Genomic DNA, 124382 nt, shown 5'->3' on the forward strand with positions numbered 1-124382 from the left:
CCGTTGATTGTTCCTTCATTACTATCAGTGATCACCTCTGGTGTGCAGCAATTCCTTGGAGAGTTGTAGACGAAAAACACCAATGGCCACTTTCCTCCCACCGCAGTTTTAACATTTATGTACTATTTGAAAGTACCATCGATTCATATTTCCTGGAATTTAATCCCTTCCTAAGAGGACAGTCCCTCCTTTCTGTAAGCTGATAGAGAGAGAAAGGTCAGCAAAATCCTATTTGTTGTGTCGTGCGTCTACCGTAAGGGGACCAGATCTTAAAGTACAATGGCAGGAGGACTGTATATACTGACATTACCTTGGCCTTAGGTGTGGAGGAAAATTAAAGTACCAGGAAGGAAAGTTGATATAAAGATTTCATGTGCTTCAGGTTTAGGGGGAATTTAAATGTATAGACGGAGAGATTATGGCATTCATGGGCCGCTCGGCGTCGAGCGCAAAGGTTCGAAACCAGTGGTTGCGGCAGTCGATCTCTGGTTAATGCAACTGTTCATCCTCCTTATGGGGTTGGTCGATAAACTGGGTATCCGACCAACGCTGGTGCCTTCAGTCTAAGAGAAGGGATCAAAGACTTGCATTGGGGGAAATCGTTCTTCTGTGTTGTGTTGCTTGGGGGAGGACAGATTCCCCTGCAAACATACATATATACATACATACATACAAACATACATACGGGAACACATACGCACACTTCAACCAGGTACAGACAAACATGATTCAGTCGTCGCGTAATACTTGTACAGAGAAATGAAATCGTATGTTGATAAAAGTTACAATTAGATACTGGAGTTTTGTGTTGCATATTTACGGTTTACGTAACGTATCGTGTCATATAACATGAATGTTAACCGCTTCATCTTAGATAATATGTCGATTTTACGAAGTGGAAAAACCTATAGTTGCGTATTGAGACTGTTATTAGTATTATTACTGAGGGATTACATTGTTAAAGAATAACCATAGAGAGGGTAGTTGTCCCTTATCTGGGTGAGCGGTTATGGTACGGTGGCTTCCGTGCACCGATCTCCTCTATCACGGCCGCCGCCCATGGTCTCACACGTACTCTGAGACGTGGTTCACAGGCGCCAGCGTCCATAGGATGGTCAGGCGGTGGCGGGAGAATATACAAATGTCACTCTTTCTTCAGATCATTGTGGACCAGACTCTTTTTTAAAGAGAAACAGAGGAGGTTATTGCATTTATTCATAATTACGCTAAGAAAGAGTCCTGATTTTATCCAGGATATTTCTAAAGGCTCCTGCAGCCCAAGACTTAGTTCATTCTGTTACTGGGGAAATTTAGACTCCTTTGGAGTAAGATCTCTGACGAGAATGTAGTCCTAGTGATACAGCCTAGTCAGAGGTGACTTTTACAGTAACGTAGTGTAACCTCGAGCAGGGGGAGTTCGGTAACACCAGGTATATATATATATATATATATATATATATATATATATATATATATATATATATATATATATATATATATATATATATATATATATATGAGAAAAAAAGAAATATTTGAACCCTTCTCCCAGATGGCGTCCTACGCAAAGTCGGACATCAAGAAGTGGGGTCACAGGTGCAAGTACGGCACACAGCCCGTCTCTTAGGGGAGCGTTCTGTAGTAGAATAGGCTGAGTGCCTCGTGGAGACTCCATGACAAAAGCCCATTGAAGGGACCAGCCGTCAGACTACGTGACGCCCGCTAATGATAGCAACAGAATGGCGGGGATGACTCGGCCGCGAGTCGCTGTTTGACTAACACCCAAGTCACACGGCCTCGAAAACAATATGCCCGCGTGAGATTTGTGTACAACGATCGCTTGATTTTTAGGTTATAAACAACGTTCTTTTGTTAAGTACTGCTAATGTCTCAGTATGAATTGGTTCTGGCATTGCTGTGTAACATAGGAGTGTGAGGATATACATACGCTGCTAACTAGATAAGCTGAAGTGACACACTTGCCTAGTGAAGAACAGTGATGATAGATTCGTTGATAATTGTGTGTCGTATTTGTAATGACCGGTTTAGCCATAAACTTGTCACTGGACAAACAGTGCATACACTTGACATACATTCCGTTTATGATTTATTTCTTTCATTGGTATATATTAAATGTTTTTGGTTTTTTTTCACTTCTATCAATCTCCAAATTCTAAAGATTTCTCTAACGAGCCCACCCTGGTGTCTTCACCTCTCACAAACCCGTCCCTCCTGGCAACAGTCAGGGAAGATATCCATAACCTTAACTCGAGCCACCTGGCCCTGGGCTGCCATAGGGATCTCACATCTCTCGTCCAGCTAACATCCCCAAACAGCAGCAGCAGCAGCAGCAGCAGCAATAACAACAATAGCCAACTCTGCCACCTGTTGGTTCCACCTTCTACATACATTCCACATTTATGTGTTGAGTCTTTGTTGTGAAGCTTCGTACATTCCCTCATACATTCTCCACTTGTTTTTTCAGTCTTTGCAGTAAACTTGATGAGTATTTTTGTTGTTTTGATGATGTATCTGTCTGTATACTCTTATCCTGTCACCAAGGGATCTTTCCTATGATCTACATTCACTCTTAAAATGACCTTCATTCTTTATCCTCTAACTACATTCCCTCTTACGCTCACAGTTCTACTCTGCAATCTTCAGCCAGCTTTCCCTTCCCTCCTCACTTCGAAACTCGCCCTTTTTATTGTGCTGAACATATTTTCTCTTTTGATCTAGACCTGTGCACCATCTCCAGATAGAGAAGGTGTAAAGTGGTTAAAATCGGTAGATTCTGTCCATTTTTATTTCCGAATCTCAGTCGTTCACTTTTATCAAATTTCAAAATAACACAATTCAGTCCAATATCAAAAGCATGTTAGGTTAACCATATTCTCTTTTCCATCCTAGAACACCTCAGATAATGGCTAGAACACCCCAGAGAATGTTAGAACACCCTAGACAATGGCCAATGCAAAGTCCTCTTCACAAGAGCTGGGAGTTTGTTGTATGGGTGCAACATTTATTTGCCTCTGACCAGCCGTATCCAAAGGGGCCTCATCCGTTCCTGTATGAGGTACAGCTCACTTCTCCGAGGTAGATCTTTCACCTCTCTTGTAGTGAGGGCGAAATTAAAAGCTTTCATTCACACGAGGTCATCAGCTGTCACCTTTCTTCAGTCGTTCCTCTCTGTTCACGGATATGTCAGTTCTTTTCCTGTGTCCCACAGATATTATTTCGGCCGCTGTTCTTTTGTGCGCTGGCTGCCTAAGCTCCGGTTCCTAAGATATGGACCAGAGGCATGTTACTGGCTGCTTCCTTCCTAACATTTTGTGAGATCAGTCACACGAAGATTAACCGTTAGGATGATGCGTCTTTCTTTTCTCGCACGTAGAAGCTGTGTAATAATAATAATTCTGACATCCTTCTTCATGTGATCTTACTAGTTTCTACTTTCCAGAATCGGATCTACAGACACCTGATAAAGAAATTGGCCCGTCTTGATTGTATTCTTTAAACATTCAAGTGATTTTTCGTACGAAATCAGTGGCCATAACTTTGACTAGGGGTATACGCTTTTGTAATTTGTTTGTGCCATATTGGCTACGCTGCAGGAAATCCCTCCAGTCTAGCTTTAGAAGAGGTCTTTGGACTGCTTCAGATCTTCGGTTTTGTAAGATTTGACAGTCGAGACATTGTTCACATAACGGACTGATGATGCTTTATAGCCTGGCTGTAGCAGCGTCGTATGTGTTGTCTGGCCGAGTGACTGGGCAACCGGTCACATTAATTCAGTATACACTCCCCGTGTGAGGTAGAAGCCGGGCTGCAGTCCCGGGGGCTGCTTCGTCACCTCAGTGCCTGTCTGTTGTTGTGCCCTTCGTTCTCGTATAGCTATAGGAGACAGGTCCATACAGGTAGTTTATGCATCCCCTTAATTTCACCACATTCGCTCTTTCTGAAGCCTAGATTTTAGATATGGGTCATGTATCAACGGGTGGGGATGGCTTCCGTGAGGTTATCTCGGTTGACACTCTGGTCGAGTGAGTATAGGCCATAAATAAGGATCTGTCATCATAAGGACCTGTCATCATAAGGACCTGTCATCATAAACTGTACAGTCTGAATACTGACGGTAATAGTCAGTTATAGATTGAGAGCACTGAGTTATAAGTACAGAAAGTAATATGGATGCAGATGACATAAAGAACAGTGCATGTACGGTAGCGCTGAGTTGATATTTGTCCGACATCTTACCAGAACCATGACAGTCTCATCATTAACAATAGAAAACAGATACCTCTTACGAGGGATCGCTCCCAAAGTTTTTATGTACCAGTTCTTTATGACGGCTTCGTTCTCAGTCATCGAGTTACATATCTGTGAACGAGTGAAAAACATTTGTCTCCTGGAAATCACAGTGTGGACATCTTAGAACTGTTTGTATAATTCTGTCAGCAGTTTACAGTCGATGATGAGCCATATTACCTATTGTGACCGTTGATATGATAGTGGCTTCAGGCACATTCATAGATTGGGTTTTCATTCGTTGTAAATAATAATTTCTTTTTCATTCTGTCGTGCTTCTCTGATAGTCTGTATCCCGTCCTTCACGGAGATTTGATACTTAAGATTCTCGTACGCTGTTTTACAGACCATAGATTCAGTCGATCCCCTGCAGACGACGAGCAACCCAAACTGACAGTTACTCTCTGCCATCTGATGGGAATGTTTATGTTTATTTATCATTGTGTACCATGAGGTTTTACAGTTATGTTGAAATTAAGAAAGTCATTACCCAATGAATTACGGAAAACGGTGACTTGGTTCAAGACAACGAAGCCTTGACGAAAATTATAATTGATTTCTTTGCAACGGTGTTTACGATCGAAGACACAACCCATATCCTGACGTCATCTAGATTCATTTTACGTTCTGTAACGAAATTATATAAAAGATGAAGGTATATTTTCTGCAAGAAACAGAACGAAGATGAATGTAACGGCAGGTGGTCCTGATAAGTTTTATCCAAGGTCAATGAAAGAGGCGAAAAATGAGGTAGTTATGGCCTGGTCTGCCCTTTCAGTAAGTCGCTTGCTGCGGGTAAAAGTTCCAAATGAATGGAAGTCTGCCAAAGTAACATCGATATTCAAAAAAAAGGTAATAAGTCACTGGCCGGAAATTATCGTCTGATTAGCTTAACGTCCTGCAGTCGGAAAACTTATGAAAACCACCATTTAGGATAGAATTGTAAACCAGTTAGAGGACCACCACTTCAACGATTCCCAGCATGGTTTTTCGACGAAATCGCTCATATCTGACAAATCTGCTGGATCCTCTTTTTTGACTGAACATGTATGACGGAAGTAAAGCAGTTGATACCATCCATCCAGATTTACAAAAAGCATAAAGGTCCATATCAAAGGTTACTAGCAAAAATTAAGGCCCATGGTATTGATGGGATTGTTCTTCGCTGGATAGGAAATTGGTTGAGAGGCCGTAAGCGTTTCCCAAACCCAATTTCTGAACGGTGACATTGGTATAGTCCAACGGGTACTGCGATTTTCCTAATAGCCTCGCATCAACAAAGCAGCTATTTATGTGTGTCCACCTGGGTTGGTGAGTCATTCGCTACTTAGTTGTTGACGTGTTGTCTCCTCTAGTAATCCGGATTTAGTTTCTGTAGTCTTACCGACCTACTTTCACCGTATATCGTGTTAGTTCCTCGGTCAGGTGGTACCGGTACGCGAAATCCTTTTCCAGACGTCCCGAAGTGAAATTTAGACTATAATTTCCAGCGTAACCATATTCAGTACACTTCGACTCGATGATGTGGCGCTTCAGCGCTGTGATGTGACGTGCAACACGATGATGTGACGCTTCAGCGCTGTGATGTGACCTGCAATACGATGATGTGAACCTTCAACGCGATGATGTGACGCTTCAACACAGATATGTAACCCTTCAATACGATGAAGTGATGCTTCAAGACGATGATGTGACGCTTCAACACGATGATGTGACGCTTCAACACGGATATGTAACCCTTCAAGACGGTGGTGATGCTTCAACACGATGATGTGACGCTTCAACACGATGATGTGACGCTTCAACACGATGATGTGACGCTTCAACACGGATATGTAACCCTTCAAGACGGCGAAGTGATGCTTCAAGACGATGATGTGACGCTTCAACAAATTATGTGACTTGGCACGACGGTACGACCCTTGGGTATGACGTATGATCATTCTCAGTGATCGTACAGTCAGGCTCAAGAGGCTAAGATTAATTTCATTGTTTTGTTTTGCTTTAGTAAACAGTATGGAAGTATATGAGAGACGGCATATCCTGGTAATTTAATTCAGAGAACAATAGAAGACGTTAGATGTGAAACGGTGAAGCCTTCAACTTTTCTGTTCAATCATTCACTTGTAACAGAAATTTCTGCAGGATTTGAAATTGTCACCATCACGCCTTCTTAAGTCCTGGCTTGAAAATCATCGCCCAGTTGGCCTGATGTCAGTAACTAATACACTGGAAATTGATATTCGATTGAAGATTGTGAGTAATTCAAAAATTCGCCATCAAATTAAGGAATCGTAGTTGTTTGTCTGACAAATCTCGTTGATTGTGATAATATTAGCAGTCTTTTTTTTTTTTTTAAGAAATTGAAGTTAATGTTACTTTTCCAGATTTACAGAGAGCATTTGATTAAAGTTCCACATCAATCAAAATATTCTAGCAAGAGGTAAGTCAGATGAAATAGAAGAGGTTATGCTACAGTGATGAGAAAGTCGGTTAACTGACCATAAAGAAACACTAGCGATCAACAGTCAAGCCTCATAATGACGAGACGTAACAAGTGGGGTGCTGCAGGGATCAGTCTTGGGGAAACAATGCTTTCTCTGACGGTTGTTAATGACACTTTTAATGAGGTATATTGTTTGATATCAGAATTCGCAAATGACTGGGGAATTGAATTACGTTGAAATCTGATCGACATGGTTACAGATTGGGCTCACAGATAACAAACAGATTTCATCATTGACAATTTCACACTTTTACGCATCTACACTAAAGACGAAAAGACAAACTACGTTCTGAACTCTGACTTAAATAAGTGGAAAAACGTTAGGTGTAGTGATCTCTGACGTCCTGAATTCAAGCCATAGAATCACTATCAAACAGGCGAGAAGAGTAGACAACTTGAATTCAGTTCAAAGTCTTCTAATCCTCACTCTTTACCGTTCACTGGTGCGCCACGACCTTGAATGTTGTGTTCAGTTTTGGCCGTCATCTTGAACCAGAGAAAGAAAACGGATGAAACAGCGGTTAGCTAGTAGATTCCCAGTCTGAGACACTTATCCACTAAGAGCCGTCTAGACTACCTAAACTTGGCATAGGAAAAAGTGGAAGAGTGTTAAGAGGTGATTCACTACAGGTAATTGTGAGAGATTTTGACAGTTTTTGTCTTTGGAGCTTCCCAAGACTACATTAGTTTTGGTTTCATCCGCAGTAATGGATACAGACTCACAGGCAAGGGTTTTATTTCGAGTGAAGCAAATTAGAATTTCTTCAGCAGGATTCTATCGTATGGAGCGACTTATCAATAGTAGCTGAGAGCATCACCATAAATACTTTGGAAGATCGACGAGACGAATGCCTCGATTGAGGTCCACGACTGACGTTGGCCTTAACAAACGTCTCTTCTTAGTCAACAGTTTGTTTTTCTGCTTTATCCACACTTAGCTCTTATGTTTCTGGTCTCTCGTGCCGTCACAGGTCGTCTTGAAAGAACCCTATTTGCATTCCTCCGTATCATTGCACAGGACGGGAGAAGAATCTTCAAATTCACATCTTGTAGACTGGTGGTTAACCTTAACTCTCTCATGATTGAAAAAAAAAAAAGAAATGATATAAGCTTAAGAAAGCGTGTCACCTTCAAGACGTGCCAAGTGTACCTGCTAAACGCTCTGTATTGGATACATAAAACATAAAAGATTAATAATGTTGAGAAGCATCTCATTGACACCATTGCTCCTGCTAGTTCCTGGCTTATGCTAGGGTCAGACTGTGGCTTTGTGGGTCACTGATTAAGATCACTACCCTCATGAGGATGGAAGGAACCACTGCAGGAGCTGAACCCCCTTAACCACGACGGTACAGTTCCTCCCGTCGCTTTCAAGGTCTATACGGGTGTAATGAAGGTCTATACCGTCGTGCCCAAGGTTTATACCGTCGTGAACAAGGTCTATACCGTTCTGCTCAGGGTCTATACCGTCGTGCTCAAGGTCTATACCGTCATGCTTAGGGTTTATACCGTCGTGCTCAAGGTCTATACCGTCGTGCTCAGGGCCTATGCCATCGTGCTCAAGGTCTATAACGTCGTGCTCAGGGTCTATGCCATCGTGTTCACGGTCTATACCGTCGTACTCAAGGTCTATACCGTCGTGCTCAAGGTCTATACCGTCGTGCTCAAGGGACTTACCATATGTAATCTCTTCCTCTTCTTCGCGGTTGCAGGATATATCTCGTCCCTTCACTGACGTGCGATCTTTGTTGGTATTTATGCCCCTCATGACCCGCGTAGCTCTCCTGGTCATGTCTCCCTCATTCACTGGTCTGCGCGGCCTATCAGTTCGAAGCTCATTAATCCCTTTGACGTGTAGTACCTTCGGTGAACAACAGAACGGAACATCAGTATGTTCGACTGGACTCGGTGGTGAATGTGGTCACCTCGCACCATAAGTTAGTGTGTAGAGCATCTGTTTCAATGACGTGTGTTTTCTCCCAAGATCTACCATCACGTATGACCACTTTGGTAACAGAACAGTAGTCTCCACTGACCCCGTTTCCATCTCTCAAGCTAAAACATATACACGAGTATATACGGTAGATACAGCCAGTGCTCCTGTACACAAGGACGCTCTGCTGTGAAGATGATTTGCTCATTTCCTAACATCCTGTTGTTTAAAGCCTCCACAGCAGACTGTGAACATAAAAATACACGACTTTATAACGCATGAGCACGACTCTACGACCCCTGGGTATGAAGGCCTTATTTCTAACCTGACACATGAGATGTCAAGTCAAAGATCATGTCATCACAACCAAGGATCGTCCTACTGTACTCAAAATGATTTATAATACCATACGTCGTAGCTGCAGGTCATACGTGACTGATTCATGGTGAGATGCCAAAGACGTAGTAAAAATACAGATAGATGTTGATATGAAATGGCTAGAGATATAATGCACCTGGACTTAAGGGAGGCACCGGGTGTGGTTGCCATTAGAATACGAGTACTTTAAAAATCCAGCCCAACATATTTTCTCCAGTGTTCAGATCGTGGCATTTACGTCTTCGTTCACATTGTTGTCATCAGTAATCATCTGCTTACGAATGTCTCAGGAATCTTAGACGGTCAGTACAACATATGCCATTTTACAACCCAGTGCTGCAACTGGTTCAATAACCATGTGATGTGATTGTTATATAATACGACTTTTCCTGTAATCTTCTCCCTGGAACACGTGCAACATTTCTGGCAATAAATTCCCATTTGCACGTATAAATCATCATGTCTCTGGGTCGATATAGTACATACTGATTCTGATATCAAAAACTACTTGTAAGTTAAGAGAAAACAACTAATGGTGGACTCCAGATGCAATTGTATTTCCCTGACAAACGTTCCCTTCCCTTAAATAATTTACATAATTGTGGTTTTTCATCCTTGTTTCTGTCTACACATCTAATGCTTCTTGTAATTCTTTATTGTCTTTCTTAGATACTATAAAGTTCCCGTGTGTGATAACTAACCCATTTTTAGTTGTTCTCTCTACTTGTGATAGCAGTCACTTCAATACCCGATTAGAACAAATTCTGTTTTCATAACCTCGTATATAATGACTTCATCTGTGTACAGTAGCCTCTCACCTCACATAGCAACCCAATCAGTACCGCTTAAACTCACGTCCCTGAGCAGGCAGAGTCGTGAGGGGTGCCAGCAGATCTCTCTCTACCCTTCCGTTGGTAATGAAGTCCGTGAGAATCGGGAAGAGCTCGTTGTAAACACCTCACCAAGTCAGAATGTTCGGGTATTGAGGAACGTCTTCGAAAAAGCTGATACCGATGGCTGAAGCTGAGGGCCTGAGCGATGAGAGGTATGGTAGAATGAAGGTATGATTGGGAAGGGTCTTGTGGAAAGCGTCAAATCGGGGTTTTGTGTTGCATTGTATGGTCGTATGTCTAAAAAGCTTTGTCAAATAGATGTGCCGTAACAATGGCTGAAGAACGATTGTTTACGTTCATAAGGTAATTGGTTTATGTTTGAACCATGGCCAGAGACTGTTCCAACCTTGAATTATGTTGTTTCAAAGAAGACAAAAGAAAGAAAGGTAAAGAGAATTATGAAGAGGAATTTTTCAATATGTACAGTGTTGATTTGCTCTCTGAATACGTTCTTACTGCCGTGTTGACACTTGCTGCAGGGGTAAACCAAACACTCAGTGATAAAAGTTCTGTACTTGTTGCTGCTTTTCTCCCAATCTTGAATAAGATTCTGAGAACTTTGTCTAGTACTGTGCCTCTGGATGTGTGCTGACCGTTCCTACGTGGAACATGCCATTACCCATCGTATGACATCATCATCAAAGCCACTTTTATATCTGGACACAGTGCCACATCCTAGCTTATATTCCTTAGCTAGAGGTGGACAGTCCAAATGCTTCCTGTCTTTCCCTGTTGCACATCTCTTTGCATTCCCTATATTAGTATTTTTGTAACACCATTTCATATATATCATTTGCTTATGCACAAAATGATGTTTGGAAAGTCAGAAATAATATTGCACCCACTTTCCCGTCCCTATATAACGCTATTAATTATTTCCTGCAATTTAAAACGTCACACGTATGTGTCCTCTTCCCTTTTATGGAACCAAAGGTTTTCCAACAGTGACAAAACATGCAGACCGTCAATCGACCTCTCCTGTGAGACGTTACCCGTCATAAAAGTCCTCAAATTTAGCGAGAGAAAACCACAAATGTCGAAACCCATATTGGATTTGTATTTCCTAATGTGTGATATTGTTGAGTCCAATTTGTTTTTTCTTTTTTCAGGAGTTTATACCTGGTGCTGGCCGCTGACACTGGTCTACTGTTTAAGGTAAGATCTTTACCAGAACTGTTTTGTTAAGTAAATATTGTTACGATCTAAACGGCAGCTCCACAAGTAGATCCCGGTCTTTCGGTACACTCACTACAAACATTGAGTGAGTTTTCGTCTGTTTCGTGATAGGCTTTTTAATAAGGTTTGTCTGCTTGAGTTTACTGTTCAGCTAGCTCCCATTTCTTCCACTGGACCGAGCACTAGCCACTAGCTATGTTTGGGCCCATTTTGTATATCCCTTGACTGAATGACGATAGGGAAACAAAACAGTCGTGATGGGTCAGGTCGGTAGGCGACAAACACTGTCTCTTGAACTCTCGAAGCACTTTAACGTGAAGCTTCGAATCTCTGTGTTCTGCGAATCCTTAGAACACTAACCAGGGAAATCTGAAACCATTCTCTGGTGATGCCTTGGGAATCTAGAAACAGGAATTCACGCGCTTGTTACCCACGGTGGCTGGACATACGAATTCACGCCAGATGGACCTACCTCAAAAGTGGCTGGACACAAAGGCAGTGAGGACAGGAAGTTCCTTCTTAGAGAGTCCTACGTGGCTAAAAGATTTGAGGTTCAACACCGAGACATTTGATTTCGGTTCCAGCGTGTTGTGTAACTTTAGTCCTAATAGTATCAAACCATCTAGCATTCAGAGCGAGAACATAAGTCCCATGGTTATTGTGGTTCTAGAGGGATGTACTTGAGGAATCTCTCAACTAAAAAGCTGAGCGGAACACAAGGGCAATCGTTGAACACTGTCAGTGTACTGCGAACTTTTCGTATCCTTACGTCAAACCTTTTGGCGTCCACAATGAAAACAAGGCTTTACCGCCAAGAAAGATATAGTGGAGCGTTGCCAGCGACTGGACAATAAAACAAAAATGATTATGTAGATATAATACAAGCATAGGAAACTTGAAGACTTATTCGCTGAAGAAGAAAAGATGTATATTTTTTAGATAACTCGGTCAACAGAGGAAAAGTTAGTCATATCTTTTAGGTTCGTGCATAAAGTTCCTATACCTTGGATAGATAGAGAACACTACTGAAGGTGGCAAGCGTCGCGTCATCATTTTGAAGAACAGTAGAACCTGCAGCACGCAGGAACACAGTCGTGAGGAGAGCACGTCAGACAGTCATCGTATTTCTCAACTACCAACTGTGAACTGAACTGAATGTGGTTGTTATATTGTTTAAGAACCACCGCAAGACGTCCGATAGGTTTACAGACGAGGTGGTCCTTCAGATACGGACGAAGGGGTGCTATAGTTCACTACAGGCGAAGAAGTCCCTTGATTTACCTTTGCTATAATCGATAAGGTGCCTTACTTCCCACAGTCGAGAAGTCCCTTAGTTTCCCATAGTCGACAGGGTCCTCTAATTCACTGCAGGCGACGAAGGTCCCATAGTTTTCCTACACACACACACACACACACACACACACACACACACACACAAGACGTCAACCCAGGGAACTCTACAGGCAGACGGGTGCGTGTTTACCACCACCAGCGTTGGTGTTTTCTCCCTACTTAGCACCTCCACCTGCACCTGCCCCGTCCATGCATTCGTTAATGTCTTGACCCGTCTCCTACGGCAGTCCCCATTAGCTGTCATTAACCCATTTAACACCTGTGCCCAGACAAATAGCTCCCCAGCTACACCTCAATCAGAAGTGCGCTAACACGAGCATAAAACCACACAGTAATGAGGTATTCTTGGAGGTGGAGTCTTCTCTGACCGCTCATACTGGGTCTACCCACCTCACACACATGCATAAATACACATGACGCTTGCCTTACGAGGTTTGCATATTTTTATCATATATCACTAAGAATATTCAGCTGAATGAAGGTAAATGTATGATAACGTTAAAGGAAAATTACTTCGGCACGTTGAAGTGTTTTAAGTACCCTCATGTCTCTCTCGAGGCTCGACTGTCTGTCACTTCCTGAGATCATTTGTCATCTCGAGCGACGTTCTACCACCTCCCCACCCTCCACCGCCAAGCCCTGAGGCCACCTCCCCTCCCCCTTCCTCCTCCTCACGCCCTACATACAAGTGAAGGTATTCAGAGGGAATGTAACCACAGGAGTGAAGGCGCTGTGAATGAAAATCGTCAGAGAAAAAAGGTTAGTGGGGGGGTGTCTTCCGCGGATGTCTTCGTAACAGAACAACAAAAGGAAATGCCCCTAACACAAAGGCCAGAGACTACAGATACCAGAAGGCGGGGATCAGGAGCAAATTCTGGACCTGTTGAATAGTAACAGAGAAAAAAAAAATGACATTCGATGGAAAAGATTTGTTTGTGGATGGGGTGGTGAGGGAGGTAAATGCAAGGGTCTTGCAGAGAGGGGCGAGTGTGCAAGACTGTAGGGAAACAGGTGGGCTGAGAAGTGAGTCAGTTGATGTTTGCTGATGACACATCCCTGGTGGTAGACTCTAGTGAGAAACTGAGCAGTTGGTTCCATAAGCGGTAGAGGGTGAGTGTATCAGGTGTTTTCTTTAAAGAATGTGTGTGAGAAATAATCAGAGAAACAAATGGATTTGTATGTGGCATTTATGGATCTGGAGAAAGCATATGAGTCGATAGAGCTTTTGATAGATTTGATAGAGATGCCGTGTGAGGGACTTTAAGAATAACTAAATGGTGTGGGGGTAAAGTAGTTAGAAGCAGTGAGAATTTTTTCTTTCATCAAGGGTGTAAGGTATGTGTACTAGTAGGAAGAGAGGAGAGTGAATGGTTCCAAATGAAGGTTGGTCTGTGGCAGGGATGTGTGATGTCCCCATGGTTGTCCAATTTCTTTATGGATGGGGTGGTGAGGGAGGTAAATTCGAGAATTTTGGATAGAGGGGCGAGTATGCAGTCTGTGAACGCGTCAGCCACACCCACCATGAGTGGTAGAGAGTGTCGGCCACACCCACCATGAGTAGCAGAGTGTCGGCCACACCCACCATGAGTAGCAGAGTGTCGGCCACACCCACCATGAGTAGCAGAGTGTCGGCCACACCCACCATGAGTAGCAGAGTGTCGGCCACACCCACCATGAGTGGCAGGGAGTGTCGGCCACACCCACCATGAGTGGCAGGGAGTGTCGGCCACACCTACCATGAGTGGCAGAGAGTGTCAGCCACACCCACCATGAATGACACAAGCCGCATCCATTACCTAGACTGTTGACCAAGGTCGTAAACTCTTTAGAATTTAAAATCCATTGCGGTAAATGACTGTGATAATGAATACTAATTGATTACCTTATTTGCATGCGCTCAAGATCTCGCGGGACATCGCATCCGTCTGAGGCATGAGTGGCGTCTAGGAAATAAAGTGTTATGTTAGGCTTTTATTACCTCCGTGGCGTAGCGATTAGAGTTGATGGCCTTCATGCATTGTCGTGACTCCAGGGTCGAGCGCTAGGTACGAATTCTGGCTGCGACAGCCAGTCCACAGACTATCCAGCTGTTCATCCTCGCTAGTGGTTGATGAACTGGGTACCTGGCTTACGCTCACGTACATACATGTACGTATATACATATCGTTAATGAGATAGTCTTGATTAAGGGACTTAACTTACAGCTGATTAGTAAACACTGACTGTTGTCGAGGGTCAAATGGATATACTGGAAACAGCAGCTTAGACTATTTGGTGGGATTATTCCAGCGACGTCAAATTTCCAGGCCGCTGATACGCTCCCTTGGAAACTTGCATCAGCAGAAGGTACTGGCTGGCAGTCCACGAGTGATGGACGACTTTGACCCGCTTCTGTGTCGGTGAGTCTATTCCTCTGATTATCACCCGACTTCCTCCCTCCGCATATCACTAGGGGGTGTGTGCTACTCCCAACCCTTGTTCTCGAGCGTGGGTGAACTTACTCTCTCCTCCGTCCTCCCCAGACGCCCTCAAGGGAACAAACACCCGCCCCTCGCACCTCCAGAGCCACCTGCAAGAGGCGCCGCCTATCACCCACCGCAGCCCAGCGGCGGGGGCAGCCACAGTGTGTGCTTCACCGTCTGTCAACCAACACCTCCACTCGGTCTCCTCCCCTCCAGTCTGTTGTAACACGTCACGAAAGAGCCAGGTGAGTGCCACACTTCGTACATGATCCAACACCATTATGACTGGCTCTGACTGGCTGGCTGTAGGATTGTTGTCACGTCCATTGTTTTTCGTCCTGTCGACCAGTACTCAAAATGGTAGGTCCTGTTACACTGAAAGTCAAGGTAGAGTAAGTTTAGGCATCCTTGTCTTCGCCAGATATCGGGGTTTGGGGACTGCGACCCGGGTTATGTTCACGTATGTTCGCATGGCTGTATGTATTTGATCCACCGTAAATTCACGGTACGGAATTAGACACATGTATGGTTAATGCGTCAAAGAGACTCTTTTCCGACGAAGTTTAAACCACAGGTTTGGTATCGTTTTGACCCCTGAGGCTTTATGGTGATGGTCTATGTAGGTGGGAGGAATCATGAGGACGGTTCAGTCATCACGGTGATCGTTTCCCAAGTGGGTGTGAGGAGTTGTGAGGACAGGTTCATGTGTCGGCCAGGCTGAATCTTCAATGAATGTATGGACCATAGTGAGGTGCCAGAGGATCTGCAGAAGGTATGTATATAGTTCCATTGCATGAAGTCAAGGGGTACAAAGGTGAATGTTTAAACTACAGAGACATTGGCTTTGCTGAGGGTACCTGGTACGCTGTATGGTAGAGTGGTGATTGAAAAGGGTGAAGGTATGTATAGAGCAATAGACTGGGGAGGAACATTGTGGTTTCAGGAGTATCAGAGGATGCATGGATCAGGCGTCTGCCTTGAAAATGTATGTGAGAAATACCTAGAAGACAGAAGGATCTGTATGTGGCATTTATAGATCGGGAGGAAGCATATGATAGGGTTGATAGAGATGCCAATGTAGAAGATTTGACGAATATATGGTGTGGGAGGAAAGTTATTAGGAGTAGTAAGTTTTCATCAACAGTTTAAGGCATTTGTGCGAGTAGGTAGAGAGGAGAGTGAGTGGTTCCTGGTGAAGGTGGGTCTGCGGCGAGAGTGTGATATCACTATGGCTGATTCATTTATTTATGGACGGGGTCTTGAAGGAGGTAAATGCAAGAATCTTGATGAGAAGGTTGAGTACGCATTCTGTAGGGATGTGTTGGCACTGGGGGCAGATTTGAGTGAAAACTGCAGTTACTGGTGTCTGAGTTTGGGAGAGTGTTTGAGAGGTGGAAGTTAAGAGTAATTGTGAATAAAATCAGAGCAGAAAGACAGGTTAGTTGGGCCGTGAGTGTGAATGGAGAAAAGTGGAGGAAAGAGTTTTAGATATCCGGGAGGTGGACATGGTAGCGAATGGAACTATGGAAGCGGAAGTGAGTCACAGGGTGGGTGAGGGGGCGAAGACTCTAGGAGCGATGAGGAATATGTAGAGAGGTCGTTGTCTAGGAGGGCGAAAATTGGTATGTTTGAAGCTACAGTAGTTCCAACGATAATGTATGGAAGCGATGCATGGGCTATGGATGAGGAAGTGCAGAGGAGGGTGGATGTGTTGGACATGAAATGTTTAAGAGCAATATGTTGTGTGAGGTAGATTCATCAAGTAATCAAGAGATGAAGAGGGTGTGCTGAAATTATATGGACATATAGAGATATTGCACGAGGAGAGGTTGACGTAGAGGATATATGTGTTGGAGGTGGAAGGGAAAAGGAGCAGGGGGAGATCAAACTGGAGATGGAAGGATGGAGTGAAAAAAAGAATTGAATGATCAGGGCTTGAACATGCATCAGGTGAAAGGCGGGTTGGAAATTTGTATGATCTATGGAAGTGCGCGTTCATATGCACTATATTCGTGTGTATATATATATATATATATATATATATATATATATATATATATATATATATATATATATATATATATATATATATTCACTCGCGATGCAACCTGTTGCAGGCGAAGCCAGATAATACCAGACACACACACACACACACACACACACACACACACACACACACACACACACACACACACACACACACACATAATGTTAAAGTTTCAGGTGTTGACAGTGGTTGATGACAGGACACTTTTTGAACACGTACTCCCATAACAGGCGTACCTCTGCCAAGACCTTGTGGGGGGAGGGGCAGAGAGGTGGGCCCAGGACTGGTGATGGTGGGACTCAGGTCCTGTGATGAGGGGGAGGAACCCAGATTTTGGTGGTGGGTCATGCATTTGGTGATGGGGCCCATACATGATGGTATGAGCCGAAATCATTGCGAGCCTCACCGCCACAGAGGTTTGATCATCCCACAGTAGGCCACACCATCTGGTGCCCCAGTACACACACACACACACACACACACACACACACACACACACACACACACACACACACACCTCCTCCTCCTTCTCCTGTATGAGCGTGACGTAGCGAGGCTCCTCACATCAACCAGTGGTCCCGACGCTGTGTGTGACCTCAACCAGGAACTTACCTGTTAAACAAGCGGGAACAATGTTCCCGCCGACACTCGGGAAGATCAAGGCGAAGCTTCCTTAATTGGGTTCTTAAGTACCATCATTATGGTTGAAACAAAGACCCATACGGAGGAGCCTTGAGCTCGGGAGATGAGGAGAGAGAGAGAGAGAGAGAGAGAGAGAGAGAGAGAGAGAGAGAGAGAGAGAGAGAGAGAGAGAGAGTGTAGGCCTTGCAGCCTCCCGGCACTTGATGTCATACGCTGCGTGATACATGGGACGACGCAACAATACCCGGTGATGAGCATCTGCTGCAGCAGGCAATTACTTATTGTCATGCAAAGATAGTTGCATTTCTTTCGTTGATTACCATGATAGTTAAGTAGGTAAACCTACATGGGATGGTTTAGTGCAAGCTGCCGCGCACACGTTAACCTCAAACCACTCCCAAAGGGAGATATAGATAGCTGTCGATCCTTTAGTGAGATGTCTTCCATATTTAGGAAGAACAAGTCACTCTCGTATCGTAGTATCAGCAACAGACTGCCGACGAACCTGAGGGTGTTTCGATCCAGACCTGTAGCAGATTCCCAGGAGTCAATAACAAGATCCCACTAGCTTAAGGATCCTTCCCGCCTCTTCCCTGGTATCAATAAAGCTTATGGTACGGTAGGTAAAGGCAAGAAGCCCATAAGACTAGATCACAGGAGGACAACAGACAATATCTTGACCGCCTTAGTGGACTACAACACCAGCAGATGATGATTTCAGAAGGCCGGATCCACCTGAGTGGCTAAGTGGTATCGATTCTTGATGTTTTTTTTTTACTTACAGTCGTGAATATCTGTATTTCATGTACTCGTGTGTTAAACAACTTTGAGATATGGATGGAAGGATGTGGTTGATAATAACGACCCTCGAACACGACGGTACGACCCTTGGCTGTGATAGCCTTTGAACTGATCCTTCACAGTCGTTCTACCAAGCTTAAGGGGGTCACATTTTTGCAAATGTTCTCAGAGTTGCTAAGATTAAGTTTCGTCAGAAGTCTTCATTGATATTCACAGATGCAGGGTGACGACGTCCTGTTGGCTCAAAAACTAGACGGAGGTAAGGTAGGCATCACTTAAGGTAGGCCCACTTTATTCCCTTCATGTCGTAGAAGGCGACTGAAACGGATGGGAGCGAAGGGCTGGAAATCCTCCCCTCCTGTTTTTACTTTTCCAAAAGAAGGAACAGAGAAGAGGACCAAGTGAGGATTTTTTTTCCCTCAAAGGTTTAGTCATCTGTTCTTTACGCTACCTCGTTATCGCGGGAAATGGCAAATATGAGAAATAGATTACGAGCCGTTTTCGTTTGAGCTTTTTTCCCCCAGGAAGGACTGTATTAGAAATGTTGATATTGGTTACCGTGAGATGGTGATCACTCAACATGTCATGAACAATAATGGAAGAACGCGTAGTATGAGAGATGTTGAACCCTACACATAGATCAAGGGTCCTGCCATGGACATGAGTTAGCTCTAAGTCCCATACGAGCTGTACATTATCATGTGAATTCAGTAGTGTTGACAGCTGCTGCCCTCGTGGATTGGTATTATCGAGATTACCTATTAATTTGTGTTTAGCACCATTAGAATCCTTAACTTGTGCCAGCACCATTAGAATCCTTAACTTGTGCCTAGCACCATTAGAATCCCCTGGCTACGCTCTGACAGGTCCGCTGTTTAAAGCAAGCTTGCTGATGCATACAGAATTATATGATGTATTTTGTTGAGTTACGAACTTTAGACTCTCATACCTGGATACCTGCATTCCTCGGCCCTCGCACCTCTTAACACCAACAGGAACATGGGGACATGGTTTGTCTGACGTAAACTAGACATGAGATGATCTTAGTTTATAACAATATATATATATATATATATATATATATATATATATATATATATATATATATATATATATATATATATATAAAACAAAAGAAGGTAATTTTGTAGGTATTTTAGGCAACCAACATGAAAGCTATGGAAGAGCCACGAGTATACATAATGAGACTAGGTTTCAGGCAATACGTGAGGGATTAACGGTTTCGTTTCGGAAAGAATCATCTCGAGTCTAACAACTCCAGACATTTCTTGCCACATCGTTTGCATGACATCTGTGGAAGAGCCACAAGGCGAGGAAGACAGCTTTTACAATCAGTCAGATGTAGAACATCTCGCTACAGTAACTCATGTGCCCCAGACTTGGAGTCAAGACGCAGCGATCTGTCAGACAATTTTATAATTCTCTCGTTGTCTTTTTACGACGGCGTTTTATTTTGTGTTTTTGATCGTAGTAATATGTTTCCCATGTAAACCAAGACATAATTTTGTTCTGTGTTTAACTTTCTTGGTAAATGATAATAATAATGATAATGATAATAATAATGATAATAATAATAGTAATAATGATAATAATAATAATTATAATAATAATAATAATAATAATAATAATAATAATAATAATAATAATAATAATGATAATAATAATAATAATAATAATAATAATAATAATAATAATATTATTTTTATTATTATTATTATTATTATTATTATTATTATTATTATTATTATTATTATTATTATTATTATTGGTAGTAGTAGTAGAAGTAGTGGATAACTTGATGTTGTTCTTGTCCGAGTTAGGTTGAATTATAGATATCCCTGGGAGTTTGCGCTTCCTGTTGAGAGTGAACAAACCAAATGTTAACTTTGTCAACAAAGCAAGATGTTCCCTCACCGTGCAGCATTGTTATGTACCTGACTGTGAGCTCAGAGATGATTCTTACCAAACACAACAAGATAGTTGATACGTGCAAACATCTTTTTTTTTTTTTTTTTATACTTTGTTGCTGTCTCCCGCGTTTGCGAGGTAGCGCAAGGAAACAGACGAAAGAAATGGCCCAACCCCCCCCCCCCCCATACACATGTACATACACACGTCCACACACGCAAATATACATACCTACACAGCTTTCCATGGTTTACCCCAGACGCTTCACATGCCTTGATTCAATCCACTGACAGCACGTCAACCCCTGTATACCACATCGCTCCAATTCACTCTATTCCTTGCCCTCCTTTCACCCTCCTGCATGTTCAGGCCCCGATCACACAAAATCTTTTTCACTCCATCTTTCCACCTCCAATTTGGTCTCCCTCTTCTCCTCGTTCCCTCCACCTCCGACACATATATCCTCTTGGTCAATCTTTCCTCACTCATTCTCTCCATGTGCCCAAACCATTTCAAAACACCCTCTTCTGCTCTCTCAACCACGCTCTTTTTATTTCCACACATCTCTCTTACCCTTACGTTACTTACTCGATCAAACCACCTCACACCACACATTTTCCTCAAACATCTCATTTCCAGCACATCCATCCTCCTGCGCACATCTCTATCCATAGCCCACGCCTCGCAACCATACAACATTGTTGGAACCACTATTCCTTCAAACATACCCATTTTTGCTTTCCGAGATAATGTTCTCGACTTCCACACATTTTTCAAGGCTCCCAAAATTTTCGCCCCCTCCCCCACCCTATGATCCACTTCCGCTTCCATGGTTCCATCCGCTGACAGATCCACTCCCAGATATCTAAAACACTTCACTTCCTCCAGTTTTTCTCCATTCAAACTCACCTCCCAATTGACTTGACCCTCACCCCTACTGTACCTAATAACCTTGCTCTTATTCACATTTACTCTTAACTTTCTTCTTCCACACACTTTACCAAACTCAATGTTATTCCTCGGATATTTGAGGTGTCGTGAATTTGCTTTTCGTAGATAGTTCATTGGTTATATATATCTTTATACGTAATCCACTCAAAGCCGATCAGCTATTGTGAGCTTCACTTACCACGTAAATTGCCGAATAGTCTATTCGGTGGTGTCCAGGGTACGTTAACGTTCATCTCACTATGTAACCGAAGATTTATTTCAACCATTGAGGCCCACCAATCCCTGGACCATTTTGTGCACTCTGTATCCTCTTCTGGGCAGGAGCGCCCTGTATAAGGTCGCCGATCTTGATACAAAAATCAAATCCATGTAATTCCACCCCCCGCAGGATCCGGGCAACCATGACCACATCGCTACCCCAGCTCCTCACCTTCCCCTTCCTGTCCATCCAGAACATCCTGGGCGTCCCCATCAACACGGACAACGACAATGACGGCAACCCCTCCGCCCGGTTGCTACCCTACGCCTCCGTCACTTTCTTCATCATCCTCGACGCCTTGATTGATGAGTACCTGAAGGGGAGGTACGTAATCGGCGGGGTGGGTGTGTCTTGACAGTAGGGTAGATGCGCGCGCGCGTGTGTGTGTGTGTGTGTGTGTGTGGTCAGCAGGGCGTGTGTGTGGCTGATGAGCACGGCAGGTCTGTGTCTCGTGAACAGGGCAGGTGTGGGTCCAGTCAGAAGGGCAGGTGTGGCTTTCCTCAGCAGGGTAGTTGTGTGTGTGTCTCGTCAACAGGGCAGGTGTGTGTCTTATCAGTAAGTTAGGTATGTGTCTCGTCAACAGGGCAGGTATGTGTCTCGTCAACAGGGCAGGTGTGTGTCTTATTAGTAGGGCAGGTATGTGTCTCGTCAACAGGGCAGGTATGTGTCTTATCAGTAAGTCAGGTATGTGTCTCGTCAACAGGGCAGGTATGTGTCTTATCAGTAAGTTAGGTATGTGTCTCGTCAACAGGGCAGGTATGTGTCTTATCAGTAAGTTAGGTATGTGTCTCGTCAACAGGGCAGGTATGTGTCTTATCAGTAAGTTAGGTATGTGTCTCGTCAACAGGGCAGGTATGTGTCTTATCAGTAAGTTAGGTATGTGTCTCGTCAACAGGGCAGGTATGTGTCTCGTCAACAGGGCAGGTGTGTGTCTTATTAGTAGGGCAGGTATGTGTCTCGTCAACAGGGCAGGTATGTGTCTTATCAGTAAGTTAGGTATGTGTCTCGTCAACAGGGCAGGTATGTGTCTTATCAGTAAGTTAGGTATGTGTCTCGTCAACAGGGCAGGTATGTGTCTTATCAGTAAGTTAGGTATGTGTCTCGTCAACAGGGCAGGTATGTGTCTTATCAGTAAGTTAGGTATGTGTCTCGTCAACAGGGCAGGTATGTGTCTCGTCAACAGGGCAGGTGTGTGTCTTATTAGTAGGGCAGGTATGTGTCTCGTCAACAGGGCAGGTATGTGTCTTATCAGTAAGTTAGGTATGTGTCTCGTCAACAGGGCAGGTATGTGTCTTATCAGTAAGTTAGGTATGTGTCTCGTCAACAGGGCAGGTATGTGTCTCGTCAACAGGGCAGGTGTGTGTCTTATTAGTAGGGCAGGTATGTGTCTCGTCAACAGGGCAGGTATGTGTCTTATCAGTAAGTTAGGTATGTGTCCCGTCAACAGGGCAGGTATGTGTCTTATCAGTAAGTTAGGTATGTGTCTCGTCAACAGGGCAGGTATGTGTCTTATCAGTAAGTTAGGTATGTGTCTCGTCAACAGGGCAGGTATGTGTCTCGTCAACAGGGCAGGTGTGTGTCTTATTAGTAGGGCAGGTATGTGTCTCGTCAACAGGGCAGGTATGTGTCTTATCAGTAAGTTAGGTATGTGTCTCGTCAACAGGGCAGGTGTGTGTCTTATCAGTAAGTTAGGTATGTGTCTCGTCAACAGGGCAGGTGTGTGTCTTATCAGTAAAGTAGGTATGTGTCTTGTCAACAGGGCAGGTGTGTGTCTTATCAGTAGGGTAGGTGTGTGTCTGTCGTCAACAGGGCAGATGTGTGTCTTATCAGTAAAGTAGGTATGTGTCCCGTCAACAGGGCAGGTATGTGTCTTATCAGTAAGTTAGGTATGTGTCTCGTCAACAGGGCAGGTGTGTGTCTTATCAGTAAGTTAGGTATGTGTCTCGTCAACAGGGCAGGTATGTGTCTTATCAGTAAGTTAGGTATGTGTCTCGTCAACAGGGCAGGTGTGTGTCTTATCAGTAAAGTAGGTATGTGTCTTGTCAACAGGGCAGGTGTGTGTCTTATCAGTAGGGTAGGTGTGTGTCTGTCGTCAACAGGGCAGATGTGTGTCTTATCAGTAGGGTAGGTGTGTGTCTGTCGTCAACAGGGCAGATGTGTGTCTTATCAGTAGGGTAGGTGTGTGTCTGTCGTCAACAGGGCAGATGTGTGTCTTATCAGTAGGGTAGGTGTGTGTCTCGTCAACGGGGCAGGTGTGTGTCTTATCAGTAAGGCAGATGTCTGTTTCGTCAACAGGGCAGGTGTGTGTCTAGTCAGAAGGACAGGTGAGGTGGGTTTGGGACTGGGTCCGTAGGACAAATGTCTTTTCAGCAAAGCAGATGTGTGTGTGTGTGTGTCCTCCGTAACCACTTGCTGATTCACGGATCTCGGTGATGTGTCACGCATCTTTTACGAGATGGAGATACTGCCCCTCACGCTCCAGACAAGGACGGAGGGCTTTTGAATCTCCTTCCAAGGCACTAACGGAAATGTCCACGTATCTCATCCGCTTAATGTGCACACGATATCTGATGTGAACTGTTCACCACTGTACCTTTGCCCAGAGCGCGAGCGGCAGTATTTCCACCTCGTAAAAGGATTGCGTGACGCATCGCGAGGTCCATGAATCAGCGAGTGGTTACGGAGATGATGTGTTAAGCTCTTCGTGGCCTGGGGGTTAGTTAGGCTCCCTGGCTGGCTGCTACACTGATGGACCCGGGTTCGACTCTCGGGGTATAGTGGGTGAATAGCACCTATATATATAAATGATGATAATAATGATAATTTCCTCACTAAATAAGAGGACGTTCCTCTCACTTTAGAGGGATCAAGTCCCCCCGACCCCAACACTAAAGAAATATCTCGTACCATCTCACTAGGCAATGACCACGTGCGTCTATACCATACAAAGAACACGTAACCCCCCCCCCTCCATAGTAAACATGAAACCCACATGTCCTCATAGTAAACAAGACCATGTACCCTACATTAAACAAAGACCATGTGTTCCCACACCGTGAACTAAAACTACACATTCCCATAATTTACAAAGACCACGTGCCTCCACAGTAAATAAAAAAGCACCTTCCCCCTCAGTACGTACAGACCACGTGCCTCCACAGTAAACTTCGACCACGTGTCCCCCAGCAAAGCAAGGCCACAGTAAACAAAGATCACGTATCTTTACAGTAAACAATGACCATGTACACTTTCAGTAAACACAGATCGCATGTCACTACAGTAAACAATGACAACGTGCCCAAGAGCAAACATTGACAATATACACATAGACCACATGCATCTTCAGTACACACAGACCACATGCATCTTCAGTACACACAGACCACATGCATCTACAGTATACACAGACCACATATATCTACAGTACACACAGACCACATGCATCTACAGTATACGCAGACCACATATATCTGCAGTACACACACACACAGACCACATGTCTCTACAGTAAACGTAGCCTGCATGTCCCTGCAGTAAACAAAGACTACATACCCCTACAGTAAACAGACCACATGTCCCTACAGAAACCAAATACAACTTGTTCCCCTACAGTAAACAAGGACTTCGTGCTCCCATAAGGCAAACAAAAGCATTGTGTCCCTCCTTCAGCAAACAATGACTATGTACCTTATCAGTAACCACAAACCACATGTCTCTGCAGTAAACAAAGACCCCGTTTCCGTCTACAGTAACAAACACCACGTGTCCCTCTTGTAAACAGATACCCCGTGTTCCCCAACAGGAGCTACACGGACGATCAGGCGACCATCTACCGGTCGCTGGAGAGCAAGTTGAGCACGACCTATGGTCTGGAGGGTCGAGCTTGTCTCCAGCGGTTCATCTGTGAACTGCAGAAGTTCCCCATCCATGACTTGACCATTGTTGGGGAGCTTATCACTGCCGTCTTCACGTGAGTCCTACTCCCCAGTGGTGGGGAGCTTATTACTGCCATCTTCACGTGTCTTACTCCCCAGCTATGGGAAGCTTGTTATTGTCGTCTTCACGTGAGTCCTACTCCCCAGTAGTGGGGAGCTTATTTCTCCCGTCTTCACGTGAGTCATACTCCCCAGTGCTCGGAGCTTGATAATGGTATCTTTTCCTCGATAAGACTTCACTGTCTTTTGGGGAGCTCGCTATTTCTTTTGTATCACCCCGAGTCTTCAAGCCTTTGGGGGAGCTCATTACTGCTATCTCTACCTAAATCTTTTCATTTACTTATTTTCCCCCTGCACCTTATTACGTAATTATTAATACAGCCTTCAGCCGACTCCTGTGTTCCTGTGGCTTTTGTTCTGTAAAAAGCGATCAGGATTTCTTCCCGCAAACATTAAGTTTTGGTTAGGATGTCTTCCTAATATCTTTATGAATTCTGGGATTATTTTAGGATATCGTGGAAAGTTTTTTTTAGTACATTTTTTTTGTTTACATTTAGTAACGCTGCTCTGAAAACTTACATATCATGTCTTATGGAAATCTGGCTGGACTGTTGGGCCTTCGATGGACTGACTGTGTACTCAACGCAACGCAACCCTGAGTTAACACGCAGTTGCTTTTTGAGACCTGCTCCTGCATGATTCGAAAGTATTTACACCATTGTACTGTAAGGCGTATGTGAGTATCATCACATTCTGGATTAAGTACTTTAAGACTTGTGTGTCTAGTTCTTATCACTTTACCCAAGAAGATGGTAAGAAATCACTTACCCAAGAAGATTGGTAAGAAAATCAGAATGACACCCGCGGGAAGTGGATGGCTGGGTGAGATGGTTGAGTTCCCCCGCTATTTACAAAGCCGCTTCACATACTACAGTCGTCACCGTAACTAAAATTGTAAAAGGCATCGGAATCCAATGTATAGCAGTGCTTTTAGAAAGTTCTCGACTCTATGCTGTCTTATGATGAACCTAGACCTGATAAATACTTCACGTCTTTCAATATTTCCGCCTGTATAGTCAAAATGACAATATGCAGGTCACTGAATTTACCTTCTGACTTTCACTACAGTAATCTGTGAGTTTCTCGTATATTCAATTATCACAAAATGCCTGGAAAGGACCTAATGGTCTGTTGCTGTTTGATATTTTTTTTGTATTCCTTTGTACTCTTCTAACTGCTGGTTTGCCGATCACGGTCCGTCGCCATTACATAGCTTGGCGTATATGAATGGAACAAGGAAAGGCCAGGACGACCCTGGCAGAGGTACAACCGAGACACTATAAGATTATCCTGTTAGTTTCATACAATAGTTTTGTTTTTTGTTAGTATTTGTGGGGCGTAGACTATGAACATTCTCATGCGTATTTAAGTGTGGGTTTTTGAATCGTTTTCAAGCAGATGCGTATCCAGGATATTTATTTATTTATTTATTTATTTCATATTTATTGTACTTTGTCGCTGTCTCCCGCGTTAGCGAAGTAGCGCAAGGAAACAGGAAAGATTGGTCCAACCCACCCACACACATGTATATACATACACGTCCACACACGCACATATACATACCTATACATTTCAACATATACATACATACACGTACATATACACACATGTACATAATTCATACTTGCTGCCTTAATCATTCTCGTCGCCACCCCGCCACACATGAAATGACAACCCCTTCCCCCGCACGTGCGCGAGGTAGCGCTAGGAAAAGACAAAGGCCACATTCGTTCACACTCACTCTAGCTGTCTTGTACAATGCACCGAAACCACAGCTCCTTTTCCACATCCAGGCCCAACAAAACTTTCCATGGTTTACCCCAGACGCTTCACATGCCCTGGTTCAATCCATTGACAGCACGTCGACCCCGGTGTACCATGTCGTTCCAATTCACTCTATTCCTTGCACGCCTTTCACCCTCCTGCATGTTCAGGCCCCGATCGCTCAAAATCTTTTTTCACTCATCCTTCCACCTCCAATTTGGTGTGATATCTTGCACCGCTGTGTCGTTAAACAAGAGCTGTTCCCAAAATCGATCCCTCGCACCTCCTTTATGTTGCGCAGGACTGATATTCTGGAAAAATCTTAACCCTATTAGTATCTTGTAACGCTTTTGAGGTCAATTATATCAATGGCCGATGACTATCTATTTGTTTGATTTACATCATGCTGAGTGTTGAATAATCATTCCCTTTTTTTTCATCCTTGATAACCGTTTCCCGCGTTAGCAAGGTAGTGCCAGTAACAAAGAAAAGCCGCATTCGCTCACAACTATTCTCGAGCTGTCTTGGAGTGGTCTGTAAACACGTTAAAGCGTCACTCAGTATGCCAAAACTTCGCCTTCCTATTTATGTTATCATATTTTTTTGCCATTTTATCACTGCGTTTTTGGATTGCGTAACTTTGCATACAAATTGTTCTGTATCTTGTGCTAGTGAGCACAGTAAACGGTACGGATTAATTGATATTAGTCTAGCTGGTTACATGATTACCCCACTTGTTCTCTCTTTTTTTTTTTTTCTCTCTTTAAATCTATTCCTGTTGTCAGATCCACAGTAACCGTGTGTTGTAGTGACCAAGCGTTGATAACCATGATATCCCAAGCACGCCACATCAGTTGGATAGCTAATGTATTTTGACTATTTTGATAAGCTGCAGCATTTCATTTCATTTCACTTAAGACTACACACTCGTAACGCCATCAACTCTCACACTCACTGATAAACAGATGAATAAATAAAAGCCCTTAACAGCATTCAGTAGTCTTCCATGTACACCATATAGTCAAAACTTTCTAGAATGCTTTCTTGATCGTCATATGTCATTTCTAAATCCGTTAATTCTGATTAAAATTTTTTTTTCTCGGCAACTTCCCTAGCACCTTGTCAAAAAAAAGTAGATGGATAAAGAGAATGCATTTCATCTTGCATATAAGTAGCCAGGACAGGGACAGATGCAATTGTTTGATGAGGGTACTCATTTATAATATTTGTTCCATTAATGCCTGTGTTTGCGTACATTCAATCCTCCTCCTGTGTTGAGCTGTTGACGGCAGACACAAACCACTTCTGAATGAGCTAATTTCAGAGGATAAAAGTACTAGACTCTCGTGACAGAAAAGGATAGTCAGACATTCCTTGTGGTGCCCAGTATCATCCAAGAGTTTCACCGTATCATCCATTTGGTGCCCAGTACCATGTTAGTATTTCACAACATCATCAATATGGCGTATAATATCGCTATCACAGCCTGAGAGTGATGGACGTGTCGATTCATTTATCCTTACAAGAGTGTTCGTGGCGTCAGTTTGGATTCCTAATTTATATCAGGTGTCTAACATTAGCTTGCACGACTTGTAGGCCACGGGAGGACGGACGCGGTCTGCTGCAGGACTACAGGGAAGCCCAGCTGCTAGGACAACTAGACGACCCGGGGTCCTGCTCCACTAGCTATGCCTATGCCTGTCCCTTCAGTGTCTTCAACTACTTCAAGCACCTGTATGAACTGGAGCGGCAGAATGACCCGGAGCGACAAGATGACCAAGAATGGCAAGATGACCGGATGCAAGAAGACACAGAGCGACAAGATGACCTGGCGCAACAAGACGACGTGAAGCGACAAAATGACCTCGAGCGACAAGAGAACCAAGAACGACAAGGTGACATGGAGCAGCAACACGATCTAGATCGACAAGATGGCCTGGAACGACAAAAAGACATGGAGCGACAGGATGGCTTGGAACGACGAAATGACCTGAAGCAAGATGACATGGAGCGACACGATAACCTAGAGCAGCAAGAAGACCTGGAACAAGATGACCTGGAGCAACATGATAACCTGGAACAACAAGATGACCTGGAAAGACAAGACGACCTGATGGTAAAGAGGATATGGAGTCGAAGAATAACTTGATGACATGAAGACCTGTAAGCTTCAAGGTAGCAGTCCAGCGATGACCAGGTGATCCTCTGGCTAAGGCTGTACACAGTTGCTACTGATTGTGTGTTCAAATTTGTGTGTATTTCTGTAATTGTTTGTATATCTGTAATCATATATGTGTATTTATTGATAAGCTTAAGTAGGTAAGTGAAATTATGGACAGCACATTGGGTATATATATATAAAAACTAATCAAAGTTGTTGCTGAAGCTTCGTTCGTCCGGTTTACCCAATCTAAGCTAGGCTCCCGAACGTTGTCTTATACATACGTTATGCGTAGAATTCTAGATCTCTCGGGATCCAGCAATATACCACTTCATAAGCTTTTGCGAATTGCAAGCCATCACTTTTGGAAAACCGAGATTACTATAATCAGATAAGTCAATCAGAAAAAATATGATAAAAAATAATGCATCACATCCACCACTCTTCCGCAAGATCATTACTATTGGTGTCCTTGATTGCAATATTGATATCAGATTCCATAAGTAGTTAGGGCAGTGCCAGGAAATTGTGATACGATTATATTAAGAGGTTTTTAGTGTTATAAGGTTCCATGTTTTATAAGCTGAAAAATATCTTTCTGCTTCTGTACAAAAGTTTGTCAGTGAATTTCATGATGTACTTTAAAGGGCGATGCAATTTCATAAATTCTGGACTGCAAATGCATTACGCACGAAATGATAAAGGAGGTGAACACGGATTGTTTTTACTTTATCCTGGTAAGCTGAGTAGAAGTGTATATACATGAGCAGACATTTGTACGTTTTCTAAACATGCTGAACTTGATCTGGGTCATATGTGTGTTGCACCAGGACATCCATAAAAGACAAAGTTGCTTCATTTTCTTCTGCGCAGGGTACCTTGTCTTCTAGGATGTCATGGTACAAAGATATAAAATCAAAAGGGGGCCTGAGGGAACTATTATTATTATTATTATTATTATTATTATTATTATTATTATTATTATTATTACACACACACACACACACACACACACACACATATATATATATATATATATATATATATATATATATATATATATATATATCCTTTGGATAGAGGAAAAAGAACACTGTGTATGCCCTGTCGTTTAAAATGTGCCAGGTCGTCGTTATTGGGAAATATCATGAGTGAGCAGAGTATTCCAAAGCTTCGAAATGTAGGGAAAGATATAATGATCAAAAGCCCCCCCCCCCCCCCCCCCTCGAGTTGTCAATAGCCACACAGTTATCATGTGACGCAGTAGCTTCCCGAGTATTGCTTGGTCTAGCTGTTGGTGGAGCACACAAACAGCCGGCTTTCGGGAGCAAATACCAAAGTAATACCTTTAGAAGTGGAAAAGTGAACCAACATTGCGGCAAAGGGAAAAGCGGGTTTGATTTTGAAGTTAGCCCCGGAGAGTTCGTAAGTCGTTCCGCTTTCGACACAACTCTGTCAATTAAGATAAAGAGTTAGAGCCACCTCAGATGTGAGAGCATTACTCCATACAAGGACGGATCAGTCCTTCGAATAAACGGATCAACTGTTCGGATGAAAAGAATTTTCGACATCTAAACAGGACACCCAGTTTCTTGGAGGCAGACTTATCTATCTCCCAAATATGAGGTTTGCTTGATAGAGTGGAGTCTACGGTAATACCAAGTATGTTCGTTGAGCCAAGAGGTAGAATTACGGACCCATGAAAGACGAGAGGAAAGTTGACGATTTGTTTTAGAGAGAGATGGATAGAAACTGGGTCTTGGAGGCATTAAACTTAACCAGCTTTCGTCTACCCACTGAAATATCCTGTCTCAAGTCTGAATTGATTGAGGAAGTGTTGCGAGACGAGATGCAGGTCAATTGAGGAGAAATTAAGGATGTGGAGGAACGCGGTGTTGAGTGGTCGTCAGTGTATGTGTGTAAAACTCTCTCCTCGTACTGTACAGATAGAAAATTACAATTATTTACAACCGTGTCACCAGTCACCTACTTCCGCAGCGCCCTGCCGCCTGAGCCATGGGAACAGTAACCCAAATACCAATATTTAAGGCACTTGGACTCCCTGCGCCTTAACACAGTATCATCTACAAAGCTTTCTTTCTCCTTAAGCTCACGTATACCTTCCCTGCTTGTTCGTCTTCCTTTTTCATCACAAAACGGTGTTTGCTGGAATGAGTGCAGAGTCCCTGAAATGCAACACCTGGCAATTCACATAGCAAACTGGGACGTGTGGAGAGATATAATAAATGATGTTCACCCCAGTGAAAAACATAAGCAGATGAATGCTGAAGAACTAGATAAGGCGTTAGACACAGTATGAAACTGTAACGAAAGCAGTTAAAAAAGGTCGCTGTCACCAGGTACAAAACAATACCGTACCCACCTCCCACCCGGGAAATTATAAAAACCAAACACCGTTTTACCAACAAATCGGCCCACGGCCACACCCAGCGTTGGATATAAGCCCTACACCTACGATGTAAAGATCTCCAATTGCATTACTGGGGAGGGTAAAAGTAGAACGCAATACTCATTGGGAACAAAAGCGATCACAGCTCATGCCACTTAGATCCATAGAACCAAAAGTATCTGGCAAGATGTTCAGCGACTACAGAGGAGCTCCCGAGGCAACTTGAAATATATGATGGTCAACAGTGACAACACTGATGAGGGATCAAGTTACGGCATGAGAATCTATGAACTTTTGGATGTGTTGTATTCGAACTGACACCTGAAGAAAAGATGAATTACATTCCAATTCCACGAGAAAGAAATTTATGACTTGGAACGTGTTGAAAAAGAAAATCCACAACAGACCAAAGACTCAGCACGGCCGTCCTCTGACAGCTGCCTCTCCGAGAATGAATATGCTAGTACCACGAACAGCCATCCTAAAATCACAAGAACAGCCCCAGGAAAGAGCCATGTAGACACAGAACATATTAGCATGTTACAGCAAAATGATCTTCACTAATTACTTCCCTACCTTCTGAACATCTACAACGCTATGATTAACAAAGGATACTTATTTCCCCTGAGATGTATGCTACCCAATCGTTTATCTGCTTTCTTGCGTTTTCTAATCTCATTACTATTCTACCAGTGGATGATGTTCAAACACAGTTTCACTAAAAGTAGTCATTATTACTTCGACGTTCACAACGATACCTAAACCAAGAATGCCAGATGCCGACCTAGTAACCTCAAAGATGTATCAGCAGAGAGATTTGAAAAAAGAATATCTTAGTTTCAGGTTAAGATGACAGATACAAAACAACAGCCTCTTTAACCAGAATCAATATGACTTCCGTAGAAGCACCACCTGTGCTATTACGATCCCTGCAGAAAAACTTTTAATCACCGGAGATAAACTACAGCCATACGAAGAGACATAAGCAAAGCCTTGGATATAGTCTGGACGAATGGCCTACAGTATAAACTATTACAGTTAGTTGTGCTTGAAATCACTGAGGGATTACTGTGCAGTTTCCATAACCAGCACATCGCCATAATCGCCATCACCTCTGCAACGTTACCAAAGTTTCCTTTACTTTGCAGGGTGCCCCGAGGCAACGTCTTGTCACCAACGCTGTTCATAACCATTGCAAATATTCCTCCTTCAGAAGGGAGCATGGGTATGTACATCTATCACAAAGACGATGACACACAAGCAATGGTCTTTAACGACATACTCTCCAAACGCTCCAGCCTAGCACACTCGGAGGTATCCATTTTCAGCAACTTCGAAAATACTGACGATGAGAGCAATAAACAAATTAACCAGTGTGGTGCTTAGGAGAATAAAACCCAGCGACACAGCCGTGGAGGGTAACCGGATAATCAGAACAGACTTAAAATCCAGGCCACAGACTGACTATACGAAGCTCGATAATATAAAGTTAAAACAAATCTGTGTTGATTCTGGCACCTGTTTGAGAGGCAGGAATACAAATGATAAAGGCTATGGTCTTTACCGTATCGACCATCTCCCCAGTACTCATACACATCGCCTCCAACTCACTCATGTTGGAACTACAGAGAATTCAAAAGAGGGGTCTCCAATTTGTCAAATGAAGTATACCCCAACAACAGAAATACTAATTAATAAGTCGGGATAAAGCCAACTGATGCATGCTTACGGGAAGCGGCACACACACACAAAAAAAAAATGACAAACTACAAAACAACGGAAACACAAACTTTAAAACATCTTGGTTCCCACACAGCCTCTAATCCCTGGGAATGACTCCAGTCATTCATCGATATACACAGTGAACAATTCTTAGATTACCCACTTTCCATCTTAAACTAATAATTAGCATCACTCTATACGCTCCTTAAGTCTGCCGGGAGGTTATAGATAAGGCACCCAATACTTCGTTAAAACCCACATTGTGCATCTGTCCACTCGGTGACTATATCGCAACTCTACCTCTCCTACCCGTTCCTTCCCCCGCCCGCAAATCAAACAAAAATCACGCAGACGCGCGTAGGTGGCGCGCCCGACGGAGACGTGGCCTTGGTAACCGAGGCAGTATATTGATTTCGTGTGCACAAGAACCTAGATTTAAATGCTGGGCGTATCTGCTACGAATAGAGAGGAGTCTTTCTATCACTCTTTCACGTTCTTTCGTTGTACTCTGTAGTGGAGTCTGTAATCCGACTATATGTCCTCGAAGATGCAGTTGGTGGAGATGACTAGTATTGCATCTTCAGCTCGTCTGATTTGGGGGGCAAAGTCTGTTGTGTGAACCTTGATATGTGCTTCTTTATTCTTTTTTTTCATTAAGGATATGCTTCTCTGTTCTTCTTTTGCAATAAATATCGCTACCAAAATCGGTTAAGCGATACCAAGACCCTCAGAGAATATGAAAAAGACTCGCTAGTTCCTCTACTTACAAATTTTGCATGTAAAGTCAAATGTCGTAAGGAAGAAAGAAAGGACATTTTTCTCCGACAACAGATACGAAACCCACCTTTCCACGCACGAACGAACAGAACGAACAATCTGAAGACAATTTTGAAGAACAAACGCTGGAAGAGCTATGAGGCCAACGAGAACTCTGTACGTCATACGAAACTGATAATTCCAACAAATTGGATCATGGAATCTATGCCACATCCAAGATCGCTCCTTGAGATGGTACATCTTTCGTTAAGTCGATCGTCAAGCTAAAGACCTCGGAAAAGAGGAAAATCAATAATTTGACAATGCAAAACATGTAAGATAATTTTGCCCCTTGCCAACGTTTTAAGCGCTGATCTCTTTGCAGGCTATTTTTCCAAGGAAGTTTATGGAAGCCTTCATATAAGTGAACTACTTGCAGGCAAAACGAACAATTATCGACCCATTTTGCTTCGTGAAACACCAAGAACAACGCTTGAAGAAGAAGACTTGCAAAAATATTTTTAACAACACTGATGAATGTCGGCACGGCTCTCGCCACTGTGTATGAGGAAGAAACTGAAACTATGGGGAACACACACCAGACGAACATAATATGATTCAGATAAGAAGAAATACACGTACCAGGTCTACCACAAGGATCTTGAATACAAAAACATCGAATCCAATATGCCGTCGCCTCTCACCAAAACTAGTGCACTTCTCTTGACAACAGGTTTAAAGTAAGACATTAAAGGCAAGGCATTTAGGTTGTCTGACGCAGTGTTTTTCAGTCTTTTCTTAGTTGAAGAATCCTGTAAGCCACAGGTGATACTTTCTGGGAACCTGATTCTTCCACGTCTGATCTTTCCCCTTCTTGAGGAAATTTTGCATAGCTTTATGATGAATTTTGAGGCAGCCTTTAGTCAAGGTCAGATTGGAAAAAAAGGGGAGCTCCATCTACAGCTTATGAAAATAGTAGAATTCCATTATTATGTACTTTATGAAAGAATTTTGACGATCGCCTCAGGGATGCTCCCAACATAGAGCTCTAGGTTTTAGGATGGTAACGCCTGTTTACCAATGGCGTCTTAGCTACGACTCTTCCTTGTATATCAACTGACTGTTCTACATCTTATTTCTCATTCTTGTATCTCCCCTGACGATGTGATCATTACACGAAAGCGCACTTGGGGACTTGCCGAATGTCATTTTCCTCGTGGTTATATGCATATACAAAATCACGCACATTATTGTGACCACCTGCAATATATATATATATATATATATATATATATATATATATATATATATATATATATATATATTTTTTTTTTTTTTTTCATACTATTTGCCATTTCCCGCGTTAGCGAGGTAGCGTTAAGAACAGAGAACTGGGCCTTAGAGGGAATATCCTCACCTGACCCCCTTCTCTGTTGCTTCTTTTGGAAAATTAAAAAAAAAACAAGAAAGGGGAGGATTTCCAGCCACCCGCTCCCTCCCCTTTTAGTCGCCTTCTACGACACGCAGGGAATACGTGGGAAGTATTCTTTCTCCCCTATCCCCAGGGATAATATATATATATATATATATATATATATATATATATATATATATATATATATATTATATCCAACCAGAGAGCAGATCCTCGATGGGATTAAACATAGGTGATACAAAGGGGAATGTGCAATTTCAGCAAGCAGACAAGACATCTTGAAAAAAAAAATGTATTCAGGGCTGAACATTGGTTACCAACGCAGAAACAGAGAAAGAAAGAAAACATTGAGATGGATACAACAGAAGTCTACATTAACATTACTCCGGTAGAGCGTCAGACACAGGATCATCGAAAACGACAGTTAACGCACAGACCCAGACAGTGTGCCAGTCAACGCACAACTACATTGTATACAGTGATACGATGGCACAGCTCAAGCGATACAGCACTAGATCCAGCACAAGATAGTTCATGATTTCTAAGAGAAAATACTAGGAACTGAAGTCATTACCATTCATTTACCACTGTGAAACTACTAGAAAGCGTTTAAATGGAAAAAATGCAAGATTTGTTTCCCCTAATCAAAATTAAGAACCATACTAGATCCTCGACAAAACGGATTCTGCAGAAACAGAGATACACATTACAGGTGTAGTGTAACTTCCATATTAACATATGTTGGGAGATGAAATATAAAGCACCAAGTTGAAGTGGAGCATTCGTCCAACTGCTGCGTCACATCGGATGTTCATCAAGCGACTAACAGGAAACGGTAACCAATCAGGACACAGCATGGTCCAAGAGACACCTAATGGGTAAAATTCTTTTGTCTTAGTCTTACGTCATCCCACTGATGAAGTACGTGGTGATGAAATGTTTGTGTTAAAGCTCGTCCGCTCCAATCTTGTGTTTTCCCCATCACCTCAACATTGAAATACTTAAGTCCCCACTATCACGATCATTACAATGGTCAAGGCCAAAGGCCATCAAGTGAAAGTTGTCCTTAGAGACTAACTAAAAGCCATCGATAAGGAATGGCATCTGAAAGCAGAATTAAACATGCGTAAGGAAGGCATCGATTTCAACTTCCTTGAATTTAAAACGCCTACATGCATATAATAAACCAGCGAAAGACCTAATATAGGATTTCTTTCTCCACTCATATATGTCAAGGGAAATATCCAATGTAATAGCAGAGCGTACACTAACGGTCATCTCCCCGGTCAACAGTTATGAAATGAAATTGAAAATAAAAACTTTGTTGTTTTCTTCCTTTCATATTTATTCGCCGCTTCCTGCAGTAACGACGCAGCGCCAGGAACAGACGAAGAAAGGGCCTCATACGCTCACATCCATTCTCTAGCTGTCGTTTGTTATGCACTGAATTCACAGCCAGTCCCCAGAGATCTTTCCGTAGTTTTCTCCGGTTGTTTCTATGCACTGCTTCAGTCAGTTGATAGCATATCCTTCCCTGTATACCACATCGCTCCATTTCACTCTAGTCTAGACTGTGCATGCTTTTATCCCCACCCCCTCTGCATTTTCTAGCCCAGAGCACTTTTTTTCTTTTTCACAGCATCCCCCTGTCTCTAAATTGGTCTCTCCTTTTTCCTTGTTCCCTCCAATTCTGACTCATATTCTCTTTTGTCAACCTCGCCTCAATCATTCTCTCCATGTTTCCAGGGGGAAGTGATAATAGACAGTGATGAAATGAGAAAATGAAGTGAGTATTTTGAAGGTTTGTTGAATGTGTTTGATGATAGAGTGGCAGATGTAAAGTGTTTTGGTCAGGGTGGTGTGTGAAGTGAGAGTCAGGGAGAGTGGTTTGGTGAGAGAGAAGAGGTGGTGAAAGCCTTGCGGAAGATGAAATCCGGCAAGGCAGCGGGAGTGGATGGTATTGCAGTTGAATTTATGAAGAAAGGGGGTGGCTGTGTTGTTGATTGATTAGTAAAGATATTCATTGTACATATGGACCACGGGGAAGTGCCTGAGGATTGGTGGAATGCATGTATAGTGCCATTTTGCAAAGGCAAAGAGGATAAAAGTGGGTGTTCAAACTACAGAGGCATAAGTTTGTTGAGTATTCCTGAAAAGTTGTATGGAAGGGTATTGATTGAGAGGGTGAAGGCATGTATAGAGCATCAGATGGGGGAAGAGCAGTGTGGTTTCAAAAGTGGTAGAGGATGTGTAGATCAGGTGTTTACTTTGAAGGATATATGTGAGAAATACTTAGGAAAACAGTTGGATTTGTGTGTTGCAGTTATGGATCTGGAAAAGGCATATGATAGAGATGCTTTGTGAAAGGTCTTAAGAATAATATTTATGGAGCGGGATGTAAGCTGCTAGAAACAGTAAAAAGTTTTCATCGAGGGTGTACGACATGTGTACGAGTAGGAAGAGAGGAGAGTGATTGGTTCCCAGTGAAGGTCGGCCTGCAGCAGGGGTGTGTGATGTCCCCATGGTTGTTAAATTTGTTCATGGATGGGGTGGTTAAGGAAGTAAATGCAAGAGTTTTGGAGATAGCGGCGAGTATGTAGTCTGTTGTGGATGAGAGTGCCTGGGAAGTGAGTCTATTGTTGTTCGCCGATGATACAGCACTGTTGGCTGATTCGAGTGAAAAAACTGCAGCTTTTAATGATGTTCTTTTCTGACGGGAGGAGGACCCAAGGGGTCCACTGTGATGTTCTTTTCTGACGGGAGGAGGACCCAAGGGGTCCACTGGCCCCTCCCAAGCACGTATGTTCTATACTTGCCTCCACCTCCCTCTAAGTACTTTACAAAGAATGTGGGCATTATCGAATGAATTAAGATATTTTGTACGACTGTTTTTGGTCATTTGTTTTCTTACCCTGATCTGACTTAAAGGTTTTTATGATGGGAACTTAGCAGAGAAAAGGGGAACATCGCCTAAAACGACACATCTGGTGAAATTGAAGTATTACGTTCTCTTAAGCATGATATTCGTATTACAATAAAGGGTTAATTAAACCACAAATGAAGAATTATTTATCAGGTTGAATTACTCCTTGAAAGAAGGTATCGAAGATAAATCTATCAGGACGAGTGTAAAGATGACCACACCATGACGTCACTCATTCAAACGTAAACAAACCCATAGACTCAAAGAACCCAATTGGGTACTCTAGTAGTATTTCTGTCGTTTACCCGTTGCAAATGGCCTTTGGTGTTTCATTGCAGCAAATGTTTATAATAATCAATCATATTATCAGAATCGCTTTACGTAACTGACTTCTGTAACTGTTGTTAAAGAAGAGCGTGCAGTGATTGGTGTTTAAAAAAAGGAAGGTAAGTATCAGTTTAGGTATGCCAGTCTGCTCTCTTTGTGGTGAGTGCAGTTTTGCATGGGTCGTTTGTATTTATAGAATGACATAAAAATGCATCATTATGATTGGGGAGTTTTTTTTTTTCATATCGAAATAAACACCAGTAAGGCAGTGATGATGAGGGTTGTGATATTAGTTTAAGGTAAAACTAGGTAAGGTTCTTGTAGAAATTAAAGGAACCTATGAAAAATTCACCTAAGCTCCCCTGTCAACCTTAACATTGGGTGCTACAGTCGCTCTATATCAGTGAAATGTTTGCAGCTTACCAACACATGATATAGAGCAATCTCTAGCAATTTCACTGCTTGCTAAGTATGAATTGGCCAGCAGCTAGATGAAAGCTAAGTGTGGTACATTACAATATTCAGATAACATTACCAAGAATGAAAATTTCTCCTGATGTGACAGGTTAGGTTTTTATAAGTTTTATTGATTTTACGCAATTGCAAACTGACCAGCATTTCCCTTGGTGTTCATAACCCCTACCACTATTCCCATATTTGTCATTTCAGAAAAATAGATTGTCCTAATCTTTCTCCAGTGTTCATATTCTATTTTGTAAACACCAAACTACTGTTCCAAAACATTATTCTTAAAGTAACGTAGTGGCACTTTTAAAATGAAACTTTACCAGCTTGAAAAAAGAAATTTAAACAGATGCAAACCTAGAAAGGTAAAATTCAAGTTACACATTGAAAATTGTTATGAATGTTTTTATTCGATTTGCAAAGATAATTTTAGTGTGTGGAGAATATGATTAGACTGGTGGCATATGATTTGGAGACTTAGCCTATATATTCTGATGAATTATGAGTTAACGTTAGGGAGGGCAGTAAAGATCAGGTAAGATGTGAGGTTAATTTATTTAGAGGTTAGTAAAATATGTCTAGATGTCAATGAAAACTCACTTATCTGCCTCAAGCTGTCGAAAGTTATGTCTTACTGCTAAAGAAAAGTTAGATGAGATTATCATAGATTCTGTTTATATTTAGGTCTTTTATCTGCTTTTCCTCTGATTAACCCCACATTTTTCTTGATCTTCATAGCTCTCCCCAAGGAACTGTGTATTTATTTTTTTGGAATGAAAAACAATGCCCCAAATCAATCTCTGCCTTTCAAAAGTATGTTCTTAACACAGTAAACTATCATTGTAAAAGAAAATCATTGATGTTCCAATTTTAGTTTTGATGCATAACTAGATTGAAACTTTACCCCCTAAAAGACCTGACCTAACTTATAATGGCCCATTTCTTTGAACTGTTATTATGTAGCTTCAGGATCCCTTCTCTAGGGGCTCCTGCTTCTACAAAGGCTGTGCTACAATGATTACCAGGGAATGAATGTATTCCTTTGGAATGAAAATTTCTTTTGCAGGATTGTACTCTGATGATGCAACCTTCATGAAGGTGATTTTATACTTGTGGCAAACTATAAGCTAGTAGAGTTTGGTAGTACCTAACTTATAATTGCAAACAACCCCAAAACAAACAAACTGTATCTAGTGTTTAGAGGTAAACATGGTGACTTGTACTTGATTTAGGAGAATCCTTGTCACCGAGACAAGTTTTATCACATAACTCTGAAATTTTCCCTCTTTAAATCAATCACACTTAGACACTGCTTACATATATATGATATACATTCAACTTGTGATCCAATAGGAGGATAACCAGGTAGCCATGTTTACAGGATTCTATTGCTATATACCCAGCCATTCCACTTGGAAGTATATTGGTTCCTAAAGTTTAAAAGGTGGAAACAGTAAACTACACTTTTATTAAATTTGTCTTAGGTAGTAGAACCTGATTCCACTTGCAATGGTCATTTATAGAATGTTGAGTAAAGTTAGGCAAAGTTATGTTAGGTTTCTAGATTGAGAAATTTTTCTTTTCATGTTTACCACTTGTTTGTCAAAAGGAATGCAGCACCAACTCAAGAAACTGATGCTAATGTACTCTTATATAACCTAACATTCTCTAGCCATGTTGATGCTACATTATATTCAGAGGCTTTTAAAGTATCACTTATGAACAAAAAAGTGAGTGTTGATATTTTTTTAGTTAGTTTTTCCATATTTTTACATATAACAGCAAATTTTCATTAAAAAACATATTAGAAATGTCATTTTCCTCATGGAAAAATTTTATAAACTTAATTCTAATTATCAAACTAAAACCATGAAAAATGTGTAGAATATGCAGATTGTATCTGAAAGGCATAAGATCTTACTGTTTGTATGAAGTACTCTGCTTTGCATATGTGGTATAACAGAAAATTGCCCATTTAAGATTTCTTTTTTTTATTATACTTAGTCACTGTCTCCCGCATTAGTGAGGTAGCACAAGGAAACAGATGAAAGAATGGCCCAACCCACCCACATACACATATATATACATAAATGCCCTCACACATAAATTTCTTATTTGATGAAATGTATTTTATCTATATCAGACATCTACACAATATCACAGTTGGATTATACCCAACTTCTGTGTTATGTACATTGTAGTTGTTACAGCTGCCACCAATATCCCACTAGTGATCATACTAGGCAGTCGTCCACCTTTACTCAGGATTCACATTGTCTGCAGTGCCCAATGCAGTTCCCCACCTTTACTCGAGATTCACTGTGTCTTCAGTGCCCAGTGCTTCCCATAGATTCCACCGCTCTCTACTTAGGAATCGGTAAACTGGTAAATAATGTTTTGCTTAAACTAGGAAGGGTCAGCTCTTAAAAATATAATGATTTATTCTTTTTTTTTTTTTGCGGTTTTCCATAAATCAATTTTTTTCATGCTTGGAGACAGGCCAAAAAAATTTTGTTGTACACCTCTCTTTGAAATCCCAATGGATGCTTGCCTTCTCCAGTTATTCATAGATTCCACAAGCAGCAACTACAACAGCAGGATCTTTCATCCACAGAATGTCATATTGCACATGCATCATCTGCATATGATGCTAGAAGTTTGTACTCTGTTGTTATTTTTAGCTTTAAAACAACAGAAACTGTTTCTCTAATATAAGTTTTAATGTTGTAGGGGCAAAGAAATTTATTTTCTTATTTCTTTGTGTAAATAAAGTTCTGTCTCTTTCATTAACATATAAACACATGAAAAATCTGTATATGTAAGGTATATATAAAATTTGTAGAAGGTTGTAAATGATATATAGGTTTTTTATTATACTTAGTCACTGTCTCTTGTGTTAGCGAGGTAGCGCAAGGAAACACCCACCCACATACACATGTATATACATAAATGCCCACGCATGCACATATACATACCTATACATTTTCAATGTATACATACATATACATACACAGACATACATATATACACATGTACATAGACATACTGGCTGCCTTCATCCATTCCCGTCGCCACCCTGCCACACATGAAATGGCACCCCATCCCCCCCCGTGTGTGCGCTAGGTAGCGCTAGGAAGAGACAACAAAGGCCCCATTCGTTCACACTCAGTCTCTAGCTGTCATGTATAATGAACCGAAACCACGGCTCCTTTTCCCCATCCAGGCCCTACAGAACTTTCCATGGTTTACCCCAGACGCTTCACATGCCCTGGTTCAATCCATTGACAGCACGTCGACCCCGGTGTACCACATTGTTCCAATTCACTCTATTCCTTGCATGCCTTTCACCCTCTTGTATGTTCAGGCCCCAATCGCTCAAAATCTTTTTCACTCCATCCTCCACTTCCAATTTGGTCTCCCACTTCTCCTCGTTCCCTCCACCTCGGACACATATCCTCTTTGTCAATCTTTCCTTACGCCCTGAAAAAAAAAAGAATTTTTTTAATATGATTAGGTGTATGTACAGTGAAATCACTCCAACCAAAAAAAGCCAGCAACTATGTTCCTACATAGATGAGCATCCATGCTGCCTATGTAAGCTCTCTGTTATCCACTCATTACCCTCCCACACCAACATAGAGGAAACTGTACCAAGTTTTCTAGTATTTTCTCTAATGGAGTATAATATGGATATTTTGTGAGGAACTCTTTCTACATATTGGGACATAAGGATAGAATACCTCTGTTAACTTACTGAAATACTGTATATCTGCTTCTTTGTGTTTTATTTCAGAACACAGTTTATAGCACACGTTAAGAATGGAGTCTCCACCCAGCCCACTTGTTAGTTATAATTCACCTGACGATTCACCGGCGACATTTGGTCAGGTAACTCACAACGAATCACCTCAGCCATCATCAGATGTCAGCAGAGAGCATGGTGAACTGCCATCAACAACTGATGATATTCGCTCTGATGCTTTTGAAGATTCAGAAGGTCAAAGGCAGTCCTTAGAGGTTAGTGTACTTATGGAAGTTTTGTTTTAAAGGAGGGAACATGTTGGCTTGCATTTGAGTACTGCATAGGGATAAGGTTATTTATTTATTTATTTATTTATTTATTATACTTTGTCGCTGTCTCCCGCGTTTGCGAGGTAGCGCAAGGAAACAGACGAAAGAAATGGCCCAACCCCCCCCCCATACACGTGTATATACATACGTCCACACACGCAAATATACATACCTACAAAGCTTTCCATGGTTTACCCCAGACGCTTCACATGCCTTGATTCAATCCACTGACAGCACGTCAACCCCGGTATACCACATCGCTCCAATTCACTCTATTCCTTGCCCTCCTTTCACCCTCCTGCATGTTCAGGCCCCGATCACACAAAATAGGGATAGGGGTGAAAGAATACTTCCCACGTATTCCTCGTGTGTCGTAGAAAGCGACTAGAGGGGACGGGAGCGGGGGGCCAGAAATCCTCCCCTCCTTGTATTAACTTTCTAAAATGGGATAAGGTTATTATTGTTTCATATTTCTTTGACACGAGTCATAATTACAGTACTGTGTCATTACTAAGTTCTTTGTCACCTAAAACATGTGACACTGCAGTAGCTGGCAGGTCCACCATCCTTGCAGTTTTCGTGTGCCGCACCTACCTTCTTTATTGTCTCATCAGAAATTATCTAGTAAGGATTATTCTATACATTATTACAAACTGGGAAAAGTTTCTTTTACAGCAGTTCATGATAACTTTATTGGATGGTATGTAGACCTACTGGCAATAGTGTCCATTGACCTGGCACTTACTCATAAGATTACTCATATGATGAATAGAATTAATGTAATATGGCTTCCAAGATTAATTTGAGTATTGTGTTGAAATTTTTTTAGCATTCTAGTATTATTTTATTTAAGAATTTCAGTGTTGATAATAAAAGTTATTGTTTACAGTAAATAGATGGATTTATGAATGTTATTTAATATGAATACTCTCCTTTTTTTTTTTTTTTTTTTTTTTTGCCGCTGTCTCCCGCGTTTGCGAGGTAGCGCAAGGAAACAGACGAAAGAAATGGCCCAACCCACCCCCATACACATGTATATACATACGTCCACACACGTGAATATACATACCTACACAGCTTTCCATGGTTTACCCCAGTCACTTCACATGCCTTGATTCACTCCACTGACAGCACGTCAACCCCGGTATACCACATCGCTCCAATTCACTCTATTCCTTGCCCTCCTTTCACCCTCCTGCATGTTCAGGCCCCGATCACACAAAATCTTTTTCACTCCATCTTTCCACCTCCAATTTGGTCTCCCTCTTCTCCTCGTTCCCTCCACCTCCGACACATATATTCTCTTGGTCAATCTTTCCTCACTCATTCTCTCCATGTGCCCGAACCATTTCAAAACACCCTCTTCTGCTCTCTCAACCACGCTCTTTTTATTTCCACACATCTCTCTTACCCTTACGTTACTTACTCGATCAAACCACCTCACACCACACATTGTCCTCAAACATCTCATTTCCAGCACATCCATCCTCCTGCGCACAACTCTATCCATAGCCCACGCCTCGCAACCATACAACATTGTTGGAACCACTATTCCTTCAAACATACCCATTTTTGCTTTCCGAGATAATGTTCTCGACTTCCACACATTCTTCAAGGCTCCCAGAATTTTCGCCCCCTCCCCCACCCTATGATCCACTTCCGCTTCCATGGTTCCATCCGCTGCCAGATCCACTCCCAGATATCTAAAACACTTCACTTCCTCCAGTTTTTCTCCATTCAAACTCACCTCCCAATTGACTTGACCCTCAACCCTACTGTACCTAATAACCTTGCACTTATTCACATTTACTCTTAACTTTCTTCTTTCACACACTTTACCAAACTCAGTCACCAGCTTCTGCAGTTTCTCACATGAATCAGCCACCAGAGCTGTATCATCAGCGAACAACAACTGACTCACTTCCCAAGCTCTCTCATCCCCAACAGACTTCATACTTGCCCCTCTTTCCAAAACTCTTGCATTCACCTCCCTAACAACCCCATCCATAAACAAATTAAACAACCATGGAGACATCACACACCCCTGCCGCAAACCTACATTCACTGAGAACCAATCACTTTCCTCTCTTCCTACACGTACACATGCCTTACATCCTCGATAAAAACTTTTCACTGCTTCTAACAACTTGCCTCCCACACCATATATTCTTAATACCTTCCACAGAGCATCTCTATCAACTCTATCATATGCCTTCTCCAGATCCATAAATGCTTCATACAAATCCATTTGCTTTTCTAAGTATTTCTCACATACATTCTTCAAAGCAAACACCTGATCCACACATCTTCTACCACTTCTGAAACCACACTGCTCTTCCCCAATCTGATGCTCTGTACATGCCTTCACCCTCTCAATCAATATCCTCCCATATAATTTACCAGGAATACTCAACAAACTTATACCTCTGTAATTTGAGCACTCACTCTTATCCCCTTTGCCTTTGTACAATGGCACTATGCACGCATTCCGCCAATCCTCAGGCACCTCACCATGAGTCATACATACATTAAATAACCTTACCAACCAGTCAACAATACAGTCACCCCCTTTTTTAATAAATTCCACTGCAATACCATCCAAACCTGCTGCCTTGCTGGCTTTCATCTTCCACAAAGCTTTTACTACCTCTTCTCTGTTTACCAAATCATTTTCCCTAACCCTCTCACTTTGCACACCACCTCGACCAAAACACCCTATATCTGCCACTCTATCATCAAACACATTCAACAAACCTTCAAAATACTCACTCCATCTCCTTCTCACATCACCACTACTTGTTATCACCTCCCCATTTGCGCCCTTCACTGAAGTTCCCATTTGCTCCCTTGTCTTACGCACTTTATTTACCTCCTTCCAGAACATCTTTTTATTCTCCCTAAAATTTAATGATACTCTCTCACCCCAACTCTCATTTGCCCTTTTTTCACCTCTTGCACCTTTCTCTTGACCTCCTGTCTCTTTCTTTCATACATCTCCCACTCAATTTCATTTTTTCCCTGCAAAAATCGTCCAAAATGCCTCTCTCTTCTCTTTCACTAATAATCTTACTTCTTTATCCCACCACTCACTACCCTTTCTAATCAACCCACCTCCCACTCTTCTCATGCCACAAGCATCTTTTGCGCAATCCATCACTGATTCCCTGAATACATCCCATTCTCCCCCACTCCCCTTACTTCCATTGTTCTCACCTTTTTCCATTCTGTACTCAGTCTCTCCTGGTACTTCCTCACACACGTCTCCTTCCCAAGCTCACTTACTGTCACCACCCTCTTCACCCCAACATTCACTCTTCTTTTCTGAAAACCCATACAAATCTTCACCTTAGCCTCCTGTATAAACCTATTTTTATTTGAATTTTCATAAGAGGGCCTATCATTGAAAATTGTCTTTAAGCTGAACAGGAATTATCCCCAATTAGTTTAAGCTGAAGAGTTTTGCTTTACATGTATGAAAGGGGAGACCAAATTTGAGAAGTGAGGATGTAATGAAGATTTTGAGTGACTGGAGTCTAAACATGCTGGAGAGTGAAAGGTATGCACAGGATGGAGTGAAATGGAGTCAGCATGCTATCAATAGACTGAATCAAGGCATGTGAAGTGGCAGAGGGAAACCATAGCTGTGGTTTATGTGCATTACACATGACAGTTAGAGAATGGATGTGAACGAATGCGTCTTTCTTTGTCTATTCCTGACGCTGCTTCGCTAATGTGGGTAACAGCAATCTTATGTAGAAAAAGTATGAATGTGAAAAAAGTAATAGTAAAGATTATTCAGATCCATGAAAATCTGCTGTGCCATAGCATCTGTATTTTTAAGTTAGGGTGTGCTTTATTTAGTGCAGATTCTTTCTCCTCAGCCTTATTTCTTACAGTGCAATTTGTTGGTTATTACCAGATTGATAATCAGACCAACATATAAGATGCAGAGTTTGTTTATGTATGATTGGCCCATATAGGGGGAATTGATTAGAGGTAGGGACTAGAATGTTATCACAATGTTATATAGCAGCAGTACTGATTCAGACCTATAGTGATGCCAGCCCAGGGACAAATGTCAACCAGTCAAGGTATCCTCACTCCCTGGATTCTGTTTTGTAAACTTTGTTGATATTCAGTAGATAAGTAGCTCCCAGAATTCAGACCTGGGTGGATGGGACTGTTTATTTTATGAAAACTTTTCTCACAGAGTCAAGATGTTGGGAGCAACTTTTAGACAAAGATCACCTCCCTTTTCATGATTGTGTGGGTTGATCCATTGCCCCACAACAACTGGCAAGTTCCAGTCCCATACCAATTTACAGTGATATATTGTGGAACAGGACCGAACTAAGGAAATAAAAGTATTATGGTAATGCCTTGCAGGACCAAAATGTTTTTCCTTAAGGAGAGGTTTACTGGTATCTTTGGTTGTGGTTTCTGTACCTTCTTAAGTTTCTCCCGAAACACAAGTTAAGATTGTCCCCAGTCCTAGCATTTTTTGCTGTTTGCCAGTTTAATCAGTTAAATCAGTTGTTAAATCAGTTTCAGCAAAGGTATTTATGCATAAGGCATAAGGTTTTTGCTGAGGCAGTTGTTAGATATAAATGTCTTCATTAGTACATTGTATGAAAGTTCCTGGAAAGTGTCATTTAATATATTTAGTGGTGTTAAAGAATCTTACCCCTCTATGAGCAGTTTTTTAACCAGAACCTTACAGATAAGGTTTTTGGACATGTTCTTAAACATTTCTTGAATCCTCTGTAAGGAAATTTTGATGCTTAGCCTACAGTTCAGAAACAGTTTGGGATGGAAGTTGTAGTTTCCCTTAGTAAGATGGAATGACTAGACAGTTTGCAATTTTTGCCTTTCAATCTTTCCAGTTGATGCAATGAGGCAGGTTGTAGAATTGAGAGTATCTTTACTTATACAGGTCAACAGGTTTTTAAGAGATCAGGGAGAAAAGTCATGGTGGTGAAAACACTTTGAATAATCCTAATAAAGGATTTACATGATGGTTTTCTTCAAGGCCCTTCAGTAATCCAGTTAAGGTTGAGGGTATATTGCTGTAAATATCACTTCAACTCTTTTGCCACAATTTATGACTTGTAATATACAGCTTTACTGTGAGATATGACTAAAGTCCACGGCTGCCAGAAAGCTGTTTGTACATTCTGCTTGGCTTGCTGATCTTCCTTAAACCAGGAAATGGTGCCAGGATTCTGTAAGGTGCTGCCTCTACACATTAGCTAACTTGAACCTCATGCATGAACAGTGACTCGCTCAGTTAACTGTCTCCACCTATGCAGAGATTTATCATCTCTCTTTTTTCCTCTTACTTTGATTTTATCTTTTTTTTTTTTTTTTTTGGGTGATGCATGAATGTTATGAGGTCAAAATATGCTGTGTGATTAGCTATTTTTAATAAAGTATTGGTACTGTATGGTGAGGGTGCTTTGTACTTGTGGCACCCCATCTCTTGAACACTCTCTACTATCATACAACTTCTTAGATTTATGTATGCTGTCATTATTTTCCATTCATCCACCACTCTTATAGTGTAAAAGTACTTAATTATATCTTTTTGACAAGTTTTTTGCTTAATTTTATATTATGTTCTCTGGTTGCACTATCCTTGCATCACTCATAGAACTTTTCACCGTCCACGTTATTGACCTGTTTTAAAATAGGTTGTTAAGTGTGTGTTATGTATTGTAATTCAAGAATGAAGATTTTTTTCATACTAACTTGTTTTCTGTTTCCTGCATTAGTGAGGTAGCACCTGGAACAGAGGTAGCTGTCATGTGTGAAGCACCAAAAATGCAGCCCCCTATCCACAACTAGGACCCACTGACATTTCCTTGGTTTCCTTGGCTGCTTCATGTGCCTTGATTCAATCCATTGACAGCATGTCTCCTGTATACCACATCTCTCCAATTCACTCTGTCCCATGCATGCCCTTTCACCCTCCTGCGACTTCATCTCCTGAGGACTCAAAATCCTTCTCACTCCATCCTTCCATCTCCAATTTGGCCTTCCATTTCTCCATGTCTCCTCTTCTGACACAGTTATTCACTTTGTCTCTCCTCATTTATTCTCCTTATGTCCAGACCATTTCAGTACATCAACTTCAGCTCTCTCAGCCACACTCTTCTTATTACTACAGCTCTGTCTTTTATTACTTAATCAAACCACCTCACACCACTTTTTGCTCTTAAACATTTCATTTCAAACACATCCTCTCTCCTATAGACTGAGTGTGAATGAATGTGGCCTTTTTTGTCTGTTTTCCTGTCGCTACCTTGCTGAAGCGGGGAGTAACGATGCTGCTTCCTGTGGGGTGGGGTAGCGACAGGAATGGATGAAGGCAAGCATGAATGTGTACATGTGTATATATGTATAAGTCTGTGTATGTATATGTATATGTATATGTATGATATATGTTTCAGAGGTGGAGGGAATGAAGAGAAGTGGGAGACCAAATTGGAGGTGGAAAGATGGAGTGAAAAAGATTTTGAGTGATCGGGGCCTCAACATTCAGGAGGGTGAAAGGTGTGAAAGGAAAAGAGTGAATTGGAACGATGTGGTATACCGGGTTTGACGTGCTGTCAATGGATTGAACCAGGGCATGTGAAGCATCTGGGATAAACCATGGAAAGTTCTGTGGGGCATGGATGTGGAAAGGGAGCTGTGGTTTCGGTGCATTATTACATGTCAGCTAGAGACTGAGTGTGAATGAACAGGGCCTTTGTTGTCTTTTCCTAGCGCTACCTCGCACACATGAGGGGGGAGGGTGTTGTTATTCCATGTGTGGCGAGGTGGCGATGGGAATGAATAAAGGCAGACAGTATGAATTATGTACATGTGTATATATGTATATGTGTGTGTGTGTGTATATATATGTATACATTGATATGTCTAGGTATGTATATGTGCGTGTGTGGATGTGTATGTATATACATGTGTATGTGGATGGGTTGGGCCATTCTTTCCTCTGTTTCCTTGCGCTACCTCGCTAACGTGGGAGATAGCAACAAAGCAAAATAGATATATATAGAATAAATATATATATATATATATATATATATATATATATATATATATATATATATATATATATATATATATATATACAAATGGATTTGTATGTAGCATTTATGGATCTGGAGAAGGCATATGATAGAGTTGATAGAGATGCTCTGTGGAAGGTATTAAGAATATATGGTGTGGGAGGCAAGTTGTTAGAAGCAGTGAAAAGTTTTTATCGAGGATGTAAGGCATGTGTACGTGTAGGAAGAGAGGAAAGTGATTGGTTCTCAGTGAATGTAGGTTTGCGGCAGGGGTGTGTGATGTCTCCATGGTTGTTTAATTTGTTTATGGATGGGGTTGTAAGGGAGGTAAATGCAAGAGTCCTGGAAAGAGGGGCAAGTATGAAGTCTGTTGGGGATGAGAGAGCTTGGGAAGTGAGTCAGTTGTTGTTCGCTGATGATACAGCGCTGGTGGCTGATTCATGTGAGAAACTGCAGAAGCTGGTGACTGAGTTTGGTAAAGTGTGTGGAAGAAGAAAGTTGAGAGTAAATGTGAATAAGAGCAAGGTTATTAGGTACAGTAGGGGTGAGGGTCAAGTCAATTGGGAGGTGAGTTTGAATGGAGAAAAACTGGAGGAAGTGAAGTGTTTTAGATATCTGGGAGTGGATCTGTCAGCGGATGGAACCATGGAAGCGGAAGTGGATCATAGGGTGGGGGAGGGGGCGAAAATTTTGGGAGCCTTGAAAAATGTGTGGAAGTCGAGAACACTATCTCGGAAAGCAAAAATGGGTATGTTTGAGGGAATAGTGGTTCCAACAATGTTGTATGGTTGCGAGGCGTGGGCTATGGATAGAGATGTGCGCAGGAGGATGGATGTGCTGGAAATGAGATGTTTGAGGACAATGTGTGGTGTGAGGTGGTTTGATCGAGTAAGTAACGTAAGGGTAAGAGAGATGTGTGGAAATAAAAAGAGCGTGGTTGAGAGAGCAGAAGAGGGTGTTTTGAAATGGTTTGGGCACATGGAGAGAATGAGTGAGGAGAGATTGACCAAGAGGATATATGTGTCGGAGGTGGAGGGAACGAGGAGAAGAGGGAGACCAAATTGGAGGTGGAAAGATGGAGTGAAAAAGATTTTGTGTGATCGGGGCCTGAACATGCAGGAGGGTGAAAGGAGGGCAAGAAATAGAGTGAATTGGAGTCATGTGGTATACAGGGGTTGACGTGCTGTCAGTGGATTGAAGCAAGGCATGTGAAGCGTCTGGGGTAAACCATGGAAAGCTGTGTAGGTATGTATATTTGCGTGTGTGGACGTGTGTATGTACATGTGTATGGGGGGGGGGGGGGGGGGTTGGGCCATTTCTTTCGTCTGTTTCCTTGCGCTACCTCGCAAACGCGGGAGACAGCGACAAAGTATAAAAAAAAAAAAAAAAAAAAAAAAAAAAAAAAAAAAAAATATATATATATATATATATATATATATATATATATATATAATGTGTGTGTGTGTGTGTGTATGAGTGGATGGGCCATTCTTTGTCTGTTTCCTGGTGCTACCTCACTGACATGGGAAACAGCAATTAAGTATGACATATATAAATATATAAATGATAGTATATGATGTTTATAAAGATTACTTATGAGTTGGCAATGTTTGGCTGCTTAGCCTCCCTTTAAATCTGGCTCTTTTTTGTTTTTATTAATTTTTTGCATCTCTTCAATTTATTTATCACCATGAGCGAATGGAGCAAGAAATCTGTTATACTTAAGGAAGTTGATGCCACCTTGCAGGCATCATATCATAGATACTTTAATTTGATTTTTCTTCATTTATTTTCCTCTCCTGTCTGCTATTATCTTTAAGGAATATTAATGCCAGATGTAGACACTTTATGACTTTGTCTTGTTAAAAAAGTAAAAAGGACCGACAACTATTTTCATGTTTTAATGGAGAATTCACACTCCTCAGGAATGCAGATGGATATTAATTCTGCAGGTTGTGGGAAAGAATATAGTTTTGAAGGTTTTTTATGTTCATTAGTCCAGAGCCACTGGTTCTGTGAGAACAAGAGATGGGATCATTTAAAAGAATTCTCTAGAGTTTTGGAAGTTCGACAGGTAGGCCATTTTACATGTGACAGGGTCTGAGATGGCTGTGGAAAAAGTCTTTTGACCTTTTCATGGAAATTAATTAACCATACCATGACTCACCTTTTTTGAAGGATTGCATGATAGTTTAAAGTACATTTAACTAACTGGGATACTAGAGGTTGTGACATGAGTTCAAATGGTTTCTTTCTTACTGGGTCTGACCACTAGATTGCTTCTTCCACAAAAATATCGTTTTGACCATTTAACTTTTTTGTATTGACATAGATAAGGTGGCTAGAACACAGTTTCCAAGACCAAAGGTTCTATGCCTCAACTCATGGAATGCTGATATTCAAAGGGACTGAGTCCAAGGATATCTCCCTTTAGGAATTTTCTGATGTATCATGGGATTACTCTTTTATGGAACTTCATTGGTGCTCATACTGTCCTTAATGCACTCGCCAGTTCTGCTTGACTTTTCATAAAGCCAAGATCATCTCGTACCCCTGTCAGTCTATCTGTGGTTGGGGAAGTGGAGATAGACTCAGATTTAAGTTCTCATACCTTGTCTAGTGTACTGATGATGCAAAAGGGGAACAAAAGGAGAATTGTTAGAGGTTGTCTTTTGAGAGGGAGCCCCTTTGATACCTTGTGGAGTAGTTCTTTTACAGAACCTCAATAAAGATTTGATTGGCTTAAGTTCATGGAACCCTAGCTGTTGCTAGTGTATTTTATCATCTTGTAATCCTGTGTCATCAGTTGGGAAGGTTATGGTAGATCATAAGCCTAAACTTCCATTTCCTAGCAAGTGCATCAGTGATAATGTAGGGGAACTTGGTTGGGGGTTGTCTTCCCAGGGAAGTCCTAGCCAATAGGATTGTACTGTTAAAGAAACTTGGAGGAGCTTTGTCTGTAGTGCTTAGAACCCTGATTGTTGCTGATGTACTGCTCAACTTTTGCTTAAGTTGAGATCTTGTAATCCTGTGTCAGTAGTAGGGGAAGCAAAGACAGGCCTTGCAGCTGAAGGTTCCCATGGCCCTTCTTCTGAACTGTTGGTACTCTAGGGAACTGAGTTGGAGGGTGTCTACCCAAAGGAGAATCTTTGTGATTCTTCATGGGACTGGTCCTTATAGAACTTCATCAGAGCTTGGTTGTACATGGGAGTTTTTGGAGGACAGTAAAATAATGTAATTTTCCTCACCTGCACACAGTAGATAGAGCCAGCATAGTAAAGCAGAAGACTCCTTCTGGCAGATCTTTGTTTGATACTATAGGTCCTTAAACTTTCAAGTACTGCTGGAGTTAGAAGATGGAATCTTACAATAGTTTCTGCTCAAGGTTGAAGGCCAAAAGAATTTAGAGATAGCTTTTGCTTCAGCTGTATTTTGTAGCATGCTAGATAGGGTTTATTTTTGTTGACAAGCCTCTCTCGACTGTACTTTCCATGGCATTTGCACACATATATATAAATCATCTCTTCTTCCTGAGAAATATTCTATTTTTCTTGAGTGTTTGACTGCCCTCAAGTATGCAATTATGCTATTTAAATGGTATCTCCTGCCACAGTTTGCATTTGTGAAGAATGAGCAGATCATGAGGAGGGAAAGCCCTTTTTGTTTTGTGGACCATTTTTTAACACTTAATGAAAGTTGAGGTCTTTATCTAGGGTGAGGAAATTCAGTCCTTTTATGAGCAGTCTGTTAAGCTGAACTTGATAGGAAAGTTTATTATTTATAAGTATGCCAGTAACATTTTTTGTGCTAGCCAAGGAAACCAAGGGAAAAAATTAGAAAAAAAACAATGGTCTAACAAGGATGGACAGATTTAAAGAAATTTGAAATATAAAAACATGAGCCATTTAATAGCCACACCCATTTAAACCCAGCAAATAATGACACAAGGCATAAAAATCTTGGTGCATTTTGGCTGTTTTCACACCTAGCATGTACTCACCACCCCAACGCCCATTTTCCTTTGCTTTCCTTCAAGATTGAGTTTCCCATAATAGTACATTGAGAATCACGGTGTTTATGGCCTTTATGGCTTCCTCATAAGTCCAATTGAGATTATTGGAAATCACTGTCTTCCAGCTTCACGTAATCTCATCAACTTACACCAAATCAGCAGTGTGGGATTACTTGGGAGTGTGCATTTGTATCTTTCCACCATTGTGATCATTGAGTACCTGAAACCTTAAGGATTTTTCTGCTGGCATCTGTACATACCTCTAGAAGGTTTGGGCATATTTAAGTAAAGATGGGGAATTTGAAAACTTATAAAAACATATTCAACCTCTTCTTAGGGTGTGCAAATGTTGTCATCCAGCCATGGGTAACTGAGAGAGGAAAGGAGTCTTCTGCAGGCTTGTTAGAGTTGCAAGTGACATGACATCTATATATATCTTTGGAAAGTATGATCCTTTTCAAACAAGATGGATGTAAGGAAGCATTTAGTTTTAGCCTACAGTTAATAAAGAAGTGCAGGATGGAAGCTTTGGCTTCTCCAAGAAGGATAGAACAGTTAGAACTTATTCTTCCTTCTGTATTTCCCTCTTTCCTGGTGATACAAACTAAAAAGCTTTAGATTTTAAGGTATGCCTATACCAGTTAACAAGATAATTTTCATTTGAGAACATATTTTAAGAGGTTAGGGAGAGGATGTTAAGCAGTCTATGAACACACGAAGAGAACATTTTTAAATAATCCTAAGTAGGAATTTAGGAATTCACTGAAGATTAAAGGCTCTGTTCTAACAAAAGAAGGCCCTTTAGGGAAAAAGGCACAGTTTTCAAGTGTTTTTTAGCCGCTGGTTGTGAAAGAAATATTGGAAAGTAGTTAGGTGAGAGTTGGGGATTTTTTATGTTAAGATGGGGTTTGTCATGGCTTTAGAAAAGTCATCTTACATGTTTGGAAATTAAAAGGGTAGACCCTGACTCATCTCTTAACACATTATCCTGTACATATTTTTCATTCTTCTGCTCAGAGACTTTTTTTAGTCCTGGAAAAAACTCTTGAAATGTCATCAGTAAGTTTAGAGTTATTTCAGGTCTCATATGTGACAGGAATGGAGTTAGTAACATTATTGCTTCATATGAGGCTGTTTTGCTGGAGCCCATAGCCATGGGATTTAAAATTGATGTTTCTTGCCTTTGATGTAGTAGATTGTTGATATGCTTTTCCCCAAGGACACTTGCACCTTTATCATCTTGGCCCAAAAGGGATTTACTGAAAGTCCTGAATCTTTTGTAATCTGTTCATTTATGGGCAGTAATGTTCTGTTGTATCTTCATGTGAAATTAGTTTTCTTGTAGCTTTGGGTAAATGTGGAAGAGTTTGTGAAATTGATGTGTTGTCTTTAAGAGATTTTACTGTAGTGTGAACATCATTTTTCATAGTTAAACCTAATCTAAAGCCAGAGTTTTTAGGTAATAAGGAGTGGTTAGACTTAGAAAAGAATCCATTGTGATACAGGCACAGAAAACTTTTTATTTACACAACATATATGAGAGTATTTATATATGTTTATTTTGGCTTCTTTATTGTAAGGAAAATCGGTTCCTTCTTGGGGTAAGTGATCTCTTAGTGGAGGAGATTGATAAGAAAATTCCTTGGCACTTGTCAAGCAACCTCTTTTGACATTATCTATTCATATTTTATTAACCTTTCATGTGTAGCTTTGGTTAAGCCACCTTTAGAGAAGAATGGTCCTGATTAGGGGCAGTTACCATGAAGGGTAGGTCCTTTAATAATTTTCTTTAAGTTTTTCTTCAGGTTACTCTTCCTTCACCTGAATATTCTCTCTGAGGTTCATAGTGTTATATGTATAGGTGAGAAAGTTTTGAAGGATGGAAAGTAATTTTTCTGCTGTAGACAGAGCCTTTCCTTAAAAAAGAAAATACAGGTACACCACTGATTTTCTGGCATTCTTGGTTCCAAGGCCTTGCCAGATAAACCATTTTGCCGGACCAACTGTGGTCATGTAATGATAATTCATCAGAACCCCTCTAACCCACTAATTATACATCTCCCATGTGTCTAAAGTATACCATGGACTGCTGGAAATTTAAATTTAAATGTTTGAGCACCTAAGATGGTAAGTCTGTCCTTAGATTGTTTGAATCCTGTTGGGTCTTCTTTGTCTTCTGTTAGTGTTTTTCTAGGTGTGCATCGCCAGAATAATGCAGTTTCGTCTGCATTATACACCTGCTCAGGACTGAGGTGCTCGTCAGCTACGAATATTGCAAATTCGTCTACATACTCAGCAGCTCCTTTGTGGTTTGCAGACCGCTTTTCTCTGCACAATTTATTCATGGAAATTCCATGACGCTTCTTGAATCTTTGAGGCCTTTCTTCACTATAGTAACGCTCATGTTGTACTGTAAGTTCTTTATGGAACAACTTAACTTTGTCCATTATCATGCTACCTGACAAGTCCACTCCATCACTCTGATGGTGTCGAAACCATTCCATCATCACTCGATCATGCTCAGTACTCTTTCCATCTTTCATAGTTTTTCTGATTGTCATTTGCTTCTTGGAATTGCTTTCTGCATAGAATTTCAATATTTTCTCCCTTTCCTTCTTGATATCATACACAATTGATGAACCAATGCTGTAGATGTCACACAGCTTACGCACTGAAACACCACGGTCCATTTTTTCCAACAGTTCTACTTTATCTTGGATCGATATGGACTGGTGTTTACGTTTGACACCATGACTAACACTCTCATATGTCTTAGAAGCCATAGCTAAGGTTAAATGTAAGCAAAAGAAGCTAAGAATCTCACGGAATTGCAGTATCACCACCAACAAGTGCAGTGTAAGGAATGTAAATAAGCATGCCCTACACACAATACCACATGTGGCCGCCCAGTAAACTAGTCTAGTGGCCACAGTAATTTCAAGTTCCCTCACGTAATTTTGGCCGGACTACAGGAGGTGCCAAACCATCAGTAGCCAGAAATTCCATGGTGTACCTGTATATTGATTCCTAACAGTAACACTCACAAAACACAGACTCTAGTTATCATTGATTTATTGTGGTGGCTAGTCACTTGACTGTACCTTACCATGCCTTGATGTCATATAAATGGACAGGTTGCTGTGGTATTGCAGTGGAATTTATTAAAAAAGGGGGTGACTGTATTGTTGACTGGTTGGTAAGGTTATTTAATGTATGTATGACTCATGGTGAGGTGCCTGAGGATTGGCGGAATGCGTGCATAGTGCCATTGTACAAAGGCAAAGGGGATAAGAGTGAGTGCTCAAATTACAGAGGTATAAGTTTGTTGAGTATTCCTGGTAAATTATATGGGAGGGTATTGATTGAGAGGGTGAAGGCATGTACAGAGCATCAGATTGGGGAAGAGCAGTGCGGTTTCAGAAGTGGTAGAGGATGTGTGGATCAGGTGTTTGCTTTGAAGAATGTATGTGAGAAATACTTAGAAAAGCAAATGGATTTGTATGTAGCATTTATGGATCTGGAGAAGGCATATGATAGAGTTGATAGAGATGCTCTGTGGAAGGTATTAAGAATTTATGGTGTGGGAGGCAAGTTGTTAGAAGCAGTGAAAAGTTTTTATCGAGGATGTAAGGCATGTGTACGTGTAGGAAGAGAGGAAAGTGATTGGTTCTCAGTAAATGTAGGTTTGCGGCAGGGGTGTGTGATGTCTCCATGGTTGTTTAATTTGTTTATGGATGGGGTTGTTAGGGAGGTAAATGCAAGAGTCCTGGAAAGAGGGGCAAGTATGAAGTCTGTTGGGGATGAGAGAGCTTGGGAAGTGAGTCAGTTGTTGTTCGCTGATGATACAGCACTGGTGGCTGATTCATGTGAGAAACTGCAGAAGCTGGTGACTGAGTTTGGTAAAGTGTGTGGAAGAAGAAAGTTAAGAGTAAATGGGAATAAGAGCAAGGTTATTAGGTACAGTAGGGGTGAGGGTCAAGTCAATTGGGAGGTGAGTTTGAATGGAGAAAAACTGGAGGAAGTGAAGTGTTTTAGATATCTGGGAGTGGATCTGGCAGCGGATGGAACCATGGAAGCGGAAGTGGATCATAGGGTGGGGGAGGGGGCGAAAATTTTGGGAGCCTTGAAAAATGTGTGGAAGTCGAGAACATTATCTCGGAAAGCAAAAATGGGTATGTTTGAAGGAATAGTGGTTCCAACAATGTTGTATGGTTGCGAGGCGTGGGCTATGGATAGAGATGTGCGCAGGAGGATGGATGTGCTGGAAATGAGATGTTTGAGGACAATGTGTGGTGTGAGGTGGTTTGATCGAGTAAGTAACGTAAGGGTAAGAGAGATGTGTGGAAATAAAAAGAGCGTGGTTGAGAGAGCAGAAGAGGGTGTTTTGAAATGGTTTGGGCACATGGAGAGAATGAGTGAGGAAAGATTGACCAAGAGGATATATGTGTCGGAGGTGGAGGGAACGAGGAGAAGAGGGAGACCAAATTGGAGGTGGAAAGATGGAGTGAAAAAGATTTTGTGTGATCGGGGCCTGAACATGCAGGAGGGTGAAAGGAGGGCAAGGAATAGAGTGAATTGGAGCCATGTGGTATACAGGGGTTGACGTGCTGTCAGTGGATTGAATCAAGGCATGTGAAGCGTCTGGGGTAAACCATGGAAAGCTGTGTAGGTATGTATATTTGCGTGTGTGGACGTGTGTATGTACATGTGTATGGGGGGGGGGGGGTTGGGCCATTTCTTTCGTCTGTTTCCTTGCGCTACCTCGCAAACGCGGGAGACAGCGACAAAGTATAAAAAAAAAAAAAAAAAAAAAAAAAAAAAATTTTCATTTTTTAAAGCTGAGACGGCATGGGCACCTAAGGTCCTAATCAAGGCCAGGTACCCATTTCATCAGCCAATCCTCTGAGGATGGGTGACCAGCTGGATTGATTGTGGACTGACTGCCACATCCAGGATTCAAACCTATGCACTTGACCCTGGGTGGCCAATGAATGATCTGTGATCATTAAAGAGGGTGAATCCTTATGGATACTATCTATTTTGAGAGTAAAACTTTTTAACTCTTCTTTGAGCAGGTATTGTTCCAGATACTCATAGGGGTCTGCTGACTTTAAATGCTGCATATTTAATATACAACCAACTGGTAGTGCTTCATTTCAGTGATAGCCAAACCAACATGTAGAGAGCTTAATCAGAAGTTTGGATCATTGATGTTAGATCTTGGATACTTGTAGGTAAGGAGATAATCAATTTTAAGAATGTTTGTAGAGGCTATTATTTTATAAGCAAAGGCATGCATAGAGATAGAATCACATTATTATTGTTATTTTAAGGACTTGTTTCACAGGACACAGTGAACCCTTCTCTTCCATTTGAACTGGATGAAGCAGAATGTGCTTTGTTGCGTGGTGATGCCATTGGAAGCACAACATACACTCATCGCTGGATTTTGAATACCCTTCTTACAATTACACAGGTTAGTTTTAGGCTGCTGTTTTTATTTTTCTTTACTTATATAAGTCTTTCCTTGATAAAAGTGTTAATGAGCTTTGGTTGTTGATGAGAATCATGTATAAACATTTGTGCAATAAAGGCTAAGAATTCCTTGCTGAAAAAATGGAGTTTAAATGTGGCAGAAAACTATTGTGTGGATATATAATGTTTTCCTTGTTTTAGGCTCTCCCACAGTATTTGAGAAATGAAAAAACCACTGAAGACATTACCAGCAAGTGTCCAGAAACTTCCAGTCATAATTTCAGAATGGGAAATACTGAAGAAGAGGTAAAACAATAATATTAACCATAACAAACCATAAAAGGACATGATTGTTTATTCAAGCTTTTTTTCATACTTGTTTGCTGTTTCCCAGGTAGTGAGATAGTATCAAAAATAGATGAAGATCAGCCTCATTTGTTCATGTCGACTCTTTATCTCTCATATATAATACACCAAAACCAGAGCTCCATGTCCTCAATCAAGTCCTGCAAACCTTTTTGTAGCTTTCCCTGACTGCTTCATATGGCCTGACTCAGCCCATTGACCACACATCACCCCTTGTATACCAATTTGCTCTATCCCATGCACACCTAACACCATCTTGCATGTTCAGGTCCCGATCACACGGCATCTCTCACTTCATCCTTGGTGTTCTCCTTTTTTCCACCAGTTGTTATACTCATACCATTTTAATCAGCCTCTCCTTACTCACCTTCTCTAGACATTCATAACTTTTGAGCATACTCTAACTACCACACCTCTCTCTTATCCTATCATTTCTTATGTGACCAAACCTCCTCACATTACATGTTGTCCTCAGGCATTTCGTTTCCAACATTTCTACCCTCTTCCATATTATTTAATGTAGGGCTGATGTTTCCCATCAGCCCTAGAAAATGCTTAGCATACCTTAATAAATGAGTTAAACGTTTATTTGATTGTTTTTGATTAATTATTAGGTGCTCGATTATGTGACAATTTCCTTGTGGTGAGCGCTATGTGCTAGCCTTGCCCTTTGGCAAACTGTTAGGAGCAATAGATAGAATCGGTAGGTAGGAGCATTAGGTAGAAACATGAGGTAGAAGTAGTAGGTAAGATCATAAGGCAGGAGCCTTTTAAGGTGAGGACTTGGGCTTTAGACATTCAACAGGGCACTGTTGTACTTATGAATTGGAATTTTTTTCAATAATTAATGCAGTACCAAATATTATTTACTTTGATTTACAATCATTAATGATTCTATCATCATTGTGAATGACTCTGCAGCTTGATAATACAGTTTTGATGATATAACATCTCCATACCTTTTGATATTCACTTTTAACACTCCTAGCTTGTCAGTTCTAGCATTTAGAGTAATTGTTCAGAGCAGACATGTTTCCAGTGTGTCTGCATGTTAGTGAATGATTTGAAAGAAGTAAGTGCAGAGTTACCTCTTACTTTTGCAGTAGAACAAGGAATGATCATAATCTCTGCCCATCTTGTCAGTTTTACACCTAAGGTTACTTACTATCGTTTGTTTACAATTGCAGCAGAGCTTAACATATACAAGTTAGCAGTAGGGTGACACCAAGGAAGTTACAGATGACTTTATAACAGTAAAAAGGCACATCAAGTCAGAGCACTTGTGACTGAGTTTCTGAGAAGTGAATATGGAGTTTTGGGTATGGGTTTAGCTGGATATAACAAAGATGGGGGAGGTATGGTATTTTTTTTTTAAAGAGAATCAGTGTTGCAGGAATGAGGCAAAAATTATTTAGAATAGATACTATAAAAATTAAGGGGAAATGGAAAGTCATAATGTGGGATAACATAGTTGACTAGGCCAGGATTACTGTCTTTAAGATGAGCTTTTGTTAGGGGCACAATGCTCTTGTGCTAAAACATTTTCTAGTGGTACTTATATGATTGGAATGAATGAATGATTAATTTTATTTATTTTATGACCCTTCCTCAGCTGCCAGGAATAGTTGAAACAGAAAAAGCAGACAGCATACTAGAGTTGGCAGAAGATGTAGAAAATGCAGCCTGTCAGTTATGGGACATGACTGCAGAGCCAGATGTTGTGTATTATCTTTTGAGTTTGGATGTTATGGACATTCTCCAACTGGCTAAGGATATTATTACCCAGTCTCGTGCACCCAGGCTCACTGTAAGTAAATATAATCAGTAGTCAAACTTATTTGAAATGTGTTGTCTTCATCAGAGGTGTTGTGACTCTGAACCTAGTGACAGTAAAGTGACAGAGTAACATGATTCACTGCACTTGGACAAAGTCGATGACAAGTTGACAAAGGAAATTAGGTGCCTTGTATGTTACAGGTGCCTGGAAGAATGGCTGTTTCTAAAGATGTATTATAGATCCAGTATAATCTTACAAGGGCTAAACAATCATTCAAAAAATATGGAGAAATTATTTATCTAACTTGTACTTTCTTACAGGTTATGCATCTTTTAATGTAGCGTCTAGACCAATAGTTCTTAACCTGTGGTCCATGGAAGGTTGAAATACATGGAGGGTTAAGTAAATAGATGAAGGAATAAATCCTACCATCATTACTATATCTAGTAGGGGTTTCGGAATTATTATTTGTTCTTGATAGCGATTTCAGACCCAGTTTAATATTGGATATGTGCTTAAGGTGGTCCACAGATAGAGCAGGTGTCTCTAAGTGATCCACATTTATAAAAAGGTTAAGAACCTTAAGAACCCTGGGGATAGGGGAGAAACAGTACTTCCCACTTATTCCTTGTGTATCATAGAAGGTGACTAAAAGGTGAGGGAGTAGGGGGCTGGAAATTCTCCCCTCTCTCTTTGTTTTTTCTATTTTCCAAAAGAAGGAACAGAGAAGGGGGCCAGGTGAGGATAGTCCCTCAAAGGCCCAGTCGTTTGTTCTTAAAGGTACCTTGCTAATACGGAGGAGGGTGGATGTGCTGGAAATGAGATGTTTGAGGACAATATGGGGTGTGAGGTGGTTTGATCGAGTAAGTAATAATAGGGTAAGAGAGATGTGTGGTAACAAAAAGAGTGTGGTTGAGAGAGCAGAAGAGGGTGTTTTGAAATGGTTTGGTCACATGGAGAGAATGAGTGAGGAAAGATTGACCAAGAGGATATATGTGTCAGAGGTGGAGGGAACGAGGAGAAGTGGGACACCAAATTGGAGGTGGAAAGATGGAGTGAAAAAGATTTTGAGTGATCGGGGCCTGAACATGCAGGAGGGTGAAAGGCGTGCAAGGAATAGAGTGAATTGGAACGATGTGGTATACCAGGGTCGACGTGCTGTCAATGGATTGAACCAGGGCATGTGAAGCGTCTGGGGTAAACCATGGAAAGTTGTGTGGGGCCTGGATGTAGAAAGGGAGCTGTGGTTTCGGTGCATTATTACATGACAGCTAGAGACTGAGTGTGAACGAATGGGGCCTTTGTTGTCTTTTCCTAGCGCTACCTTGCACACATGAGGGGGGAGGGGGGGTGTTATTCCATGTGTGGCGAGGTGGCAATAGGAACAAATAAAGGCAGACAGTATGAATTATGTACATGTGTATATATGTATGTGTCTGTGTGTGTATATATATGTGTACATTGAGATGTATAGGTATGTATATTTGCGTGTGTGGACGTGTATGTATATACATGTGTATGTGGGCGGGTTGGGCCATTCTTTCGTCTGTTTCCTTGCGCTACCTCGCTAACGCAGGAGACAGCGACAAAGCAAAATGAATAAAAAATAAATAAAAATGCTGTTTTGTGTGTGGCAGGGTGGCAACGGGAATGGATGAAGGCAGCAAGTATGGATATGTACTGTGTATATATGTATATGTCTGTGTATGTGTATGTATGTATATGTTGAAATGAATATGTATGTATATGTGCGTGTGTGGGCATTTATGTATATACATGTATATGTGGGTGGGCTGGCCCATTCCTCGTTCGTTTCTTTGCGCTACCTCACTAATGTGGGAGACGGCGGTTAGTATAATGAATACAGTATGATATATGTATATATTTGTTTATATTTTTTTCTCCATTCCCTACGTTAATTAGGTAGCACCAGGAATAGACAAAGAAGTAGCCTCATTCACTCATATCCACTCTCTAGTTGTCATGTGTATTCCACTGAAACCACAACTTATATCCACATTCAGTCTCTGCAGACCCTACATAGTTTCCCCTGACCACTTCATATGCCCTTTTTGGTTCCATTGACTGAACATTGCCCCATGTACACCACATCACTGCAGTTCACTCTGTCGTATGCAGGCTGCATACCCGACTGCATGTTCAGGCCCTGAGCACTCAAAACCTTCACCACTCCATGCTCCCTTCTCTAATTTGGTTTCCCCCCTTGTACTTGTGCCTTCCACTTCTGACACATGCATCCTCTTTGTCGACGTTTCCTTTCTTATTCTATCCATATGTTCAAAGCATTTCAACACACCCTTTTCAGCTCTCTCAACCATGCTTTTCTTATTATCACACCTCTTTCTCTTACCCTATCATTACTTAGTCAAGCTTCCTTACACCATATATTTGTCCTTAACATTTCATTTGCAACTCATTTACCCTCATCCAGACATTCTCTTGTAGAGCCCACAATACACATCCATACAACACCGACAGGACCATTGTATCTTCAAACATGTCAACTTTTGCTCTTCCAGGTAGTGCCCTCTATTTCCACACATCCATCAATGTACCCAGGACCTTTGCCCCATTACCCACCTTATGACTCACTTCTCTTCCCATGTTTCCATATGCTCCCATGTCCTCTCTTAGGTATGTAAAACATTAACTTTCTCCAAGTTTTCTCCATTCAAACTCACACTCCATTTGACATGTCTTTCTCCAATACATTGCTTTCATTTACATTTACTGTCAACTTTTTCCTTTGACATGCTCTCCCAAACTCAGAATCCAATCCCTGTATTTTCTCACTTGAATCTCCCACCAGCACAATGTCATCACTAAACAGTAACTGAATTACCTCCCCAGCCCTCCAATTCCTTGTTCAGGATATTGACAGTGTGTTGCCCTCTGGATACCACATCGCTCCAGTTCAACCATAGCTTCTGCTTACCACACACCTGCCTATATGTTCACTATGTTCACTAACAAAATCATAAATGAAGAAAGAAGGATCCTAATGCATGGAAAGACTGTTAACAGCTGCTAGTAGGAAGGGGGTCAGTGATGTAAGCCCAGTTGTGTTGGTAATTGGCCATGGGTAGAACCATTAAATGAGGGCAGTTGTGAGTATGAGTACTTAGGGCTGTTCACAAAGGAGAGGCAAACACTTGTGTCTGCTTTCTGAATTATGAGGGTAGGAAGACCCAGAACCATATATTCTTAGAGAATATATCTTATGGTTATGGATGAAACTGGTGGAGAGAAATTTTCCATATTTTCATAGATTTAAATGATGTATGATAAGTGCTACATAGAAATATAATCATAGAGATATGAGAAGCTCTGCATGTACAGACAAGTTCTATGAAAGAGTTTACCACACTTCTGTTTGAGATTATGCTGAGTGAAAACTCACCATTTGGACAACACTGTATCATTGGGAGTACAGTCTTATTGAAGAACTTTTCACTCCATAGGAGTTCATATTTCCTTGCTATGGAAGTGGTGCAGCCTTGGGCTGCAAGAGGCTTTGGAAAGAGGTCCTGAGTAACACTAGGACTCTCTCTTAGAAAGAGGTCCTTGCATAAGTATGAATAAGATATGAAATAGAATTTTATGAATATATGAATTAGATTTTAATTTCTTATATAGTGCATAATATTTTTTTCATGCAGGAAGTTGTGGTGGGTGTGGTTGCCAACTTGTGCTGCCAATCTGATGGATGTAAGAAAGTTATTGGTCATCAGTCACTGCTGAATTCATGTTTGACACTTCTGCATACTACAGATGATGTACCCACTTTAGTTGAAGCTTTCAGGCTTTTGAGACTCTTGTTTTGGCACTTAACTAATCGTGTGGCACCACAAGATCGTTCCCAGTGTCCACTCATCCTTGCCTTAAAGAGTCATGAATTCTTAAAAGAAGAATTAGTCTTTATATTAAAAAACAGTCTAAGTGGTAAGTAATCTGATACACTTTAAACATATGCATACTGAAAGTAATGTTTTGATTATTTTGTCATACATAGTGAATGTCCAGTTAGTTAGACTAAGGAACCCATTTTTTGTACTGAAAACTTTGGCGGATCAGCTGAATCCTTAAGGTAATATTATGCATACTGAAGATTCAATCATACCATATTTGGTATGAATGTACTCCACCTCAAGTGGTGACACACTGATTGCCAATTCACTTCCGACATGACTGTTTCTTCAACAGACAGAAGAGAGTATTGCATTGCAGAAGACCATCTAGCCCTTGTAGATCCCCCTTGCTCTACTTTTGCATTAAGTACAGCTTTAAAGCTGCAGGAGACCCATATGAGGGGTTCTAGTGTTACATAATGAAAATGATAATGATACTACTAATGATGAAAATAATGAAAATGATAGTATTAGTTATAATCTTCATTTTTCATATGCATTTGCCATTCCCCCATTAGTTGAGGTAACATCAAGAACAGATGACTTTGCCTTAGAGGGAAAAATCCTCACTTGTTCCCCTTCTCTGTTCCTTCTTCTGGAAAGTAAAACAGGAGGCAAGGATTTTTAGCCCCCTGCTCACTTTTAATGATATAGCTCTCACTTTCATGTGTGTTTGCTATTTCCAAACGTGGCAGGGTAGCATAGCTAGGCTCCTTCCATTGTTCCTTCTTTTAGAAAGTAATGATACAGAAATGGAGGATTTCCTGCTTCCTTGCTCCTGCCCCTTTCATTCACCTTTTATGATATGCAGGAGATACATAGGTTGTCTTCTTTCTCCCCATCATTAGGGATGAAAAAGAAAAATTATATTAATGAATTTATATTTTATACTTGTCACCACCTGTGACAGAGATATAATATCAGGAACAGATGAATAATATGCTCATTCGCAGCTGTTCACCCACTTTACCAAGTTATGGGCTCTTTTGCAACCGTTCTCCCACTTTACCAAGTTTGTGTCAGGAACAGACAAACCACAGCCTTGTTTGCACATGTTCACTGTATAGCTGTCATGTATGAAACACTGAATCCAGATCCTACCATCCACAGCTAAGCCCCACAAGTTAGTCCGTGGTTTCCTTTACTGCTTCAAATGCCCTGGTTCAGCCCATTGATAGTGCATCTATTCCATGCATGTCTCACCCTCTTGAACGTTTAGGCATCATTACCATAAAGCCTCTTTCACTCCATCCAGTTCTTTCCATCTTGATGTGCCCTTTGGACTTAGTTACTTAGTTCCTTCCTCAGGAGTCCCATCTATCTTTATGTTGTTCCTGCAGTGCTGGACCACAGGTCATAAAGTGAAGTTACATAGTGTATGTGTCTTATGTGGGGAGAGAATTGGGCAGTTGAACAAGTTTATGTCATTGCAAAGTTGAATTGTGGTGTTCTGAAATTGAGCAAAGGGAAATGAGTGACATTTAGAAAGACATAACAAATAGGGAGACTTTTTTTTTATTTTAGCACATTTGAACTTAATCAGGTTACTGTATCCCCCGTCCTAAGTGTTTCACAGGTCTGAATTTGTAAAGGAATTATTTTTAATACAAAAAAAGAGAATGAGTGTTAAAAGGAGGAGGGGAGGGAAAGTGTGTTAAAGTATGTAAAGCATCATTAGGATGAATAGGATCAGAGGTGGATAAGAGATCATTTATGAGGGGAGGAGTGTAGGCAATGGGTCAAAACTCAAAGGAGCAATGCCTGATTGGTTCGGAGGGGAAAATCATTTCATCAGCCTGCTGCAAAGAAATGATTGGAGAGGAAGCTGTGCATTTGGGAATGGAGAGAAGCAGAAGCCAAAGATAGGAAGTTAAGAAAGTAAAGACATACCACATTTTTTCAAATGCTTTAGAGATCTTTCTCCCAAATCCCTAAGATAGGAAGGCCAGAGATATGTCACATGGAGAGAGAAGGTGCTCATATAATACCAGGATGATATACAAATCTCAGGATAGATTCTTTACCTTTCCCAGTGAGACTTTTCCTGAGGTTGTAGTTCATAAGCTTAGGAATGTAAAGAAAGATTTTGGGCAGGCCCTTATATACTCAGACTGCAACCTGAGTTGAAGCCTAAACAGAATAGTAGATTTACAGGGAATACATTTTGTGGAGCATCTTTACCCTTGGTATTTTGCAGATGGAATCAGAGCCTTCTTTTGGTTGAAGTTTTTGGCTCTGTTTATGTTAAGGTTCAAGCAGAGAGAAAGACAAGGTCAGAGGTTTTACTGGCCAGGGACATGGCTATGGCTTTACTAGCAGAGGCAGAGGAAACTCATTTTGAGGACAAAAAGGTGATTTGCCAAGTACATATCAGTTAAGTGACTTTGGATAGAAGAGAGATTACCATGGTTGTAGGACAGCAGATGTCAGTCCTTTTGGACATTTATATGACCTCTAAATATTTTAGTTGGTGCAAGAGGAAAAAAAATTGTATTGCAGGCTATGAATCATGCACAAGCCTACCTTGGCTGATTCTTTGGCAGGATATTCACCTCACAGGCAATCCAGCTATTCATCCTTTCTTTGGGGTTGGTTGTTAAAGGGGTTCCTGGCTTAGCTTTGGGTAATACATATATTTGTAGTGTATATGAGATGACCGTTTCAGGAGTACACACAAGATATTTATTTTATTTATTTTGCTTTGTCGCTGTCTCCCGCGTTTGCGAGGTAGCGCAAGGAAACAGACGAAAGAAATGGCCCAACCCACCCCCATACACATGTATATACATACACGTCCACACACGCAAATATACATACCTATACATCTCAATGTACACATATATATACACACACAGACATATACATATATACACATGTACATAATTCATACTGTCTGCCTTTATTTATTCCCATCGCCACCTTGCCACACATGGAATAACATCCCCCTCCCCCCTCGTGTGCGAGGTAGCGCTTGGAAAAGACAACAAAGGCCCCATTCGTTCACACTCAGTCTCTAGCTGTCAAGTAATAATGCTCGAAACCACAGCTCCCTTTCCACATCCAGGCCCCACAGAACTTTCCATGGTTTACCCCAGACGCTTCACATGCCCTGATTCAATCCATTGACAGCACGTCGACCGCGGTATACCACATCGATCCAATTCACTCTATTCCTTGCCCTCATTTCACCCTCCTGCATGTTCAGGCCCCTGATCACTCAAAATCTTTTTCACTCCATCTTTCCACCTCCAATTTGGTCTCCCACTTTTCCTTGTTCCCTCCACCTCCAGACACATATATCCTCTTGGTCAAACTTTCCTCACTCATTCTCTCCATGTGCCCAAACCATTTCAAAACACCCTCTTCTGCTCTCTCAACCATGCTCTTTTTATTTCCACACATCTCTCTTACCCTTACATTACTTACTCGATCAAACCACCTCACACCACATATTGTCCTCAAACATCTCATTTCCAGCACATCCACCCTCCTGCACACAACTCTATCCATAGCCCACGCCTCGCAACCATACAAGATTGTTGGAACCACTATTCCTTCAAATATACCCATTTTTGCTTTCGGAGATAATGTTCTCGACTTCCACACATTCTTCAAGGCTCCCAGGATTTTCGCCCCCTCCCCCACCCTATGATACACTTCTGCTTCCATGGTTCCATCCGCTGCCAGATCCACTCACTCCCAGATATCTAAAGCACTTTACATCCTCCAGTTTTTTTCCATTCAAACTTACCTCCCAATTGACTTGACCCTCAACCCTACTGTACTTTAATAACCTTGCTCTTATTCACATTTACTCTTAACTTTCTTCTTTCACACACTTTACCAAACTCAGTCACCAGCTTCTGCAGTTTCTCACATGAATTAGCCACCAGCACTGTATCATCAGCAAACAACAACTGACTCACTTCCCAAGCTCTCTCATCCCCAACAGACTTCATACTTGCCCCTCTTTCCAAAACTCTTGCATTCACCTCCCTAACAACCCCATCCATAAACAAATTAAACAACCATGGAGACATCACACACCCCTGCTGCAAACCTACGTTCACTGAGAACCAATCACTTTCCTCTCTTCCTACACGTACACATGCCTTACATCCTCGATAAAAACTTTTCACTGCTTCTAACAACTTGCCTCCCACACCTTATATTCTTAGTACCTTCCACAGAGCATCTCTATCAACTCTATCATATGCCTTCTCCAGATCCATAAAAGCTACATACAAATCCATTTGCTTTTCTAAGTATTTCTCGCATACATTCTTCAAAGCAAACACCTGATCCACACATCCTCTACCACTTCTGAAACCACACTGCTCTTTCCCAATCTGATGCCCTGTACATGCCTTCACCCTCTCAATCAATACCCTCCCATATAATTTACCAGGAATACTCAACAAACTTATACCTCTGTAATTTGAGCAATCACTCTTATCCCCTTTGCCTTTGTACAATGGAACTATGCAAGCATTCCGCCAATCCTCAGGCACCTCACCATGAATCATACATACATTAAATAACCTTACCAACCAGTCAACAATACAGTCACCCCATTCCACTGCAATACCATCCACACCTGCTGCCTTGCCGGCTTTCATCTACCTCTTCTCTGTTTACCAAATCATTTTCCCTAACCCTCTCACTTTGCACACCACCTCGACCAAAACACCCTATATCTGCCACTCTATCATCAAACACATTCAACAAACCTTCAAAATACTCACTCCATCTCCTTCTCACATCACCACTACTTGTTATCACCTCCCCATTAGCCCCCTTCACTGAAGTTCCCATTTGTTCCCTTGTCTTACGCACTTTATTTACCTCCTTCCAGAACATCTTTTTATTCTCCCTAAAATTTAATGATACTCTCTCACCCCAACTCTCATTTGCCCTCTTTTTCACCTCTTGCACCTTTCTCTTGACCTCCTGCCTCGTTCTTTTATACATCTCCCACTCATTTGCATTATTTCCCTGCAAGAATCGTCCAAATGCCTCTCTCTTCTCTTTCACTAATAATCTTACTTCTTCATCCCACCACTCACTACCCTTTCTAATCTGCCCACCTCCCACCCTTCTCATGCCACAAGCATCTTTTGCGCAAGCCATCGCTGCTTCCTTAATACATCCCATTCCTCCCCCACTCCTCTTACCTCCTTTGTTCTCACCTTTTTCCATTCTGTATTCAGTCTCTCCTGGTACTTCCTCACACAAGTCTCCTTCCCAAGCTCACTTACTCTCACCACTCTCTTCACCCCAACATTCTCTCTTCTTTTCTGAAAACCTCTACAAATCTTCACCTTCGCCTCCGCAAGATAATGATCAGACATCCCTCCAGTTGCCCCTCTCAGCACATTAACATCCAGGAGTCTCTCTCGCGCGCCTACCAATTAACACGTAATCCAATAACGCTCTCTGGCCGTCTCTCCTACTTACATACGTATACTTATGTATATCTCTCTTTTGAAATCAGGTATTCCCAATCACCAGTCCTTTTTCAGCAAATAAATCTACAAGCTTTTCACCATTTTCATTTACAACACTGAACACCCCATGTATACCAATTATTCCCTCAACTGCCGGCAAGGCTGCGGTTTTGGATGGTATTGCAGTAGAATTTATTAAAAAATGGGGTGACTGTATTGTTTACTGGTTGGTAAGGTTATTTAATGTATGTATGTTGATTCATGGTGAGGTGCCTGAGGATTGGCGGAATGCTTGCATAGTGCCATTGTACAAAGGCAAAGGGGATAAGAGTGAGTGCTCAAATTACAGAGGTATAAGTTTGTTGAGTATTCCTGGTAAATTATATGGGAGGGTATTGATTGAGAGGGTGAAGGCATGTACAGAGCATCAGATTGGGGAAGAGCAGTGTGGTTTCAGAAGTGGTAGAGGATGTGTGGATCAGGAGTTTGCTTTGAAGAATATAAGTGAGAAATACTTAGAAAAGCAAATGGATTTGTATGTAGCATTTATGGATCTGGAGAAGGCATATGATAGAGTTGATAGAGATGCTCTGTGGAAGGTATTAAGGATATATGGTGTGGGAGGCAAGTTGTTAGAAGCAGTGAAAAGTTTTTATCGAGGATGTAAGGCATGTGTACGTGTAGGAAGAGAGGAAAGTGATTGGTTCTCAGTGAATGTAGGTTTGTGGCAGGGGTGTGTGATGTCTCCATGGTTGTTTAATTTGTTTATGGATGGGGTTGTTAGGGAGGTGAATGCAAGAGTTTTGGAAAGAGGGGCAAGTATGCAGTCAGTTGTGGATGAGATAGCTTGGGGAAGTGAGTCAGTTGTTGCTCGCTGATGATACAGCCCTGGTGGCTGATTCATGTGAGAAACTGCAGAAGCTGGTGACTGAGTTTGGTAAAGTGTGTGAAAGAAGATAGTTGAGAGTAAATGTGAATAAGAGTAAGGTTATTAGGTACAGTAGGGTTGAGGGTCAAGTCAGTTGGGAGGTAAGTTTGAATGGAGAAAAACTGGAGGAAGTGAAGTGTTTTAGATATCTGGGAGTGGATCTGGCAGCGGATGGAACCATGGAAGCGGAAGTGGATCATAGGGTGGGGGAGGGGGCGAAAATTCTGGGAGCCTTGAAGAATGTGTGGAAGTCGAGAACATTATCTCAGAAAGCAAAAATGGGTATGTTTGAAGGAATAGTGGATCCAACAATGTTGTATGGTTGCGAGGCGTGGGCTATGGATAGGGTTGTGCAGAGGAGGGTGGATGTGCTGGAAATGAGATGTTTGAGGACAATATGTGATGTGAGGTGGTTTGATCGAGTAAGTAATGTAAGGGTAAGAGAGATGTGTGGTAATAAAAAGAGTGTGGTTGAGAGAGCAGAAGAGGGTGTTTTGAAATGGTTTGGTCACATGGAGAGAATGAGTGAGGAAAGATTGACCAAGAGGATATATGTGTCAGAGGTGGAGGGAACGAGGAGAAGTGGGAGACCAAATTGGAGGTGGAAAGATGGAGCGAAAAAGATTTTGAGTGATCGGGGCCTGAACATGCAGGAGGGTGAAAGGCGTGCAAGGAATAGAGTGAATTGGAACGATGTGGTATACCGGGGTCGACGTGCTGTCAGTGGATTGAACCAAGGCATGTGAAGCGTCGGAGGTAAACCATGGAAAGTTGTGTGGGGCCTCAATGTGGAAAGGGAGCTGTGGTTTCTGTGCATTATTACATGATAGCTAAAGTCTGAGTGTGAACGAATGGGGCCTTTGTTGTCGTTTCCTAGCGCTACCTCGCACACATGAGGGGGGAGGGGGATGTTATTCCATGTGTGGTGGGGTGGCGGTGGGAATGAATAAAAGCAGACAGTATGAATTGTGTACATGTGTATATATGTATGTCTGTGTGTGTATATATATGTATACATTGAGATGTATAGGTATATATATTTCCGTGTGTGGATGTGTATGTATATACATGTGTATGTGGGTGGGTTGGGCCATTCTTTCGTCTGTTTCCTTGCGCTACCTCGCTAATGCGGGAGACAGCGACAAAGCAAAATGAATAAATAAGTATATGAATACATAAATATGAAGAGCTTGTAGATTTATGTGCTGAAAAAGGACTGGTGATTGGGAATACCTGGTTTAAAAAGCGAGATATACATAAGTATACGTATGGAAGTAGGAGAGATGGCCAGAGAGTGTTATTGGATTACGTGTTAATTGACAGGCGCGCGAAAGAGAGACTTTGGGATGTTAATGTGCTGAGAGGTGCAACTGGAGGGATGTCTGATCATTATCTTGTGGAGGCTAAGGTGAAGATTTGTATAGGTTTTCAGAAAAGAAGAGTGAATGTTGGGGTGAAGAGGGTGGTGAGAGTAAGTGAGCTTGGGAAGGAGACTTGTGTGAGGAAGTACCAGGAGAGACTGAGTACAGAAAGGAAAAAGGTGAGAACAATGGAAGTAAGGGGAGTGGGGGAGGAATGGGATGTATTTAGGGAATCAGTGATGGATTGCACAGAAGATGCTTGTGGCATGAGAAGAGTGGGAGGTGGGTTGATTAGAAAGGGTAGTGAGTGGTGGGATGAAGAAGTAAGATTATTAGTGAAAGAGAAGAGAGAGGCATTTGGACGATTTTTGCAGGGAAAAAATGCAATTGAGTGGGAGATGTATAAAAGAAAGAGACAGGAGGTCAAGAGAAAGGTGCAAGAGGTGAAAAAGAGGGCAAATGAGAGTTGGGGTGAGAGAGTATCATTAAATTTTAGGGAGAATAAAAAGATGTTCTGGAAGGAGGTAAATAAAGTGCGTAAGACAAGGGAACAAATGGGAACTTCAGTGAAGGGCGCAAATGGGGAGGTGATAACAAGTAGTGGTGATGTGAGAAGGAGATGGAGTGAGTATTTTGAAGGTTTGTTGAATGTGTTTGATGATAGAGTGGCAGGTATAGGGTGTTTTGGTCGAGGTGGTGTGCAAAGTGAGAGGGTTAGGGAAAATGATTTGGTAAACAGAGAAGAGGTAGTAAAAGCTTTGTGGAAGATGAAAGCCGGCAAGGCAGCAGGTTTGGATGGTATTGCAGTGGAATTTATTAAAAAAGGGGGTGACTGTATTGTTGACTGGTTGGTAAGGATATTTAATGTATGTATGATTCATGGTGAGGTGCCTGAGGATTGGCGGAATGCATGCATAGTGCCATTGTACAAAGGCAAAGGGGATAAGAGTGAGTGCTCAAATTACAGAGGTATAAGTTTGTTGAGTATTCGTGGTAAATTATATGGGAGGGTGTTGATTGAGAGGGTGAAGGCATGTACAGAGCATCAGATTGGGGAAGAGCAGTGTGGTTTCAGAAGTGGTAGAGGATGTGTGGATCAGGTGTTTGCTTTGAAGAATGTATATGAGAAATACTTAGAAAAGCAAATGGATTTGTATGTAGCATTTATGGATCTGGAGAAGGCATATGATAGAGTTGATAGAGATGCTCTGTGGAAGGTATTAAGGATATATGGTGTGGGAGGCAAGTTGTTAGAAGCAGTGAAAAGTTTTTATCGAGGATGTAAGGCATGTGTACGTGTAGAAAGAGAGGAAAGTGATTGGTTCTCAGTAAATGTAGGTTTGCAGCAGGGGTGTGTGATGTCTCCATGGTTGTTTAATTTGTTTATGGATGGGGTTGTTAGGGAGGTGAATGCAAGAGTTTTGGAAAGAGGGGCAAGTATGAAGTCTGTTGTGGAATAGAGAGCTTGGGAAGTGAGTCAGTTGTTGTTCGCTGATGATACAGTGCTGGTGGCTGATTCATGTGAGAAACTGCAGAAGCTGGTGACTGAGTTTGGTAAAGTGTGTGAAAGAAGAAAGTTAAGAGTAAATGTGAATAAGAGCAAGGTTATTAGGTACAGTAGGGTTGAGGGTCAAGTCAATTGGGAGGTAAGTTTGAATGGAGAAAAACTGGAGGAAGTAAAGTGTTTTAGATATCTGGGAGTGGATCTGGCAGCGGATGGAACCATGGAAGTGGAAGTGTATCATAGGGTGGGGGAGGGGGCGAAAATCCTGGGAGCCTTGAAGAATGTGTGGAAGTCGAGAACATTATCTCGGAAAGCAAAAATGGGTATGTTTGAAGGAATAGTGGTTCCAACAATGTTGTATGGTTGCGAGGCGTGGGCTATGGATAGAGTTGTGCGCAGGAGGATGGATATGCTGGAAATGAGATGTTTGAGGACAATGTGTGGTGTGAGGTGGTTTGATCGAGTAAGTAACGTAAGGGTAAGAGAGATGTGTGGAAATAAAAAGAGCGTGGTTGAGAGAGCAGAAGAGGGTGTTTTGAAATGGTTTGGGCACATGGAGAGAATGAGTGAGGAAAGATTGACCAAGAGGATATATGTGTCGGAGATGGAGGGAACGAGGAGAAGTGGGAGACCAAATTGGAGGTGGAAAGATGGAGTGAAAAAGATTTTGTGTGATCGGGGCCTGAACATGCAGGAGGGTGAAAGGAGGGCAAGGAATAGAGTGAATTGGATCGATGTGGTATACCGGGGTTGACGTGCTGTCAGTGGATTGAATCAGGGTATGTGAAGCGTCTGGGGTAAACCATAGAAAGCTGTGTAGGTATGTATATTTGCGTGTGTGGACGTATGTATATACATGTGTATGGGGGTGGGTTGGGCCATTTCTTTCGTCTGTTTCCTTGCGCTACCTCGCAAACGCGGGAGACAGCGACAAAGCAAAAAAAAAATATATATATATATATATATATATATATATATATATATATATATATATATATATATATATATATATATATATATATATATCTTTCTTTTTCTTTCAAACTATTCGCCATTTCCCGCATTAGCGAGGTAGCGTTAAGAACAGAGGACTGGGCCTTTTTTGGAATATCCTCACCTGGCTCCCTCTGTTCCTTCTTTTGGAAAATTAAAAAAAAAAAAACGAGAGGGGAGGATTTCCAGCCCCCCGCTCCCTCCCCTTTTAGTCGCCTTCTACGACACGCAGGGAATACGTGGGAAGTATCCTTAATCCCCTATCCCCAGGGATAATATATATATATATATATATTCTTTTCTTTTAAACTATTCGCCATTTCCCGCGCTAGCAAGGTAGTGTTAAGAACAGAGGACTGGGCCTTTGTGGAATATCCTCACCTGGCCCCCCTCTGTTCCTTCTTTTGGAAAATTAAAAAAAAACGAGAGGGGAGGATTTCCAGCCTCCCGCTCCCTCCCCTTTTAGTCGCCTTCTACAACACGCAGGGAATACGTGGGAAGTATTCTTTCTCCCCTATCCCCAGGGACAATATATATATATATATATATATATATATATATATATATATATATATATATATATATATTTTTTTTTTTTTTTTTTTTTTTTTTTTTTTTTATACTTTGTCGCTGTCTCCCGCGTTTGCGAGGTAGCGCAAGGAAACAGACGAAAGAAATGGCCCAACCCCCCCCCCATACACATGTACATACACACGTCCACACACGCAAATATACATACCTACACAGCTTTCCATGGTTTACCCCAGATGCTTCACATGCCTTGATTCAATCCACTGACAGCACGTCAACCCCTGTATACCACATCGCTCCAATTCACTCTATTCCTTGCCCTCCTTTCACCCTCCTGCATGTTCAGGCCCCGATCACACAAAATCTTTTTCACTCCATCTTTCCACCTCCAATTTGGTCTCCCTCTTCTCCTCGTTCCCTCCACCTCCGACACATATATCCTCTTGGTCAATCTTTCCTCACTCATTCTCTCCATGTGCCCAAACCATTTCAAAACACCCTCTTCTGCTCTCTCAACCACGCTCTTTTTATTTCCACACATCTCTCTTACCCTTACGTTACTTACTCGATCAAACCACCTCACACCACACATTGTCCTCAAACATCTCATTTCCAGCACATCCATCCTCCTGCGCACAACTCTATCCATAGCCCACGCCTCGCAACCATACAGCATTGTTGGAACCACTATTCCTTCAAACATACCCATTTTTGCTTTCCGAGATAATGTTCTCGACTTCCACACATTTTTCAAGGCTCCCAAAATTTTCGCCCCCTCCCCCACCCTATGATTCACTTCCGCTTCCATGGTTCCATCCGCTGACAGATCCACTCCCAGATATCTAAAACACTTCACTTCCTCCAGTTTTTCTCCATTCAAACTCACCTCCCAATTGACTTGACCCTCAACCCTACTGTACCTAATAACCTTGCTCTTATTCACATTTACTCTTAACTTTCTTCTTCCACACACTTTACCAAACTCAGTCACCAGCTTCTGCAGTTTCTCACATGAATCAGCCACCAGCGCTGTATCATCAGCGAACAACAACTGACTCACTTCCCAAGCTCTCTCATCCCCAACAGACTTCATACTTGCCCCTCTTTCCAAAACCTTGCTTTCCCACCTCCTAACAACCCCATCCAAAAAACAAATTAAACAACCATGGAGACATCACACACCCCTGCTGCAAACCTACGTTCACTGAGAACCAATCACTTTCCTCTCTTCCTACACGTACACATGCCTTACATCCTCGATAAAACTTTTCACTGCTTCTAACAATTTTGCCTCCCACACCTTATATTCTTAGTACCTTCCACAAGCATCTCTACCCAACTCTATCATATGCCTTCTCCAGATCCATAAAAGCTACATACAAATCCATTTGCTTTTCTAAGTATTTCTCGCATACATTCTTCAAAGCAAAACACCTGATCCACACATCCTCTTACCACTTCTGAAACCACACTGCTCTTTCCCCAATCTGATGCCCTGGACATGCCTTCACCCTCTCAATCAATACCCTCCCATATAATTTACCAGGAATACTCAACAAACTTATACCTCTGTAATTTGAGCACTCACTCTTATCCCCTTTGCCTTTGTACAATGGAACTATGCAAGCTTTCCCCGCCAATCCTCAGGCACCTCACCATGAATCATACATACATTAAAAAACCCTTTCCCCCAAACCAGTCAACAATACAGTCACCCCATTCCACTGCAATACCATCCAAATCTGCTCCCTTTGCCGGCTTTCATCTACCTCTTCTCTGTTTACCAAATCATTTTCCCTAACCCTCTCACTTGCACACCACCTCGACCAAAACACCCTATATCTGCCACTCTATCATCAAACACATTCTAACAAACCTTCAAAATACTCACTCCATCTCCTTCTCACATCACCACTACTTGTTATCACCTCCCCATTAGCCCCCTTCACTGAAGTTCCCATTTGTTCCCTTGTCTTACGCACTTTATTTACCTCCTTCCAGAACATCTTTTTATTCTCCCTAAAATTTAATGATACTCTCTCCCCCCAAAACTCTCATTTGCCCTCTTTTTCAACCTTTTGCACCTTTCTCTTGACCTCCTGCCTCGTTCTTTTATACATCTCCCACTCATTTGCATTATTTCCCTGCAAGAATCGTCCAAATGCCTCTCTCTTCTCTTTCACTAATAATCTTACTTCTTCACCCCACCACTCACAAACCCTTTCTAATCTGCCCACCTCCCACCCTTCTCATGCCACAAGCATCTTTTGCGAAAGCCATCACTGCTTCCTTAATACATCCCATTCCTCCCCCACTCCCTTACCTCCTTTGTTCTCCCCTTTTTTCCATTCTGTATTCAGTCTCTCCTGGTACTCCTCACGCAAGTCTCCTTCCCAAGCTCACTTACTCTCACCACTCTCTTCACCCCAACATTCTCTCTTCTTTTCTGAAAACCTCTACAAATCTTCACCTTCGCCTCCGCAAGATAATGATCAGACATCCCTCCCAGTTGCCCCTCTCAGACATAACATCCAGAAGTCTCTCTTGCGCGCCTATCAATTAACACGTAATCCAGTAACGCTCTCTGACCGTCTCTCCTACTTACATACGAAATACTTATGTATATCTCTCTTTTAAAATCAGGTATTCCCAATCACCAGCCCCTTTTTCAGCAAATAAATCTACAAGCTTTTCACCATTTTCATTTACAACACTGAACACCCCATGTATACCAATTATTCCTCAACTGCCGGCAAGGCTGCGGTTTTGGATGGTATTGCGTAGAATTTATTAAAAATGGGGTGACTGTATTGTTTACTGGTTGGTAAGGCTATTCAATGTATGTATGTTGATTCATGGTGAGGTGCCTGAGGATTGGCGGAATGCTTGCATAGTGCCATTGTACAAAGGCAAAGGGGATAAGAGTGAGTGCTCAAATTACAGAGGTATAAGTTTGTTGAGTATTCCTGGTAAATTATATGGGAGGGTATTGATTGAGAGGGTGAAGGCATGTACAGAGCATCAGATTGGGGAAAGAGCAGTGTGGTTTCAGAAGTGGTAGGGATGTGTGGATCAGGTGTTTGCTTTGAAGAATATAAGTGAGAAATACTTAGAAAAGCAAATGGATTTGTATGTAGCATTTATGGATCTGGACAAGGCATATGATAAAGTTGATAGAGATGCTCTGTGGAAGGTATTAAGGATATATGGTGTGGGAGGCAAGTTGTTAGAAGCAGTGAAAAGTTTTTATCGAGGATGTAAGGCATGTGTACGTGTAGGAAGAGAGGAAAGTGATTGGTTCTCAGTGAATGTAGGTTTGTGGCAGGGGTGTGTGATGTCTCCATGGTTGTTTAATTTGTTTATGGATGGGGTTGTTAGGGAGGTGAATGCAAGAGTTTTGGAAAGAGGGGCAAGTATGCAGTCAATTGTGGATGAGATAGCTTGGAAAGTGAGTCAGTTGTTGCTCGCTGATGATACAGCCCTGGTGGCTGATTCATGTGAGAAACTGCAGAAGCTGGTGAGTGAGTTTGGTAAAGTGTGTGAAAGAAGATAGTTGAGAGTAAATGTGAATAAGAGTAAGGTTATTAGGTACAGTAGGGTTGAGGGTCAAGTCAGTTGGGAGGTAAGTTTGAATGGAGAAAAACTGGAGGAAGTGAAGTGTTTTAGATATCTGGGAGTGGATCTGGCAGCGGATGGAACCGTGGAAGTGTATCATAGGGTGGGGGAGGGGGCGAAAATTCTGGGAGCCTTGAAGAATGTGTGGAAGTCGAGAACATTATCTCGAAAGCAAAAAATGGGTATGTTTGAAGGATAGTGGTTCCAACAATGTTGTATGGTTGCGAGGCGTGGGCTATGGATAGGGTTGTGCAGAGGAGGGTGGATGTGCGGGAAATGAGATGTTTGAGGACAATATGTGATGTGAGGTGGTTTGATCGAGTAAGTAAGAAAGGGTAAGAGAGATGTGTGGTAAAAAAAAGAGTGTGGTTGAGAAGCAGAAGAGGTGTTTTGAAATGTTTGGGTCACATGGAGAGAATGAGTGAGGAAAGATTGACCAAGAGATTTTGTGTCAGAGGTGGAGGGAACGAGGAGAAGTGGGAGACCAAATTGGGGGTGGAAAGTGGAGCGAAAAAGATTTTGAGTGATCGGGGCCTGAACATGCAGGAGGGTGAAAGGCGTGCAAGGAATAGAGTGAATTGGAACGATGTGTATACCGGGGTCGACGTGCTGTCATGGATTGAACCAAGGCATGTGAAGCGTCGGAGGTAAACCAGGAAAGTTGTGTGGGGCCTCAATGTGGAAAGGGGAGCTGGGGTTTCTGTGCATTATTACATGATAGCTAAAGTCTGATTGAACAATGGGCCTTTGTTGCGTTTCCTACGCTAGCTACTGGCCAAAATGAGGGGGGAGGGGATGTTTCCATGTGTGGGGGTGGTGGTGGGAATGAATAAAGCAGACAGTATGAATTTGTACATGTGTGTATATTGATGTCTGTGGTGTATATATATGTATAACATGAGATGTAAAGGTATATATATTTCCGGGTGATGTGATTGATATATACAGTGTATGTGGGTGGGTTGGGCATTCTTTCGCTTTTCCTTGCGATCTACTGCTAATGCGGGAGACAGCGACAAAGCAAATGAATAATAAGTTAATGAATACATAAATAGTGAAGAGCTTGTAGATTTATGTGCTGAAAAAGGACTGGTGATTGGGAATACCTGGTTTAAAAAGCGAGATATACATAATATACGTATGGAAGTAGGAGAGATGGCAGAGGGTTTATTGGATTACGTGTTAATTGACAGGCGCGCGAAAGAGAGACTTTTGGATGTTAATGTGCTGAGAGGTGCAACTGGAGGGATGTCTGATCATTATCTTGTGGAGGCTAAGGTGAAGATTTGTATAGGTTTTCAGAAAAGAAGAGTGAATGTTGGGGTGAAGAGGGTGGTGAGAGTAAGTGAGCTTGGGAAGGAGACTTGTGTGAGGAAGTACCAGGAGAGACTGAGTACAGAATGGAAAAAGGTGAGAACAATGGAAGTAAGGGGAGTGGGGGAGGAATGGGATGTATTTAGGGAATCAGTGATGGATTGCGCAAAAGATGCTTGTGGCATGAGAAGAGTGGGAGGTGGGTTGATTAGAAAGGGTAGTGAGTGGTGGGATGAAGAAGTAAAGAGTATTAGTGAAAGAGAAGAGAGAGGCATTTGGACGATTTTTGCAGGGAAAAAATGCAATTGAGTGGGAGAGTATAAAAAGAAAGAGACAGGAGGTCAAGAGAAAGGTGCAAGAGGTGAAAAAGAGGGCAAATGAGAGTTGGGGTGAGAGAGTATCATTAAATTTTAGGGAGAATAAAAAGATGTTCTGGAAGGAGGTAAATAAAGTGCGTAAGACAAGGGAGCAAATGGGAACTTCAGTGAAGGGCGCAAATGGGGAGGTGATAACAAGTAGTGGTGATGTGAGAAGGAGATGGAGTGAGTATTTTGAAGGTTTGTTGAATGTGTTTGATGATAGAGTGGCAGTATAGGGTGTTTTGGTCGAGGTGGTGTGCAAAGTGAGAGGTTAGGGAAAATGATTTGGTAAACAGAGAAGAGGTAGTAAAAGCTTTGGGAAGATGAAAGCCGGCAAGGCAGCATGGTTTGGATGGTATTGCAGTGGAATTTATTAAAAAAGGGGGTGACTGTATTGTTGACTGGTTGGTAAGGTTATTTAATGTATGTATGACTCATGGTGAGGTGCCTGAGATTGGCGGAATGCTGCATAGTGCCATTGTACAAAGGCAAAGGGATAAGAGTGAGTGCTCAAATTACAGAGGTATAAGTTTGTTGAGTATTCCTGGTAAATTATATGGGAGGGTGTTGATTGAGAGGGTGAAGGCATATACAGACCATCATATTGGGGAAGAGCAGTGTGGTTTCAGAAGTGGTAGAGGATGTGTGGATCAGGTGTTTGCTTTGAAGAATGTATATGAGAAATACTTAGAAAAGCAAATGGATTTGTATGTAGCATTTATGGATCTGGAGAAGGCATATGATAGAGTTGATAGAGATGCTCTGTGGAAGGTATTAAGGATATATGGTGTGGGAGGCAAGTTGTTAGAAGCAGTGAAAAGTTTTTATCGAGGATGTAAGGCATGTGTACGTGTAGAAAGAGAGGAAAGTGATTGGTTCTCAGTAAATGTAGGTTTGCAGCAGGGGTGTGTGATGTCTCCATGGTTGTTTAATTTGTTTATGGATGGGGTTGTTAGGGAGGTGAATGCAAGAGTTTTGGAAAGAGGGGCAAGTATGAAGTCTGTTGTGGAATAGAGAGCTTGGGAAGTGAGTCAGTTGTTGTTTGCTGATGATACAGTGCTGGTGGCTGATTCATGTGAGAAACTGCAGAAGCTGGTGACTGAGTTTGGTAAAGTGTGTGAAAGAAGAAAGTTAAGAGTAAATGTGAATAAGAGCAAGGTTATTAGGTACAGTAGGGTTGAGGGTCAAGTCAATTGGGAGGTAAGTTTGAATGGAGAAAAACTGGAGGAAGTAAAGTGTTTTAGATATCTGGGAGTGGATCTGTCAGCGGATGGAACCATGGAAGCGGAAGTGTATCATAGGGTGGGGGAGGGGGCGAAAATCCTGGGAGCCTTGAAGAATGTGTGGAAGTCGAGAACATTATCTCGGAAAGCAAAAATGGGTATGTTTGAAGGAATAGTGGTTCCAACAATGTTGTATGGTTGCGAGGCGTGGGCTATGGATAGAGTTGTGCGCAGGAGGATGGATATGCTGGAAATGAGATGTTTGAGGACAATGTGTGGTGTGAGGTGGTTTGTTCAAGTAAGTAACGTAAGGGTAAGAGAGATGTGTGGAAATAAAAAGAGCGTGGTTGAGAGAGCAGAAGAGGGTGTTTTGAAATGGTTTGGGCACATGGAGAGAATGAGTGAGGAAAGATTGACCAAGAGGATATATGTGTCGGAGATGGAGGGAACGAGGAGAAGTGGGAGACCAAATTGGAGGTGGAAAGATGGAGTGAAAAAGATTTTGTGTGATCGGGGCCTGAACATGCAGGAGGGTGAAAGGAGGGCAAGGAATAAAGTGAATTGGATCGATGTGGTATACCAGGGTTGACGTGCTGTCAGTGGATTGAATCAGGGTATGTGAAGCGTCTGGGGTAAACCATAGAAAGCTGTGTAGGTATGTATATTTGCGTGTGTGGACGTATGTATATACATGTGTATGGGGGTGGGTTGGGCCATTTCTTTTGTCTGTTTCCTTGCGCTACCTCGCAAACGTGGGAGACAGCGACAAAGCAAAAAAAAATATATATATATATATATATATATATATATATATATATATATATATATATATATATATATATATATATATATATATATATCTTTTCTTTCTTTCTTTTAAACTATTCGCCATTTCCCGCATTAGCAAGGTAGCGTTAAGAACAGAGGACTGGGCCTTTTTTGGAATATCCTCACCTGGCTCCCTCTGTTCCTTCTTTTGGAAAATTAAAAAAAAAAAAAAAACGAGAGGGGAGGATTTCCAGCCCCCCGCTCCCTTCCCTTTTAGTCGCCTTCTACGACACGCAGGGAATACGTGGGAGGTATTCTTTCTCCCCTATCCCCAGGGAATATATATATATATATATATATATATATTTTACATTGGAGCCACCAGTCATGGACTAAAGTCCCTATCTTGGGCAGACCTTGATTTAAATATAGGGAAGGTTATAAAAGGGAAAAAGAAGAGACAAGGAAAAGTATTCATGAATTTAGGAGGAAGTGAAAAAGCTCTTTTAAAATGTGCCAGGTCATAGTTACTGGGAAAGACATGAGAAAGTAGAGATTTTCAAAGCTTCAAGGTGTAAGGAAAGAAACAGTTAACAAAACAGCCCACCCTTGAGTTGTCAAGGGCCACACAGTAATCATGTAAGGCATCAGCTTGCCTGGTATCACATGCTCTAGCTAGTGGTTTTTGCACTCAAGTAGCTAACTCTCAGGAGCAAAAGCCTTAGGAAAACCAATAGAAGAGGGAAAGTGAACCAACATTGTGGTGTAGGGCAAACGGGTCAAGTTTTTAAGTTAGGCAGGAAAGGTTTATAAGTTGAACCACTTTTAACTCAACCCTGTCAAGCAGGGATACAGAGCTACAGCCATCCCAAATGTGAGAGCAGTTTTGGTATATCAGGTGTGAATTAGGAGGAATTTGAAGCTATGAGGGATTTATGGTTTCTGAATTATGATAATTGAAGGTGGCTCTTTTGGTTTCAGAATTTTTTTGTTATCCAGTTTTTTCATATCCTGTCACCTGCCATTCTCATACCACCACTGCAGCTAATTCATAAACATGCACATGATCTTGAAATTGCTACACCTGCAATTAATATCTGCAAATCTTTGCATTTTATTTTAATGTTGAATGTATGCAAGTAATGTTCACAAATAACTGAATCAGATATGTTTATAGTAGTTCTTAATGCTAAGATTAGTTTTGTTCCACAGAACCACTCCTGAGTGCTCTCTCAGAATTCCTTGAAATATTTATGTACATCTGGTTTCCCAATGACCTGTTATACATGGCTGCACACTACTCAGAATCAGGTTAGTTCCAGTGAAGCATATTATGAGCCAGGTTGAATAATGACATTAACCTACTCATAATTATTATTGAGACAGCCCAGCACTATGTAGTTGTACCATAATGCACATTGTATAGCTATCTTGACCCAACTGAAATTGCTACTATGTCATTATTACACTGTAGCCTGTGTATTGATGAGCATTTATTGCAAAATTGAAGGCTTTATGAAACATGAGATGCTCTAAATTCATGCAAATTTAGTATATATGTATGATATGAGGTATGTAACTTTTTTGTTAATGTACCTAAGTGTCAGAAGTGGAGGGAACAAGAACAGGGTAACCAAATTGGTGATGGAAGGATGGAGTAAAAATTTTGGGTGCTTGGGGCCTGAACATGGAGGAGAGTAAGAGGTGAGGATTGGATAGAGTGAATTGGAAAGATGTGGTATAGTGAATTGGTTAGGATAAACCATGGAAAGGTCTGTAGGGCTTGGTTGTAGATAGGGAGCTGTGGAGTCAATTCATTACACATGACAACCAAAGAATGGCTGTAGGCGAATGTGGCCTTTCTTCAACTTTTCCCAGTCCAGGTACACCACTGATTTTCCAGCACTTTTGATTCCAAAGCCTTGCCAGATTAACCATTTTGCCAGACCATCTGTGGTCACGTAATGATAATTCATCAACACACCTCTAACCCACTAATTATACATCTCCCATGTGTCTGAAGTATTCATCTGCATTATACACCTGCTCAGGACTGAGGTGCTCATTAGCTACGAGTTTCGCAAATTCATCCACATACTTGGCAGCTCCTTCATGGTTTGCAGACCACTTTTCTCCGCACTCTTTATTCATGGAAATTCCATGATGTTTCTTGAATCTTTAAAGCCATCCTTCACTATAGTCACGCTTATGTTGTAATTTAAGTTCTTTATGGAACAACTTAGTCTGGTTCATTATCATGCTACCTGACAAGTCCATTCCATCTCTCCAATGCTGTTTAAACCCTTCCATCATTACTCTATCATGCTCAGTTTTTCTGATTGTCATTTGCTTCTTGGAATTGCTGTCTGAATAGAATTTCAGTATTTTCTCCCATTGCTTCTCTATATCATAAACAGTTGATAAACCAATAATGTAGATGTCACACAGCTTACACACCAAAACACCATGGTTTATTTTTTTCAACAGTTCTACTGTATCCTGGATAGATATAGACTGGTGTGTACATTTGACACCACAACTGATGCTGATATGTCTCAGAAGCCATAGCTAAGGTTAGATTTAAGCAAAATAAGCTATGCATCTCACAGAATTGCAGTATCACTACCAACAAGTGCAGTGTAAAGAATGTAAATAAGCGTGCCCCACACAACGCCATCTGTGGTTGCCAAGTAAACTAGTCTGGTGGCTGCGGTAATTTCAAGTTCCCTCACGCAATTTTGGCCGGACTAAAGGAGGTGCCAAACCATCAGTTGCTGGAAATTCAGGGGTGTACCTGTATTACCAGGAAACAGCTGTCAAGTATGAAAAAAAATTCCTATACAGGGCTTCCTATCTCCATTTTCAATAGTTAAATCTGTATATGTGTGTGAGTGACATTGTGGTGGCTCTGTTGAATCTTGCCGTAATGAAGGGATCACCTATCCTGTTAGATTTAGGGAGTATACATTACCTTATATATTTATAAGAGTTTCTAAAAAGGTAAAAGACTTTTTCACATTTTTCTGTTTATGACAAAAACTTTATAATAAAATCTGTGTGATTTAGAAACAATTGACTGTAAACAAGTCTCTGTTACTTATATTCCTCTTCAGTTGCTTATATCTTTTTAAATTGATTTTTTAACTCTTTTTCATATGTCTTGAAATACTAAATATTGCAGGATTAGTTGAAGGTGTGGTTGAGATGATGAGGTTCTTCCTGAAACAGTGGGAAAAAAGTGGTGGCCAGGAGCTGCCTAAACCAGTTCATCAAGGAGTTTTGATCCTCTACAGCTTTGTGGCCACACCTGCAGCACACATCATTAGTAAGTGTGCACTGTTTGCCTTTTTGTATCTCAGAATATTACTTGACACTCATTTTTGTAGCAGTTGGCAGATATATTTGGATTGAAGAAATTATTATTCATCATTATTTACTCAGATGGTTTGGTAGCACTTTCACTTTCTTTTTGTTTCTTTAGGTGATTTAGTTTTACCAGACAGCCAAAGATATTGTATACAAATCACACCTTAACATCTTCCTGTTTGTTTGACTATCCGTGAATCTCTCATCATTAATTCCATTTCCAAGTAGATGGGATAATTCAAATGCATATAAACATGCACTTCTTGTGGAAATTAATTTGCAGAAGGTGGGTCCCCAATCCCTATTCTGTAGACCAACAGTTATCTGTATCCAAGGAATTGTTTTAGGGTGTTATTTCATATGAAGTTAGAGCTTAGAAATCACTTAAGATTGCCATAGTCTTTATCCTACATGACATCCTGTAATACAAAGCAGGTTGTCTTATGAAGGACAGTCTCATTAGTTTCCTAAAGTACGTCCTCTAAGATATACCTTTCCTGCTGCATAGTACCTCACCTAGTCCTTTCAGTGTATTGTTTCAAGTGATCTCACTCACTGGAACTCTGAGAAATTATAGACATTGAGATTACTTCACCTCAGATGTTTACACTTCTTTCTATACTTTGTATCAATTTGTAATATTTTTCAAATAGTACCCGATAATCAAATATTAAGTCCAGTTCAAGCTATGAGAAGGTAGGTTATTGATAGAGTACCACATAAGGAAGTATCATCTGTATGATTCATTCATGTATTCATCATGTATTCCAGTTGGGTACAGCTGCATAGCCATTATTTACTGATATTTTAGTCATCTGTATCCCTGGAGACATTTAAGAAAGATTGCATCCCAAGTATTACCTGGAAGCCATAGAAGGTGATTAAAAAAGTGGGAGTAGGTGGCTGGAAATCACCTGCTCCATGTATTTCAATTTCTAAAATTTGGAACTGAGGGAGCCACGTGAGGAGTGTTCCTCCTCCTCAAAGGCTTGGGCTGGAGTTGTCTGAATGTGCGTGGACATAACTGAGATGAGAGGGGAGTGAGAGGCAGAAGAGGACTCATGTTCTAGCTCTGAGTGAATAAGGGAAAAGTGGAAGGGGAAAGAATGGTTAGGAATGTTTTAGGGGTAAAGTTGGGTTTGTGCAAGGGCGAGTCAAGGAAATGATAGTACATCTGCTGAAGGAGGAGTTTTAGGTAAAGCTGGAAGTGGATAATAGAGTTGGGTGCTTATTAGTGCTTATGCATCTGGAAATGATTTGACTAAAGAAGAGAGGCAAATGCTTTGGAAGGGGCTAAGTGAGTGTGCCAGTACTTTTGATGTGAGTGATTAAGTATTAGTAGTGGGTGAGAATGGGTAATATGGCAATTAAGGGTATGATAAGGGGGTATGAGATACCCACTGATGTGAATGAAAGTAGTGAATAGCTCTTGGATATGTGCTGAAAAAGGACTGATGACTCAGAATATCTAGTTTAAAAAGAGAGATATACATGTGCATCAATAGCTGCATATGGGTGATGGAGTGCAGGCATCTTTGGATTATGTACTAATTGATAAGCATGCAAAAGAAAGACTCTTGGATGTGAATGTGCTTAGAGAGGTAGCTGTTGGGATATCTGATCATTATTTTTTGAAGGTGATGGTGCAGGTTTTTAATGGTTTTAAAGAGGAAATGATAAGCTAGGAAGAGGATAATGAAAGTGAATGACCTTGGAAGTAAGGTTTGTGTGAAGAGATACCAGGAGATAGAGTGTAGAATGACAAAAGGTGAAACTAAATGCAGTCTTAGAGAAATGAGAGGTATTTAGGGAAGCATTGCATAGGTGAGTGAGAGAAGTGCTTGTCATGTGGAAGGTGGATAGGGGAAAAAAGGTAGTGATTGGTGGGATGAGGACTAAGATGCTAGTGAAAGAGAAAAAAAGAGATATATTGGCATTATTTGCAGAGAGAAGCATAAATGATTGGGAAAGAAGTGTAACTGATTGGGAGATTTATTAGAGAAATCATCAGGAGATCAGAAGGAAGTTGCAGGGGCTGAAAAAGATGGCAAATATGAGTCGGGTATGAGGTGAGCCTAAGTAAACTTCAGGGGGAATAAGATATTGTTTTGGAAGAAGGTTAATGGTATGAGAAATGCAAGAGAACAGACAAGAATAATGGTTAAGGGGCAAATGGGAAAGTGATAACAGGCAGAGGAGATGGAGTGAGCATTTTGAAGGATTGTTGAATGTTTGATGATAGAGTGGCAGATGTGGGATGTTTTGGATGTGGAAGTATGCAGAGTGAGAGAGTCATTATAAGTGGTTCTGTGAAAAGAGAGAAGGCAGTAAAAGCCTTGCATAAGATAAAGTGCTGCAAAGTGGAATGGGATGACTGTTTTGTTGATTTGTTAGGATTTTCAGTGTATGTATGGCTTATGATGAATATTATTCATGCTGAAAATGAAGCCAGGATTCACATTTAAAACATTTATGATCATTTGCATTGTATATCTTGGGTATCTATTAGCTAGGGGAAGCATTATCAGATATGTTCTATGATTATTTGGAGTATAGGAGCATTCGATTGTCGTATAATACAGTTTTGAAACAAAAAGATTTTAGGCTAAATAATACCCTGAATTTTTGTTATTTTTCTCAGGTAATAGATTTGCTTATAAAACTAAGTATAAGGAATATTATTCATGCTGAAAACAAATCTGGGGTTGAAATATTGTTTGGCAGTCTTCAGGACCTATAATTAAGTTGATAAATGATTGCACTTTTGAATATTTTCTGATCATTTGCTTCACATTTCTTGGATATCTATTGGATATAGAAAGGATTATGAGATATTTTCTATGGTTTTTCAAAGCATAGAAGCATTTTTGTATCTTATATTTCAATTTTGAAAAAAAAAAGAATTTGAGGGCTAAAAGATATTCTGAACTATTATTACTTGGAATTTTTGTTATGTATCTTAGGGAAATGAATTTACTTAAAAAGCTCATTATAAAGAATATTATTAAAGCTGAATACAGAACTGGGGTTGAAATATTGTTTGCCATTTTTTATGACCTGTAATTATCGCGTGAAGTGGTTACAGTTTGAAAAGGGTTTCTGAACATGTGCTTCCTATTCATGAGGATATCTTTTGGATAGGGAAAGTATTATGAAGTATTTTCCTTGATTATTTTAAGTATAAAAATGTTTGATTGTAATATTTCGGTTTTGGAAAAAAAAATTGAGGGGCTAAAGAATGCCGTGACTACAATTTCAAAATATTATCTGATCAATTGCTTCATGTTTCTTGGGTATCTATCAGGTAGGAGAAGGATTATGAGATATTTTCTATGGTGTTTAAAAGAATAGAAGCATTTGATTATCTTATATTTCAGTTTTGAAAAAAAAAGAATTTGAGGGCTAAAAGATATATTTATTTATTATCCTTTGTCGCTGTCTCCTGCATAAGCAAGGTAGCACAAAGAAACAGACAGAAGAATGGCCCAACCCACCCACATACACATGTATATACATAAGCGCCCACACACGCACATATACATACCTATACATTATAATGTTACTTACTCGATCAAACCATCTCACACCACATATTCTCCTCAAACACCACATTTCCAACACATCCACCCTCCTCCACACAACCCTATCTATAGCCTATGCCTCACAACCATATAACATTGTTGGAACCACTATTCCTTCAAACATAACCATTTTTGCTTTCTGAGATAATGTTCTCGCCTTCCACACATTCTTCAACACTCCGAGAACCTTTGCCCCCTCCCCCACCCTGTAACTTACTTCCGCTTCTATGGTTCCATCCACTACCAAATCCACTCGCAGATATCTAAAACATTTCACTTCCTCCAGTTTTTCTCCATTCAAACTTTCCTCCCAGTTGACTTGTCCCTCAACCCTACTGTACCTAATAACCTTGCTCTTATTCATTTACTCTCAGCTTTCTTCTTTCACACACTTTACCAAACTCAGACACCAGCTTCTGCAGTTTCTCACCCGAATTAGCCACCAGCACTGTATCATCAGCGAACAACCACTGACTCTCTTCACAAGCCCTCTTATCCACAACAGACTGCATACTTGCCCCTCTCTCCAAAACTTGCATTCACCTCCCTAACCACCCCATCCATAAACAAATTAAACAACCATGGAGACATCACACACCCCTGCCGCAAACCGACATTCACTGGAAACCAATCACTTTTCTCTTTTCCTACTCATACACATGCCTTGCATCCTCAATAAAAACTTTCCACTACTTCTAGCAACTTGCGTTCCACACCATATACTCTTAATATCTTCCACAAAGCATCTCTATCAACTCTATCATATGCCTTCTCCAGATCCATAAACGCTACATACAAATCCATTTGTTTTTCTAAGTATTTATTTATTTATTTATTTTACTTTGTCACTGTCTCCTGCGTTAGCGAGGTAGCGCAAGGAAACAGACGAAAGAATGGCCAAACCCACCCACATACACATGTATATACATACACGTCCACACACACACATATACATACCTATACATCTCAAAGTATACGTATATATACACACACAGACATACACATATATACACATGTACATAATTCATACTGTCTGCCGTTTATTCATTCCCATCGCAACCCTGCCACACATGAGATGACAGCCCCCTCCCCCCGCATGTGCGCAAGGTAATGCTAGGAAAAGACAACAAAGGTCACATTCGTTCACACTCAGTCTCTAGCTGTCATGTATAATGCACCGAAACCACAGCTCCCTTTCCACATCCAGGCTCCACAAAACTTTCCATGGTTTACCTAAGATGCTTCACATGCCCTGGTTTAATCCATAGACAGCATGTCGACCCCGGTATACCACATCGTTCCAGTTCACTCTATTCCTTGCACGCCTTTCACCCTCCTGCATGTTCAGGCCCCAATCACTCAAAATCTTTTTCACTCCATCTTTCCACCTCCGATTTGGTCTCCCACTTCTCGTTCCCTCCACCTCTGACACATATATCCTCTTTGTCAATCTTTCCTCACTCATTCTCTCCATGTGACCAAACCATTTCGAAACATCCTCTTCTGCTCTCTCAACCACAGGCCCCACAAAACTTTCCTTGGTTTACCCCGGACACTTCACATGCCCTGGTTCAAATATATTCTGAACTATTATTACTTGGAATTTTTGGTATATTTCTCATGGAAATAGATTTGCCTAAAAACTCTTTATAAAGACTATTGTTAATGCTGAATACGAAATGGGTTGAAATAATGTTTGCCATTCTTTATGACCTGTAATTATCTCATGAAATTGTTACTTCAAGATTTTCTGAACATTTGCTTCCTATTCATAAGGATATCTGTTGGCTAGGGAAAGCATTATGAGATATTTTTCATGATTATTTCAATTATAAAAATGCTTGATTGTAATATTTCACTTTAAAAAAAAGAAAATTGAGAGGCTAAATGATGCCCTGATTACAATTCTAAAACATCTTCTGATCATTCTCTTCATATTTCTTTTTTATTTATCAGTTGGGGGAAGCATTATGAGCTATTTTCTATGATTGCTTGAAGTATAGAAGTACAAATTGAGCATCCCTAATCCGAAAGTCGGAAATCCAAAATGCTCCAAAGTCTGAAACTTTTTTAGTGGTGACATGACGTTACAAGTGGAAAATTCCACACCTGACCTCACTCGCCCATGCTGGGCTCTGATGCTCTGTTGGCACCAGTATTTTACTCATTTTCTGCTCTGTGTGAATAGGTGTAAGAAAATGATTGCTTATCAGTAGCACATAAATTGAGAGTCAGGAATGAAGGTGATGCCAAACAACCACAGAATGTTCCCATGGGCAACTGAGGCTGTGAAACCTTAGCTTTCTGATGTGTTACACAAACTTTGTTTCATGTGCAGAATTATTAGAAGTATTGTATACATTACCTTCATGCTGTGTATAAGTTGTATATGAAACACGAATGGATTTTGTGTTTAGACTTGGGTCCCATCCACAAGATATCTCATTATCTATTATCTATCATGACACATGTGGAAAACATGATGGTATGGAAACAAACAAGTTAGAGCTAAGACATTCTTCAGCTTTTCGACCATTCAACGGTCTTCCTCAGGAGGTGCTGATGCCAGCATTTGGTGGGACCAGATTCCCAGCAAGTGATGGTCCCCTAGTCGGGCGCCTTGGCGTGTCCCTCTCTGATTGGATCGCTTGTCCTACTGCCTCCACCCATTCACATTGATCTCCATAGCCTGACGTGACCAGCAAATGAACCCAGACCTTGTGTTAACATTGTTCTTAATCCCTTCCTCTAGATAAGCTTTCACACTATCACTGAATGGTTGATGCCAAGGCAACTGCAGGCAAGTGACTAAATGTTTAGTGATAGTGTGAAAGCTTACCTAGAGGAAGGGATTAAGAACAACATTGACACAAGGTCTGCTGGTCATGTCAGGCAGTATAGATTGTTGCGAACAGGTGGAAGCAGCAGGACAAGCAATCCAATCAGAGAGCAACATGCCAAGGCGTGCAACCAGGTGACCGTTACTTGATGGGGAACAGCCCTGCTGAATGCTGGAATCTACTGAGGAAGACCACTGACTGGTCGAAATGTTGAGGTTTGTCTTAGCTCTTAACCAGTTTGTTTCCATACTATCCTGTTTCCATGTATCTCATCATTTACTCTATGCAAATATTCCAAAATCCAAAATGCTTCTGGTCCCAGACATTTTGATAAGGGATACTCGGCCTGTATTTGCATATGTTGTATTTTAATTTTAAAACAAAAGTATTTTGAGGTGCAAGATGCCCTGAACTATTTCCTGAAATTTTTGGCATTTTTCTCAAGGAAATTAATTTTCGTTAGAACCTCAGTATAAGGAATATTTTTCATGTTGAATAGCAGTCTGGGGTTCAAATTTTGTATGGCCAGTATTTATGACCTTTAATCAAGCCATTACATGATTGCAATTTTAAAACATATTCTGATCATTTGCTACGTATTTATTGGGTGTCTTCGGCCAGAGGAAGAATTATGAGATTTTTTCATGATTATTTCAACAATAAAAGCTTTTCATTATGTTATAATTCAGTTTTGAAGCAAAAGGGTTTTTGGGCAAAAAAATACCTTGAACTATTACCAGCAATTTTTGGTCTTTTTTTCAAGGAAATAGATGTGCATAAAAAACTCAGTATAAGGAATATTTTTTGAGCTAAATACAAAACTGGGGTTAAAATATTCTTTGCCATTCTTTATGACATCTAATTATTTTCTTAAATGGTTACAATTTTAAAACATTTTGTGAACATTTTATTGGATATCTGTCGACGAGAGGATGGATTATAAGATATTTCCTTGATTATTTCACGTATAAAAGCGTTTGATTATGTTATACAGTAAACCCTGGAGATAATGGACTAATCTGGGGAGTAGGTGTCCATTAATGTCGAAAGTCCATTAAATCAAGAATGTAATTGATGGGCCATTTTTTTAATACAATATGAGAAAAAAGGAGAGATAGGTAGTATGTTTGAGGAAAGGAACCTGGATGTTTTGGCTCTTTGTGAAAAGAAGTTCAAGGGTAAAGGGGAGAGTGGTTTGGGAATGTCTTGGGAGTAAAGTCAGGGGTTGGTGAGAGGGCAAGAGCAAAGGAAGGAGTAGCACTACTCCTGTGGGAGTATGTGATAGAGTGTAAGAAAGTAAACTCTAGGTTGATTTGCATAAAGATGAAAGTGGATGGGTGATTATTGGTGCCTATGCACATGGTCATGAGAAGAAAGATCTTGAGAGGCAAGTGTTTTGGGAGCAGCTGAGTGACTGTATTAGCAGTTTTGATGCTTGAGACCAGGTTATAGTGATGGGTGATTTGAATGCAAAGGTGAGTTTAGGGCATAATTGGTGTACATGGTGTATGTTTTGGTAAATGTGATTGTCCAAAACATACAACACGTATGTTTTGGACAATCACATGTTTACCAAATGGAGTCCTAGCTTCGTCTCTTCGATGTATATCAACTGACTGTTATATTTCTCTCTTGTGTCTCCCCTGATGATGTGATTATTACACGAAAGTGCACTTGGGAACTTTTCGTGTTTCATTTTCCCCGTGGACTCATAGGAACATAAGTATATGTATGTGAGTTGGAGAGATGTCCAGAGAGCATTATTGGATCATGTGTTAATTGAAAGGTGTGTAAAAGAGAGACTTTTGGATGTTAATGTGCTGAGAGAGGCAGCTAGAGGGATGTCTGATCACTATCTAATGGAGGCGAAGGTGAAGATTTGTAGAGGTTTTCGGAAAAGAAGCGAGAATGTTGGGGAGAAGAGAGTGGTGAGAGTAAGTGAGCTTGGGAAGGAGACTTGTGTGAGGAAGTACTAGGAGAGATTGAGTGTAGAATGGAAAAAGGTGAGAGCAAATGACATAAGGGAGATGGGGAAGGAATGGAATGTATTTAGGGAAGCGGTGATGGCTTGCGCAAAAGATGCATGTGGCATGAGAAAGGCAGGAGGTGGGCAGATTAGAAAGGGTAGTGAGCGGTGAGATGAAGAAGTAAGATTGTTAGTGAAAGAGAAAAGAGAGGCATTTGGACAAATTTCGCAGGGAAGTAGTGCAAATGATTGGGAGATGTATAACAGAAAGTGGCAGGAAATCAAGAGAAAGGTGCAAGAGGTGAAAAAGAGGGCAAATGAGAGTTGGGTTGAGAGGGTATCTTTAGATTTTAGTGAGAATAAAAAGATGTTTTGGAAGGAGGTAAATAAAGTGCATAAGACCTGAGAACAAATGGGAACATTGGTGAAGGGGGCAAATGGGGAAGTGATAACAAGTAGTGATGAAGTGAGAAGGAGATGGAGTGAGTATTTTGAAGGTTTGTTGAATGTGTTTGATGGTAGAGTGGCAGATGTTGGGTATTTTGATTGAGATGGTATACGAAGTGAGAGGGTCAGGGGGAATGGTTTGGTAAACAGAGAAGAGGTAGTGAATGCTTTGCAGATGATGAAAGCCGGCAAGGTGGTGGGTTTGGATGGTGTTGCAGTGGAATTTATTAAAAAAGGGGGTGATTGTGCTGTTGATTGGTTAGTAAGGATATTCACTGTACATGTGGATCATGGTGAAGTGCCTGAGGCTTGGCAGAATGCATGCATAGTGCCATTGTACAAAGGCGAGTTTTCAAATTACAGAGGTATAAGTTTGTTGAGTATTCCTGGGAAATTATATGGGAAGGTATAGATTGAGAGGGTAAAGGCATGTATAGAGCATCAGATTATGGAAGAGCATTGTGGTTTCAGAAGTGGTAGAGGATGTGTGGCTCAGATGTTTGCTTTGAAGAATGTATATGAGAAATACTTAAAAAACAGATGGATTTGTATGTAGCGTTTATGGATCTGGAGAAGGCATATGATAGGGTTGATAGAGGTGCTTTGTGGAAGGTATTAAGAGTATATGGCATGGGAGGTAAGTTGCTAGAAGCAGTGAAAAGTTTTTACCAAGGATGTAAGGCATGTATACAAGTAGGAAGAGAAGAAAGTGATTGGTTCCTAGTGAATGTTGGTTTGTGGCAGGGGTGCATGATGTCTCCATGGTTGTTTAATTTGTTTATGAATGGGGTAGTTAGGGAGGTGAATGCAAGAGTTTTGGAGAGAGGAGCAAATATGATGTCTGTTGGGTATGAGAGGGCTTGAAAAGTGAGTCATTTGTTGTTTGCAGCTGATACAGCACTGGTGGCTGACTCAGGTGAGCAACTGCAGAAGTGGGTGACTGACAGGTAAAGTGTGTGAAAGAAGAAAGTTGAAAGTAAATGTGAATAAGAGCTAGTTTATTAGGTTCAGTAGGGTTGTGGGACAAGTGAATTGGGAGGTAAGTTTGAATGGAGAAAAACTGGAGGAAGTGAAGCGTTTTAGATATCTGGGAGTGGATTTGGCAGCGGATGGAACCATGGAAGTGGAAGTGAGTCACAGGGTGGGGGAGGGGGCAAAGGTTCTGGGAGTGCTGAAAAATGTGTGGAAGGCGAGAACATTATCTTGAAGATCAAAAATGGGTATGTTTGAAAGAATAGTGGTTCCAAAAATGTTATATGGTTGCGAGCGTGGGCTTTAGATAGGGTTGGGCGGAGGAGAGTGGATGTGTTGGAAATGAAATGTTTGAGGACAATATGTGGTGTGATGGTTTGATTGAGTAAGTAATGAAAGGGTAAGAGAGATGTGTGGTAGTAAAATGAGTGTGGTTGAGAGAGCAGAAGAGGGTGTGTTGAAATGGTTTAGACATATGGAGAGAATGAGAGGAAACATTGACGAAGAAGATATATGTGTCAGAGGTGGAGGAAAGAAGGAGGAGCGTGAGACCAAATTGGAGGTGGAAGGATGGAATGAAAAAGATTTTTGAGTGATCAGGGCATGAACACACAGGAGGGTGAAAGGCATGCAAGGAATAGTGAATTGGAACGATGTGTTATACCGGGGTCGATGTGCTGTCAATGGATTGAAGCAGGGCAAGTGAAGCATCCGGGATAAACCATGGAAAAGGCTGTGGGGCCTGGATGTGGAATGGGAGCTGCAGTTTTGGTGCATTACACATGAGAGCTGATAATTTGTTTTGTACTTTTTGGGTATTTATCAGCTATGGGTTGCATTATGAGATATTTTCTATGATTATTTAAAGTATAGAAGTGTTTGATTATCTTATATTTCAGTTTTGTGAAAAAAAAAAAAAAAAAATACTTGTAATTTTGGTATTTTGTCAGGGAAATCAGTTTGTTTGAAAAATCTCATTGTAAGGAATATTGTTAATCTGAGTATGAATCTGTGGTTGAAATATTATTTGCTCTTCTTTATGACCCATAATTATGTAGTTAAATGTTAATACAATTTTAAAACATTTTCTAAACTTTTTTTTATTGAATACCAGTCAGATAGGGGAAGAATTATATTTTCTACGATAATGTGAGGTATAAGAGCATTTGATTATGTTATATTTAGATCTTAAAATAATTCTAGGAAGCTAGAGAATATCCTGATTAGTATTTTAAAACATTTTCTGATCATTCACTTTTTATTTCTTGTTTATCGATTAGATGGAGGAAACATTATGAGCTATTTCCTATGATTATTTGAATTATATAAGTATTTGATTATGTTGTATTTCAGTTTTGAAACAAAAATATTTTTGGGCTGAAAAATACCCTGAACTATTACCTATAATTTTTGATATTTTTCTAAGGGAAATATATTTATGTGAGAACCTCAGTATAAGGAATATTTTTCTAAAAAAATTCTCTAAACTAACACCAGCAATTTTTGGTATTTTTTCAGGGAAATAAATAAATAAAAATAACTCAGTATAAGGAATATTACTAAGGCTGGGGTTGAAATATTATATATTTTTCTCTGTGGCCTATAATTATGTCGTTAAGTGGTAATTTATAACATTTTGTAGACATTCATTTCCTCTTTATTGGATATCTATGGGTTAAGGGGAAGTATTATGGGATGTTTTCCATGTTAATTTCAAGTATAAGAACATTTGATTATGTTAGATCACTCAGTACAGGTACACCACTGATTTTCCGGCACTCTTGGTTCCAGAGCCTTGGCGGATTAACCATTTTGCTGGACCAACTGTGGTCATGTAATAATAATTCATCAACACACCTCTAACCCACTAATTATACATCCCCCATGTGTCTAAAGTATACCATAGACTGCTAGAAATTTAAATTAAACAAATATTATTCATGTAAATTCCATGACACCTCTTGAATCTTTGAAGCCACCCTTCACTATAGTCATGCTCATGTTGTAATTTACATTCTTTATGGAATAACTTAGCTTGGTCCATTATCATGCTACCTGACAAATCCACTCCATCACTCTGACGCTGTCAAAACCATTCCATCATCTCTTGATCATGCTCAGTTTTTCTAATCATCATTTGCTTCTTAGAATCGCTGTCTGCATAGAATTTCAATATTTTCTCCCTTTGCTTCCTTATATCATAAACAGTTGATGAATCAATACTGTAGATGTCACACAGTTTATGCACTGAAACACCACAGAACATTTTTTCAACAGTTCTACTTTATCTTGGATTGATATGGACTGTTTACGTTTGACTCCACGACTGACACTCTCATATGTCTTAGAAGCCATAGTTGGGTTAAATTTAAGCAAAATAAGCTAAGCATCTCACAGAATTGCGGTATCACCACCAACAAGTGCAGTGAAAAGAATGTAAATCAGTGCATCCTGCACACAACACCATGTGTGGCCACCCAGTAAACTAGTGTGGTGGCTACGGTAATTTCAAGTTCCTCACGTAATTTTGTCTGGGCTAAAGGAGGTGCCAGACCATCAGTTGCCGGAAGTTTGTACGTATTTCTTGTTTACCTATCAATTGGGGGAAGCATTATGAGCTACTTTCTATGATAACTTGAAGTATAGAAATATTTGATTATGTTGTATTTTGATTTTGAAACAACAAGTTTTTTGGGTGTTTTTTGGAGGAAGCAGTACGAGATATGTATATTACGATTATTTCAACAATAGAAGCCATTGATTATGTTTTAATTCAGTTTTGAAACAAAAAGATTTTGGAATATAGCATATCCTGCAATTATTCGTGCTTTCCTCAGGGAATTTGATTTGCATCCAATCCTTAGTAAAAGGAAGATTTTTCATACTGAATACAAATCTGCTGTTGAGATATTGTTTGGCTGTTTTTGTGACCAGTAATTGTCATTAGATTATTCTAATTACCTCTGATTTTTATTATTTTTTCTGAGAAATGATAATCATCCAAACTTCAGTATAAGAAATATTTTTCATGCCGGATATGATCTGGGGTTGAAATATTGTTTGACCAACACTCCCCTAAGAGAGGAGGAATAAGTCAGCCACACATCTGGCAGCAGGAAGACATTTGCAAGATGGTGTTCCAGCACCCTGGCAACATTATCTGATAAACCGGTGATTGACAACTGCTTTGCAAAACAAATGAGCCATAACAGAGCCAGGCTCCTGTGAAAGGCGGTCCAGCAAGTGACGCCACTATGCTGCCCCAGCTGTGCGTGGGCACCCCTGTCTGCATGCAGGACATTACTTCGAAGGTGTGGGACAGGTTGGGTGTAGTAGTGGAGGTGAAGCCACATAGACAATACGGAGTGAAGCTGGGTGGCAGTGGCCGCCTGTCTTTGCAAAATTGACGTCACCTACACCTCTGAGTTTTGCCAAAGGTCAAGGGGAGTACCTACCAGCAATGGCTTTGCCCCCAGTTGTGGCGACACGTATCCTCAGGCAGAGGCAACCTCACCATGTGCACTTACATGTTTGTGGTGGCTCCTGTGAAGAGTGAACTTATTATTTTGTTGTCATTTATGCTCTGCTTGCATGTAAAGGAAGTGTATTGCTGCTGAGCAGTGATTTGTGTGTATATTTGCGTTATGCCGTGTCATATTTTACTTTTTCTTTTTGTTGCTTGTTTTTAGTTTTGCTTTTGTTGTAACAAAATGTCACATTTAGGTACCAAAAATCTCGAGAGGGATGTAGGGTATAGTGTGCGGTATGACAGTTGGGTGGTGGGTGGCGGCACCTGGCAATGTGGGAACTCTCACCAGGCAGTTGGAGGCAGGAGTCAAGTGATGCCATCCCTCCTGTGACAGGATACTTCTTTATAATAAAGTGCTTTCATTGCACCTTTGTAATCACTTAATGCCATTTTGAATTGTAAGGATAGCAAGATTACTGAATAAATAAAGTCACAATTCTGATATAAAAGAAACGCTGTATACAATTGGTCAATAAATAAAGTCACAGTTCTGAAATAACAGAAATACTGTTTACAACCTGACTGCACATAGCCTGAGACAGAGACCAAATCAAGTCTACCCCATGCTACCAAAAACAAGTGTGATATGAAGGGTGCATGGTGCGACATTTGAGATTCTTTAATTTTTATTTTCTAAATTATTAATGTACTTTATTATTTGACTGTTAAATCCCAAATCCTATATATCAGGGTCTGTTAAATCTAGGTTTTACTATATCAGATTTCTTTTTATTGCAATTTTGTCCATACACTAATCTATAACTATTTTTATGAGTAATTGAATATAACTAATTAAAATCATATCTAGTGCTGATCCTGTTCCAGAAAAACACAAGCCATACACAGTATTCTCTTCCCTTTGTCAGTGAACAAAGGGCTGTGTTGATTTTTGTTTTGAGAAATATATTGTGATGTCCTCTCCATGTGCAAATTAATTTCAGGTCTTGATTTCCAGGTAGTTTTGACCATTATGAATCCCTCCTCGAACCAATCTTAGTGGCCTATGTGGAGCATCTAGCCAAGGTAGAAAGCATAGAGGAACTTTTAGAAGAGGACAATGTACAGAGATTAACCTGTGCTTTAGGTCTTTGTGAACTGTTGGTGCCAACAATGCGACATTCTAATATCTTGCTGCCTGTGGTAAAACTGATGGCATTCACACATGGAGCCAGCTACCACTATACTGCTGTTAAGTGCCAGGTGAGATAGCAGTTTGAATGACTGTGTAAAATCCTCTTAGGTATATACACTAGTTTGAATTGAAGAGGTTAAATTATTGATATATGTTTATGAAGTACTTTTGACTTAATCATACTAAAAAGATTTTTGGAGTTCAGAGTATGTTTACTGTCTGAGGGGTACAGCTGAAAGTCCCATCTCCACAAAAAATTCATACTTCCAACTGTTTGAATTGTCTTTTAACATAAGTTTTAAAGATACTCATAAAACAATGAAAAAAATCACTTCATAAATTATGTCCATTGCTTTCACTGTAATTACATGTAGAATCTTTGTCGATATTTTTTAACACAATATGCTAAAAAAAAGTCTGAAAGTAGTGTTGTTGCCACTTCACGATTTATTGTGTATTTTACCTACACATTGATTACTGATTATTATTGCATTATCTAATTTAACAAATATTTTCTTTCTGTAATCAGGGTCATTTATTGATAAATTTTGCAAAATAGTAGAACTATAAAAGTTTGTAAAATTACTAGCCACAGCAGTTAGACATAGGGTTGTCAGAGTCAGACGAGAACTCGAAACTGCCTCCACATTTGCTAGAAAACCTTTTCCTGCCTCATCTTGGTCAATTTATGATGCTGAAGGAGTTGGTTTCTATAATTTTTTTCCACATTATCCAAAGACATTCAAATCATTCATCACAGTGCTTAGTCCTCTGCAAATTGCTGATGCACTCAAATCAGGCACTCCTAAAGCACTTGCCTCTCATCGTTACCCCCCTCAGTTCCAGGTGCATAAGCTCTAACAATTATCCACCTCTCGTCATCCACTTTTTACCACATCAATCTGGGGTTCACTTTCTTGAACTCTTACATATTTTCACAATTCCTCTTTCAGCAGAAGCATCATCCCCTCTTCTTTCTTCTTGTATAAATGCTAACCACGACATTTTCAGTCCATTCTTCCCCATTCCTCTTGATCTTAGTTTCATGCAGAGCTAAAACATTCAGGGTTCTCTCCTCAAATACACTATTTCTCCCTTCTTCTCAGTCTAGGTATAATACATGCACATTTAGACACTCAAGCCTGAGCCTTTCAAAGAGGATGAGCACTACTTTCAGAATTTGCAGTACAAGGAGGGAGGATATGCCGGTCACACATTTCCTTCCCTTAAAGTAATTTTCTATGATAATTAGGAAATACATCTTTACATCCACCCCTCGCTTTATGCCGGGCTCATGTTCTTCGAAAACCATGCATAATGAGAAATTGCATATTGCAAACTAAGAAACAGAGAAAATATTGTTTGCTGATGACAGCACTAGTAGCAGATTCTAGTGAGAAGATCTGTGAGGAAGTTGATGTCTGAGGCTGGGAGAGTGTGTGAAAGGAGAAAGTTGAGAGTTAATGTGAATAAAATCTAGATTATTAGGTTTAGAATTCACAGAGATGGGTTAGTTGGAGAATAATTTTGAATGGAGAAAACTTGGAAGATGTGGGGTGTTCTAGATACCTGGAAGTGGACATGACAGTGAATGGAAGCATGGAAGTAGAGGTTAGTCATTGAATGGGTGGCGGGGATGACTGTTCAGGGAAAAAAAAAAAGAGTCCATATCAGGGAGGGCAATAGTGGGTGTTTGTACAAGTGTAAGAATGTACAGAAGAGGGTAAATGTTTTAGAAATGAAATATTTCAGTACAAAATGTACGGAAGGTGATGAAAGTGTCGGAAATGAAATATTTTAGGACAAAGTGTACAGAAGAGAATGAATGTATTGGAAATGAAATATTTCAGGACAATATATGGTGTTATTTGATCTCATCCTTCTACTTGTCCCTACCACTTCTGAAACATATATCATCTTTGTCAACCTGTCCTCATTCATTCTTCCTATATGTCTAAACTAATTCAAGAAATTCTTTTCAGCTCTGTCAACCATACACTTCTCATTTACCGGACCTCTCCCTTACCTAGTCTTTATTTACTTGATCAGCCTTTCTCACATCATGTTTCTTTTCCCATTTGTTCACCTTTCTGCATTTGTTCACCTTGCCTGCATTAGCGAGGTAGCATCTGTTCATGGAACTACCTCACTAATGGGAGAAATGGAGTTTAAGTATTAAAAAAAAAGGTGGTGTGAGAAGGGTTAATCAAGTAATGATAGGGTAAGAATGAGGTGTGGTAATAAGAAGAATACAGTTGAGAGAGCTGAAGGTGTGCTGGAATGGTTTGGACATATGAAGAAAATGAATTAGAAGTTGACAGTGGGGACGTATGTGTCAGAAGTGAAGGGAATAAGAAGGTGATCAAAATGGAGATGGAATGAAAAATATTTTGAAAGCTTGAGGCCTGAGCATGCAGGAGGGCGAAACATGCATGGAATAAGAGTGAATTGGAAGGATGTGGTAAACAGGAAGTGACGTGCTGTCAATGGATTGAACCAAGGTATATGAAGTAGCTAGGGGAAACAATGGAAAGATGTGTAGATTCGATATAGCTAGGGGACTTGTTTTGGTGCACTACACCTGAAATGGGATTAGATGTAAATGAGTGAGGCCTTTTCTTTGTTCCTAGTATTTCTTCATTGATGCAAAGAAGTATGAGAGAAAAGAATTATAAGGTTATATTTTAATATAACCTCTATTACAGGCTCCTGCAGCTTCATGGCTGCCCTACATCCAATGCCAAGTAAATGTTGGACTTCTTTGGAATGAAAAGTTCTTTGCAAATCTGTGCTTTTTCTACTGATGATGACTTTTCACCAAAGGTGTAACTTCATCTAGGTGCAATCTAGTAACACTGCAATGAATAGTGGATATTGCGTTTGTTTTTCTTTGATACTGGATACACTTAATTATAATTTACTGTAAACTTTTTTTTTTTATTTATATTATTATACTTTGTCGCTGTCTCCCGCGTTTGCGAGGTAGCGCAAGGAAACAGACGAAAGAAATGGCCCAACCCCCCCCATACACATGTATATACATACGTCCACACACGCAAATATACATACCTACACAGCTTTCCATGGTTTACCCCAGACGCTTCACATGCCTTGCTTCAATCCACTGACAGCACGTCAACCCCGGTATACCACATCGCTCCAGTTCACTCTATTCCTTGCCCTCCTTTCACCCTCCTGCATGTTCAGGCCCCGATCACACAAAATCTTTTTCACTCCATCTTTCCACCTCCAATTTGGTCTCCCTCTTCTCCTTGTTCCCTCCACCTCCGACACATATATCCTCTTGGTCAATCTTTCCTCACTCATCCTCTCCATGTGCCCAAACCACTTCAAAACACCCTCTTCTGCTCTCTCTACCACGCTCTTTTTATTTCCACACATCTCTCTTACCCTTACGTTACTCACTCGATCAAACCACCTCACACCACACATTGTCCTCAAACATCTCATTTCCAGCACATCCATCCTCCTGCGCACAACTCTATCCATAGCCCACGCCTCGCAACCATACAACATTGTTGGAACCACTATTCCTTCAAACATACCCATTTTTGCTTTCTGAGATAATGTTCTCGACTTCCACACATCCTTCAAGGCCCCCAGGATTTTCGCCCCCTCCCCCACCCTATGATCCACTTCCGCTTCCATGGTTCCATCCGCTGCCAGATCCACTCCCAGATATCTAAAACACTTCACTTCCTCCAGTTTTTCTCCATTCAAACTCACCTCCCAATTGACTTGACCCTCAACCCTACTGTACCTAATAACCTTGCTCTTATTCACATTTACTCTTAACTTTCTTCTTCCACACACTTTTCCAAACTCAGTCACCAGCTTCTGCAGTTTCTCACATGAATCAGCCACCAGCGCTGTATCATCAGCGAACGACAACTGACTCACTTCCCAAGCTCTCTCATCCCCAACAGACTTCATACTTGCCCCTCTTTCCAAAACTCTTGCATTTACCTCCCTAACAACCCCATCCATAAACAAATTAAACAACCATGGAGACATCACACACCCCTGCCGCAAACCTACATTCACTGAGAACCAATCACTTTTTTATTGCATGTATTTTTTTGAGCACTCTACAGTATTTCCAAGAAATATACAAGGGCCAAGCAGCAACTGATACAGGAGCAAAAATACCATTCTTCGAGTGAATGACACTTGAGCAGTGAGAAAGAATACTCACGTATTCCCTGTGTGCTGTAGAAGGCGACTAAAAGGGAAGGGAGCGGGGGGCTGGAAATTCTCCCCTATCGTTTATAGTTTTCCTAAAGAAGGAACAGAGGAGAGGGCCAGGTGAGGATATTCCCTCAAAGGCTCACTCCTTTCTTCTTAACGCTACCTTGCTAATGCAAGAAATGGTGAATAGTAAGTAATGAAAGGTTAAGAGAGATGTATGGTAATAAAAAGAATGTGGTTGAGAGTGCAGAAGAGGGTATTTTGAAATGCTATGGTCACATGGAGAGAATGAGTGGGGAAAGATTGACAGAGAGGATATATGTGTCAGAGGTGGAGGGAATGAGGAAGTGGGAGACATAATTCATACCGTCTGCCCTTATTCATTCCCGTTGCCACCCCACCACACAAGAAATGACAGCCCCCCTCCCCCCGCATGTGCGCGAGGTAGCGCTAGAAAAAGACAACAAAGGCCACATTTGTTCACACTCAGTCTCTAGCTGTCATGTATAATGCACTGAGACCACAGCTCCCTTTCCGTATCCAGGCCCCACAAAACTTTCCATGGTTTACCCCAGATGCTTCACATGCCCTGTTTCAATCCATTGACAGCACGTCGACCCCAGGTATACCACATCGTTCCAGTTCACTGTATTCCTTGTACGCCTTTCACCCTCCTGCATGTTCAGGCCCCGATTGCTCAAAATCTTTTTCACTCCATCCTTCCACCTCTAATTTGGTCTCCCACTTCTCGTTCCCTCCACCTCTGACACATGTATCCTCTTTGTCAGTCTTTCCTTAATCATTCTCTTCATGTGACCAAAACATTTCAATACACCCTCTTCTGCTCTCTCAGCCACATTCTGTTTATTACCATACATCTCTCTTACCCTTTCATTACTTAATCAAACCACCTCACACCACATTCTGTCCTCAAACATCTTATATCCAACACATCCACCCTCCTCCACACAACCCTATCAATAGCTCACGCCTTGCAACCACATAACATTGTTGGAACCACTATTCCTTCAAACATACCCATTTTTGCTTTCCAAGATAATTTTCTCGCCTTCCACACATTGTTCAACGCTCCCTGAACCTTCACCTCCTCCCCCACCCTGTGACTCACTTCCACTTCCATGATTCCATCCGCTGCCAAATCCACTCCCAGATACCTAAAACACTTCACTTCCTCCATTTTTTCTCCATTCAAACTTACCTCCCAATTTGACTTGTCCCTCAACAATACTGTACCTAATAAAATTGCTCTTATTCACATTTACTCTCAGCTTTCTTCTTTCACACTCTACTAAACACAGTCACCAGCTTCTGCAATTTCTCACCCGAATCAGCCACCAGTGCTGTATCATCAGTGAACAACAACTGACTCACTTCTCAAGCCCTCTCATTCACAACAGACTGCATACTTGCCCCTCTCTCCAAAACTCTTTCATTCTCATCCCTAACAACCCCATCCATAAACAAATTAAACAACCATGGAGACATCATGCACCCCTGTCGCAAACCGACATTCACTGAGAACCAGTTGCTTTCCTCTCTTCCTACTCGTACACATGCCTTACATCCCCAATAAAAACTTTTCACTGCTTCTAGCAATTTACCTCCCACACCATATACTCTTAATACCTTCCACAGAGCATCTCTATCATCTCTGATCATATGCCTTCTCCAGATCCATAAATGCTACATACAAACAAATCCATCTGTTTTGTAAGTATTTCTCACATACATTCTTCGAAGCAAACACCTGATCCACACATCCTCCACCACTTCTGAAACCACACTGCTCTTCCCCAGTCTGATGCTCTGTACATGCCTTCACCCTCTCAATTCATACCCTCCCATATAATTTCCCAGGAATACTCAACAGACTTATACCTCTGTAATTGGAACACTCACTTTTATCCCCTTTGCCTTCATACGATGGCACTATGCATGCATTCCGCCAATCCTCAGGCACTTCACCATGAGCCATACATACAATGAATATCCTCACCAAACAGTCAACAATGCCGTCACCCCCTTTGTTAATAAATTCCACTGCATTACCATCCAAACACGCCACCTTACTGGCTTTCATCTTCTGCAAAGCTTTCACTACCTCTTCTGTTTACCAAACCATTGTCCCTGACCCTCTCATTTTGCACACCACCTCGACCAAAACACCATATATCTACCACTCTTATCATATAACACATTCAACAAACCTTCAAAATACTCTCCATCTCCTCACATCACCACTACTTGTTATTACCTCCCCATTAGCCCCTTTCACTGATATATATGTTTTTTATTGTTTTCAGATATGAGCATTGTAAATACTGTACATATTTTATGGTTTTGTTCACTTTGCACATTTATTTCTCTATGACATACAGTGCTTTAAAAATATTTGTAGATGGTGATCCACAATGGTGATTAAATCTCATAAAGTTGATGGCAAACAATGGAAACAAAAACAGCAAGGGAAATGTGAATGGACTAGGATGTTGGTCATCTAGATTTTGTAGTACTAATAATTTATTTATACATTTCAGAGGGAATTCTTACTAAGGTAGCAGTGTCACAATAATAGTTTATGTGATACTGACAATATAGTCAAAGATCAGGTAGCTTGTTGTTAAAGTTCTTATTGTATGGTAATATATCCAAAAGGGAAGGAATATTTTTTATTCTTTTGAAGTCACATTTCTAATTTTCTTTCATCTAATATTTATATAAAGTGAATGACGGGAAGACTTGTGAAACAGGAAGACAAAAACAACACGAAATCCACAAGTTTCCTCAGATTTAAGAAATGAAAATATTACTACTAGATATCATTTATTGTTCTGTAATAAGTGTTATTCTTCATGAAGCGTAAATTTTAGTGACAGGATTGATAGTTTAAATATAGGTCATCATTGTATTGTTCTGTATCGTTATTTCTGTTTTTTCCTTTGTAATACCCACCTCAGTTCTCTGAATTCTTTTTAAGTGATAATGGACCTCTGAGTGGTTTTTGAGGTTAATGTATGCTTAAGTTAGACTTTTGTTTTCCCTTAGATTTTTCAAGAAGCACACAAGAAAGCCAAAGCAGGAAACCAGATCCCAAAAGAGCACCAGCGTAGGTTTAGCAGAAGTAGAAGCAGAAGCAGACGCAGAAGTTCACAAGGAGGGGAAATGGAAACTGATATTCCAGTATTAATGGAGAAGCAGAGGGAACCAAAACAAAATGAAGCAGGGAGTAATGTTGTAGAGAAAGAGAGAGATCACAAGGAAGAACCTTCTGAAGTTAGATGCCATGGAAGTTTAACAGGAAACTGTGAAAGCACATCATTAAAAAGTGATGTTTGCACAGACATTGAAAATGATGGTAATAATTGCATAGATAGTATTAGTTTAAGTTCTACAGATGACCTAGGATGTCAAGATTATAGTACTAAACTAAAAACTATTGTAGGAAGCTTAATTGATTATTGCATTCGTGTGGTACGGTGCTGCCCTGACCTGTGGGCAGTATTGACCGCACTTAATGAATGCCACGTTCATGAAGTACAATTATTCTTTAGAGCCATGCGCTGTAGAGAACCCAAACTTGTTGGTCAATTGCAAGAGCAGTTATTGGATTCTGGTTCCCACAATCGCTTGGTCACAATATTGTCTGATATGTACACCTGACAGCACATTTTAAAGAGAAAGTAACAACATGAATAATTAAAATTCCTTTTTGTCATGTTAAGGGAATATAAGTAATAAGTGTTTTTCAGTACTATGATATTAGCTATATTTAATTAGACCACCCCTTAGACCACAGTGCTGAATTGCAGAGGACAGGATACAAGCATTTATAGAAATATAATGCACTTTCCAGTGAATACTTAGTGCTATCCTATATTGTATAAATTCAGAATATTACTGTAATTAATAAAAGTGGTTATTTATCCTCTATTCTAATATCTACAAACTTTTACCCTTGCCTCCATAAATTAGTGATCTGACGTCCTTAACATATTCACATTAAAGTCTCTGGCATACTTGTCAATTAGTATGTAACCCAATTAAACCATCTTTCCTACAGTATATGTATAGTCAGATAAAGTTTTGGAGATTATATGAGTAAGTAAAGTGACAAAGAATATGAAGACCAAGAAAAACTTGAGACTTGGATAACATCTAGAGATAGTTTGGAAACTGGCAACTAATTGGATTATTTCAAAACATTTCCTTTCACTTATGCATTATGCAGAATTGTCGCATTCCATCTTATGCAAGGCTTTCATCATCTCTTCTGTGTTCACCTAACCACATGCCATGACTCTCTCACTTTGCATACTTACCCATCCCAAACCTCTAACATATGCCACCCTATCATCAAGCACATTTAAAAGTCCTTCAAAATACTTCTTTTCATCTCATCTCCCTGTAAACACTTCCCTATTTGTCCCCTTCACCAATATTCTCCTTTATTCTGTTTTTCTCACACTATTAACCTCCTTCCAAGACATTTTCTTATTCTCCCTCTTTAAAAGCCCTTGCACCTTCCTCTTGACCACGTGATGCTTGAACATTTCCCAATAACTTCCAATCCTTTCCTGTAAGTAATGCCCATACACCTCTTATCTGTTTGACTAGAAATTCAACTTCATTTCACCACTTACTACCCTTTTTCACATGCCCACCTCCTACCGTATGCTTGCCACACATCAGCACCGCCTCCTTAAACATCTTCCATTCTACACCCATTCCCCTAGCTTCACTTACTTTCATCCTTTTCAATTTTATAGTCTCTCCTGGTATCTCTTCACAAAAGCCTTATTTTCAAGCTCAATGCACTACCCTTTATACCCAAATCATTCCCTCATCTCCAAAAGTCTCTACAAATGTTTACCCTTGCCTCCATTGATTAGTGATCTGGCCTTCTCTGCATATTCACATCCATGAATCTTTTACATGCTTGTCAATTATGCCCACTTACCATCTTTCCTATAACATGTAGTCAAATGTTTTACATATAATACGAAAGTAAGTACAACAATAGAGAATGTGGAAGACAAGTTAAACTTAATGGAATTCAGTGAAGAGAAATATCCAAGGGACAGTTAAATACAGTGCCTACAAATGGAAGCTCTAAAGGAAAAAAAATAGAAGCAAAGCAAATGTTGGAGGATTTGAGAGTAATTATCAATTAAAAAAATTGAATTCAAGGAACATATTGAAAAGACAGAACTTTTAATCCAAGTAATGAGTAGAATGATACTCATAATATTTCCTACAAGATTATTTTTTTATTATTATTTTGTCGTCGCTGTTTCCCGCGTTAGCGAGGTAGCGCAAGGAGACAGACGAAAGAATGGCCCAACCCACCCACATACACATGTATATACATACACGTCCACACATGCAAATATACATACCTATACATCTCAATGTACACATATATATATATATATATATATATATATACACACACAGACATATACATAAATACACATGTACATAACTCATACTGTCTTCCTTTATTTATTCCCATCGCCACCTCGCCACACATGGAATAACAACCCCCCATTGACAGCAGGTCGACCCCAGTATACATCGTTCCAGTTCGCTCTATTCCTTGCACACCTTTCACCCTCCTGCATGTTCAGGCCCCAATCACTCAAAATTTTTTTCACTCCATCTTTCCACCTCCAATTTGGTCTCCCACTTCTCCTCGTTCCCTCCACCTCTAACACATATATCCTCTTGGTCAATCCTTCCTCACTCATTCTCTCCATGTGACCAAACCATTTCAAAACACCCTCTTCTGCTCTCTCAACCACACTCTTTTTATTTCCACACATCTCTCTTACCCTTACATTACTTACTCGATCAAACCACCTCACACCACACATTGTCCTCAAACGTCTCATTTCCAGCACATCCACCCTCCTCCGCACAACTCTATCCATAGCCCACACCTCGCAACCATACAACATTGTTGGAACCACTATTCCTTCAAACATACCCATTTTTGCTTTCCAAGATAATGTTCTCGACCTTCCACACATTCTTCAAGGCTCCCAGGATTTTCGCCCCCTCCCCCACCCTATGATCCACTTCTGCTTACATGGTCCCATCCGCTGCCAGATCCACTCCCAGATATCTGAAACACTTTACTTCCTCCAGTTTTTCTCCGTTCAAACTTACCTCCCAATTGAGTTGACCCTCAACCCTACTGTACCTAATAACCTTACTCTTATTCACATTTACTCTTAACTTTCTTCTTTCACCCACTTTACCAAACTCAGTCACCAGCTTCTGCAGTTTCTCACATGAATCAGCCACCAGCGCTGTATCATCAGCGAACAACAACTGACTCACTTCCCAAGCTCTCTCATCCCCAACAGACTTCATACTTGCCCCTCTTTCCAAAACTCTTGCATTCACCTCCCTAACAACCCCATCCATAAACAAATTAAACAACCATGGAGACATCACACACCCCTGCTGCAAATCTACATTCACTGAGAACCAATCACTTTCCTCTCTTCCTACACATACACATGCCTTACATCCTCGATAAAAACTTTTCATTGCTTCTAACAACTTGCCTCCCACACCATATATTCTTAATACCTTCCACAGAGCATCTCTATCAACTCTATCATATGCCTTCTCCAGATCCATAAATGCTACATACAAATCCATTTGCTTTTCTAAGTATTTCTCATATACATTCTTCAAAGCAAACACCTGATCCACACATCCTCTACCACTTCTGAAACCACACTGCTCTTCCCCAATCTGATGCTCTGTACATGCCTTCACCCTCTCAATCAATACCCTCCCATATAATTTACCAGGAATACTCAACAAACTTATACCTCTGTAATTTGAGCACTCACTCTTATCCCCTTTGCCTTTGTACAATGGCACTATGCACACATTCCGCCAATCCTCAGGCACCTCACCATGAGTCATACATACATTAAATAACCTTACCAACCAGTCAACTATATATATATATATATATATATATATATATATATATTTTTTTTTTTTTTTTTTTTACTTTGTCGCTGTCTCCCGCGTTTGCGAGGTAGCGCAAGGAAACAGACGAAAGAAATGGCCCAACCCCCCCCCCCATACACATCTATATACATACGTCCACACACGCAAATATACATACCTACACAGCTTTCCATGGTTTACCCCAGACGCTTCACATGCCTTGCTTCAATCCACTGACAGCACGTCAACCCCGGTATACCACATCGCTCCAATTCACTCTATTCCTTGCCCTCCTTTCACCCTCCTGCATGTTCAGGCCCCGATCACACAAAATCTTTTTCACTCCATCTTTCCACCTCCAATTTGGTCTCCCTCTTCTCCTTGTTCCCTCCACCTCCGACACATATATCCTCTTGGTCAATCTTTCCTCACTCATCCTCTCCATGTGCCCAAACCACTTCAAAACACCCTCTTCTGCTCTCTCAACCACGCTCTTTTTATTTCCACACATCTCTCTTACCCTTACGTTACTCACTCGATCAAACCACCTCACACCACACATTGTCCTCAAACATCTCATTTCCAGCACATCCATCCTCCTGCGCACAACTCTATCCATAGCCCACGCCTCGCAACCATACAACATTGTTGGAACCACTATTCCTTCAAACATACCCATTTTTGCTTTCCGAGATAATGTTCTCGACTTCCACACATTCTTCAAGGCTCCCAGGATTTTCGCCCCCCTCCCCCACCCTATGATCAACTTCCGCTTCCATGTTTCCATCCGCTGCCAGATCCACTCCCAGATATCTAAAACACTTCACTTCCTCCAGTTTTTCTCCATTCAAACTCACCTCCCAATTGACTTGACCCTCAACCCTACTGTACCTAATAACCTTACTCTTATTGACATTTACTCTTAACTTTCTTCTTCCACACACTTTACCAAACTCAGTCACCAGCTTCTGCAGTTTCTCACATGAATCAGCCACCAGCGCTGTATCATCAGCGAACAACAACTGACACTTCCCAAGCTCTCTCATCCCCAACAGACTTCATGCTTGCCCCTCTTTCCAAAACTCTTGCATTCACCTCCCTAACAACCCCATCCATAAACAAATTAAACAACCATGGAGACATCACACACCCCTGCCGCAAACCTACATTCTCTGAGAACCAATCACTTTCCTCTCTTCCTACACGTACACATGCCTTACATCCTCGATAAAAACTTTTCACTGCTTCTAACAACTTGCCTCCCACACCATATATTCTTAATACCTTCCACAGAGCATCTCTATCAACTCTATCATATGCCTTCTCCAGATCCATAAATGCTACATACAAATCCATTTGCTTTTCTAAGTGTTTCTCACATACATTCTTCAAAGCAAACACCTGATCCACACATCCTCTACCACTTCTGAAACCACACTGCTCTTCCCCAATCTGATGCTCTGTACATGCCTTCACCCTCTCAATCAATACCCTCCCATATAATTTGCCAGGAATACTCAACAAACTTATACCTCTGTAATTTGAAAAAAAGGGCAAATGAGAGTTGGGGTGAGAGAGTATCATTAAATTTTAGGGAGAACAAAAAGATGTTCTGGAAGGAGGTAAATAAAGTGCGTAAGACAAGGGAGCAAATGGGAACTTCAGTGAAGGGCGCAAATGGGGAGGTGATAACAAGTAGTGGTGATGTGAGAAGGAGATGGAGTGAGTATTCTGAAGGTTTGTTGAATGTGTTTGATGATAGAATGGCAGATATAGGGTGTTTTGGTCGAGGTGGTGTGCAAAGTGCAAGGGTTAGGGAAAATGATTTGGTAAACAGAGAAGAGGTAGTAAAAGCTTTGCGGAAGATGAAAGCCGGCAAGGCAGCAGGTTTGGATGGTATTGCAGTGGAAGTTATTAAAAAAGGGGGTGACTGTATTGTTGACTGGTCGGTAAGGTTATTTAATGTATGTATGACTCATGGTGAGGTGCCTGAGGATTGGCGGAATGCGTGCATAGTGCCATTGTACAAAGGCAAAGGGGATAAGAGTGAGTGCTCAAATTACAAATATATATATATATATTTATTTTTTTTTTTATTATACTTTGTCGCTGTCTCCCGCGTTTGCGAGGTAGCACAAGGAAACAGACGAAAGAAATGGCCCAACCCCCCCCCACACACATGTATATACATACGTCCACACACGCAAATATACATACCTACACAGCTTTCCATGGTTTACCCCAGACGCTTCACATGCCCTGATTCAATCCACTGACAGCACGCCAACCCCGGTATACCACATCGCTCCAATTCTTTCTATTCCTTGCCCTCCTTTCACCCTCCTGCATGTTCAGGCCCCGATCACACAAAATCTTTTTCACTCCATCCTTCCACCTCCAATTTGGTCTCCCTCTTCTCCTCGTTCCCTCCACCTCCGACACATATATCCTCTTGGTCAATCTTTCCTCACTCATTCTCTCCATATATATATATATATATATATATATATATATATATATATATATATATATATATATATATATATATATATTATTTATCTTGCTTTGTCGCTGTCTCCCGCGTTAGCAAGGTAGCGCAAGGAAACAGACGAAAGAATGGCCCAACCCATCCAAATACGCATGTATATACATACATGTCCACACATGCAAATATACATACCTATACATCTCAATGTACACATATATATACACGCAGAGACATATACATATATACACATGTACATAATTCATAGTCTGCCTTTATTTATTCCCATTGCCACCTCGCCACACATGGAATAACAACCCCCTCCCCCCTCGTGTGTGAGGTTACATCCACACATATATATATATATATATATATATATATATATATATATATATATATATATGTATTATCCCTGGGGATAGGGGAGCAAGAATACTTCCCACGTATTCCCTGCGTGTCGTAGAAGGCGACTAAAAGGGGAGGGAGCGGGGGGCTGGAAATCCTCCCCTCTCGTTTTTTTTTTTAATTTTCCAAAAGAAGGAACAGAGAATTGGGCCAGGTGAGGGTAGTCCCTCAAAGGCCCAGTCATCTGTTCTTAACGCTACCTCGCTAATGCGGGAAATGGCGAATAGTTTGAAAGAAAGAAAGAAAGATATATATATATATATATTTCTTTCTTTTCTTTTAAACTATTCGCCATTTCCCGCGTTAGCGAGGTAGCATTAAGAACAGAGGACTGGGCCTTTGAGGGAATATATATATATATATATGTATATATATATATATATATATATATATATATATATCTTTTTTTCTTTCAAACTATTCGCCATTTCCCGCGTTAGCGAGGTAGCGTTAGGAACAGAGGACTGGGCCTTTTTTGGAATATCCTCACCTGGCCCCCTCTGTTCCTTCTTTTGGAAAATTAAAAAAAAACGAGAGGGGAGGATTTCCAGCCCCCCGCTCCCTCCCCTTTTAGTCGCCTTCTATGACACGCAGGGAATACGTGGGAAGTATTCTTAATCCCCTATCCCCAGGGATTATATATATATATATATATATATATATATATATATATATATATATATATATATATATATATATATATATATATATATATATATAAATATTACAGAGGTATAAGTTTGTTGAGTATTCCTGGTAAATTATATGGGAGGGTATTGATTGAGAGGGTGAAGGCATGTACAGAGCATCAGATTGGGGAAGAGCAGTGTGGTTTCAGAAGTGGTAGAGGATGTGTTGATCAGGTGTTTGCTTTGAAGAATGTATGTGAGAAATACTTAGAAAAGGAAATGGATTTGTATGTAGCATTTATGGATCTGGAGAAGGCATATGATAGAGTTGATAGAGATGCTCTGTGGAAGGTACTAAGAATATATGGTGTGGGAGGAAAGTTGTTAGAAGCAGTGAAAAGTTTTTATCGAGGATGTAAGGCATGTGTACGTGTAGGAAGAGAGGAAAGTGATTGGTTCTCAGTGAATGTAGGTTTGCGGCATGGGTGTGTGATGTCTCCATGGTTGTTTAATTTGTTTATGGATGGGGTTGTTAGGGAGGTAAATGCAAGAGTTTTGGAAAGAGGGGCAAGCATGAAGTCTGTTGGGGATGAGAGAGCTTGGGAAGTGAGTCAGTTGTTGTTCGCTGATGATACAGCGCTGGTGGCTGATTCATGTGAGAAACTGCAGAAGCTGGTGACTGAGTTTGGTAAAGTGTGTGGAAGAAGTAAGTTAAGAGTAAATGTGAATAAGAACAAGGTTATTAGGTACAGTAGGGTTGAGGGTCAAGTCAATTGGGAGGTGAGTTTGAATGGAGAAAAACTGGAGGAAGTGAAGTGTTTTAGATATCTGGGAGTGGCTCTGGCAGCGGATGGAACCATGGAAGCGGAAGTGGATCTTAGGGTGGGGGAGGGGGCGAAAATTCTGGGGGCCTTGAAGAATGTGTGGAAGTCGAGAACATTATCTCGGAAAGCAAAAATGGGTATGTTTGAAGGAATAGTGGTTCCAACAATGTTGTATGGTTGCGAGGCGTGGGCTATGGATAGAGTTGTGCGCAGGAGGATGGATGTGCTGGAAATGAGATATTTGAGGACAATGTGTGGTGTGAGGTGGTTTGATCGAGTGAGTAACGTAAGGGTAAGAGAGATGTGTGGAAATAAAGAGAGCGTGGTTGAGAGAGCAGAAGAGGGTGTTTTGAAGTGGTTTGGGCACATGGAGAGGATGAGTGAGGAAAGATTGACCTAGAGGATATATGTGTCGGAGGTGGAGGGAGCAAGGAGAAGAGGGAGACCAAATTGGAGGTGGAAAGATGGAGTGAAAAAGATTTTGTGTGATCGGGGCCTGAACATGCAGGAGGGTGAAAGGAGGACAAGGAATAGAGTGAATTGGAGCGATGTGGTATACCGGGGTTGACGTGCTGTCAGTGGATTGAATCAAGGCATGTGAAGCGTCTGGGGTAAACCATGGAAAGCTGTGTAGGTATGTATATTTGCGTGTGTGGACGTATGTATATACATGTGTATGGGGGGGGGTTGGGCCATTTCTTTCGTCTGTTTCCTTGCGCTACCTCGCAAACGCGGGAGACAGCGACAAAGTATAAAAAAAAAAAAAATATATATATATATATATATATATATATATATATATATATATATATATATATATATATATATATATATATATATATATATTTATTTATTTATTATACTTTGTCCCCCTCTCCTGCGCTAGCAAGGTAGCGAAAGGAAACAGATGAAAGAATGGCCCAAACCACCCACATACACAAATATACATACCTATACATCTCAACTTATACATATATACACACAGACATATACATATATACACAAGTACACAATTCATACTGTCTGCCCTATTCATTCCCGTCGCCCCCCTGCCATACATGAAATAACAACCCCCTCCCCCCCGCATGTGTGCGAGGTAGCGCTAGGAAAAGACAACAAAGGCCACATTTGTTTACACTCAGTCTCTAGCTGTATGTATAATGCACCGAAACCACAGCTCCCTTTCCATATTCAGGCCCCACAGAACTTTCCATGGTTTACCCCAGACGCTTCACATTCCCTGGTTCAATCCACTGACAGCACGTTGAACCCGGTATACCACATCGTTCCAATTCACTCTATTCCTTGCACGCCTTTCACCCTCCTGCATGTTCAGGCCCTGATCACTCAAAATCTTTTTCACTCCATCTTTCCACTTCCAATTTGGTCTCCCACTTCTCCTCATTCCCTACACCTCTGACATATATATATATATCCTCTTTGTCAATCTTTCCTCACTCATTCTCTCCATGTGACCAAACCATTTCAAAACACCCTCTTCTGCTCTCTCAACCACACTCTTTTTATTACCACACATCTCCCTTACCCTTTCATCACTTACTCGATCAAACCCCCTCACACCACATATTGTCCTTAAACATCTCATTTCCAGCACATCCACCCTCCTCCGCACAACTCTATCTATAGCCCACGCCTCCCAACCATATAACATTGTTGGAATCACTATTCCTTCAGACATACCCATTTTTGCTTTCCAAGGTAATGTTCACACGTTCCACACATTTTTCAACGCTCCCAGAACTTTCGCCCCCTCCCACACCCTGTGACTCACTTCCACTTCCATGGTTCCATCCACTGCCAAATCCACTCCCAGATATCTAAAACACTTCACTTCCTCCAGTGAATTTCCCTCAACCCTACTGAACTTACCTTGCTCATATTCACATTTACTCTCAGCCTTCTTCTTTCACACACTTTACCAAACTCGGTCCCCAGCTTCTGCAGTTTCTCACCCAAATCAGCCACCAGCACGGTATCATCAGCGAACAACAACTGACACTTTCCAAGCCCTCTCATCCACAACAGACTGCATACTTGCCCCTCTCTCCAAAACTCTTGCTTTCACCTCCCTAACAAATTCATCCATAAACAAATTAAACAACCAAGGAGACATCATGCACCCCTGCCGCGAATATTCTTAATACCTTCCACAGACCATCTCTATCAACTCTATCAAATGCCTTCTCCAGATCCATAAATGCTACATACAAATCCATTTGCTTCTCTAAGTATTTCTCACATACATTCTCCAAAGCAAACACCTGATCCACACATCCTCTACCACTTCTGAAACCACACTGCTCTTCCCCAGTCTGATGCTCTGTACATGCCTTCACCCTCTCTATCAATATGGTATTGCAGTGGAATTTATTATGACTCATGGTGAGATGCCTGAGGATTGGCGGAATGCATGCATAGTGCCATTGTACAAAGGCAAAGGGGATAAAGGTGTGTGCTCAAATTACAGAGGCATAGGTTTGTTGAGTATTCCTGGGAAATTATATAGGAGGGTATTGACTGAGAGGGTGAAGGTATGGACAGAGCATCAGATTGGGGAAGAGCAGTGTGGTTTCAGAAGTGGTAAATGATGTGTGGATCAGGTGTTTGCTTTGAAGAATGTGTGTGAGAAATACTTAGAAAAACATATGGATTTGCATGTAGCATTTATGGATCTGGAGAAGGAATATGATAAGAGTTGATAGAGATGCTGTGTGAAAGGTATTAAGAGCATATGGTGTGGGAGGTAAGTTGCTAGAAGCAGTGAAAAGTTTTTATCGAGGATGTAAGGCATGTGTACGAGTAGGAAGAGAGGAAAGTGATTGGTTTCCAGTGAATGTCGGTTTGCGGCAAGGATGCGTGATGTCTCCATGGTTAAATTTGTTTATGGATGGGGTTGTTAGGAAGGTGAATGCAAAAGTTTTGGAGAGGGGCAAGTATGCAGTCTGTTGTGGATGAGAGGGCTTGGGAAGTGAGTCAGTTGTTGTTCGCTGATGATACAGCGCTGGTGGCTGATTCGGGTGAGAAACTGTAGAAGCTGGTGACTGAGTTTGGTAAAGTGTGTGAAAGAAGAAAGTTGATAGTAAATGTTAAATGTGAATAAGAGCAAGGTTATTAGGTTCAGTAGGGTTGAGGTACAAGTAAATTGGGAGGCAAGTTTGAATGGAGAAAAACCAGAGGAAGTGAAGTGCTTTAGATATCTGGGAATGGATTTGGCAGCGGATGGAACAGTGGAAGCGGAAGTGAGTCACAGGGTGGGGGAGGGGGCGTAGGTTCTGGGAGCATTGAAGGATGTGTGAAAGGCAAGAACTTTATCTCCAAAAGCAAAAATGGGTATGTTTGAAGGAATAGTGGTTCCAACAATGTTATATGCTTGTGAGGCATGGGCTATTGATAGGGTTGTGAGGAGGAAGGTGGATGTGTTGGAAATGAGATGTTTGAGGACAATTTGTGGCGTGAGGTGGTTTGATCAAGTAAGTAATGAAAGGGTAAGAGATGTGTGGCAATAAGAGTGTGGCTGAGAGAGCAGAAGAGGGTGTATTGAAATGGTTTGGTCACATGCAGAGAAAGAGTGAGGAAAGATTGACAAAGAGGATATGTGTCAGAGGTGGAGGGAATGAGAAGTGGGAGACCAAATTGGAGGTGGAAGGATGGAGTGAAAAAGATTTTGAGTGATCGGAGCCCGAACACACAGGAGGGTGAAAGGCATGCAAGAAATAGAGTGAATTGGAACGATGTGGTATATTGGGGTCAACATGCTGTCAATGGATTGAACCAGGGAATGTGAAGCATCTGAGGTAAACCATGGAAAGTTTTGTGGGGGCCTGGATGTGGAAAGGGAAGCTGTGGTTTCGGTGCATTACCCATGACAGCTAGAGACTGAGTGTGAACGAATGTGGCCTTTGTTGTCTTTTCCAAGCGCTGCCTCATGCACACGTGGGGGGAGGGGGGTGCCATTTCATGTGTGGCAGGGTGGCGGCAAGAGATGGATTAAGGCAGCATGTATTAATATGTACATGTGTATATATGTCTGTGTATGTATATGTATGTATACGTTGAAATGTATATGTATGTGTGTGGGCGTTTATGTATATACATGTGTATATGGGAGTGTTGGGCCATTCTTTCATCTGTTTAGTGTTTGTTGGGTTATTTTGGTGAATACATGTTTTGTCATTGTTATGCTTGTCAGGTGGGGAAGATTTGTGAGTAGAGGTTACTGAAGTGTGAGATGGGTAAGCTTTTCATTCTTATTTTGGGGGTTGATCATAAATTATGGAGTGGTCTGGGTAGGAAGGGTAGAGTGCTGTTGGTAGAAGTTTGGGGTGGGATTTTATTGGGAGGATCTTTGTTTCACTGTGAAAGTGTTGCGTGTTGTGGTTGCTAGGCATACATTGATTGTTTGAGTGCACTATGTCGTGTGGTTTGCAGTTTTGTTGTATTTGCTTTTGAGCAGATGGAAGACCAGGTAATTAAGGCACAGTTTTAAAGTGGTGCACTCAAAACAAATGCTGAAAGCCTAGCAATAATTAGGCATCCAGTGATTGTTCTATGTGTACCTTGTTGTGTGGTTGGCAGCTTTGTTATATTCACTTTTGAAAGGGTGGAAGACCAGGCATGTGAGGCATATTTCAAAAAGAAGCATATTAAATGTTTGTTCTGACATTGATTCTTTTTTTTCTTGTCCAAATTTGGTGCAAGCTAGTGTTCTTAGGGCATTTAGTTTGTGTGTTGCTTTAGCACTGGTGATACTGGCGTATGGGAAAAATGTCACGTATGTCTTATGTAATACCTAGAATGGTTGAAGCTTTGCTCAGTGGGAGAGACTGTCCAATCAAAGTGACTAGAGGGTGTGAGCTGAATAAATGTCTTTCTGGAGTGATTGAAAACTTCTGTGGAGATGCAGATGTTCTAAGTAAGCAATCATTGTTCCAAATTTGTAATGAAGTGCTGCATATTTAACAGTTTCTAGTGTAAGGGTGTTCTGATGTGACTGAGGTCATTTGCATAAGAAAGGACTTTAATGTTAAGGTTTGCCTGAGGTAATGGGAGGCTGAGTTGAAAAAAGGTAAATGGAAAAATTTTGAGTTTCTCTGATTCTAGACCTAACTCTCAACATCCTGCAAAAGAACAATATTATCAAAGGGATACATGTTGGGCCTGAGCCTATTATCATAGTCTTCTACCCACACAGACATTAGAACTCCCCTTTGATCCTGCTGATAAAGTATAGGGCCCATCTCCTAATTCACATGTGCATCCTGCTCACTCTTACAATGTTGTGTATTTCCACTTCATTCTTGTCTTCAGATAAATCTTCCTATTCTGATAAAACTCATCCAACAGTCTTCTTATTTTCAGAGGCATAAAAATGCTTACATGGGCATTGAGGGTTTGGCAAGCCCTAACAGGTGGGCAGGCAAGGCAGGAATAGATGCATCAAGCATCACAGATGCACATCACAGGAAGGCCCAGAAAAAAAAAAAGAAAACTGTCCCCAATGGTTACTAGTGGTACCAAGGCCTCCAATATATCATTCTTTGGGTCGCCATCAATGGCCATCCAACAGATTTTACAATATATGTACAACTATCTTCACTTTTGATGAATGTGTGATTCCATCTCTTGACATAATGAACATAACTGGTGTTACTGCAACATTCAAGCTTTTGGGATACCTCACATTAAGTAAATAACTAAGTCTGTCTCGTAAGAAACTGGGAATTCCTGCTTAAATGTCAAAATTTCTTTCTTGCAAACAGTTGCTCCTTTTATAAAAAGGACTGATCCATCCATGTATGGAGTAATGCTCACACATCTGGGGTGTTTCTAACACTTCATCCTTACTAGACAGTCGAGTCGAAAACGGTCCGACTTATCAACTCCTCAAGGATAACCTATGCTGCAATGTTGGTTAACTTTCCCTCTTCTATGGGTATCAATTTGAATTTTGCCCCCACTAACTGGCAGCTTGTGCTCCTGCTATTAGTAAAACCACCTAATACTTGGAAAGCTACTGAGTCACATGATTACTGTATGACTGTTGGTAATCTAGTAGCGTCACATGATTACTGTGTGACTGCTGGTAATTTAAGGGCGAGTCATTTAATGTTTCTTTCCCTACAACCCATAACTTTGGAACACTCTACCTTCTCATGTCTTTCCTAGTAATTATAACCTCGCACTTATTTTTTACAACAGGGTTTCACCCCAAAAATTTGTTATTACTTTTCATAATCTCTTCTTCCTCCCTTTCATAAACATATGTTTCAATCAAGGCCTGGCCTTGATGCAGACTTTTGTGTATGCTTGGAGCCTCTTAAAAAAAAGGGGGGGGGATCCAACTGGGTAAAAAATATTGATACCTAGTTGTAATTTTCAAATAAATTGTTACTTGGGTACTATAAATCTGTTCCTCTTTGCCAAAAAATTAGGCTTGCAATTAACATCATTTGAAATTACCCCATTTCATAAAAAATGAAAGACCTCTCATATCTATGTTTAGAACTTAAATTGTAAGAAAAATCCTGTGATTGTAACAGGTGTCAGCCCTTTCCCACTTATGCTGCTGTGGAAGGGCAATTGAGCTACCCCACAAACACAAAGAATGATTAGAGAAGCTTGTCTCAAGCAGGGCCAAAAGAACA

At 41.0% G+C, this 124382-nt stretch overlaps 2 protein-coding genes across 2 annotated transcripts; both read left to right on the forward strand.

The window, feature by feature from the left end:
- The first annotated feature begins 10138 nt into the window (after positions 1-10138).
- On the forward strand, positions 10139-30274 carry LOC139764862 (uncharacterized). Its single transcript, XM_071691886.1, has 7 exons — positions 10139-10170; positions 11128-11173; positions 11600-11870; positions 15070-15254; positions 21832-21962; positions 25441-25608; positions 28994-30274. The coding sequence occupies exons 1-7, from the start codon at positions 10139-10141 to the stop codon at positions 29544-29546; spliced, it is 1386 nt and encodes a 461-aa protein (XP_071547987.1). The 3' UTR covers positions 29547-30274.
- An 8762-nt stretch (positions 30275-39036) lies between these two features.
- Positions 39037-110340, forward strand: LOC139745808 (uncharacterized). Its single transcript, XM_071656388.1, has 10 exons — positions 39037-39250; positions 43390-43613; positions 60097-60225; positions 60426-60530; positions 62203-62397; positions 66048-66330; positions 85552-85650; positions 87521-87664; positions 101996-102240; positions 109448-110340. Exons 2-10 carry the CDS (start codon positions 43416-43418, stop codon positions 110060-110062), a joined length of 2013 nt encoding a protein of 670 aa, XP_071512489.1. The 5' UTR covers positions 39037-39250; positions 43390-43415; the 3' UTR covers positions 110063-110340.
- Positions 110341-124382: the final 14042 nt, after the last annotated feature.

Source organism: Panulirus ornatus, chromosome 4, assembly GCF_036320965.1.
Source record: "Panulirus ornatus isolate Po-2019 chromosome 4, ASM3632096v1, whole genome shotgun sequence".
Taxonomy (NCBI): Eukaryota; Metazoa; Arthropoda; class Malacostraca; order Decapoda; family Palinuridae; genus Panulirus; species Panulirus ornatus.

Coding starts and splice junctions, on each gene's coding strand:
- LOC139764862 (XM_071691886.1), top strand. CDS start 10,139: ATGGCTGAAGCTGAGGGCCTGAGCGATGAGAG. Junction 21,963..25,440: donor GATGAGTACCTGAAGGGGAG/GTACGTAATCGG, acceptor GTTCCCCAACAG/GAGCTACACGGACGATCAGG. Junction 25,609..28,993: donor CTTATCACTGCCGTCTTCAC/GTGAGTCCTACT, acceptor CACGACTTGTAG/GCCACGGGAGGACGGACGCG.
- LOC139745808 (XM_071656388.1), top strand. CDS start 43,416: ATGGAGTCTCCACCCAGCCCACTTGTTAGTTATAATTCACCTGACGAT. Junction 43,614..60,096: donor GTCAAAGGCAGTCCTTAGAG/GTTAGTGTACTT, acceptor CTTGTTTCACAG/GACACAGTGAACCCTTCTCT. Junction 60,531..62,202: donor TGGGAAATACTGAAGAAGAG/GTAAAACAATAA, acceptor ACCCTTCCTCAG/CTGCCAGGAATAGTTGAAAC.